We start from the raw sequence: 142,303 nt of genomic DNA, 5'->3' as shown, positions 1-142,303 counted from the left end.
AGACATTCCAGGTAGGAGGGACTTTCACAAACCCAAACTCAGGGGTATTATTTGAGTGGTTTGCTTACATAAATTACATCATAATCAAATTATCTTCGCATTTTGCTGCTTTCACTCATTTTTTTGACATCTATCCAAGTCTAAGTGCAGCTGTGGTTCATCCATTTCTTCTGCTTAGGAGTATTCCACTGCATGTTAACACCACACTTTGTCCATCTACCTGCTGGCGAATGTTTCGGTGTTTCCATTTTTTCCCCATAAATAGTACTGCTGTGAACTTCCTCATGGACATGCATTAGTGTTTCTCTGGAAGCAGGCATTTCTGTTTTAATAAACACTGCCAAATTGCCCTCCGAGGTACTTAGGCCACTTTAGTTAGTGATACATCTGACTTCCCATTTGCTCAGTGCCTCACCATCAGTGGATTCATCCATCTTGAATTTTGCCAATCTGCGGGGAGAAAAATGCCTTGTTTTCATTAGCATCACCTGGCTACTGGAAAGGCTGACCTTCATTATCTGCTTAACAGTCATCTGAATTTCCTTGTCTGCAAAATGCCCATTCATATATACTTTGCCCAGTTTTTAATGGGTCACTCACCTTTCTCTTATTAATTTGTTAAAGAGATTTATATATGTGGCTTATGAGTCCTTGTTATGCTTGTTGCAAATATCTTCTCCCAGTCTGTTGCTTCCTTTTAATTTTGTTTTTGTCTCCTTTCTTCAGATGTTTAAAATTTTGGTGTGATAAAGCATCACTTTTACCTTTATTTGCTTTTATTTATGACTTAAGAAGGCCTTCCCCACCTAGGGTCAAAAATATATGCTACATTTCCTTCTAATAATTTTGAAGTTTTCTTTTCTTTTCATGGTCCACATGTAGGTCTTTAATCCACCTGGAATTTTATCTTGGCATGTGGTATGAAGTAGGGATATAACTTCATTTTTACATGGATAGCCTCTTGTCCCAGCAGATTTATCAAATACTCTGTCCTATTCTCACTGTTTTGAAATACTCTGTTTTATGTTTAAATGCCCATGTATTTATAGATCTGTTTCTGGGAACTCTGTGCTGTTTCATTGATCCCTTTGTGTATTCCAATTCTATACCAATTACTATCTCATTGTTTTTTCAACAGAGGCTAATTAGCACTTGGGATAAGACAATTCTTTCTTGAGCTGGACTGTCCTGCTCATTATAGGCTCTTTATTATCCCTGATCCAATTCTTGGCACTCAATGCCAGGAGAAACTCCCCATACACACGCTTCTCAGTCATTGTTACAACCCCAAATGCCCTGATCATTTCCAAAGATGCTCTAGGAAGGAAGTCCCACCTGCTGCTGAGAACTGCTACAAATAGCTGTCTAATGTGGTTTGATATATGATAGGACAAGCCCCTCCCCCCATTCTTGATTCTTCTTTTTCATGAACTCTTTCCACTCTGCTTTGCTGCCAGGAATGGAATCCATAACAGGATGCTCTATCAGGTATCTCTGGAGCTGGGACTCCCTTCAACCAAGGCAACTAACTCCTTTGGGAAGAAGAGGGGCTCTGATTGTTAGAAATTACTGTCTTACTTGTGACCCACTTCTTCCCTGGATCCTGGAGCCCACAAAACACAAATCCCTCCTCCTTGGCCCATCCTTCATTGACCTCAGAGAGCAGACAGAGATTTCCCTTCCATGTCAGCAACTCTCTCCAGACTTCAACTCAATAACTCCAGTTCCCTCCAATGTGCCTGAAGGACTTGGTTTCACTGGCATGTTTAGTTTGATTTGGACACACTGGGTTAGAAGTCCTGCTGTCCTACATATTAGCTGTGTGACTCTGGGAAAGTCAGTTAACCTCTCTGGGCCTCGTTTGTTAAATGGATATGATAGGTTCTCCACCTCACAGAGTCAATGAGAGAGGTAAATGATTTGGAGCATGTTAAGTCCTGGGCCTGGAGGGGTTGCTCAAGAAACAATAGCTGTTTGTTTGTTTGTTTGTTTGTTTGTTTTGAGAGAGAGAGAGGGAGGGAGAGCATGAGCTAGGAGAGGGGAAGAGGGAGAGAGAGAGACAGAGAGAGAGAGAGAGAGAGAGAGAGAGAAACTTAAGCAGGCTCCATACTCAGCATGGAGCCCAATGAGGGGCTCCATCCCACACCCCTGGGATCATAACCTCAATCAAGAGTTGGACACTCAACTGACTGAACCACCCAGACACCCCAAGAAGTAATAGATGTTAACATCATTCCTGTGATTATGACTTCTCCATGACTCTCATAGTGGTCACTATCCCATGCCCACTCATTAGGTGAGGTGTCCAGGGCTGAATGGAGCACCCAGGTAGGTTCTGGTCAGGACTAAGACCACCACTGCCTCCTCTTTCTGAGAAGCTGAGATGGCAGAGTTAGCTGCTGGGCTGGATTTGGGGATGACAAAAAGGAGTCAAGCCTCAATCCACAATTTTGTTCTGATCAGTTAGCAGGGTGGGCCTACAATCAGTTGGGCTGGGGAGACTGGGAAGAACAGCTTTGTGGGGTCAGGAGTGCAGGCTTGGACATGTCAAGTTAGGGGTGCCTGTCAGACATCCAAGCGGACATCTGAGTGGAAAACTGGATACATGAATTTGGGGTGCAGGAGAGGGATCCAGGCTAGAGCTGTAAGTATGGGGGTCATCAGACTTTCCATATCTTTTCCTCTGCAATTGTATAGGTGTTGTTTTATTTCGTGTGTTTTTCTCATGAATGGAACCATATTCTGATCTTCAGCCTGCTTTTATTATGTATCCTATAATTTGGAGATTTTTTCCTCAGGTCTGTACATAGAGGTGGACCTCATTCTTTTTCACAGCTACATAATATTCCACAATGTGCCTAGATGGAAATTATGTCCCTGGTGTCCTACTGTGGGACGCTGGCTGTTTCTTGCTTTCCTTTCTGACTGTAATGAGCAGCCATGCAGAGAGGCATGTATGTGCAGATGGGTGGAATTGCTCTGCCTGGCCTCAGGACTCGAGTTGCTGGTGGCAGCCCCAGGCTAACCCCCACTTTTTTTTTATATTTAACCTCTGCACCAGGGCTTGTTTAAAAATTTATTTGGAAAGTTTGAAAACAAATATGTATTGAGCCAGGCCCCTAACTGGGACTGACTTCACAGCTGTGGACAAACCTGTGGACCTTTCTAACCTGGGGATGCCAGCATTCTGTGGCTGGAGAGATGAGAAAGCACGGTGGTTAAGCAGGCTGGCCTGGGAGTCAGACGGTTGAAGTCCCAGCCCCGGCTCTTTCTCATCCTGTGTCCTGGGCAAGTTACTTCCTTTCTTTATACCTCTGCTTTCTCACCCACAATGCAGGGACAACAAGAATGCCCACCCCTCCCTTACAGGGATTGCAACAAATAATGGATGCCAAGTCATGAGCTTGCCTAAGGTCTGTTATAGCTTAGCTAAGTGTTTAGGGCTCAGCATTCTATGTGAACTCTAACATTTACCATTTATAGCTAAGGGTCTAAGTTATCAAGATTTCCTGCTTCATTCCATTGTTCCTTTTCTTTTTTGTATTCCTTTATATAAATAAGAAAAAGGAATAAATAAGAGATCAGGAGAAGAGAATATGTTAGAAATGAGATAATTCCAGGTTATACTTTGCTAAAGGGAGGTAAACAACTTGCCTCTGAGCTTCTTACCAGACAAAGGAAAAAGGGAAATATGAGAAGCAGCAGGACTCACAGTGCCCTTGAAAGGAAAAGAGGCAATTAATTGCTCAAGTGTGTGCAGAGTGACCGTGTCATCAGTGCCATTTATACAGTAAGTACAGTAACAGTGGGGCCTACTACAACTCTGTTCTCCAAAGGATCTGAGGTTCAGAGGGGCCATGGCTGTGGGACCCTGAAGCCCAGAATACCAAGGGGTGGGTGATGGAGCTTGACCTCCTGGCCTCCCAGTCTGGCGGGAAAGATAGTCAGGACCACATCTACTCTTCTGCATGGCAGCGTGGGCACCATGCTGAATTGGGGGCTCAAAAGTGGGCAAACTAGATGAAGGGACAGTGAATTTCAGTAAGAAGCAGCTTCATGGAGGAAGTGATATCCGCCCTGAGCCTCCAAAGCCAAGTAAGAATTTGACCACTGGAGGTGAATGTGGAAGTCATGAGATCCCCTCCAGGTTCTGCCCTGGGAAGGAGTATCTGTTCATGGCCTCCCACACACAGATAAAGGGAAGTTAGAAACTTGAGTTCAACTGTCCTCCCCGTGATGGGAAAACTGCAGCTGGAGAAGGCAGGGATGAACCTGAAATCACACAGAGAGGCAGGGACATAGCGGGCCTCAAATCCAACCCTTCTGCTTCCCTAACCAAAACCAGTTCTACCCCACCCCCACCCCTACTCACCATGGCTCCTGCTCTGGGTTCTGACTGGCCTCCTGCAGGGTCATTAACTACCTACTGCCTGCCACGTGGTGTCCCCTTATATTGAACTCCTACATTGTGACTTACAAAGGCCCAGAATAGCAGTCCTAGGTGGGGGCCGGGGGGCACACCTCTGCCGTTTTCTTCTTTGGTCTAACTGAACCTCTTGTTATCACAGCTCCTCTCCCAAGATAAGGCAGAGTCCTGGCTCCTAGGCCTCAGTGTCATTGCAAAAGAACAGGCTTGTCCCTGAGTAAGACTCTAGCATCAGAGGGAAGTACCTGCCTGGAGAGTCCTGGATGCACACTGAGCCCCAACTTTGACCCCAGTCTAAATCTTGACCCCGGCCCCAGACTGGGCCCTGATTTTGATCCAAGACTAAACCCTCACCCCTTTCCCAAGCTAAGCCCTGACCCTGGCCCCAGACTGAGTTCTAACCTTGGCCGTTGGGAACATGAATATTTGGGGTCAGCTCTTCTTCCCCATAAGTGCTGGAAACTCATCTGAGAAACCCTCAGTAAAGGCCAGTCTTGAGTCTTGACTCAAATTGTACCTTGAGGGTTCTATCTCAAGGGCCTTCCCCCCATACCCTGGCCTTGGCCTCAATGGCCTGGGGACCAGTAGCCATGGGTGATAGACAAGCCATTTAATCCCATCCACTCTGACCATGAGCTCTGCATCCCCAAGCAGGCTGCCAGCACAGCTGAAACCCTCCCTCCCCCTCCTCCTAATTTGCCTCCTAATTCCCCGTGCCATGTGATCCAAGTGAGGGCTGAGATATTTATAAAACCTGTGTCCTTCATGATAAAGCCAGCCCCAGGGACCAGGGCCAGAGCAGATCTATTTAGCCTCCAAGGCCCCCAAAACTTCAAACCATGTCCACTGCTGAGGGCCCTCATCACAATCCGCCTGCAGTTACAGCCTCCTGCACTTCACCCAACCCAGAACACTGTTCCCGGCAGCCACCAACCCTGGCCGAGTGGAAGGGGCCAGGTGCTGGAGGCCGGCAGAAACTACCCTGCTCTAAGCGCCAGTCTCTCTGTCTGGCAAATGGGAACATTGGCCCCCGAGTGTTCGGAATGGGGTGTGGGAGTCAGTGAGGGGCAGAGTGCTCAGCACAGGGCCTGGCAGAGAGGAGCTACTCAGTGTTAGCACCATCCCACCACAACCAGTGCATGTGAGCAAGTGGGCAGGACCCACTCTCACTTTCCCACAGCCTGCCTCAAGGTGCAGAATTTGGGGTGTCTCTGGAAATCTCGGTTAAAATACAGATCAGTCTGGAAGGGTGGGAGCTTAAGGCTGCCCTTTCGAGGAGATGCAGAGGCTCCTGACATCTGACTTCACGTGGTGGGTGTCAGGGCTGGGAGATAGGCAGGGAGTGGCTTGGGGTTGTGTCTCTGAGCAGTCTCAGTACCAACACCACCTTCACCAATAAATCAGGGACCCCAGGGGTCTTCCAGGCCACCCCTGCCCAGGGCAGAACCCCCTTCTCACATTCTGCCAGCATTCCTGGGGCCTCTGCTTGCATTCAACTTAACCCTATCTTAGGCAGCTCCTTGCGCCACTGGGATTTTTCTTAGATTGTACCAAAATCTTTCTCCCTATAATTTCTGCCCTCTCACCCAGATGCTTCCTCTGGGAATATGTATTGTTGAGCCCAGCGTGTGTGCACTGGGCTCTGAAGACCCAGGAGAAGAAAGCCTGACATGTTCCCTGCTGTCAAGGAGTTCACAATCCACTTTTAGAGCCAGATGGACCTGGGCGGGTTCTAATCTTAAGTCCACTTGTTTCTTATGTGACCTTGGGCAGGTCACTGAACCTCTGTGACCTCATCTGTAAAATGGGTTGCCATGCAGATGATACGAGGTGATGCATGAGAGGCTCCTAGGACAAGGCCTGACATGTGTTTGGAACCTGATAAATGACTGGGTTAGGCGATGCAGGCTTAGGTAGCAGGGCCTCGGCAGGAATAGATACTTGCCCAGAGAAGAGGGAAGCAGCCCATGCCTGAGCAGGGGCATGGCTCTCAGAAGGCAGTGCAAAACTGAGATGTGATCAGACAGACAGACAGACAGAGAGGGAAGGCTCTCTTGGCAGTGGGAACTACCAAATAGAGGTCTGGAGGCTTAATGCCGACAGGCTATCATGGTGGCAGAAGCCTGGGTATGTAGTGGCAGTTAAGGCCACAGAAGCCTTAGTCATGTCACAAAAGACCCTTGTTATTGGGCTATGGAGTTTGGGTCGCAGCCTATGGTCACAGTGGAGGCAGTGAGGTGTTAAGAGGCATGGTCAGATGACGTGGAGGGCTGGTCTGACCCTCCTGATAGATGATGGTGGCCGGGTCCAGACTGACGCAGCAGGGACGGAAAGAAAGGGGCAGATTTGAGAGTTGACTCAGAGGTGGAATTGCCAGAACTGACTGGCCCCTGGGCTAGAAGGGGATGGGGGCTGTTGAAGCAAGAGAGGAGGAGCAGGGGGACCTCAGCATCCAACCCAGGTGCCTGGGTGGCTACTAGGATGTGGACATAGAAGGAGCAGGTCTTCCAGAGGAGATCCAGAATTCAAATGTGTTGAGTCTTGGGTGCCTGTTTGACATGAAGGGGAGGTGGCCAGGAGGTGATGGATCCTCAGGGTTACTGGCCATTCATTCACTCATTCATTTATGCATTCTTCCACTCAACATACATTTATTAAATACTACCTGTGTTTTAGGCACTGTATCAAGTCCCAGGATGTTGCAATGGACAGGACCCAGCCCCAGCTTTCGTGGGATTCACAATCTAGAGGAAGAGACAGAAAACAAAATTTATTTTCTGAAGAAAATGTGAGTGACATGAGAGTGAAGGAGGGGCATGTTCTAGATGGGGAGAGAAGTCAGGGAGGCCTCTCTGAAGAGGTAATATTTGGGCTGACAGAGGGAGCAACCACATGAGGATGTGGGGCAGAGCACTCCTGGTAGAGAGAACCCCCCAAGTGCAAAGGCCCTGAGGCAGGAAAGAGTTCCCCTATCCCATGAAGGAAAAGGAGGCCAAGTGGGCTAAGGGTTGTGAAAGTGAGGAAGGGGGTTAGGAAGGAGCATGTGGCCTCCGTGAGGAATTTGGCTTTGGTCAAGAACTCAGGAGCAAGGTTGGGGTAGGACTGGAGAGCTGGGGGTTGTCGAGGCAGAATGAGGGAGGGAATGAGGTGCACCAGGGAGAGGGGGTTGAATGGAGGAACCAGTAGCCTAGCCAGGAGCCTGAAGAGGCCTGCAAGTGCCCCCGGGGCCTAGGGGTCAGAGAGGCCTAAGTTAGAATGCTGATCCCTCCCCTCCACTCACCTACCTGTGTCTGGGCAGGTGTCCTCTTCACTGAGTTTCCTCTTCTGTTAAATAATGACACTGATACTGTCCACCAGTGGATGCTGACAGCAGAGAAAGGGGCTGTTGAAGTGTGAAGTGCTATATATGTGGGGGGTGCTGTGATGAACTGGAAGTCTAGCCCCTCTTGGTGAGCTGGGGAGGGCAGGGCTGGCTTGGATTTCTGGACTTGTTTCCCCCAAGGTCTCCAAAGGCGGGGCCCCTGGAGAGCACTGGAGAGGGAGCCCACCTTGTTGTGACTGGTGGGGCAAGTCTGGGTGGGCTAGCTGTTGTGTGGAGCTTGTCCCAGTCCCAGCCTGGAGTTGGGCCCCCAGCCCCTTAAAGGAGCTAGTGAGCAAAGTGAGAAACCGAGGCAGAAGCTAGCACGTGAGAGAGAAGGAAAGGGAAGGAGGCTTTATCTAGTAGCTACTGTGTGCCGTACCTTCTGTGGCACTTTACATACGTGATCTTGAAATTAGGCATGAGTTGGGGTCTCCATTGTTCAGATGAAGAACCAAGACCAGAGAAGGAAAATCACACAGGGAATGAGTGCATTCCAACCCTAGCCTGTCTCTTGGCCAGCCCCAAGGCGGCTGGGGAGGAGACTCAGGGACCCCTCTCCTCACCAGTCCACAGTCTTGGCCCTGGGCCCTACTGTACACACAGGGAAGATTGACTTTGGTGGCTCACCTTCATCCTGCATGCCATACTGGCCTTTTCTATTTCCCTGAACCTGTGAATCTCAGGGTCTTTGCACACACTCCTCTGCCTGAAACACACACACACACACACACACACACACACACACACACACACACACCCCTCATCCTGTCAATTCCTACTTATCCTTCAGACCTCAGAGTAAACCTCACTTTCTCTAGAAAGCTTTGCCTTTCTTTCCTTAAATGATCTCCTTGACCCACCTACCCCATCTTCTGAGGAGCTCTGGTCTCTGCTGTTGCTTTCATCCCTCTGGGTGGTTTTGTTTATGATCTCTTTCCTCAGGTCAGGGGCCACATTTCTCATGGTTTCCACGGGGCCTAATACAATTGGGCTGCAGGAACTCTGGTTGGGGGTGCTGCTCTGTACCTTTGCCCTGTGGGGGTGTGAGGCTGCAGGGGGTACAGAGGAGTCCTGGCCCTGCCGGTCTTCCTGGATGCCTGCCCCCACCCTCCTCCCGAGGCAGACTCCATGGCTCCCATCTCCTCCGGGGTGTGACGTCAACCATTAAGTGACTTCTGAGCAGAGCAAGGATTGCGTGGGCCCTGTGGTGCGTGCCTGTGCACGTGGCCCTAGGTGCACGCACGTGTGCACACGGGCCTCTGTGAGTAATTCCAGCGGTGCTTCCAAGCGCTGTCTCCATGGAGAGGCCGCCCGCACCCGCCCCAGCCCCACATGGTTTGCCTCTGCCACCCTTTCCGGCTCCCCTCCCGGCTTCTCCGTGACCCAGATTTGACCCACCTCGCCTCCCACATCCGCGGGGCTCTGGCTTCTGAAAGCCTGGGGTTCAGGGGCCTTTCCCCAGACACACCTCTCATTCAGGATCAGCTCCAGGTTCCAGCAATGCTCGCCAAGGCCTCGTGGAACCAGCAGGCGCGGATGCAACCGCCTGAGTTGGAACCTGGTTCCTCCGCCCTGGTTGTGCTGCCTGAGCATGAGGACGGCCCACTCGGGGGATCGTCTTTACCATGGCCTGTGGACCCTCCGCTGCCCCTCCTCTGACACACTCCCCCTCCTCACTCCTTCTGCTCCAGCCACGCGGGGGCCCCCCGATGAAGCCCCTCACCCAATGCATACTGGCACACTCACAACTCACACTGTCACGCACACTGACATGCTCTCACGCTCTGACACGCACACTGACACACACTCAGCCACATACACTGACACACTCCACACACTCACACAATCTCCCCCACTCCCTCTGCTGCAGCCACACAGGACCCCTTGGCTAAGCTGCTCACCCAATACACACTGACACAGTCACACTGTCACTCTGACACGCTGACACACTCCACTCGCTCGGACACACTCGGACACACACACACACCAACGTGCTCACTCCAACACACTTACACTTGGACACATGTTTTCACACTCTGACACACTCAGAAACTCTCACACCAGTTGCACCCTCACTTTTGCACCTGCTGTTCCTCTACCTGGAGCGTCCTTTCCTCACGTATCCCCAGGGCTCCCCCCCTCACTTCTGCCCAAATACTGCCTTTCCAGAAAGCCTTTCCTGACCACTCATCACCCATCTTTTCACGTGCTCTAATCTGCTTCCAAGAAGGTATTGTTGCCTGAGGTTACGTCATATACATCTGTCTGTTGTCTGTCTCCCCCCAGAATGTAAGCTCTATGGGGGCAGGAACTTGGTCTTTGCTGCTATATCCAGAGCCTCGATTGCCTGGCACATAGCGGGTACTTAGCAAATGTCTTATAGTGGGTACTTAGCAAATGCCTCGATTGCCTGGCACATAGTGGGTACTTAGCAAAAGTGAGCAAAAACTCACTTATTAAGTGAGTGTACCTAATGCACCCAGCCCAGAGCCTGGCCCTCAGGGGTTGGTAATGTGGCTCAGTTCCTGCCACCATCCTTAACCCTGCGGCACAGCAGGAGCTCAGCACCTGCGCACATCTTATCGCTTGGGACCCTCACAATAAGTTCCATGCGATAGGCGCAAGTAGTATTATTCCCACTTTCTGGAGGAGAGTATGAGGCTTTGGAGGTGCCAGGCGTCCCCGAGACTGGGCGGGCCGATAGGGTTAGAGACCAGGCCTGCCCAGTCCCAGCCTTCCAGCCCAGTGTTTGCCACCAGTGCCATGGCCACCACCTGCAAACACAGTAGTCATGGAAGCCCATTCAAATAGTACGGCAGCGGACACTCCGGTCTACTGTGCCAAGGAGAGAGGCCAGGTGACAGAGGCTGGAGGCCCAAGTTCCAGTCCCAGGTAGACCTGCTCCTTGCTGGGTGAGCCTGGGCTGGCGTCTGCCCTCAGCAACCTGGGAATGCAGTGAGTGCGGTCACTCAGCCATCTCAAGACCTCTTCCAGGTGTAACATTCCCAAGTCTAAGAGAATGACCAGAGAGCATGGGGCCAGGGATCTCCCAGCCCTAAGCCCCTCTCCCAGCACACACACACACACACACACACACACACACACACACACCAGAACCCTATCGAGGGATAGGGATGAGGAGGTTTGACCTCCTTCTGTGATAATCCCAGGGGCCTGTTGAGGACTTGGCATCCCAGAGGCAGCCTTAATCATCCTCAGTTTCTTCATCTGTAAAACATGGATCCTAAAAGTGCTGCCATCCCAGGGCTGTTGTATTCAAATGATTCAGAGGAAGGAGGATGTGGCCTTTGCAAGCTGGGCCCTTTGAGGAAAAACTCACCAGCAATGACACCCCCTGTAACAGGAAATTGACCTTTGCCCTAGAGAGGAATTGCCAGAAAGAAAAATCCTGGGGCTCTAGAGGTACTGAGGAATAACCCATATTTATTCCCATATTTCAGGCAAGTAAACTGAGGCTTGGACTTGGGATGTGATTTCTCTAAAGTGGAATGGAGCAGGTTATGAAAACATCAGTGGTGAGGAGAGTCCCTAAGGGAAGGGTGACAGACACACCTGACCTTTCTCTAGGGCTTCCCTGCTCTCCTTCACCTTGAGGCTCAAGTTCTGTGCATACGGGATTGCTTAAGAGCTTGTTAGAAAATGTAGGTTCTGGGGTTTCATCCTATTTAGACTCAGGTGGGCCCAAGAGATCTGATACAGGTGGTCTGGGCACCCAACCCGAGAAACACCAACACAGAAAATGCAATAGCAAGAAACCAAAACTCTGTACCCACAGCATTCAACTGACACTACAACCCTCCAGCACCCTGAGCCCTGGGCCAGTCTATTTTGGGGACCCAGGGACACCCCCGTGCAATGCCATCAGAGAGGCAGATGTAGAAGTCGGCAAGCATTCCACCCTGGATTTATTCTGGTGTTCTTTTTCTAATTTCTTTTTGTGTGTGCGTGTGTGTTATTTATTTTTGAGAGAGAGAGAGAGAGAGAGAGAGACAGCGTGAGTGGGGAAGGGGCAGAGAGAGAGGGAGACAGAATCTGAAGCAGGTTGCAGGCTCTGAACTGTCAGCACAGAGCCCAACACGGGGCTCAAACTCATGAACTGTGAGATCATGACCTGAGCCAAAGTCAGACGCTTAACGACTGAGCCACCCAGGCACCCCTTTCTCTAATTTCTTAAGTCGTGTACTTATCATACTAATTTTTAGTTTAGTTTTCTAATATAAGTACTTAAGGTTATACTTGTCTCTCTAGGTACAAATGTTGGTATATTATATTTTCATTATCATTCAGTTCTAAATATTTTCTTATTTCCCTTTTGGTTTCTTCCTCAGCCCATGAGTTATTTAGAAGTATGTATTTTCAAATTTTCAAACATATGGATGACTTCAGCTATCTTTTGTTGTTGCTTTGTGGTTTTAACAAATGTACATGTGTGGGGCGCCTGGGTGGCTCAGTCGGTTGAGTGTCTGACTTTGGCTCAGGTTATGATCTCGTGATTCATGAGTTTGAGCCCCACATCAGGCTGTGTGCTGACAGCTCGGAGCCTGGAGCCCGTTTCAGATTCTGCTTCTCCTTCTCTCTCTGCCTCTCCCCTGCTAGGGTCTATCTCTTTTTCTCTCCCAAAAATAAACATTAAAAAAAATGTACATATGATGAGGGTGCCTGGGTGGCTCAGTTAAGTGTCTGACTCTTGATTTTGGTTCAGATCATGATCTCGTGGTTTGCAAGTTCAAGCCCCACATTGGGCTCTGTGCTGACAGCACAGAGCCTGCTTGAGATTCTCTCTCTCCCTCCGTCTTTCTGCCCCTCCCCTGCTCACATACTGTCGCTCTCAAAATAAATAAATAAAAAATTTCAAATGTACATATGATACTATTTCTTTTTTATTTGTTTAGACTAATGGTCTGTCTAACATGACCTAACACATGATCGGTTTTTATAAATGTTGCGTACGTGTTTGAAAAGAACATATATTTTCTAATTATTGGAGTCTGGATTTTCTATGTATCCCTAATGGTCAGCGTTAATTCTGGTGTGAGCCAAGAGGGAACTCCAGGCCCAGCCTGTTTGTCTCAGGGAAGGCCTCCTGGAGGAGGTGCTGTTTAAAGATATAAGTGGTAGCCTTGTAGGCAATGCAGAAAGAGCATTCCACTGAGAGGGAACGGGCAAAGATGTGCAGGGAGGGAGTAACTGGCAGAAAGAAATGGACTCACTGATAGAACTTGCTAGGAATCCAGGGAAGGTAAGATGAATCTTGTTGAGGTGGCAGGGTCAGGGAGTGATGTTTGTTGGAGTATATATTGATCCTAGGTTGGTGGGATGAGACCAATTTCAACTAACATAGCCATACAAGGGCAAGTCAGGTGGTGGGAACTGTCAGGTTAATAATTCTGATTCCAGCTAATATCTGTTGAGCTCTTAAATGTTTGCCCTGTGCTACATGGATCGACTCAAAAGCCCCGTGAGATAGATACCATTATCATTTCCATTTTACAGATGAGAAAACAGAAGCCAGAGAGGTTATACAGCTCAGGTCACACAGCTCCAAGTGGTGGAGCCAAGATTTGAAGCCAGCCATATGCAGTCCAACTCTAGCTCTCATGCTCTGAGCCACTACACTGCTCTTTCCTAGGTATGTTAGAAGGTTGTTGGGGAATGACATGTGTCTGGGCTTGGATTACCTGAAACAGGATGGGGCTGAAAAGCACAGGCTCGACAAGATGAGGGTTTTATTCTCAGGAGAACTGGGTTCCATTGCTAACTACTACTTCCCAACTCTCTGACCTTGGGCAAGACACTTCTGCTCAAAGAGGCTTGGCTTCCTTGTCTGTGCAATGGGCCTGATACCCCCTCCTCTGCCTGCCTCACAGAGCCATGTAGGGATCAAATAAGATCGTGCACGCTTTGCAGTCTCTGAAGTGTTCTGCATACGTGTGTCATTGCTATCAGGGAGGGCTCAGAATGTCAGGCCAAGAGAGCAGGGCTGCCTTCTGTCAGCAGTGGGGAGCCCTGGGTGGGCTTGGAGCTGGGGAGGGACAGGGAATCCTGAGCCTGAAGCTGAAAATAACCTTGCAGATCCTTCATTCAGCTCTGTCAGATTCAATAAATATTTGTAAGAGTTGAATGAGTTTTGATGCTGAGCCAAGTTTCAGCTTATGAGTCAATTCCAGAGGGTTGCATAGAATGCCAGTTTGAGGATTCCAGACTTCATTCCTCCATTCAGTGAGGAAGTGAGCTTTCGATTAGCCATGTCTGCCACAGGTACAGGAAACAGCACTGGCGGCAAGCTCTTTATCTGCCGTTCAGGCTCTAGTCCAGAGGCTCTCATAGAGACAGCACTGCCCCCTCAGTTTGTTACCGCAGGGGTTGGGCAGGCACTACTAGCATTTAGAGGACAGAGGACTGGGGCTCTGGCCAGCCCCTCACAATGCAGAATTGTCCCACCTGCATCCCACACGACTCTCAAATGTCCTGCTGGCTATTCCAGCAGGCCAAACAAAACAAAACAAAACAAAACAAAACAAAACAAAACGTTTCAAATTCCCTGAGCCTGTCCCCTCACTGTATTTCATTTACATGCATAAAGTATTTTTTGTGCTCTTTCAATATCTCCAGGAATGTGAAACTATTACGTATGCCAAGGGAAAGATACACTTTGCCGGTTTGTTCAGAACTTTACCAAGAATTGGTCACCATTTTAGAAAAATCACACCCCCTCCAGCTCGTGGTGCCTGCAGGATTTGAGTAGCTGATTCAACAGCACATCTTTCTCTGTCTGCATTCAGAACTGTCACCGATTCTGCGTGTAGGTGCCAGCATCTGATTCCTTCGTGATGGTGGAGTAGTGTCCCAGCATTCGTGATTTATGATGTGCTAGCTCATAAATTCCTTTCCTTTCACCTCTCTTTTATATTTCAGTTAGGGCATTGGAGTTTTTAAATTATGTGTGAGATAGCTCATGTGATCTATGAATGTCATTTCAGGATAGTAAAGGGGGACGTTACCAAGCATTTGCTATAAAAATGAGACTTGGGGTCTGATATGTTTGGATGGGGCTGAGCACTACTTCTGTAGCCCCACGCCCTCCATTCAGGGGAAACTGAGGTCCAGGGAGGGGAGAGGCTTGCCCTTGTTCCTATGGCAAGTGGGAGGCAGAACTGGAAGCTTATACCTGAGGATATGTCTCACTTTGGAGTTGAGGGAACATGGAGGCAAGAGACCAGCGAAGTGCCTGGGGCAGAGGAATGGTGGGGACAGGAGGGGTTGGCTGCAGCAAAGGGGGTCAAAAAGATGGTGCAGAGGGGCGTGGTGATTTGGAGGCCAGGACAGGTGTGTGTCATAGGGCACTCGGTGGGGGGTGGGGGGCTGCTGTTAGATCTTCTTGAGGAATTCCTTCCTTTGTCTGAAGAGCTGGCCATCTCTGGCTGGGAACCTCCGATGAAATCAGGCCACCCCACAGAGAGGTGAGACACAGCTCCTTCTGCCACCTGCCCGAGAGCAACCAGAGACCCAAACTGGGCCCAGCCAATCAGGCAGCGTCAAGCCAAATCAGTTCCCGCGCCGTCCTGGGTGGCAGAGGCTTCCGTTCCCTGGGAAAATGATGTGTCTGTTCCAAGAAACCAAATATCCTACAATGAATCCAATTAGATTTCATAGGCACATGAAAACGCGATCCATCTCAAATGTCCTCTGCAAACCTCCAGCCACAGATAAATATTTTATTCCGTTCCAAGCAGTGCCAGGCAGAATATCAAGCAGGATCCAGCCGTCTCCCTGTTGGGTCCAGACAATCCTGGCCAAGGAGGGGTTTCTGAGCAGAGAGACTGTGCTGCTTTAGCCCTCGTGTGACCTCGAGCAGGTCACTTTTCCTTCTTGACAATTTCATGGCCTCACTTGCAAAATGGGTTTGCGACAACCCCCATCCTGGATGTCTCCTTCCCCCACAGTGATGAGCAAGGTGCTGGGCACACCGGAAGCTACTGTTCATTCATCTGACAAATAGCCACTGACGCAGCTGTGAACAAGACAAGCCAATCCCCACCCTGGCAGGGCTGGTGATCTGGGAGAAAGGGGCAGAAATCAACTCATAAGCAAAAGACCACTTTTGCCAGAGATGAGTTTTGCAAAGGATGCAGTCTGCTGTGTTGGAGAAAAACAGGAGGTACCTGGCTTTTATTTTTTTAATTGTTTAATGTTTATTTATTTTTGAGAGAGAGCGAGAGACAGAGTGCGAATTGGGGAGGGGCAGAGAGAGAGGGAGACACAGAATCCAAAGCAGGCTCCAGGCTCTGAACTGTCAGGACAGAGCCCAACATTGGGCTCAAATTCACACTGTGAGACCTGAGGTGAAGTCAGACTTTTAACCAACTGAGCCACCCAGGTGCCTCCGTACCTGTTTTTCTGAAGCATCAGGGCAGACCTCCCAGAAGCTTAGGTCTGAATTGGGAAAAGTATTCCCAACAGAGGCTCAGAAAGTGGAAAGTCTCAAAGGCAGGACAGTACTTGGGGAGTTTGAGGATCAGGAAAACCAGTGTGGCTGGAGCTGAGTGAGCAACGGGTGGAGAGGCGTGGAGGAAGCTGGAGACGGCGGCAGGCCTGAGCAGGTTGTCGGGTTCACGATACATTTCTGTTCAACAGACGAACTGTGAAACTGTTCACAACTGCAAATGAGCGGGGCCAGGAAGACACACGTCACCCCAGTGGGAAAGCACCAAGTCCAGGTTCCCTGCTGGAGCTCTGCTGATGAGAACAGGCTGGCAGAAAGGAACTGCCCCTCCTCTAGGATATCTCTTGACCCAGGTGCTGTCACTTGGTGTTCAAATCTTAGCTCCACCACCTACCAGCTGGGCAGGTCACTTCATTTCTCTGGGCTGTGTCCTCATGAGGCATAACCTGGCTTCCCCTGCAGGACTGTTAAATGAGCTAGTGTATGTCACATGTCTGGTGGATTACATGCACCAAGTGAATGAAATAGTTGCTGTTACTGTGCTGTCACCATTATTACATTAACCCATTTACTCCTCCCAGTGACCCTCTATTACTACCCATATGTTATACTGGCTCAGAGAGGAGAAGCAATTTACTCAAGGTCACACACATGAAGGAACTGGGATTCAAACCTGGGTCTGCCAGATTCTGTAGGAGGTATTACTTCCTCTTGGCCACTCAGGTGTGTGGTAATCTGGACCATGGCTTGAAGAGAGAGCAGAGTGGGTAGGAACCTGGAGCCTCATCCTCTGAGAAAGGAGGTCAGAGAGTGGGGTGGCTGTGCCAGAGCTATACAGCTGGCAAGGAAGAGGCCAGAGGGGAGTCAGTCCCTATATGGCCAGCCCAGGGCAGAGGGGGTTTGTATATTCTGTAATCCCAGGGGGCAAAGCTGCAGCCAAGGAGGAAAACCCAGAGAGGCTGATAGTCTGAACTCTTCAGTGATGGAGAAGATGGGTTTGTTAAGCAGTGAGCTGCCCACCTCTGGAAGCATGCAAGCCAAAGTCAACATGTTTCCAAAGCAGATTTGTGTTGGTTATCTACTGCTACATAACAAAGTACCCCAAAATGTAGTAGCCTAAAACAACAATAAACATTTATCATCACATGGTTTCTGTGGGTCAGAAAATGTGGGAACAGCTTAGCTGGGTGGTTGTGGCTCAGGGATCCCTCATGAGGTTGCAGTCATGATTCTGCTAAGGCCTCAGTCATCTGAAGGCTCGACTGGGGCTGGAGGATTTGCAGTTCACCCACAGGGCTGTTGATAGGAGACCTCAGCTCCTTGCCACATGGTCCACTCTATGGGGCTGCTTGAGGACCTTTCCAATATGGCAGCTGGCTTCCCCCAGAGCAAGAGATCCAAGAGAGCAAAATGGAAATGGCAGTGTCTTTTATAACCCAGCTCTGGAAGTCACATACTGTCATTTCCACAATGTCCTATTGATTACTCAGGTCAGCCCTAGTCAGTATGGGAGGGGACTAGCTTGGAGGGTATCGGTACCAAGAGATGAAACTCTTTGAGGGCCAGCTGGGAGGCTGGCTATGACAAGATTGGACTATAAAACCTAAATGGTACTGTTCAAGCATCATATGGCCCCTCCAAGCCTCAGTTTTCCTGCATGTATAATGGGGGTTGGATTTGGTGACCCAAACTGTAGGAGTGCCTACAGGTCTGTGTAGAGCGAGCCCAGGGTCAGTAGTCCCAAGCAGTGAAGTCAGGAGCCGGGCGTGCAAGAGGGGACAGTGAGGCCCGTGGTCACCCCAGAGTCCTCAAGGGGCACCAAGGTAGGCTGCAAGATGTTCCCCCAGAAGGCACCATCTCTAGGCACCAGGCCACCTCTGATGTGGCAAAGGCAGTGTCTCGGGGCTGGTGGGCTGTAATTGCTGTATCTCTGCGCTTCTGAAAAGATGGATTCTGTTTCATCCATCTCCCCTTCCAGAGAGATTTTTCTGAAAGCTTCTCTAGAGAGACTGTGTGAGGGGGTGGAGTGGAGTAAGGGGAGCAGAGGGATGGGCATGCAGAGATGGCGTTTTTGTGTGTTATGTTGGTCTCCCCCACAACACAGCTCTGCTGGTGAGCACTGGCCTGGCTTATGGGAGGTGTTTACAAATATTTGTTGAAGGAAAGAATGAATGAAGCAAACACGAAAATGAGTAAGCTGCCATCTCCACTTGTGGGGAGCTCCCAGTCCAGTGGGGACACTGACACCTCATTCCAGCACAGCGAGAGAGGTGCTCTAGCAGGCTTTGCAAGGCATAGGGGCTCCCTGGAGGAAGGGACGGCCGTCAGAGTCACAGGCCAGAGGGGTAGTCGCAGGTCAGGAAGCGCCTCTGAAGCAGGTGGTGTGTGAGCCAGGCATTGTTCCAGACTCAGGGAGGAGAAGGGCATTCAAGGCAGAGGGAATGGCACCAACAATGGCCTAGAGGGAGTGTGGCCTGGGAAGAGCGAACACTGGCGTGGGGTGGAGATCCTGCCCCAGAAGTGGGTGGGGGGGTGCGCAGGATTGCAAAGAGCTCTGACAGTTGGGGGAGCAAGGCAGCCAAGGTAGGCTCTTTAGTGAAGGAGGAGGTTATTGGAGTCAAGAATGTGTTAGAGTGGTTTAAGAGCATGGACTCTGGACTTAGAAAGGCCTGGGTTCAAATCCCAGCTCTGGCATTGGGGCAATTTGCTCATCGTGGGCGCCTTAGTCTCCTCATGTGTGAAGTGGATGTGTCGATGGTAGTTAACTACGTCATGGGGCTGCCGGAGGTTGAAATGAGTTAATGTTTGTGCTTAAAGTGCTTGGAACAGAGTCTGACACATAGTGAGGCTGCGTGAGTGTTAGTTATTGTAAGTATTGTATACACATGCGAGGGAGGCATGGACCATTTCTGGAAGACCACAGGAGAAATTCCCATGGTGGGGGCCTAGGTGGGAGGGAGACTTGCTATTTTTTTTAACACATTCTGGGCATGTGCTATTTTAATAATGATGGTGGATGGGCCAGGGAGGCTGCAGGGGGACTGGGGACTCGTTGGATCAGAGCTGATGGGGGTCCACTCGTGCAGAGAATATGGGGTGGGAGGCAAGGACTGGATTAGGGTGTCCTTAGGACTGCCTGGTGACCTGTCAAGTGTGGGAGAGAGGGAGAGGGTGGAGTGAGGGCACCCCAAAGTTGGCAAACCTATACTGGGACATCAAGACTCAAACGGGACCCAGAAACTGTGCCAGGCTGGTCCCTGGGAGAAGGGCCCAAGGGAGGAACAGCTTGTGGAGCCCAGGGATGCTTCCTTGAAGGTGCTGAGGCAATGACCAAAGCAAATTATTGACATCCATGGGGAGGCTGGGGCCACTGGCTCAGACTGTGAAGTTCCTGAAGGTTGCTGTTAGGAGCTGGGGCCACACAGTGGGGTGCTCTACCCTTTGTCCCTCCATTCAGCCCCTCGCCTTGGCAAGGGGTTGGGTGGAGGTTAAGTGTTCATCCTTGAAGTCACACCAGATGATTCACCTCTACTCTACAAGGCACAGATGTCCTGCTTGTCTTGGTCTCAGGACTGGGAAGGGGTGACAGGGCACCTGTTGGGGGGAACTGGGGGATAGCCCTCATTGACTCTCCTCTTTAAAGTGGGGAGCATGGCTCATAGCACGATGTTTGGATATCATGGATGGTTCTTGACCTTGAACAAGCTTTGAAATTACCACGTACTGTGCCTGACCCCGTTTCCCATCCCTAAGAGAGAGGGTAACAGGACTAGGTCCCCTTTACCTAGGGCAATCAGCTAGCAGACCCTGGAATCCCAAACTGTGTGAACTGTAAGAGACCTTGAAGACTTCCTATTCCAGCCAACCCCACATTGTGCAGATGGGGAAACTGAGGCTCAGAGGCAGCAGGGGTCAGCCTGAGCTAATATTGTAGGTTAGGGGCCCAGCCAGGCTCTGTGCTCCAGTTTGGGCCGGGGGTGGGGGCGGTCAGGCAGGGGTGTGCACGTGACAGTGGAAAGCCTATAGGAATCTGATAGACCTGTGTTCGAATCCTAGTCCCACTACTTATCAGACAAGTCCCTCACCTCTGAGCCTCAGTTTCCTCATCTTTCATTCAGAATGACTGATAACTCAGACTCAGAGATGTGGGAGCGTCAATGATACCACGTCTTAAAGGGGCTAGTGCAATAGGCCCTCAGTGAGTGGTGTTTGTTCCCTTTCAAATGGTCCTAAATGGTTGTTCACATCTTCCTGCATTCTTTCATTCATTCATTTGTGTGTTCGTTTGTTTGTTCACCAGCCTGCTTTGTAAGCACCTGCAGTATACCAGGCTCTGTGAGGTGTATCAGACTCAGGAGCATCTTTGCCCTCAAGATGCTCACAGGAGAGAGGATTCCAGATTTGCTGGAGGGGTGACTAATTCACTATGTGTCCCCCGAGGGTCAGAGAAATACAGAGGAGATGGCACTCGGGCTGGGCTGCTGGGATGAGCAGGAGTCCCTAGGCAACCAAGGAGAGAGGCCATTTCACACAGAGGGAACAGCATGTGCAAAGTCATAGGCACCTGAAGCTGTTGTATTCAGGGAGCCTCAGAGGGCCCTGTGTGTGTGGCTTCCAGGTGGGAAGCTGCTGGGGTGGAAGTGGGGTGAGGCAGGGGTCTGAGCACTGACAGTCTAGGGATCAGGTCGGGGGGGTTGGGGTTTTCCTGAAGACCCAGAGACAAAGATTTCAGAGAGATCTTTTGGAAGGTGATCCCAGGAAGGCCTTGTTAGGGAGGGGGGAAGGGAAGGAAAGGGAATGGGTAAAGGATTATTTAGGCAGGTACTTCTGTGCACAACTGGGGACCCTGGGAGACAGAGTGGAATGCAACTCAGGGTTACCAGCACCCAAGGGGTAAGGAGGCCAGGTGTTTATGCACCAGCTCCCCATCTGTCAAGGGTCGAGGGCTACTTTTAGAGGCATCAGCTCCCCCATATTTCCTGTTTGCCTTGTGCATAGGCTGAGCTCTCCTTTGGACAGAGTCACAGGTGCTTTTGGGAGGTGGCCTTGCAGATAGAGGTGAGTGCCCAGGGGATATGGGCACTGCTACAGGCTTCTGCTACAGGCTCTGCTACAGGCTTCATCCTTCCCTTGTCTTTTGGGGAAAAGGGACCAGCCAGCACCAGGGAGCTGTGTGCTGCTTGCACAGCCCAGGCTCACCTCTCCGCTGGCATCCAGTGACCTCGGGCCAGCTCACACCTGCTCAGAAGCCTTTGATGACTCCTACCCGCAGTTTATTATTTTTAATAAATTTTTAGAATAGATAATATATCCATGTGGATCAAAATTCTGAAGACTAAATGCAATGTGGTTTCCTGGATTGGATCCTGAAACAGAGAAAGGATGTTAATGGAATTGGTGAACTCCAAATAAAGTCTGGAGTTTAGTTAATGGTAATGTACCAACATTAATTTCTTAGTTATAACAAATGTACCATTGTTACATAAAATGTTAACATTAGGTGAAACTGGGTGAAGGTTACATGGGGAACATTCTGTACTCTTTGCAACCTGGAATAATCCAAAATTATTTGAAAATAAAAGGCTTATGTTTTTGATTCTAAAAAAAAACATAGTAAAAAGTTCCTCTCCCACCCTTTCTTCCATCCACCCTGTTTCTGGTGTTCTGGGTGCTCTTCCACAGATAAGCAGATTGGTACCAGACAGACAATTGGTACATTCCATGGCAGATGCTGTGGAGGCCCACTCCTACCACCTCCCCTCACTGTCTGGTTGGTGCTGACTGCTTGCTTCTGGAAACACCTGTAGCTCTCCAGCTGAGGGCTTTCTTTCAGTCCGCATAGGGAGGGCGAAGTGCCAGGGAGTTAGTGCCCCCAGGGCAGCCCTCAGAGGTGCAGAAGGAGGAGAGGAATACACACACCCCAGCTCCGTTGGCCCTCAGCAGGGAAACTGAGCTGCGTGTTCTCCTGTCAAACAGGGTTCCCGGGGGGGATGGAGCTCACTTGCCTATAGTTTAGGAATGCACCCTTTATTGCCTTGTTTAGCTTCCTGCTCCCTCCCCGTGCTTCCTAGAATCACCTCCCAAAAAGACTCAAATCCTTAGCTACTGGTCTGCTTCTGAGAGAGCCCAAACTGAGACAGATACCATAACCCTGTTCTGCCCCCTGCTGTTTTTACTTAGCAGTGTATTTTGGAGAGCTTTTCATGTCAGTACTTAGAGCAACCTTATCTTTTTTTTATAGCTGCATAGTATTCCATAGTGTACTGGATCATAATTTGCTTATCCAGTCTCCTCCTGGACATTTGGGTTGTTTTCAGACTTTTGCTAGTACAAATTATTTTTCTTCCAAGATTTCAAAATATCTTCTTTCAGGAAGAACTCTTTGCACCCCCATTTCCCACGGGCATAAGGCAAGGCTGCTGGATAATTCTTGGAAGTGGGATTGCTGGTGCTAGTGGCCTCAGAGGCCCTGCTCTATTTCGATGGCAGGTGGCCTACAGTTTAAATCTAGAGTCCCTGGGGTCCACCAAAGCCCTCTATGATCTGAACCCCGACATCTGCTTCTCCCTCCCTCTCAAAGCCCACCCTTGCCACATGAACAACGTGATATTTTTTCCAGCACTGCCCCAGCTCTCACCTCTGACCTTGATTTGTCGATGCCTTCCTCTTTTATGAAATATTCTTCCCTATACCTTTATCTGTTGAACCTGTCTTCAGAGAGCTTGCTAAAATGCCACCTCCTCTAGGGAGCCTTCCTGGTGCTCCAGCAAGTATTGATCCTTCCTTTCACTGGGTTGCTCACCCTGTCTTTGGCATTTCCTGGAATTTATTTTTATGTGTTTTCTAATTGCTATGTGTATTTCTGCCTCCTGCACTTGGCCACCTGATCTTTAAGGGCTGGAACCATCTGAGTCACAAAGCAGGCCCATAAATGTTGGAGGAATTGAATTAAATGTGCTGGTGGCATTCTGACCATTTTGTTCTGCTGTTTGCCAACACAACCTTCCAGGATGGTCCCTCAGTGAGGGCCAGAATGAAACAGGCCAGGGCAGGTGTCCTCCAGAGCCTGCCTGCCCCACATTCAGAGTTGTGAGGCCAGAGAGTAGGGCAGTGTGTCCCCTGGACAACCTTCCCCTAATAGTTCTCTCCTAGGAAGGTGGTGGTGAGCAGGCAGTTAGAGATTGTGTCCCCTGACCGCAGCCCAGGGTTCTGGGAGTTGGTGACAGATGGGACGTTGTTACCTGAAAGCTAAGAAGTAGCTCAGGGAGGTGACTGGAGGCACAGACTCTGGAGCCAAACTGCCTGGGTTCAAATCCTGCCTGTGTGACCTTGAGCAAGTCACTTCCTTCAGTGCCTCAACTCTCCCTCTATAAAATGGGGCCAATGGGAGGATGCACTTCACAGGGCTGATTTGAGGATTCAACAAGACAATTAATAGAAAGTGCTAACGTATACATAGGAAGCACTGGACAAATAAGCTTCAGAAAGGTCTTAAAAGGCTTTGGGGAATTCATGTAACAACCACAGCTCCTCTTTATAGAGCACTGACCAGAAATTTTACCAGGTGCTCTACAGACTCCTGCTGAATCTTATAAATATCCTACAAGTTAACTATCTTAATTTTTTTAGTTGTGGTAGGAAACACACATTTTAACCAAATTGACCATTCTAACCACTTAAAAATGTACAATTCGGTGGCATTAAATACATCCACAATGTTGTCAGCTGTCACCAATGTCTCTTTCTAGAACTCTTTTATCACCCCCAACAATGATCTAGTACCTACTTAAGTCATTCCTCACTCCCCCTCCTCCTAGCCCCCAGCAACCACTAACCCACTTTCTGTCCTATTATTTTACCTATTCTGGACATTTCCTATAAAGGAACCATACAGTGGCTGTACCATGCATCAGCACCTCATTCTTTTTTATGGCTAATAGTCCATTGTATAGCAAGTGACTTAGCTCGTCCATTCTTCTCAGGTGAAGAAACTGAGGCTAAGAGAAGCCTACTAACCTGCACGAGGTCACATGCCTGGGAAGGGGTGGAGCTGGATTCCAGCCCAAGTCAGATGAAATCCAACACCTGCTCGCTTCCTCCCTTAGCACTTCCTGGTGGACAAACACCCTTCCATTCAACTAGTCCCATTTATCCCCTCACAGGGACCCCACACAGTTGGGATAATCATGTCCACTTTCCAAATGAGAAATCCGAGGAAGGGAAGGTGACCTGCCTGGGACCACACAGTGAGTCAGCCAGGGTCTCAGCCCCCATGAGCACAACAACAAATATTGCTTTGAATGGCAGCCAAACACCCTAGGTTATTCCAATGTGCAGCCAGGACTGAGGAATCCCTGCCTTGGGGAGCCACGAACATGTAAATTACAGGGCTTTCTTGGTGAGGGCTCCCAGTTTCTATAGGGAACATAGAGATTTGAGGCTCACTTTATTGCAGTCTGTTAGTAAACCATTTACTAAGGTTTGTGTTAGGGAGGTGGCTAGGTGGGGAGTGCTTAGGCTGCGTCTCATGATATACCTAGCAGACCAGAACTCTCAAAACAGGATAGAGTCACTGTACGGGTAACTGACTCTTCAGCACTACTGGATAGTCAAGGCAAAGCTTCTCTACTGCGCCACCACAACAGTTGTTATTGTTACGGGCTAACAGCTAGTTAATAAAGCTAAAGTACTGACAAAAAAAACAAATGAATGGCAGCCAAGGGGATTATTGAGGTCCTTCGAGATCTTACTAGAATGGGAAAGGGAGAAGATGGATGAGCCTCGCCTCTGTCCCCTTCCCAGCCCTATAGTCATCCAGCGTGACCTGGGGAGCTATGCATGGGGCTGATGGGCAACTCGCTCTGAGGCTGTGGCCAGCTGTCCCCCACGATCATCCCAGGGCAGTATTTTTCTTTTTTTTCATCAGCAAAAACTCATTCCTGTTGACCAGCATCTCTGCCAAACGTGGCCTGACTACTGATTCTCCAGCCTGAGCAGTGGGGTGCTAGGGCACCGCAAGCACAGAGTCAGGAGACCTGAGCCCCTTGCAGCCTCCACCTGCTGTGTGACCTTGGGTGAGTCCCAGGCCCTGCTGGAGCCTAGTCAGCAAAGTGCAGCATGAGAAGCATGGACAAGATACTACAGGTTTGGTGCTGAACATTCCACAATTCATAGGCTTGAGAGAGGCTCTTTGGGGACTGCAGAGCGTAAGACCCCATTGCTATCCCCTCCGGTCCCACGTAAGCATCACGGGCAACACCATGTGCAGCGATCAAGTTCTAGGCCAGTACTGTCCCATAGTGCTATCTGTGCCGATGGAAATGGTCTGTATTGCACTCTGCATATGGTAGCCACTGGCCAGATGTGGCCATTGAGCAGTGGAAATGTGGCTAGTGGCACTGAGAAACTAAATTTAGTTTTCACTTACTTGTATTTAGGCTGTTTTTTTTTAATGTTTATTTATTTTGAGAGAGAGAGAGAAAGAGAGAGCAGGGGAGGGGCACAGAGAGAGGGAGATACAAAATCTGAAGCAGGCTCCAGGCTCTGAGCTGTCAGCACAGAGCCCAACACGGGGCTTGAACCCACAAACTGTGAGCTCATGACCTGAGCTGAATTTAGACGCTTAACAGACTGAGCTACCCAAGCGCCCCTAAGTTTAATCAAATAGCTAGAGCAGGTTTAGACGGTTAGGCTCTGGGGACATGAGGAAATGTGAGGGCCACTTAGAAAGTGCCCACAGCCCAGAACACACCCACCCCTTATTTGTTTGACACCTCCAGAGAACACTGGCCTAGGAGTCCAGAAGCCTGGTTTCAGATCCCAGTTGCAGCCAACATGCTGTGTGATCCAGGCCAAGCTCCATCCCCTCTCTGAACTTCCAAGTGGCTGAACAGGGATGGAGCCCAGCCCTGTTGCCCATGGTGGGTCCTTTTGATAAGGATAGCAACAGAGAATACTTGTAGAATACTCACTGTGTGACAGGTACTGTGCGAAGCCATCTGTCTATATTAACTCATTTATCTCAGCCGACAGCCTCTGGAGGACACTGGACTCAGGGAGGTTCAGTAACTGGCTCAGGCACACACAGCACCAGGATTCAGACTTGAGGAGGCTTGTTCCAGAGCCCATATTCATAGTCTCCATACTGCACTGCCTGGGGGTGGGGGGAGGTCTGTCCTCAGCCCTTCCTGGGGCCATTGCAGGGAGTGACTGGAACAAGGCATGGAGGCCCGAAGTGTCTGGTGGTGGCCTCCGGATGAGGTCTGGAGGTAGAGGGGAGGGAGGCAGTTGTGATCATCACCCTCTCATCTCCCCCAGTCAGTTTTTTCCCACCTAGGTGAGGGCAGGGTGACTCTGATTCCTATGGGTTGAGATTGAGGCAGTCTTGGCTTGGAAATCCAGAGAAGAATCTCAGACCAGACCTCATTTACTCCATCTCAGCAACAGACCCATGTTCCTTCTTGCATGGGTGAGCATATAATTCGTCATCTAAATCATGACATTTTTGAGAATGAAACAGGGCACTAGCCATCAGGGACTGCAGAGCAACAGGCAGAACCTGGGCAAACCAGGATGTATGTCATCGTCTTCATGCATGAACATTTATGAGTGTCAGCTCTGTGCAGGGTCCTGATTCTGGTACAGAGACAGTTGGGGCCATCTGTGAGTCCTTAGGGTGGTAGCTCCCATCAGAGGGGAACTCAGAGAAGGCCTTACCCCACCCCCATCTGCAAGATCAAGGAAGACTTCTTGGAGGAAGGGATATCTCTTCTGAGCTTCAAAGGTATTAAGCAGAGGAAGAGGCTAGGGACAGAGCATTTTTCAAGAAGGTTCTGGGGAACAGAAACACAAACACCAGACCAGCCCATTTGGGCCCCAGACATGGAGAAGAAGCAAGAAAGGGGTATGGGGCAGCCTGACAGTCAACAACCTTCTCTTCCATTGGGCAGCTCCAGTTCTCTCCAGTGCCTCTGCCTCTGAGGCTCTGACTACCCCATTCATTTAGCAGCTGTTGTGGTGCGCCTCCTTGGTGATGGCTCTGTCCTTAGTACCAGCGATAGCATGGAAAATGAAACAGACCTGGTCTCCCCGCCCTTCCCGTCAATCTCAGAGCCCACAGACCATGAAGAGATGGATATTAATCAAGTGCACAAGGAACCAAGCAGAATAAGTAGAGATCCTGAGAAGTGCCTTGAAGGAAATCAAGAAGGGGGTCAAGAGAGAAAGTAGGGTGGGATGGGGGAACCATCTTAGACACAAGAGTCAGGGAAAGAGCCCTTGGAGGTGATGTTTGAGCGGAAACTCAAATCAACAGAAGCAGCCAGATATGTGAAGAGTTGAAAGGAAAAAATGTTCAGGCAGAGGGAACAGCATGTGTAAAAACCCTGTGGCAGGAAAGAGCTGGGGATGCTGGAGAAATAACAAATGAGGAGGCCAAGGGTGGCTGAGTCAGTAGGAGGAGGCTGGAGTTTTGCCTGAGGGCAAGGGGAGACCTTGAAGGAGTTTAAGGGAACTGGGTAAAGTGATTCTATGGGTTTTTGACTCTGGTTCTGCCTCTATCGTCCCTTTGTTCTGCGGGTCTAGGCCTGTGTCCTTCTGTTTTTTCCATATCTACCACACAAAGATGAGCACTGGGGGCGGGGCTGGGGCAAGGTTGGTCTGTGACCTCTGGAGCCTCAGCTGAGCCTAGGCAGGTTTAAATGGGGTGTGGTGTCAGAGAGGCCTGGAAGCAGCCTGTCACCACAGAACCCCTCAGCCCCAAATCTGTGCCCCTCGGAGTTCACCGTCAGGATGGGCAGCACAGGAATTCAGCTTCAAGCAGAGGAGGAAGCCCTTGCTCTGAGGACAGTGGGGACAATGTCGGCCACATGTCCTGAGCAGCTGGAGCCATTGCCTGCTCTCTTATTGACCAACAACCAGTTGATTGAATGTTACGCTTTTCAAACAGTTGCTATGGACACAGACTTAGGCTGGGAGCAATTCGGACCCTGAATTCATCAGCATAACGGAGCTGTCATAGATGAAAAGGATCCTGGAACCTCAGCCTTGTGGGCAAAGCCATGGAATGTGGCCTCAGGAGTCAGATTGATTCACACCAGGGCCCACCCTCCCCCCTTCAGCTGAGGGGCCTAGGGCAGTTGACTTTAGCCATTTGAGGTGCTTTTTCTCGTGGGCTTATTACTTATTTCTGAATTAAAAATTATACCAACACTTGCCAGTGGCTTAAAACAATAAATGTGTATTATCTCACACAGTTTCTAAGAGTCGGGGACCCAGGAGCAGCCTCAGTGGGTGGTTCTGGCCCAGCGACAATCGTGAGGTTCCAGTCAAGTTGTTGGCCTGGGCTGTTCTCATCCCGGGTCCTAACTGGGGGCTTAGGATTTGCTTCCAAGATGGCTTGTCACACGGCTCTGCAGTTAGTGCTGGCTATCAGCAGGCCTCAGTTCCTCCCCATGTGGACCTCTCCTTAGGGCTGCTTAGTGTCCTTACAGCGTGGTGGCTGGCTTCCCCCAAGGCTGGTGATCCAAGAGAGCAAGGCAGTGTCCATTCTGACCTACCTCAGAAGTCATACTCGGTCATTTTCACAATATCCTACTGGTTATCTAGTCAACCCTGACTCGTCTTGCGGCAGGGGAGTGGCAAGGGGTGCATACACAGGCACATGACTTCCAGGAGATGGGGATCACTGGGGTGCATTTGGAGCCTGACTACCAGAGCATACTGCTCATCCCCACCAGGAGAGCTGCAGTGAGGATTAAATGAGTTCACATATGGGAAGCACCTAGTATACAGTAAGCACTCAATAAATGATCGCTATGATTAGCTGGAGCTGAAGACTCGCCATCCTGGAGCTGCCTCACTGTCTTCATCATTTCTAGGCATATCTCAAGACCTTCTGCCAGTCTTTGATTTAGCAAAAGCTGCATAAGCTTCTCCTGTGTCCAGACCCCATGCTGGGTGCTAGTGACACAACAGTGACAAAGACCCTGTCCCTGCTGTTCCAAACTCTGTCACACCTAAATCTGGGCGATGCAGCAGAGGGCTGGCAGGTGAGGTGCTGCTCCTGATGGAGGTCAGGGCTGGCCTCTCTGCAGAGGTGGCCGGTGCACTGAGACTTGATGAAGCAAAGGACTAGTCATGTGGTGTTAAGGGGGACAGAGCATTTCTGACACACAGGCAGGGCAAGAGCCCCAAGATGGGAGTTAATGACCTGTGTTCAAGGAACAGGATGGAGGCCCGAGGGAGTAGGACAGGAAATGAGGTTGGAAAAGCAAGAAGAAACAAGATGAGTAAGAAGATTGGCTTTTAGTCTAAGGGCCATGGGAGTCTTGTTGTCTGGGTGAGAGACGATGGGGGCCTGACCCTAGGCAGGGCTGTGAGGGTGGGATTCTGGAATATCTTGAAGGTGGAGTGTTTTGAAGGGTTTGCTGTTTGATGGGGTATAGGGGTAGGAGAAAGTGGAGTCAAGGATGATCCTGAGGTTTCTGACCTGAGTGAGCAGGAGGATGGTGTTGTCATGAGCAGAATTGGGGTAGACTGTGGGAGGAACAGGTTGGGGTGGGTGGGAGATCAGGCATTTGATTTTGGACCTGTCAGACATCCAGGGCAAGATGTCAGGGAGGCAGAGATAGGTGTCTGGTGTTTGAGAGAGACTGGCGGAGGAAGTAAATTTAGGAGTTGTCAGATACAGGTGGTGTTTAAAGCCATGAGTCTGGATGAGATCAGCAGGAGAGAGAGGGTAGAGAGAAGCAAAGAGCACCCAGTTCCTCTAGCACTCAGAGGTCAGAGGAGGAGAAGCCAGCAAGAGATAGTGCAGGTGTGGCAAGGAATGGAGGAGGAGAATGGGAGGGGCACCCAGAGATGAAGTCACAGTGTAACACAGCCTACCTCCACCTCCATCCCTGCCCCAGGCAATACCAAGGCCCTGGAGGCTCCATAGAACCATTCTTCCTTTCTCCTTCCACACTTCCCTTCATGCCTACGGCAGTGGCTATGTCCTCTATGGACTGCTGTGAACATCCCCAGAATGTTCTGCCATTCCACCCACATCATTTCCAGCCTTTCATCACTTGGCTCACCCTCCCGTGCCCTGCTCTAGTTCTCTATCTCTTAACCACAGGGTTTAGCATTGAAGAGAACTATCCCCTCCCTTCATTTCGACTGTCGATCTCTGTTAACTCAATCTTAGACAAAACCAGCCTTACTGGTACCACCAAATACAGAAGATATAAGTAGGAAATAGTGAGAGATTTGGGCTGGTTAAGGGGAGCTCTGTCAAGAGGGGAAGTGGGCTTGTTAATGTGGGGGTTTGGGGTTACATCAGCAAGGGTCTTGACTGCCTCGCCAAGGAATTTGAACTGAGGAGAGAAGAGGATCCACAGAAGGTCCTAGATTAGGGAAATGATGCAATCAGGTAAGTTTTGCTTCAGGAAGAGTCATGCTGGGTTCCGTTCCTGGCCTTGTCCCTAATTAAGCTCACAGGCCAACTCAGGCTCCAGAATGAGCTGGGGTAGGGCAGGGAGCCCCCACTGTGTGCAGATGAGGGTAGTGACAGCAGACATGGTTGCACCACAGAGCAGGGAGTGTTCCCAGGGAGGCAGCAGCTCCGCTGGTTCCTTCATGTTTCCGTGAGGGCAATGAGGCTTATATTAATGAGAGATAATTATGGGCACCCGGATGGGCCTAAGTATAGCTCAGAGACAAAGGCAGCGTGAGGCAGCCAGCTGCTTCCCCTGCAAGGCCGAGGCCTGCCTATTTTAAGACCTCCCCAAGGTGAGGCCCCTGCCACCCCTGGGCGTTGGGTGGCTGATGGGCTGGTACCCAGTGTCCCAGGAACTCTGACCAAAAGTGTTCAAAGGGAATCAGCATGACCAGATGCCCACATAACCCTCACTCAAACCCCCGCTGCCTAGAGGTGGAAACTGAGGCCCGGAGTGACCAGTCCAAGGTTGCAGCAAGAGTAGAGCCAGGATGTGAATGCAGGTACAGGTGCCTGCACTTGCCATGATGCTATGTAGCGTCTCTATACTGGAAGCATTGGCTTGTCCCCAGGAAGTGCAAGGAGGTGAGGAGGGGAGTATGACTGATGTTTATTGAGCCCTAAGTGCCAGATGCTTCCCATATGATATCACAATTAATCCTCATGCTATTCTTGAAAAGTAAGGATCCTCTTCCCCATGTTATTGAAGAGGAAACCGAGGCCTAGGGGGAGTGATTAAATTGCCGAATGTCCCTCGGTGAGGAGGGAAAGCAGTAGAACCCAGTTATGTCCTGTCTTAGGGTCAGGTTCCCCAGGAAACTGACTCTGAGGTGAGGAGCACAGGATTGTGCAGAGGGAGGAGTTGAATGGAGATGTAGTTACAACAAAGGCCTCTGCTGACCCCATGGGCAGCTCTGGAGCTGGGGTGGCCCTTCAGGGTTGTTCTGAATTGGGCAAGGGGGCCAAGCTTTGGTGCCTGCACATCAACCAGTTACTGGCTGCTGGCTGCTCCGAGAAGGAGTGTAACCTTGGGTAAGGCATCTCCCTTTAGCTGAGAGCAAGTCCTAGTAGGTACCAGGTACCCCGTGTGAACTGTAAGCAGCCAGTGCTCTTGGCAGCTGGAGATGTAAGTGCCTCAATCGTGGGCGGCCATCATAGTTTCCACTACGTGTCCATCTCCAGATTGTTTCTCGTTCCTCTGTCCCCCAGATGAGTAGAACCAGTCCTTGCCCACAAGGAGGTTGTGGGAACATGGACTCATTGTGGAACTGACAGGCCAGGGGATGCTGGGGGGAAGGGAGGGCATCAGTGCTAATGAGCAAGGAAAGGGTGAGTGGCTAGCCTAGGGAAAGTTGAAAAATACTACCTATTTAAAACCTGTAGGGAGGGGCACCTGGGTGGCTCAGTTGGTTGAACGTCCCACTCTTGATTTCCACTCAGGTCATGATCTCATGGTTTGTGAGTTCGAGTCCTGCCTCAAGCTCTGTGCTGACAGCATGGAGCCTGCTTGGGATTCTCTCTCTACCCCTCCCCTGCACCTGCACACATACACACTCTCTCTCTCTCTCTCTCTCTCTCTCTCTCTGCTCTCTCTTACTCAAAATAAATAAATATTTAAAAACACACACACACACAAACTTAAACCTATAGGGACAGAATGGGAGAAGACAGTTGCAAATCATGTATCTGATAAGGGTTTAATATCCAGAATATATAAAGAACTCCTACAACTCAACCACAAAAGTGACAAATCATCCAATTTTAAAATGAGCGAAAGTTTTAAATAGACATTTCTCCAAAGAAGATATGCAAATTGCCAATAAACACATGAAAAAATGCTCAACATCATTAGTCATCAGGGAATGCAAATCAAGACCACAACGAGATACCAATTCATACCTACTAAGATGGGTATAATTTAAAAAAAAAAAGCAAAATAACTGTGGGTGAGGAGGTAGAGAAATTAGAACCCATACATTACTGTTAGGAATGTAAAATGGTGGGGCCACTGTGGGAAACAGTTTGGGATTTCCTCAAAAAGTTAAACAGAATTAAAAAAAATGTTTTTAAAGGTGGGGGGTGCCTGGGTGGCTCAGCTGCCAGGGGCCAGGAGAAGGACGGAGCAGGGACTGCTCATTGGGGACTGGATTTTCTTTTGGGTTATGAAAATATTTTGGAACTATATGGAGGTAGTGGTTACACAGCACTGTGAATGTACTGAATGTCACTGAATTATACACTTTAAAATGACTAATATTATGTTATGTGATTTTCACCTCAGTTTTTTTAAAAAGAGGAGAAAAAAAAAAACCTGTGGGGAAATCTGTGAGATGCAGCCAAATAGGTACTCAGGGGGAAATGTCTAGCCTTTCCAATGACACATTTATTAGAATATAAAAGATCATAAAATCAGTGAATTAAGTTTCCAGCTAAAAAATGTGGACAAGACATTAGAAGAGAGTATCTTGGACCCCAGCTTTAATAGGGGGAGATGGAGGAGATTTCTTCCTGGAGGTGCATTTGAAGTTCTAGAACTATACTGTCCAATACGGTAGCCACTTGCCACATGTGGTATTTAAATTTAAGTTAATTAAAATTAAAAACTCAGCTCCTCAGTTGCACTAGCTCCATTTCAAGTGCTCTATAGTCCATGTGGCTTAGTGGCCACCATTTTGGACAGGACAGATCCAGGGGACAATGTATCATAAATTAGCAAGCAATGAACATATGAGAGTTTCCAAGAGCAATGAGAACTATGAAGAAAATCCAGCAAGGCAATGACATTGGTTGGCATGGGGAGCAGGGGACAGGGACGAAGCTGGAGAAACTGGCAGAAACTAGACCATGCTGGGCCTTTGCGACCTCCACTCTGCTGAGGCACCTCCTCATGCTGTCCCACCCTCCTCACACTCTGTTTCTCAGCTGGCAATCTTGGCCTCTTCCACTGCAGACCAGGAGGGTCAGGGGGCTGGGGCCTGGGTTGAGTCAAGAAATCCAGATAACAGGCCTGGAGTGGCCTTGCTGTGAGAACTTAAGTTGTCCCTTCCCCAGGCTGACACTCTTTAGCACCAGTAAGCCACGTGGCTGGAGCTGAGGGTTAGAGGTCTCCAGAGACTATCTCTCCAACAGCCTTGAATGCCAAGCTCAGGAGTCAAGCATTTGTCCCAAGAGCCGAGAGGAGCCACTGAAGAGGAAGAACACTATTGCTTTGACATTTTAGCAATATCATTCCAGCCGCAGTTTGGAACCTGAATAATAGGAGTTTTAGAGTGGACACAGAGAGACCAGGGAGAAGGCTGTACAGATTTCCGGGTGAGGGGTGGGAGTGACATAGGCAGAGGATACAGAGAGGAGATGGCATCAGGATACATAACTGAGGCAGAATCACTGTGACTCAGTGATTATCATAGCTGGGGTTTCCCAGAAGCATGCCCGAGACAAAGATTCAAGTGCAAGTACTTCATTTGGAAACAGGCAGCACAGCGTGGAAGGGAAGAGGTAAGTCAGGGAAGGGGAGGTAGCCAATGAAGAGAGTGACCACTGCAAGCAACTGGAGCTCAGTGCCACTGGGCAGCTCCAGGAGTCAGTGTAGAGCCCATTCCTCTGTTGTCCCACCTGAGAGGTAGAGGAGCTGGGGTATTTATACACCAGCTCTCCAACAGTCACTGGTTGAGAGTTGTAGCTAGATTGGGGGAGGGGAGGTTGTTAAGACTGTGGTGATTCCTGCCAGCCACATGTGGACAGAACAGGCTCCAGCTGCTAGAGAAAGCTCCCCTGCTTCCCATAGGGATGCAGATGTTGATGGTTGGGAGTCAGTCTGTTGGGCACCACAGTGATGAGTCCATGGGAGATATGGGCAAGCACCCACAGCCACTGCTATAGTGATCAGTTGGATGGGAGGCCAGTATCTGTCAGGCTCTTTATTGAAAGATACAGAAACCCAACTCAGACTAATTAAAAAGTCTCTTGACTCTCATATCTGAGACTTAAGCAAGATTTTTTGACAAAAGACTCCAGGCTGACATCTGACAAGCATAGCAGCCCTCTTTCTGAAGAGTAAGACACCTTTTCCTGAAGAATCCAGCCATAATCCCAAGACCAACTCTCACTGGCTAGCAAAGATCCCGTTTCCATCTCTGAGCCAATTAGTACTCAAGGATGAAGGGCTGATAGGCTAGACCTGGGTCATGTGTCCACTCCTGGGGTTCTGGGATAGGGCTGGCTCCACCTAGACTGTAGGAAGTGAGACAGGGGTGGAATCATTTTCGGGCACAGCAGAGATTGTTACTAGGGGAAGGACATAGAAAGTCAGAAGAGGGAAGAATTTAAGGAGATGCCCAGGTGTGTGTCATGAGCCCCCATTGGGTTATGTCAAAGCATTTTACTGATGTGGGGACACTATGTGCCCACCCACAGCCCTGGGAAGCACTGGCATTTAAGGTGGAGTAGAAGGACAGACATGCGGGCCCAGAAGTCAGAGAAAGAGACTTTTTTTTTTTTAATTTAAAAAAAAATTTTTTTTTTTAAATTTTTTTTTTTAAATTTTTTTTTTTAACGTTTATTTATTTTTGGGACAGAGAGAGACAGAGCATGAACGGGGGAGGGGCAGAGAGAGAGGGAGACACAGAATCAGAAACAGGCTCCAGGCTCTGAGCCATCAGCCCAGAGCCCGACGCGGGGCTCGAACTCACGGACCGCGAGATCGTGACCTGGCTGAAGTCGGACGCTCAACCGACTGCGCCACCCAGGCGCCCCTAAAAAAATTTTTATATTTATTTTTGAGACAGAGCGAGACAGCATGAATAGGGGAGGGACAGAGAGAGACAGAATCTGAAGCAGGCTCCGGGCTCTGAGCTGTCAGCACAGAGCCCAACGCGGGGCTCAAACCCACAAACTGTGAGATCACGACCTGAGCCGAAGTCAGATGCTCAACCAACTGAGCCACCCAGGCGTCCCAGAAAGAGACTCTTTTAACATGAGGGCCTAGTCACAGGAAGGAAAGAAGTTTAGTGGTCACTTGTGGTCATTAAATTGTCTATCTGGTCTCTAGAGGTCTCCCTGAGGGTGGCAGCCCCCACTCTGTCTTCTGTAACCCTAGTAGCACCTCCAAGGCAGGGACCCAACCACCCCAAATAGCCAGGTGAGGAGCCTCATCAGTCAAGACCACCACCAGTCTTGGGCCAGGGTTTGTGCCCCAGGGAATGAGCACATGCCAGCACTTCACAATTCACCAAGCACTTGCCCACACCTTCCTTCACTTCTTCGTCTTGGCCCCATTTGACAAACACACAGTGTGAGGCTTAGGGAGGTAGGCATGGTTCTGGGCTCATATGGTCCTGTTGGGGCAACTCAGGATTGTGAAATTGAAGCCAACTTCTCCCTGGGAGGGCTGGAGAAGATGCACTGGGCTAAGAGAACTAAGTGTTGTGTGCACTTCTGGGGCAGTGCTCTGCCACTGTCTTTTGCTCCTGATGACCAGCCCTCTCCACCTCCAACATTTCTGGGGCATCAGGCCCCTGCCAAGCCAGCGAGCCAGCAGGGCTGTGTTTGCAAATAGCATTCTCAGTTTTCAGTATCATTGTCCTTAGTTGAGTGGGCATCAAAGACATATTGCTACACAGTTCTCCAGCTGGAGAGCCAAGGAGGCTGGCCCCTGAGCCCAGGGATCACTGTGGCCCTCAGGGGATGCAAGGAAGCCAAGAAAAAGCTGGGGGGCAGGAGGGATGTAGGGGTGGTTTTGCCTGAAATTGTCTTCAAGAAGAGGTTTGCCCGGAGGGAGCCACTGCTGCCTAGAGTGGAGGGGGACCCTTGACTGTCTGGAACACTGACGGGTGGCTGGCATCCAAGTTACCTCTTTTGCCTTGGCGAGAACAGCCTCTCCTAGCTTTGGTTTCCCCATGTGTAAAATGGAGATCATGGTCCCTCACCTGATGTGGCCATTGTGAGGATATGGTGAAGATAATGAAGATAAAGATGTCAGTCAGAGGACTTCCTCTCCAGCCTGGGGATAAATGTTCTCACCAACCACCTGGTGGAAGCAGAGATGCTTCCAAGGGGCTACTCAGCCACGAGGACTGTCATGACAGTGCTCTGGCCTCCAGGGTGGGGTCCATCAGGCACCTAGAAGCAAGGAGGGTCTCTGGCAGGAAGGGGGAGATTTTGAGCCAGGAGGACCCTGCAAAAGTCTCGGGGCTTAGGAAAGCTTAGGGCATAGTTGGTCATGAAATGGCTAGGTCCAAGGTCCAACCCTCAGATTCTCGAGGGTTGGGGGGCCAGCCAGCTCCAGGTGACAGTTGCAAGACAGTTCTGCAGAGGAATAGGAAGAGCTGTGGGTCCCACACTGCCCCAGACGCTGGACCCACTGTGTGATCTTGGAGAACTTCTTGCCCTCTAAGCGTCCCAGTTTCCCCATCTATATGATGGAGGTTTCACCTAGGCCAGTGTTTTTCATGCAGTGTTTGGTGGGATCTGGAATTTGCCTTAAGAGCTGCTCTGAGGGGTGAGAGGGAGTTTCAGACACCAGAACCTATGCTTGGTGTATTAGTTTCTATGGCTGCTGTAACAAATTTCTAAAACCTAGTGGCTTAAAACAACACAGGTTTATTATCTTACAGTCCTAGAGGTCATAAGTCTAAGATGGGTCACAGGGCTGCCTTCCTTCTGGAGGCTGTAGAGGAGAATCTGACTCCTTGCCTCTTCTGTCTTCTACAGGCTGCCCATATTCCCTGGCTCGTGACCCCATATCACTCTGACCTCTGCTTCCATCATGATACTTTCTTGCTCCCCTCTAAAAAAGACCCATGTGATTAGGCTATATCCCTCCAGATATATCCAGATAATCCAGGATAATCTCTCCATCTCAAGATTGTTAATCATATCTGCAAAGGGCCTTTTAACATGTAAAATAACATAATCATAGGTTTGGGGGATTAGGACGTGGGCAACTTTGGGAGCGATCATTCTGCCTACCACTCTTGGCTTCAGCCAGAGCCTGGCCACTCTGACCTGGCCCACCCCTCCAAGAGCTCTATCCCCACTGCCCTTGTCCTCACTTGTTCTGTTCCAGCCACACTGATTACTTTCAGATACTCCGCACGCCGAGCACACAGTCCACAGCAAGCCTTGGGACTCCTCTGAGTAGAGCTGGTGGTGGGGCCAGGGCTCAGAAACCTCACTAACTCCCCTCCGGGAAGACTGAGGCCCAGAAAGGAAAGGTACTTGCCTAAGTTTGAGACTGGTATTTCCTGCATGGTCCTGGATGGAAGATCTAACCAGTCCAACTGCCCTATTTTACAAATGGGGAAACTGGGTCATAGTGGTTCCACTTAAATGCCACCCTCAACCAAGGCCTTGTCCTGTCCACCCAGTCCTGAGGATGTGCTCCTGTTATTGACTCACTGGGAGCTCTGTTCCAGGCTGACCATCGTTGATTTATCCCAGTTGGAAATGATGTGCTAATGGGCTTATTGGCTTCTGTGATGTTGGAGCCTCTAGCACCTAGTGCAGAAGTCACACTTGGTAGACATCTGTTGAGGGACAGAGCAGGTTTTTATAGAGTGTCTATTTTTGATGTAAGAATCCTCTGCTAAAGTAAGAGTTGGACAGTACTGCCCTCAGACCCAGGTGAGACAGGCCTTATCCTGGACCCCACTCTTTAGAAGGCTCCTCTGGGGGGGGGGGGCGCATGGGTGGCTCAATGGGTTGAATGTCTGACTTCAGCTCAGGTCATGATCTTGAGGTCTATGAGTTCAAGCCCCACATCAGGCTCGCTGCTGTCAGTGCAGAGCCCATTTTGGATCCTCTGTTCCCTTCTCTCTGCCCCTCCCCTGCTCGCTCTCTCTCTCTCTCTCTCTCTCAAAAATAAATAAACATTAAAAAAAAATAGAAGGCTTCTCTGGCCCTCTTACAACCATGTTCTTCCTTATAGGCAAGAATGTTCAGGGGCCAAGGGAACATGCTCACTCAGAGCCATACTCTGGATACTGGGGACCCTGGAATTCCCTACCCAAATGAGCTCAGGCCTGCTTCCAGGGCCAGCATGGGATCTTGCGGGCCTCCATTTGTATTCTTGTCCTCCACCCCAAAATGTTAAGGGTAGGCCAAGAGTCTTCAGTAATCCTCCCAATCCTGATATCTGTGGGGGTCTGGAGGACACTTCTGGAACCCTGTGCCCTCCAAACTCAGCTGATTATTCTCTGTCTTCTCTCCCTCAGGACAGCTGCCGCCCGGGAGAGGCAACCCGGGCGCCCCACTAGGGCGACGGCCCCTGCCCCGAGGGCTGGGATCATGAAAGGCCTCGGTGACAGCCGCCCCCGCCACCTCTCTGACAGCCTGGACCCACCACATGAGCCCCTGTTTGCAGGGCCTGACCGCAACCCCTATCTGCTATCGCCCACGGAGGCCTTTGCCCGCGAGGCTCGCTTCCCTGGCCAGAACGCTTTGCCTGGGGATGGTCTCTTCCCACTCAACAACCAGCTGCCGCCTCCAAGCAGCACCTTTCCCCGCATCCACTATAACTCCCACTTCGAGGTGCCGGAGGAGAGCCCCTTTCCCAGCCATGCCCAGGCCACCAAGATCAACCGGCTGCCCGCCAACCTCCTGGACCAGTTTGAGAAGCAGCTGCCCATCCACCGCGATGGCTTTAGTACACTCCAGTTCCCCCGTGGTGAGGCCAAGGCCCGTGGTGAGAGTCCTGGCCGCATCCGCCACCTGGTCCACTCAGTCCAGCGGCTCTTCTTCACCAAGGCACCCTCACTGGAGGGCACGGCAGGCAAGATTGGTGGCAATGGCAGCAAGAAAGGTGGCCTGGAGGACGGCAAGGGCCGGAGGGCCAAGAGCAAGGAGCGGGCCAAGGCTGGGGAGCCCAAAAGGCGTAGCCGCTCCAACATCTCGGGCTGGTGGAGCTCTGATGACAACTTGGACGGCGAGAGTGGCGCCTTCCGCAGCAGTGGCCCAGCCTCTGGGCTGATGACGCTAGGGCGACAGGCGGAACGCAGCCAGCCACGCTACTTCATGCACGCCTACAACACCATCAGTGGGCACATGCTCAAAGCAGCCAAAAACACCACCACCGAGCTGACTGCCCCACCACCCCCTCCTGCACCCCCAGCTGCCTGTCCCAGCCTCGGGGTGGGCACTGACACCAACTATGTCAAGCGGGGCTCCTGGTCCACTCTGACCCTCAGCCACGCCCACGAGGTCTGCCAGAAGACCTCAGCCACCTTGGATAAGAGCCTGCTAAAGTCCAAATCCTGCCACCAGGGTCTAGCCTACCATTACCTGCAGGTGGGTCCCTGCCTGGGTTAGGGGTGGGGTGAGGACTGTGGGGAAGGCACCAGTTCTGAGAGCCAGCTGTACCACAGATTTGCTTGGAAAGTCGCTTCACTCTGGGCCTCTGTGAGTAAACACTGTGAAATGGGTGTCTGGCAGTACCTGCTTAATAAGAGGATTCCTTCCACTGGTCACGCTTTCAGCAGACATTGATTAGGGTTCTTCTGAGCCCAGCCCAGAATAGGAACGAAAACATGTACCTGCCCTCTAGAGGACAAATCTGGAAGCTGTGCCATCCATCCTCCCCACAGGACCAATCGCATAGCGTTCTAATTGCCAACTTCCTGCCTGCTGTCCGCACCAGACCATGGGCTCCTTGAAGACAGGGACCACATCTGATGCAGCTGTGTGTCCCTAAGGCCCAGGACAGGGTCTGGCAGAGAAGTAGTGCTCAGGAAATGTGAGAAGAGAGAAGGGTAGAGGAACAGATGGACATTTAAGTGAACAGAGCTAGAAATAGATGAGACAGAGCCCCGATTATCAGAATGCTGGGAGAGAATGATGCATGTCATGTCAGTGTGAACAGAGTGTAATGGAGATCGGCATGGAGGGCTTCAGGAGGCCCTAACCCAGCTTCAGCTCAGGACTAACTTGCTTCTTTCAAATGTTAATGTTTATTCAGGCACTTATGCATCAACGGCACACTCCTGGAAAGTGGCAGAAGGCTCAGAGACATCTTTGTTGCTACACATCCCCTGGGGCTGTCAAGAGCAGGGCCAGTGGCTATGAACTGGGCACAGTTCCTGGGGGCAAAGCCCAAGCTTGGGTGGAGGTTACGGAAGCAGATTTCAATACCCACCAAGATGGAAGGGGCTGCTTCTGTAGGTAGTGAGTGCTTCATCCTGGGGGGTATGCCAGCACAGACCTGGTCAGCCTTTGGGAACACATTAGATGCATTTTGAAGCAGATGAACATCAAAGTCTGACAAAGCCCTGAGTTCTTGTCATTCTATATAAAAATTCCAAAGACAGAGACTATGGGGGGAAAAGCTATTTTTTTTCAATAGCAGGAAAATGAAATCTAGGCAGTATTTTATATATTTAAGGCTTTTGTGGTTCTCAATCCACTTCCTTAGTTTAGAAACATCAGAAAGGATGGTGTGTGACCTGGCTTTCTCTCAAAATGGTGTGGTTTGGTCTGGTCATGTGAAAAGGCTTCAGAAACATCATGAAAGGACGGTCCTGCAGGCCCTGGGGTTTGTGCTGCCTGCTTGGGTCATGGGAAGTGGGTGGGGGGATGCTGGGATAGCAACAGGTTTTAAGCAGGAATATAGAATGTCACCTTCCCAAGGGACAGGTGGAGGTAGGGAAGATGGGAGATAGAATGTGCAGGCCCTAGTAACTGGCTGGGCAGTTAACTGGGGGTCAAATGGGACAGGGGAGAGTCCTGGGGTGGGAGTCCCAGGCAGGAACTGTCCCTTAGCCAAGAATTGGCCACTGGCAGTACAGGCATCTAGAAGGATGTGGTGTCTGTGTAGGTGTGGTGATGCTGGGAGTGTGCATTTGTGCATGAGGTAAAGAATGGGTATGGTGTGGACACTGAGAAATGTTTGTTACCCGGACATCTGTGGTGAAGTGTATAGAGCCTAGAGAGGTTGTGCACTCTGTACATGTTGAGGCAAAGACACAGTGAAGTAGGGTCATGTTGCAGTGTGTCCACGGTGTAGTGGTTGCTTACTGTGTTTGTGAGGACGGGTGTGAGTATGCTCTGTGTTCACGCCGTGTACTTGTGTAGGGGCGGGCACGTGGCGAAGTAGAGGCTGTGGGGTGTGTCCTTGGTGAGATGGGTGTGTGGGGGAAGGTATGCTTGCTTGCCCTCTGAGATATGTGGACATGGCGGGGTGGGTGCACTCTGTGCTTGGGCTGAGGCTCTGCAGGCACTAAGATGTGTGTACTCTTTGATCATGAAGTGAACGTCCACTGTGTATACATGTCAGATGGGAAAACAGCCCTTGTTCCAGGTCACCACCTGGCTGCCAGACTCCCACAAGCCTCTCTGCACCCTGTGCCTTGGCTTACCCACCAGTGAGATACAGGATGTTGACTGGCTCCAAGAACCCTGCCTCCCTACTGATGTGCTGGTGTCATCTGAGCAGTCCTCCCTGCCCCCATCATAGGACAGGCTCTTGGTGCCAGGTCTGAGGACCTCTTTCTGGCCTGATGTTCTCATCCGTGTAGTGGGATCATAAGCTATCCTCTGAGATAACAGAGTGAAGTGATAGGAACACAGTGGGTGCTCAGAATCGGGGAGCTGCAGTGGATACTATTGTGATCTTATAGGCTGGGCGGTTTGGCCGGGGCGCACCCAGCCTGGGATCCATGGAGAGAGAAATCTGAGGCCCGAGAGGGGCAAGGATTTGCTTAAGGCCACACAGTGAAGCTGTGGCAGAGCTGTCTCTGGAACTCAAGTATCCTTCCCAGCCTGGGGCTCTGCCCTGCTGCCAGGTGGCTTCAAAGGCAGTACCCAGCATGGAAGGCCAAAACCCTCTGAGGTGGAGAGCCGGGGAGCTTCAGGGTCCGGAGCACCATTACCCAGGTGATGTGCCCGAGGCTGGGCGGCCGGCGGCGCGCTGAGGGTGTGCGCTGCTCCGCACCCCTCGCCACCCTCGCTGAGGCCTGTCCGCCCATCCTCAGGTGCCCGGCGGCGGCGGCGAGTGGAGCACCGCGCTGCTGTCCCCGCGCGAGGCGGACTCCGCGGCCGAGGGCCCCATACCCTGCAGGCGCATGCGCAGCGGCAGCTACATCAAGGCCATGGGTGACGAGGACAGCGACGAGTCCGGCGGCAGCCCCAAGCCCTCACCCAAGACGGCAGCGCGGCGCCAGAGCTACCTGAGGGCCACGCAGCAGTCGCTGGGAGAACAGAGCAACCCCCGCAGGTGAGCGCTCTGCCCCGCCTCCTAGAGCCCCGCCCACAGGCAAGCGCCGCCCCCCGGAACGCCGAGTACCAGCCCCAGGACGTCTCCGAAGTCCTGCCTCCGGGGAGCCCCGCCCACAGGCTAACTTGCCCTTTTGGGAGCCCCTCCCGCTCGTGAGCTCTTCCTTCCCTGGGAAAGCGTCCTTCGCTCTCACGGGCTCCGCACACGGGCAAGGCTAGTCCCTAGATGAGCTCCTCACAAGTACGTCCCACTCCTGGGAACCTCGCTTTCCTCCGCTACGGGCCCCTAGGAAAGTCCCACCCCATAGGCGAATCCTGGCCGTACAGCCAAAGATCCGGGTGAACCCGGGCTCCCAAAGATCCAGCCCCCCTGGGTTAGCCCTCTCCCAGAGATCGTCATCCTTAGGTTGGCCCTGCATTTGATAAGGTGACTCTGGAGAACGCTGTCATTTGTTGAACCACCCCATAAGCCCCCAACAGTTAAGTCCCGACCCCAGGTGAGCCTCATCCTTTGGTAAACAATAAGGAGAATCTCTCTAGAGTGGCCCAGGTAAACCCTGCCCACAGGAGTCACATGCCCAGGTGAGTTACACTCCCACAGGAGAACTGTGCTAGGGAACCCTCTTCTTCAGGTTAGGAGAACCCTGCCCTTAGTGGGCCCACCACTTGTACCAGCAAGGTACTGACCAGGGAAGGCCAGAGACCCCTCTGCCCTTGCCCCTGTAATTCATGCATGTGGTGAGCTCCAAGACTGAGGAGGTGGATATATCCCTAAGTCAAAGGGAGATAAATAACCTTCACCTGTCCCATCACCCTGCCTAGAATTCCACCATTTGAGCTCCATCCTGTTGCTTTAAGACTTGGAAGAAGAATTAATGAAAGTGTGAACAAATGAGATGCATGCACACAGAAAGCAACAATTAAAATGTTAGATGTGAGGCCTTCACATGCAGAAGTTACCATGGGAATCAGAACAGAAAAGGGGGGGGGGTTACAGAAAAGCCCATCACTAAGTGCAAACCAGGTAAAACTTAGTAGAGCAGTTTCAGAGTCCTTTGAGGAAAAGAAACTAAAGCAAGTCAGAAACAAAAAGGAGAGTTAAAGGAAACAAGCTTAGTTCTTCAACTACTAGGGGCATGAGCCAAGGCTTCTGGGAAGACTTTGACAGAGGGAAGAAAGCAGTAACATAGCACTGATGCAGGGAGGGGCAGTGTCCTCAGAGAAGCCAAGTCTCCTTGGGACAGGGATTTGCTTAAGGGGTGCACAGTGGGACAGAAGGCAAGGAATGGTCTCCAGGTGGGAATTCAGGACACCATTGTCCAGTCCCAGGTCTGTCCCTCTCTGAGTCTCAGTTTCCCCATCTTTAAGTGAGGGGGTTAAGCTGGATGATCTCTAAGACACTTTCTAGTACTGAGATCCCACAGCTCCGCGAATGACCAGTGGGCACTGAGGTGGGAGAGGTGGACAGGACCCACCCAGGTAGAGACCTTGAATGAGAGGGAATTAAATAATACAATAGTAGCAATAGTTACGGGCACCATCTGTTAGCACTTGCTGTACTCTGGGCTCTTTACCTGCCCCAGTGCACTTTAATCTGCATTACTGAATCCTCAAGCAGGCAGGCACATTGTCATCCCCACTTTATAGGTAAGGAAACTGAGACATAGGCAAGGGGTTATGATTGCCCACGGTCACCCAGTGAGGAAGTTGGATTCCAATCCAAGCTCATCTGTGTCAAGGCCTGAGCTGTTGGTGCTTGAATCTTCACCCCAGAGCAGTGGTGAAGGAGGAACCCAGGGTCAGATAGATGTGAGAAAAATTGAAGAGCCAGGGCCATGGGAAGTGGTGAGTCTTTGGGAGGCTGGTGGAAGCCATCTGGATATCATGTGGAAACTGATATCTGGAACCATCTGGAAACTGATGCCCTTTGGGCAGTTCTAGCCTGAAATCAAGGCTCTGAGCCTTGACCTACCTACTCCGTCCAGCCACTGAACCGGGCTGGTATGCTCTGCCTTGGGTTTGAGATGGTCAAAAGTGAGCTTGTGCTGCCACCTTGCGGCTGCAGCAGACATGACAGGTGGGGACCACCTGCACACTCCAGATGCAAGCCTCCAAAAGCTGGGAGCTCTCCCCATGCTCCTTGACCCTGACACCCACCTACTCTCCTTCACTCACCAACACTACACAGGCTGGCAGTGACTTCCATTTTTCCCTCTGCCACTGGATGACCTTGGCCAGTCTTTTCCCCTCGGGGCCTCAGTTTCCCAGGCTGAACAATGGGTGTGCTGAGCCCTGTCTGCCCCCCACCCTCACCAGGAGTCTGGACCGCCTGGATTCAGTGGACATGCTGCTGCCCTCCAAGTGTCCAAGCTGGGAGGAGGACTACAATCCCGTCAGCGACAGCCTCAACGACTCCAGCTGCATCAGCCAGGTGAGGGTAGTGGGTAGCCAGATGGTCAGTGGGTGTGAGAGCTCTCACCCAAGAGGACAGACATCCAGGCTGAGCCCTTGTTGAGCAGTCCCCAGATGTCCACACTGTGCTTCTGTTTGGTCTTTGTTCCTGAAGCTGCCTGTGTATGTATGTCTGCCCCACTGACTGTCCTGTGCCTGGAGAGCAGTCACAGGGCCTGACATTGCATGAACTAAGCTGAGAGCCCTGAGGGAGGGACCACACCACTGCTATAGACCCAGGAGCCCTGAAGAGAGGTAACTGGAAACCTGGGTTTGAGTTCCAGTCTTGTCACTGATAGTATGGACCCAGGACAAGTCACTCCCTCCCTGAGCCTCAGTTTCCTGATTTACCACAGAAGGGTGACAATTCCTATCTCAAAGGTTGTGAGGAATTAATGAGATAATGAATGTAGTGTTCTCAGAAAAGGGTGCCTAACTTTATGGTTATTATTGTTATTTTGCTGTGTGACCTTGAGTAAGTTGCTTCTCTACTCTGGACCTCCAAGGCCCACCGGCTCAGTGGAAAGTTGGACTTCCAGGGTCCAGACACCTCTGCCACTAACAGCAATAAGCATACTGTGCTGTACTTTTTCATTCTCATAACCACCAACTCCTTGAACCCTCACAGCCACCTCCGGGGGTGGGTGTGCTCATTACTTATATCCCCATTTCACAGATGAGGAAACAGGCTCAGATAAGTGAGGCCACACAGCAAGGAGAAGGCAAAGCTGGGCAGGGATCCGGGGCTGTCAGACCTAGACCCGGACCCCAGCCTCTGACATATGCACAGCACTTTAGGGTTTGCAAAGGGAGGATCAGCTAAGTTTCAAGGGCCCCCCGCATGGTGTGGATGGGGAGGTGAGGCCCAGAGAAGGCAACACCTGCTGGTAGTAGCAGAGTGAGGCAATGGAGGCGCCAGGTGCAGACCCAGCCTCCTCTCTGGGCAGGAACAGGCCGCAGGTCCCACTGTGTGTAGCCCCATGGCCCAAGCTTGCACTGCTTAGACCTGGAAGGCTTTTGGACCCCAGCTCCTCACCACTCCGTTGTTCCTCGCCTGGCCAAAGCCACCCCCCCACCCCGCTCCAACCCCAGCCCCCTGCCCCCAGCACTGTCGTTCCCAAACCAAGGAGACTGACCTCAGACATGGGGAGGAATAGAGCACCCCGGACTCTCTGTCCCTGCCATCCTCATCCAGGCCCCACCAAATTTCACATGAACAGTTGCCGTGGCCTCTAGGCCTATCAACTGCACTCTGTTCCCAGTGGCCAGAGGGAGCTTGTGAAGGATGTAAGGCAGATCACACCACATTCCTGTTCCAAACCCTCCATGGTTCCCACCTGCCCTCAATGAAAGCCAGACTCCTCACTCAGACTTGTACGGCCTGCCTCTCTCTCACACAGGATCTCAGACTTGCTCTGTCAGCCACCCGTTCCAGCCACACTGGCCTCCTTTCTGCTCCTCACACACACACACACACCCAATTCCTGTCCTGATTTCTGCATTCGCTGTTCCCTCTCCCAGGAGCACCCCTCTCTCAAATATTTGCTCAGCTGGTTCTTCTCCGTGTTTCTGGTCTTGGCTCAAATGTCACTTCAGGGGAACCTGCCCTATGGTTTTCTAAAGGAGCCCCGAGGGCACTGTTCCCTTACCCTGCTTCATTTTCTTGACAGCACTATCCTATCTGGAATTATATCTGTTTATTTACTTGGTGTCTGTCTCCTTCTTAAGACTGGGAGCCCCCTGCAAGTGGGGCCTTGCTGTGTGGTTCCCCATGGCGTCCTTGACCTCAGCACGAGGCACAGGGCACATAGGTGTTTGCTGAATGGGTGGCTTCCCTCCCTGTGTCTCCCATCCTACCATGTTCTCTTGTCCCTCAGTCTTCCTCTTTGTATCTGTCTCCCTCTGTTTTTCTCTCTCCTCATACACATTTTTCTCCAACTCCCTCTGGTAGGTCCCACATCCATGTTTCTCTCTGAGTCTTCCTCTCTCAGACAACTCATCTTCACCTCTGCCTGGCCCTGGCATCTGGAAGGAACACTTTTGTCCTTTGGCTACACAAAAGAGCACATGGAATCAGCCAGGCTGGGGATGCCACCAGGTCTCTGCCACTGCCCTCTGTCCAGCCCAGCCCTCTCCTAGGCCAGGGCCCTCTGAGCTCTCAAACCCTCACCCCTAGAAGATTGAGTGATCCAAGCCACATATGTGCCCCTAAAGTCAGAGATATCCCTCTGGCTGTGTCTCTGAGGCCTTGACTCCTGCCAGAAGGATCCCCCTTCCCACCAGGCACTAGGATATGTAGGCCCTGACCAGGGAAGAGAAGTCTCTGGGTTCTGGGCCTAATCTGTAGATCTGGGGGTGGGAGAGCCACCTGCCTAGGTGAGAGGCAGCAGACAGGGCATCTCCCAGGGGCCAGACCAAAAGAAACATGTGTAAACCGCAGATTACAAATCGTCAGTAGCACCCAGCCCCAGAAGGAGTGAGCCTCCCATCCCTGAAGGAAGCTAAGTGAGACCTCCTAGCACCTAGGCCTCAGCCAGTCTGGGGAGGTTAGACCAGCCATCCACTAGTTCTCTTGCAGCTGAGCCTGAATCCCCTACCCCAGTTCCCACCTTTGGTCTCCCCATAACCCTCCCCCTCTCTTTCCTGCAGATTTTTGGACAGGCCTCCCTGATCCCCCAGTTGTTTGGCCATGAACAGCAGGTCAGTATGCTTGCCATTCTCTTGTACCCTGATCCCAGAGTCCAGGGCTAGGCCTGACACCTGGCATCTGAGTGGTCTTAGCCCCTGCCCAGGCCAGAACCAGGAAACAGAGCCAGCACCAGGAAAGTCACATCCAGTGAGACCCACACTCTGCCCTGACCTTCCACTCACTGGCCCTTTCACTTCATTGTTCTGTGCCTCAGTTTCCTCTTCTTAAAAATGGGAAAGAATGGGCTAGTCCTATGGATGGGGGAAGAAATAATCCTGGGATAAGAGAAAGCATACCCTGAGAGTCTTCTAGCTAGGAGACTTTTATTTGGACAAGTTGATGGGCGCGGGCTGGTGGTATTGGCCACCTTTCTTGGGCTCCAGCAAGACCTTTAAGTATGTTGGGGTGTTGGCATGAATGCAGAGACTTTTCAATTTTACAAAACTTGGTGGAGGTGGTGCCAGTCCTGGCACTGTCTGGTTGCCCTAACGGTGCCCCCTTCCCATACACACCATCCTGCCCCTGGAAGTGGCCCTCTCCTCCTTCCCAGGCCCCAGCCCCAAGGCCATAAAGAGAGACAGGAAAGGTACTCCAAGCTCACCCCCTCATTGCAGCCAGCAGTGAACAAGGGACCTGTCCAAGGGGCAAATCTGGGCCTGGCCCCTCATCTCCTGACTCCAGCTATGGATGCCTCGTGTGCCTCCACCCTCATGTCATGGTTCTTGTCAAACACATTATTCCAGAGGGTCTTTGGGGAGCCCACAGTGAGCCAAGTGACCTCCTTCTCCCCTAACTTCCACAGGCTCGTGGTAAGGATGTGATGTGTTAACATACAAAATTCCAGGGCATTCCCTGCACACAGTATATCCTCAGAGATATACGTACCAACAGCCCTGACCCATTGGCCTGCCCTCCAGAGCTTGTGAGCATCTTAGCCAATATTTACAAATCCTTGTACTCACCTCACAGAGCTGCCTATAATAATAGGGACAGGTCACCAGGTGCTTACTCTCCTGACACTGTTCTAAGCATGTGATATGAATTATCTCATTTAATCTTGACAACAATCCTATGAAATCTGGTCTATAATTAGTCCCTATTTTATAGATGCGGAAACTGAGGCACAGAGCAGTTAAGTGACTTGCCTACATTCATATTACAAGGAAATGATGGACCCAGGGTTGAAACTCTGGCAGCCTAGTTCCAGAGCTATGCCATGGCTGCAGTCCCTAAGCAAGACCTCATTGCCCTTGGCAATCACGAGGGCCTTTCAGTGTACCTCAGGTTGTACCTGTGGAGGATAAACACCTATCTCTTGAATACCCACTCTAGATGAGTTTTGGGTATGCCACATGGCCTGCATTTCAGTTTATCAGTATCGTCCGATAGAACTTTCTGTGAAGGTGGGAATGTTGTGTACTACATGCTGTCCAGTAAGATAGCATGAGCAAGTGAAATGTAGCCAGTGTAGCTAAGGAACTGAATTTTTAATTTAAATTAATGTACACCTAAATAGCCACACATGGTTAGCTGCTACCATATTGGACAGCACAAATTTAGAGCTTTACAAACATATGCTGCAGATTGGGTGATGATCCATCTAGTCGTTTTACCTGATGCAGTGCCAGACAAGTACACAAGCATCCCATTTCATTTAGATAGGAGACACTGACCCAGAGGATAGTGATACTTGGAGGTCACACAGCCAGGTCCAAGGCAGAGCTGGTCCCAGGCCCAGCTCCATCTTTCCTCCACATGGTGCTCAGTCAACTTCTGCCCTCTCCCTTCTTGCGTAGGCCTCCCCCAGGACTTCCATTCAGTATCCATCCTTTGCCAGCTGACTCCTCAGATTATACTGTGTGGTCTCCAGTTACCATCATGCCCTGAGACCTGGGTCAGACATACCCTTCCAGGACCCTTGGAGAGTATATGGATGGTGGGCCCCTGTATGCCCACACTCTCAACTGCAGATCTGTAGGACCTTGGATGGCCATCTCTAGAGAGACACTTAGAAACCACCTACACAAGGTTGAACTGGATGTGAGATGGCACATAGCATACACATCCCCATTCTCCATACTGCCCATGGCAGACATCACTAATCAATCCTCACTGCCACTACCCTTATTCCAGTTTTATCTTCTCTCACCAGATTATTGCATCAGCTTCATCTCTGGCCTCTGCCTCCATTCCAGACTCCCTTCCCAACATTCATTCTGTACCGCAGGGCTACATTAATCTTCCTTAAATTCACATTTAGAGTATTGATTCAGCCACTTCCTCATTGGGTACACCTGGAAAGTATCTTCCCCTCACTAGCCCTCAGTTTCCTTGTGAAAATAAAGGGATTGGACCATAAGATGGTAAATATCTAGCACATCTACTGCCACTTCCCATTCCAGCATTCAAGGTAGACATTACTAGTTGATTATAGCCTTCTTTCTGGCTGAATTCAGATGTGACCTCAAAACCTATCAATTGATCAGTATGGACACACAAGATCTATTAAGTTTCTCCTGCATTGTAGACATGGGAAAATTGAGGTCCAGAGAAGTGACAGGGGCTGTATATATTTCTTAAGGGTTCCATCTGCCCACCCAGTACCTTGAGTGACATGGGAGGAAAGGGTGGGCTGACTTGAGGCCCCACAGACTCTCCAGCCCTGAAGCTGAGTCATCCACCAAGTGCCCAGTCCCTCCAGAATGGGCACTGCTGACCCCTGACGCCCGCCTTTGCCCGGATAGGTACGGGAGGCAGATCTGAGCGACCAGTATGAGGCAGCCTGCGAGTCGGCCTGCAGTGAAGCAGAGTCTGCAGCAGCGGAGGCACTGGACTTGCCGCTGCCCAGCTACTTTCGCTCCCGCAGCCACAGCTACCTGCGGGCCATCCAGGCGGGCTGCTCGCAGGAGGAGGACAGTGTCTCCCTTCAGTCTCTTTCCCCCCCGCCCAGCACTGGCAGCCTCAGCAACAGTCGCACGCTTCCGAGTGAGTACTGAGATGAGGGGGTTCTTTTTGTTTCTCACACGGGGACCTGAGGACAATTCCTGGTAGATCAGATGCGGGGAATGCCTGGGAAGAATCTATGGTGGGCTAGCCAGGGCTGGAGGGATGGTTAGGAGCAAAAGCAAGAGGCCTTGAGACTGAACTTCCCACAAGCTGGCAAATTTGAGGTCAAATGGAGGTCACAGAGGCAGATGTCATCACCGGCAGTAGGGTGAGGGAGTCACAGAGGGCTCCTGCTTTGGGATACTTGGATATTAGGGACTGTCCAGACCCTGGCTCAGAGCAGCCACCTGCTGGTGGGCAGGGCTTACTGCAGCCCTGCCTCCCTGTTTGGATTAGCTCCGTAGACAATAGGTGAACCTATCTGGAGGGTTAGAACCTACAGGCAAGAGGATGGCATCTGCATGGAGCCTTCTCAGAGGGGTGAGTTTGTAAGTTTCTCTCATAGTCACAGAGACAACCTGTCCTTCCTGATACCTGTTCTAAGTCCTCTGGAGACAGTCCATGCCTGATCAGAGAAAAAGGGAACTCTGTGTCACAGAGCAAGCCGTGAAAATCAAAACCAAAGAAAATCATAAACAATTTCTGGTTTAGTATAGAGAGCTTTGATCCTACTCTGGCTAGCTAGTTTTCCTTCCACAGTCTCAGGTTCCTCATCTATAAATTGAAGCATAAGCCAGACCCCAGAGAGCTCCTGGGGAGACGAAATAAGACTGTATGTAGGGAGTGTTCAGGCAGCCTTGCACATGGTGGGAGCTATTATTGCTGGTTCTCAGGCTTGACTCTGACTTTCTTGGCAATCAAAAGCAGTTGGGACTGGATTGTTGTAGGAAAAGAGACATGTTTCGAGTGCTCAATTGGTATTTGATATAAATAAATGAACTTGAATCCTATGGCTGTTCTATGTACAGAAAATGAGTTTACTGAGTGAATGAACTGGTCTTTGCAGGGGGCAGAGCCAGAAACTACTTTGTTTCACTATTGCCTTTCAAACCCTGGGTGATATCTGGGCAGATCCCTGAGATTTTCTCAGTCACTTTTAGACTTTAAGGAATAGTCTCATTTTTAGGTATTAAAAGTCCAGTCTGGACTCACTGCAAGCCTTCAGTCTTATCAACCTCAGATCTTATGCTTCTGCAGGTAGAGCCTAACTCAGGCTACGAAGCCCATGGTAGGGAGCTGGGTATGGTGGTTAGTGTCTTCTCTGTTCCTTGTTCACTAGTGGCTGTTTCTGGTCCCTCCAGGTGGGACAGGAAGGTAGCTAAGTGCGGGTGTTGTCTGGTGTCAGGACTTTCTATATAACAGATGCGATATGCTGGCTCTTTCTGCTAAGTCGTGCTTCTGGAGTTTCTTCTGTCCTGCAGGGCCCTCGTGGTGCCTCCTTTCCTGACATGGGCAGTCCCCCTCCAGCCCACTGCTGCTTATTCCCCCTTAGTGTCTCCAGCTGCTGGTCCCCCTCCCCCTCACTCAACTTCTCTTTGTTAGGGTACCTGGCCCTGCCAGGCAGTCATCTTGGGCAAAGTCCTCTGATGACAACTCCAGCCGTACTTTCTTCCTTGACTCCCACTTTATCTGTGTGAAAATGAGGCTCTTGCCATGTGGGACTCAGAAAGTATGGGCTTATCTGCTACGGCCTTTCTTCTAGACCTGCTGTCATTGGTAACCATACCAGTCTCTCCATTTCAGAGGTCTCCTAGCAGATGCTGAGGCCCACGTTCTAGAGCCTCCAAATCCAAGGGATCCCTGCCATGCTCTCCCAGGTACTCTGCTACAGTCCCATAGGAACCTCAGGTAAGGGGTCAGATTCCCCATATCATCAGGCCCATGAGAAGTTCTCTAAGCATCAGGTGGGCCTGGGGGGACACATAGCACACCGGCAATTTTTTTCAAATAGACCCTCAGTCCCAAATCTTCTGCAAACCCAATGTCTCACGAATGGACTAAGGATGGGTCATGGACTACATGTCCCAGAACTGTTTGGGTCCCTGCATCGAGCAGCTATTTCTACAATAGTTCTGCATAACAAACAACCACAAAATTAGTGTAATGCAACAATTAACACTTATTTCTTGCTCCCAAATTTGTGGGGGTCAGCTGGAACAGACCTATTCCACATCTCTCTCATCCTCCTCATAGAACCAAAGGGATCCTCCTGGCATTGGTGGCCCAGCCAGGGCATGTTCTTCTCATAGTGATGGCAGAAGCATAAGAGAGCAAGCTTAACTAATTAGCACATTTCAAGGCCCCTGTTGGTGTGCTATCTACTGAAATTCTGTTGGCTAAAGGTAGTCATATGACTAAGCTCAAAGGAGACAGCGAGGTACCCTCCTACTTTCGTGTAAGGAACTGTATTTTTATGGCAATGGTGCGGATACAGGGAGGGGTGAAAAATTAGGGTCAATAATTGAATCTACTATAGTCCACTCTCTTGACTACATTTATTCATGTCCCTCTCACATAGAAAATACACTTATCCCCAAGACTCCCAAAGTCTCATCCAGTCATAACAGCAGGATCTCATGATTTATGTCAGGTCTGGATGTGGCTTCTCTTGATTGTTTAACCTAGAATCTAAAAAGAAAAAGAGGGGGGTGCCTGGGTGGCTTAGTCAGTTAAGCGTCTGACTTTGGCTCAGATCGTTATCTTGTGGTGTGTGAGTTCGAGCCCCACATTAGGCTCTGTGCTGACAGCTCAGAACCTGGAGCCTGCTTCATATCCTGTGTCTCCCTCTCTCTGTCCCTCCCCTGCTCATGCTCTGGCTGTCTCTCTCTCAAAAATAAATAAACATTTAAAAAATGTTTAAAAGAGGCCAAAAATTCAATCAGCCACAGCTCCCCCGACCCTCCGACCAGTCTATCTTGTACGGTTGATCCAACACCTGGCACATCTGGCTTTAAATGTAGGGATGTGAAACTCCAATTATTCCTAGTTTGGGGGCTTTAGTCCAAACCAAGACACTTAAGAAAGTATCACGTAGCAACATCTCACACCTACCCAGACCTATGTGCCCACGTGAACCTCCTTTTGTAGACGTACAGGAAGTTGTATACCCTCAGAGCTATATAGGATTTAAAAAATTATAAACACACATGCACACTGATACTCTCAGATGTATCTGAGATCAAGCATATATACACTTGATCTCTACATATACCTGCATATACGCACTCACAGACATATATGTCTGCAAGACTCATACCACCTCCACACCTGTGAGGAAGTCGTGCCTCTAGCAGATTGGAGCCATAAGAAAAATTCACCCCTGACATATCCCTGGTCAGCCTTCCCTCAGGTCTCCACAGTGACCACTATATACTTGCTCGTCTCTCCTCCACCCTCTGATTCCCCTTATGCTCAGCAGGTAAAATCACCTGCCTCACAGGGAAAACCAAAGCCACCAGATTTTCAAGCCTGTGCCCAGAGCTGCAGCTGGTCCATATGGTATCTTTGTGCCGGGTTAGGAAAAGGCACTCCCCTCCAGACACTTAATTGCCGTATGCTGAAAAATTGTCATGATGCACAATTTTTACAAGAATAAGGTCTTTTACTGCCATCTGCCACAATTTTGTCATAATAAGTATATAATTCAATTATGTCTGTGTTGTAAACAGCACCCCCCTTATATATGTGGCATCCTTAATCAGTAGACCTTGGCAATCTTGCCCATAATGCCCTTCCTCCACATAGACCCACACTAACACCAACACACAGGCCCACCCTCATTCAGCCATTGTTTCCCCACAGGGGTCACCCCTGCTCAGAAGGCTGCCTCCTCCCAGGAAGTGAGAATTCTGATCATGCGCACACACACACCCCCCCCCCCACCACGGCTGTGCTGAGCCCCCAAGCTGCTGAGGGGTTGAAAGTTCTTTGTCACTCTCTCATGGGCATGTATGTACTCAGGCCATATGCAAGAAAGTAGGAGGATATGGGTGAGGAGTGGTTATTGAGGCAGTGAGAGCCTGGAAGGGGAGGACTGGCCTTAGGCAGAACATGGAGCTGCCCACCCACCCACCCACTTAGAGCTCGCCAGCTTCCCAGCTGCCAGTACCGCTGCCACCACCCCCTCTCACCCTCCCTCCCCCTTTCTGACCCAGATTCCACATTCCAGAAATAGCTCTGGCAGGTGACTGGCAGGCAGGGTCAACTCCAGCTAGGATGGGAGGGGAAGCAGCAGCTTGGCTATATATACACACGTGCCCCTCTCAGCCAAAGGACCTACCTGGAAGGGGCCACAGGGGTGCCATCACCCCCTCAGTCATGGCCCCTCTTGCCTCCTCTCACCCTCTGGGAAAGAGAAGAAAGAACAAAGAAAATTCTTCCTCCCACTTCCTCTCTTCTCTTCCTCTGCCCAGCTTCCATTAGTGCTCATTCTCCTCTCCTCCCTCCCTTTCTCCATCCCTTTCTTCCTGTTTCCCCTGCTCTCCACCCCCCTCTTCTCATCTTAGCCTTTGGTTTGCCTCCTTCAGCCCTGTTCCCTCCCTATGGCCCCCACTTCCTCCCCTCCCAGTTTCTGGCCCTCTTCCCTCCCTAGCCTCCCCTTCTGTGTCTCTCCCACTCCCTCTGAACCACAAAGGAGGCTTGGCATCACCCAGGCACCCCCCCCCACCTCCACCCCACCACCCTACCCCCAGCTCCTACCAACTGCATTCTCTGCACCTGCACATTTCCACATGCATGTGTACACACGTACACACACACACACACACACACACCAGATACACATGCTTGGAGGTACTTCCTGTCAGCACTTGAAGCTCTCGGCTGAATTGGATAGTTTCCTAGCCTGGAATATACCCTTGCTCCTTGCTCAGAGCCCTGAGTTCTAGTTTCCTCTCTCCTGTGTCACTCTGGGTGGGTTCTGGCCCCTCCCTGTGCCTCAAATTCTCCATCAATGTTGTGGGTCTTGGGTTTGGAGACCCCTCTCCCTGCCTGAATATCTCCCATCCAAGTCATCCTCTGACACCCTTCTTTGTCCCCTGCTGTCTCCCCTAGAACATTCCCAGTTTCTCCTCTGATTCACTCCCTCCTCCACAGATAGAGGAAGGGAGGCTGACAAAATTCCAGTAAGCAGTCAACCCTCCAGTCAGCCTTGTCCCCCTGAAGCCATATGCCAGGCCTAGCCCTCCATAATCTCTGGTTATTATACTACAGGCTCCTGTCAGATTGGACACTCCAGTTCCCAGAGTGTCAAGGCTGAGAGGAACCTCAAAGACCATCATGTCCAGAGATTGCAAACAGACTTCAACTGCTGTGTCATCTCTGATCCCTGGAGCCCAGGACTGAGATTTAGTTAAGCAGAGAAGAGTGGCACCACCATCAATTGGTGATGTCTGCTGTGGCCAGAATAGTTACACATATCTGACATTCCTAAGTTAACCCAGTTTGACCTCACATACATATACACATGTGCAGACCTCTTTCAAAGAAACTGCAGCCTAGAGAAGGTGAGTCAAGTCAAGGTCACCCACTTAGTAGGTCAAGGAGCTATTTCTCACCTGGGTCTGCCTGACTCCTAAGCCTTGAGTTTCCCATTATCCTGTGAGTGGGTGAGCCATCCAGGGGGCCTGGTAAAGAGATGTGGCATGGTTACAAGAGTTTCAGGGAGAATTATGTGGCAAGCTGTGCAGGATGGTTTGGAGGTCCAGGCAAGGCAGTGAGGCCTGGGCAGGGGCCATAGGGTGAGAGAATAATAAGAGGATCCAGGAGGCTTTCCTGGAGTGGTGATAAGAGGTCAGAATTCCCTGTTGCTGTACCTCTGCACAGGAGACACTGAGCAGAAGGCAGGCTTCTTCCCAGGACTCTACCAAGCCTTGGTCCAGGACAGTCCTGGTTAACCAAGTACCTACTGTGTGTTCAGTGCACAGATCATCACCCTTCTAAATCCCGTTTTTAGGCAGACCCATTGAGCCTTCTGGGGGGAAATAGTGACTGGGATTAAGGACTGGTCGACAGGCCATAAAGCCCAGGATTGAGATTCTTGAACAAGGGGCATTTCTTACACCCTTGGGGGTAGAGAGGTCATTCCAGAGGAAGAAAGACTAAGGTGCTTAAATGGAACCTTAGAGCCCCTACTAAGTAGTGGTTAAGGGCACGAGCCTTGCAATCAAGCCACTTTTTCATTGGATAGATGTTTATTGATCACCTACAGTGGGCCAGGCTGTGCTCTAGCCACCAGGGACACCACAGTAAACAAAACAGAAACCCCTGCTTTCTAGGAGAGTACATTATGTTGGGGTGGGGGAAGCAGATAAAATAATAAACATAAATAACGCAAATGTATGGTTTATTGGAAAATAGCCTGGGGGAGGGCATTGTTGCAGCAGAAACGGGATAGCTAGGGTAGACCTCGTTGAGAAACAAATGTTAAACAAAGACTTGGATGAAGCTAAGGAAGTATGCCAGGCAGGGAGAAGAGGTCCTGAGGCAGGAGGGTGCCTGGTGAGTTGGAGCAGGAGCAGGAGCAGGTTCCCTGTGGCCAGGGTAGAGCAAGACTGATCCTGGCTCTTCCTCAGGGGCTTCTAGAAATTTTCTAAGTAAATCAATTTGAAAATGAATGCTAAGTGAATAGCACAGGTGTAGCATAGCAACTGTGAGTAGGACAAAGTAAGCTAATACTTTCAAAGTGCTTACTTAGCACAGTGTTTGGCATCCAGGTGGCTCCATAACCCTCATTTTCTTTTGTTGTTATTATGCCTCTGTACAAAAATCGCTACAGTGGTATCAGAAACACTGTTTCATCTTATTCAGTAAGATTCTTTTCTCCATTTTACATTTATTAAAGAGATGCACAGAGAGGGTAAGGCCTTGCCTAAGTCACCCAGCAAGGCAGGTCAGGGAACAGGAGTTAGGTCTGTGGATGGCAGACCTTCTACAGGTACAGCCTGGAAGGGTGAGGCTGTAAGGAAACGACTCAACACCAGGACTAAACAAGGAGTGGGGGCCTCGCAGGAGAGAATGGGGAACTGGGAGGGCCATGAGACGTGAAGGGAGTGATTTAGGGATTCGGGCAGCCCCTACCGTGCTTTGCCCTTCAAGAAACACTGAGTGTGCTGGTTTTATTTTGCCGAGGACGACTCAAAGGCTCAGGGAGACTGAAAGAGCATCTCATACAAGGTCACAGAACCCTCCAAAGGGTGAGTAGGGATTCGAACCCAATCTAGAGGACTCCGTATGAGGACAGCAAAGGGAGGATGAGGGGAGGGGACAACTAGAAACACTTAGGGCGTAGAGTCCATAGTACTTGAGGTCTAATTTGACCATGCAGGGTTAAGAAGACCAGCTTAGGCTGCTTGCTGTGACCCTCAGTTTCCCCCGGTGACAGCGAGGTGTCGCCACAGTGACCTAGTGTTAACTCACACCGCTCCTCCCCCGGCACAGAGCATGCGTCCCGTTCCAGCTGGAACCGGTTTGGCGGGGCGGCTCGAGGGGCGGAGCCCCCGGTGCTCAGGCATGCGCGTGCCGACGTGGGCGCGCGCTCGCTCTCACGGTCCGTGGGCCTGGGCGTGGGCTGGCTGAGCGCGCCGCGCGCTTGCGCGCCGGGCCACGTGCCGAGGGGGCTGCGCGCGTCCCCGCCCGCCCCTGGAGTCCCGGGAGGCGCGCGCGCGCGCGGCTGACGCGTGGGGCGGGGCGGGGCGGGGCTGGTGCGGGGCTTTAACCCGGAGGCCCCGCCCCTCGGGCGTACAAAACCGGAGCCTCGGGCCGGGCCGCGTGAGGGAGGAGGGTGAGTGCCCGCCGCTGGCCGCAGCTGCCGCCAGCCTCGTCCGTCACTCCGTCCGTCTGTCCGGTCCACGTCGTCGCCGCTGCCTCCTCAGCCCGGACGCCCGGGGCCCGCCCAGCGCCGCCCGGAGCAGCCGCGGCCCCGCGAGGAGACGGGCGCCGCCCCCGCCCGGCCCTGCCCCCGCCCTCCTCCCCGTTTGTCCGTCCGTTCGTCCACCCGCCCGCTCGCGCTTCCGTCCTTCTGTCCGGCTGCCAGCCTTCGGGCTCGTCTCCCCGCTCCGCCCGCTTTGTCTCTCCCCGGCTCGCTGTCTCTTTGTCTCTGCCCTCGCGGTGCCTCACAGCCCCTCCCTCGCGCCCGGATCTCGGGTCCCCCTCAAAGCTCTCCGCTCATCCCTCGGAGCCTCCCTTTCTGAGCGTCCCGTTCCTCGGGGCTCCCCCTCACGGTGTCCCCACATCTTTGGGGGCCTTTCCTTCAGAACACCCCCCTCATTCCCCCACGCCTCCCCTCTGAGATTCCCGCACATCCTTTGGAGGGGTCCTCCCCTCTGTCTGTACCCTCAAATCCCTGTGGTCTTGCCCTCCTCTTAGCCCTCATTTCCGCGGGGTTTTCCCTCTTGGTGCCCCCCCCCCCCGTACACGCTGGGACCTCCGACATCCCTTAGGTGCTCCTTTGGACCCCCCAAAAGCTCCCCAGCTCCCAGACTTCACCCCTTCCTGCTATCCCTTGGTTTGTCTCCGTGTCTGTCTCTCCTTGTTCTCTCTCAGGACTCTGTGGCCCCCAATTCTGGGGATTGGGGTCCTCCGCTTTGCTCTCCCTGCCTCTGCCCCCGCATCTGTCTTGGTGGCCTCACCACTCAGTGGCTCTTGCGCTGAAGGCCCCCTTTTGAGCCCGCTCCTTTGCCCAGGGCTCTTGACCCCTTTGCTTTCTCTGCCCCTTGTCTCCCTGCTTTCTGCTCCCTTGTCTCTCCCTCTCCCCTTTTCTGTCTTTGCCGGGTCTCTGGGTCTCTGACCCCCCTCCGGCCCTCATGGCTTTGTGTCTGGAGCTCTTGAAGCAATGTGAGTGGTGGGGTGTCCGGGTCGGGCCGGAGTCCGCCCGCAGGCTGGCCGCGGCGAGGCTCCATGGGGTTGGTGCTGGGGCTAGGGCTGGCGCTGGGGCAGGAGGCTCTGGGGCCTCCCAAGAAAGGGGCAAGGAGGGAGGGGCCAGGCCTCCTGGCAGAGGTGGGAGTGGGGGGCCTTCTGCTCTGAGGCTTCTGCTTTGAGTTGCTTGAGTGTGTGGAGGGTGCCATGGGCTGGACGTCCTATTGGCTTGGTCCTGCATGGCCTGGCACTTTGTGATCGCTTGTGGGCAGGCCTGGGCTATTTTGGAGCTGGCAGGATGTGATATCACTTGGGCGTTTATTTAGACCCGGCTGGGGGGTGGGGGCTGCGTTCTTGCCAACTTGAGTAATGAAATTTTGCAGGGGGGTGCGGTCTTCTAGGCAGCTGGGCTGTAGGGTTTGTGGCCAGAACTTTGCAGGCCACCAGACTGGGCAGGTGAACAAGGGACTGTGCTGCCTTAGTCTTGCTGAGACTCTCAGGATGACGGGAGAGAGGAGTTGTTCTTGATCTGACCACCCTTGAGTATTTCTTTTGGTGATCTAAGAACTCTGGGCCTTGATTCTGCCGACTTCATGCTGTGAGACCTTTGATCACTCCAAGCCTCAGTTTCTCTATCTGTAGAAAGGGAATAACTGTGCTAGCCCCACTGAGTTGTCGTGAAGATCAATGAAACATCTGTAGACATGATTTGTGAAGTGTCACTTTGTCTTTAAACTGAGCCCCCCCCCAGAGGGAAAACAGCTTGCCTAGGGTACACAGCTAGTTTGTGGCAGAGCTAGGACAGGGATCCAGCCCCAGACTCCTTACCCAGAGTTCTTTACCCTTTGTTCCATTACCACCTGATTATTCAGGATTACGCCTGCCTTTCCAATAGGGCAGGGAGCAAGCCGTCCCTTATTTATGCTCTGATTCCTGGTTGCTCTTTGTCAGTTTGCAAAGGTAGGCATGTGTGCATAGCTGGATGTCTGCTGGGAGACAGTTTGATTTTCCATATTCCATCCCATTGTTTTTTGAGGGTGGGCCCTGTTTGGCCAGTGGCACTTGGGAATAAAGTGAGTCAGTTTGTAGTTGTGAGCCTTTGCTGCTTTTCCTGCTTCTCTGCAGAGTGGGGGAACATGGGCCCCAAGTGGGAGCGGCCCCACAGACACCAGGAGTCTGCTGTCAAGGAGCCTAGGATGTCTTAGAACTTTGGAGCAGATGAGATCAGCTGTTGTAACACTCTTGTCTCAGAGACCTACAGGGACCTATAGAGGGTTGAGCAAGGACTCCTGGTCCTCTTCTGTGACACTGCCTCTCAAGAGGTCACTGTCAGGCTGGTGTCCCTTGCCCACTGGTGTATAATGACCATTTCCAACATCCATTGATCTTTTTACTCTGGGCCCTGTGCTTGACACACTATACAGACTACTTGTGATGGGGAGGAAGAAGGGCTTGGTGTTTGGCCTAGAAGTAGGGGATCTGGATTCTGGTCTCCATATCTTACTCTCAGGGAGGCCACTTTCCCCTATGCTTCAGTTTCCTTGTCTGTAAAATGGGAATAATAGTCTTTTGTCCTAAGGCTGATTCTGAAATCACAGAATCCCTAAAGAAATTCTGTGAGGCAGAACACCAAGGTTCTGTTCCTGGCTGCGGTAAGATGCTGTGCGACTTCAGACAAGTGTCTCTCTCTCTATTTTTCTTTCTGAAAAATGAAAGGGTTGGATGGCATGGGCTTTTTGGTGCTTCCACCTCCAGCATTTGGGGATTCTAAGGTAACTCAAAGGCCACCTATTTGCGCCTGCATCTCATCTTACCTGTTAAAGGTGTGCTTGGTCACAGACCTAGAGGGAGAAGGTGTCGAATGCTGCAAGATGTGTGCTGACCATGTGCTGTGGGGTTTCATAGAAGAGAGCTCCTGTCTGGGCAAAGGGTTCAGAAGAGCTTCCAGGAGGAGGCAGTGCTTGAGTTGGGCCTCTATACCAGGCATGTTCTGCCTTTAATACAGATGGTTTCAGAGAGTAGAATTAATGTGGGTTTTAGAGTCATAAACACCTGGTTTTAATTGGTCTCCATCACTCATTGACTGTAATCTTGGGCAGGTTACTTTCTTTGAGCTTCAAGTTTCCTCATCTGGACTCAAGATATTTACACTACAGCATTGTGGTGAGGATTAAGTGAGATTATATGTTTAAAAAACACCTAGTACACCATAGGCACTTAATAAATGAACTTTTATCTCCCAATAATATCTGGGTCACTTTTTTCTTTGAGGAAACAAGACAGAGACCCAGCCTCTCCCCACCCACCCCCAGGCCTCCGCCTTCCCCCTGGTGTTCAGGTTGAGGTAACAAGGAAAGCACCTGACTGTTGTAATAAATAATAGGAGTAATCCTTTAATCTCTCACTTGCTTTGCGAGGCATTGTGTAATCTGTCAGGTTCTTTCCTGGCCATTGTTTCTCACAACAGTCCTGGGAGGAAGTCAGAAGCCATTGGAGTTCTCTCTGCTTCACAGGTGAATGAAGAATAGGGGGCCCAGAGAGGGACAGGAACCTGCTCAGGGTCCCACAGCATGGCAGTGTCAGAGTGGGCTTGAGCCTAGCCCTCTTGACTTTTCTTCTCCCACAGCTTTGCTCCATATTTATCGCTTCTGCCTCGTAGCCTGTCCCTCAGGCCTCCTTCTCTGGGTCTGGTATCTGTTCTGCAAGGAAGGTTTGCTTGACTTTTCCTCAGCCCCTGAGCTCTTCTCAAACTTAAACAGGACTGGCTTTAGGCTGGGTGGAGACTGAGTCACCATCTTCCCTGGCTGTGTCATCCTGAGCAGCAAGTAGACACACCCAGAGGGCCAGAGACTTGCTGGTTGTAGACAACAGCATGGCAGGCTTTCCTCCCAGAAGTTCAGATTGGCTCAGGAATGTCTCTCTTTGGGCTTTTAGGGAACGGCTGCAGCGGTGGCTCCCCAGGGATCTGGAAGCATGAGCAGCATTGAACAGTTGTTGCCTGGCCTTTCCTGCCCCAAGCCTTTATTTTTGCTGTACCCTCCCTGTGGTGCCCTCTCTTCCCGTAGAGGCCCACATTGTCAAATGCTGCCACCTCCTCCAGGAAGTCTCTGAAACAGACTGTGAATTCTGTCCCAGGTCCATACTTGTAGAAAAGTGGCCGTTGCTGAAAAGTGGTCACTTCACCTCTCTGCACCTCAGTTTCCTTATATATAAAATTTAGGTCTCTTAGCTTTATAAAGTTTGGGTTCCCCAGAGAGTCTCCTTTGGCAGGGGTAGGGGCAGGAGTCAGCTGTTCAAACCTGATGCTGCTCTGATGCTGAGAGCGTGTGGGCTGCGCTCTGGGAAAAGCTGAACTGAGCGTTTCCTGGGTTTGTATCACAGCTTGGCTTGTCCCCCACTGCGAGACCTTGGATTGATCAAGTTTTTGTACCTCAGTTTTCTTCTGTCATGTTGGGATGGAAACCCCTTCCTCACAGGTTGCTGTGAGGATAAGAACTTCTGTGGTAAAGTCCCCTTGAGAATAAGGAACTTGATGCTACAGTGCCATTTACCAGGTGCCAGGGACTGTGCTAAATGGTTTGTGGCATCATCTCACCATATTATTGCAGCAATCCTATGACGCAGATACCATTATTATCCTCATTTTACAGGTGAGGAAACTGGCTCCTCCTCATCTTTGTTTTGGGCAGGATTTGTTGTTTCCAGAAGCAAGTTACCCTTCCCTTGCTTAGCCCTGGCAGCAGACACTGTCAGACCTGGCCAGGGTGAGGGCTGTGGAATTGAACACTTAGACAGGAATGCAATCCTGTCATCAACAGGAGTTTAATGAGGCTGATGAGGTGTGCAGTCTCATCACCTCTCAGATTCCTGGATTTCCCAGTCCTGGCTGTGGCTGCCTCTCCTCCCTCCACCTGTGTTGAAATCAGCTGGTTCCTCACCCACCCACTCGTGGGAACCAAGGCTATCTTAAAGACAAATGATATCCATATTCTACAGCTGAAAGATTGTTTCTTGTTTCTCAGTGAAGAAGCAGGCCCAGGTAAGGGTAAGGACAGGGATGTGCCTAGGATCCCAAAATAAGACCATGCCAGGGCTGGACAAGAACCATGGCCCTGCCTGCCCACCTAGGTCACCATTTCTGTGTATTGCTGGCCTAGGTCACCCGGTGGAGAGTGGGAACACTGAGGTTTGGTTTGGGCAGTTAATTTTCCTCATAGGACGACAGGGGGAGAAATGGTCCCAAGTGGAGCTAGACTTGGCTCAGCCTGGAGCCAGATGGGCTTGGAAAGCACTCTCTGACCAGGGCTCTGTCCTCCCAGCCCTGGGCTGGGCTCTGAGAGGCTGGGAAAGAACAGACAGGGCCTCTGCACTTGGGAACTTATGGTCTGACAAGGGAGACAAGGCCTACAATTATGAGAGACTGTGTGACAGTCTGTAATTAAGCGTCTGCTGAAGAAAAGCATTGTTTGGGAAGGAAGAAGTGAGTGTGTGCCAGAGGAAACAAGAGCCCTCTTGAAGGGGGCTGGATTTGCAGAGACAGAGGGTGGGGCTGACGTTCTAGCGAATGGTTTGTGCAAAGGCAGAGGTGCGGAGGCTGGAAGGTAAGCATGTATTTAGGGAAAGGGTGAGTAGACCAGTTTTGCATCAGGGCTCTGGATGAAAAATCTGGGAGGGGTCAAGAAGTTGTAGGCAACATTGGACATCAGCTGAAAAGCAGAGGCTTTGGGGAGCCATGGAAGATTTTAGAGCAGGGGTAGCACAACTCCCCCCCTCCCCAAGAAGGTGAATCAGGCTGAATGAATTGGAATGAATGAAAATGATGACAGGGAGGAAGCATTGCAAGCATTCAGCTGAAAGAAGAGGGTGAGGTTTGGGTGGAGCCCATGGGATGGGAAAAGACATATAGGGTAGCAGGGGGTGTCGTGCTCTCTCAAGAGAGCCTGTCTGGGGGTTTGATGGCCCAGGGGGAAAGATGTTGGGTGTTGCTGCTTTGGGGGAGGAAATAACAATCTGAGCAAATTGCTTATATAGCTGCAATGTACCAGGCTCTGTGCCAGGGCCTCCATGGGTGCTGTCGAAAATCCTTACACCAAGCTGGAGGCAAAGGGACTTACCGACCTCCTTTTACAGATAAGGAAAATGGGGCTCAGACCCAGGGCTGACTGTCTGCATACTCTTGACTCTTACCACAGTTCAGCTCTGCTTCTTGGAAAAGAGACTCTTACTATCAGGGTTCCAGGAATCTGAATCTTCTTGCCTGTTGAATTGGGGGCACACAAATACATCCCCTAAAGCCTATAAGCCCTTACTCTCTAAAGATCTGGAAAGTCGGGGCTGGTGCCAGTTTAGAATTTCTTCAAGGTAGGAGAGTCAGGGAAGCGAGGGGCCTTCACATCATCAGTTTTACTCACCAGGCTGTGAGCAGCCTCCAGAGTTGGACTTCATATGTGTCTAGTCCAACGGTGGCTCGTCCGTGACCGGGTTCATTGGGATTCTCAGCCAGCTGCCACTAGAGAGGGTGTTCCCTGGCCCAGCCAGAGAAATCAGCCACCCACAAAGACAGGAGGGGACTTGTCCCAAGTTGCTCTTGACACTGGAGAGCCAGGTGATGGAGTCCAGTTCCCATTTCGCAGGCTGCAGCCAAGGATACTTCCTGGGCAGAGAGAAGGAGAAGGGAACTGGTACTTACCGAGCGGCTTCCATGGGAGGCAGCAACGGTTGATCCCACTGCACAGCTAGGAAACTGATGGCTTGGCCAATCATTCTCCTCCTCTGTGTGTCCCCCTGAGCTGGACCTTGGGTCATGAGGCAGAGCAACCACATGGCAGGCACATCCTCTGTGCTCTGCTCACTCCCCTTCTTCTTTGCCTCCCTGGGAGGTAAACACCCCCAGGACCCATATGCCAGTCTACTTTGGCAAATGTTCTCTGAGCCCAACTATATGCAAGATATGATTGTAACTGCACCCATCTTTTTCATACCAAAATCTAGACAAAGGTTTTGATGAGGGATTTTTGTTCTGCTTCTGAATAGACACAGCCTCTTGTGAGAAAATACTCAGACATTGGAACAGTGGACTAGAGCAAGCAGCCTGTACTGTCGCTTTCAATTGTAGTAATTCATTTGATTAATGCTTTACCATTTGCCCCATGGTTTCTCACAAATTTGACCATCCATACGTATATTCATTCTTTTTATTTTGTTTTCCACGTGTTGGTTCTGGATCCTTAATATTTGTTTAGCCTATTTTTGATTTGCAAAGTACTTTCATCCACTTTATCTCAGTAGATCTTATATACCTCTGGGAGGTCATTACTATTCTTGTTCTCCTTGTTTTCCAGAAAGTGACTTGACCAAGGTTACTCTGGGATTCACTGGCTGAGCTGTTCATTCATTCAACAAATATTTAAGTGCCTGCTGAGTGCCAGGCAGCGAGCTGGCCTTGTCACTACAGTGGCAAGCAGAGCAGTCTTAAGAGACTTAGTCACTCACCTCCCAGAGTTCACAGTATCACGGAGGTCTAGCCAGGATTTACGCCAGCACTCCTGACCCGCACCCTGGACTCTTTCCACTGCAGACCCCTGTAATTTGGGCTTGTGGCTTAGATCTAGATTGTTGTAGTCTGTGAGTCCTGAGCCTAGAGCATTGTGGAAAAGCAAGCCAAATTTTTTTGCAGTAAATTTCTGCAAACTGAACTTCAAAAGTGACAAAAGAGGTCTTCAGTCATGACTTAATTATTAACAAGAAGGTGAGAAAGGACATCTCAACAGAAGGCCATCTGCTCCTTCTCCTGGGGGACAAGGGGTGGGGGAGTTGCCCGAGGGCTGCTATACTCAACATCCTTGCCTGAATTTTCTCCAGCTTCCAAATATTTGATTACAGTCTGCACAGGTGTGGAGCCCTATGGCCATGTGCTGAGCTGGGGACCCTCCCTTGCCTCCTTTAATATTAAATGAGATGAAATAAAGGCAGATCCTAGAATTTCATGCCTAGAAAGGACTCTGGCCCAGCCCCCTCAGGTCCCATGAGTGGGAACCAAGCATTAGAGAGGAAGGGACTTGCTAGGATCCCATTTTGAAAGAAATAATCCTTCCTCTTCCCGTTTTACCAGCCTTACATAATAATTTCCCCATTGCTCCCTGTAGGAGCTCTCTCTTAGCTGAACCTGTTCCACAGTCAAGCCATATTCACATCTTCCCTATGCCTTAAGACCAAGTTTTTTATGAGTCTGACATTTTTCCCCTGCCAGAGCCCTATGATGTCCAGGCTGCCTCCATCTACTGTCAGAGGCTGACCACCTGTTCTACAAGGCTAGACCAGTAGAGGCTAGGCCTCAAAATCCAGATGCCTGGGCCCTGAGACATACAAGAGGTTTCTCTGGGTGCATTTTGCTAGAGTTATTTTTATGTGTAGAAATTACATTTTTATTGAAAAAGCAATTTGTGAATGTGGCTAAACTTTCAAACTTTGTAGAAAAAAGTGCCCAATGAAAAATTAGGGTCTTTCCCACCTCCACTCCTCAGTGATCACTGGGAACAGTCTTGATGTTTCCTTCCAGAAATACTCTTCATATATGGGCAGCTATGTCAATAGCATCCTTTTTTATTACACAAATGGTGGCATATTCTCTGCCTACAGCCTGCTGTTTTGTGCTTTGTCTTCTTCACGCAAGTCTAACTATGTTGTAGATGTACACAGGTCCATGGCCTCCTTTTCCATGACCATGTGACAGTCTGTCAGTGGATGGACCACCAGCTGTTTGTCCAGTCCTCTGCTCAAGGACATTTAGGTTGTTTCCAGTGTTGCTGCTGTGAGCATTGCTGCAGCGAGCACCCTTCCCCACATGTATGTATACCTGTGGAGCTGTGGGAACCATTCCTGCAAGTGAAATTGTTGTTGTAAAGAGTCTATGCACCTAAAATTTTGCTAGATGTTTTTTAAAAACTTTTTTTAATGTTTATTTACTTTTGAGAGAGAATGCACGAGTGTGAGTGCAGGAGGGGCAGAGAGAGAGGGAGACACAGAATTCAAAGTAGGCTCCAGGCTCTGAGCTGTCAGCACAGAGCCTGATGCAGAGCTTGAACTCATGAACCGTGAGATCATGACCTGAGCTGAAGTTGCACGCTTAGCCAACTGAGCCACACAGGTACCCCTGCTAGATGTTTTTGAATTACCTTCTTTTGCATTCTGAAAATGTGTATTTTTTAAAAAGCACTCTACCTCCCCTGGATTCAAATTCATTTCCTTGATTGAGAACAGACTTTTCCAGTTCAGCCCAGACAGGGGAAGGGGGTTGGTCAGTGTCACCTAGTAGTCCTCAGCCAATGAGGTATTTCCAGAGTAAGGTGCTGATGGAAGGAAGTGAGAAATGAAGGGAAGAAATGGGCTGGAGGGGTGACAAGATGGAGCCAGGATTGGGTGGAGGGAATTTTGTTGTAGGTACCTTGGGACCTGTTTATGACTTGGTCTCCAGGGAGAAGCATCCTCCCTCCCACACTGTATCCTCCTTCCTGTGTTTCTCTGGCTTGGGCTGCACCTGCTTGGCAGCTGCTGGGCCAGTGAACTCATTTATTCAGCAAATATTTACTGAGCTCCCGAATACCAGTGCAGGCTTGGCCACTATGTCCCTGCCCTTCTCTGACCCTCAATTTTCTTCATCTGAAAAATGGGGAGGCTCATCCATACCTTTCTCATGTCACGAGGCTAGTGGGAAAATTTGGTAAACCAGCCAGTGGGGAAACCCCATAAAACAGATTATAGTGGTCTTAGCTAGACACTGTGCCAGGCACCCTGGAGTCACTGAGTCTGATGTTTGGACCAGTCCTGAGTGGGCTACCATCAGTCTTAATAGATGGCTGGGGCAGCTGTTGGTGGGTGTCTCCAATTGCTATGCCAGGACAGAGTCAGGCTCATGCCTAGGATGAATTTGATTTGCCCCAGGATGCTGGAACTCCAGGGCCTGCTCAGGATGAAGGTGATTGGGTGACAGGTGAGGAAGAGGTAGTCAGGGAGACCAGGAAGGTCCCCACGCTGCGGCCAGTTTTGCCTCCTCTGAGCCAACAGGAAGGTCCTTTAGAGTCCCCCACAGGGCATTTCTGCTACTCCCTTTCAGCCTTCAGCAGTGGTAGGATGAAGAAGGGGAAGTTCTATAATTTTTCCAGTTTAAAATGACTAGTTTAAAATCACCAGCCTAGTTCCTTCCTCCCATTTTATCAATGGGAAAACTGAGGCCTGGAGTTGGTCTCCTCCCAGGTGTCCCAGTGAGTGGGCAGCCTTATTCGGATTAGAACCCAGGTGTTCAGCCCTCCCAGGCCTTAACCCTCACCGTCTTTCCCACATCGTCCCAGTCTTTAGTTTCACTTTGGGGTTAAAACCCAAAGTGAAAGAAAAAGGCAAAGCAGGAAGCAGCTGCCTTCATTCAGACCCAGCCCAGGCTGGGACTGGCCCTGGGGGACCCAGGCCGAGCTGGCCTTACAGGAGGAGAGCAGGCCTTTTCTCCCTCTTGCTCTGGAGGCCCTGGGGGGGGGGGGGGGGCCGCAGGGCCCAGCTGGGAGAGGCGCCAGGCTACAGACAGGCAGTGGCGTTCTGGCCTGTGCTGTCTGGGAGACGGCCAGTCCGACGAGTTTCCTGGTGAGAGCCTCACCCGGGTGTGGCCCCAGGTGAGGAGCTACTACCTTTTAAACTCCCGTCCTGGAGCAGGGCTGAGCTGGGCTTATGCTGGCCTGGGAAAGAAATCCTGGCTTCCCAAATCCAGCTTCCACAGAACAGTCCCATTCTCCCTGAAGGTAAGAGCTAGGGCCCTGTCTCTACTGTGAAAACTTTTAAACTTTTGGTCACTTTGGGGCAGGTATTTACCTCAACTCCTGGCAGCTTCTTAAGGACCCAGATGGCCCGAAAGCCTTTCTGCCCTGGTTCTAGTCCCAGTCTCAAGAACTTGGAAAGGACAGGGGTTGGGGGAGCAGGAGCCATGGCTTCTCCCGAGTGTTTAGGTAACTTCAGGCAAGATCCTCTCCCCTCTGGGTTTCAGATTCCCCATTTGTTTCTTGGCAGGAGGAGCTCTTTCTAGCTCTGCCGTTCAGTTGAATCAGTTTTGATCCCTTGGAAGCTAGGGAGTATCTTAACACCTGATTTGGTTGGCCTGTATATTTCAAAGATTAGCTGGGTTCTTAAGTTCCTGTGCTTTTTCTAAGAAAATTCTCAGCCTTGCCAGAGCAGATATGGTATCAATTTTGTTGCTCAACAAATACCAATTTCAGTGTACTTCTCTTCTCTGCACAATCACAGGGTCCCCAAGCACAAAGCCATTTTGGTTCAAGTCCACTCCCTGAGGGCTCACGCCGAGCACATGGTAGGTGATCAGGTAGGCCTAACTGTGTTAAGGCTGAGCCAGGCACTGGGGGAGAAGCCCACACCCCAGAAGTCTCACAGACCTGTAGTTAAGATCCTGGCTCTAGTGACATACTGCTGGAGTTTAGATCCTGGGCTGCCACCAAGAGCTGTGAGACCTTGAGCAAGTTGCTTAACCTCTCTAGACCTCAGTTTTTTCATTTGCAAAATAGAGATGATAATATTACCTGGCATTAGTCTCAGCATGTGGACAAGAGAAAGAATGTGTGTAAAGCACTGAGCACAGTATCTGGTACAGAGGAACCACTTAAAAAATGTTAGCTGCTGCTGTTATTGATACCCAGGGGGAGAGAGAAGACTTGAAATAGCTAAAGACTGTCCATGTCCCGTGCCTGGAAAGATGTAGGTGGACTAGATGCGGTGTTTGGAGGGATATCAAGTTTTGTCTGCCAAGTGCAGCGCTCTGATGGGGACTCTGGAGTGAATTGAGGCAGGCTTTAGAGAGAGGGTGACCTTCAAAACCTCAAAAGCTGGGTAGGATCCAGGTGGTGGAGATTTTGAGAGGAAGATACCCTGGAGTCTGGGGGTGCCGTGGGGAGGGGAGAGGAAGGGGTTCTGGATTAGGGAGGAATGGCAGGGGTTGGCTGCCCAGGGTCAGGAGAACTGAGATCAAGCTAGAATGCCTGCTGAGGGCCATCAGAGTCAACTAGGCACTCAGAGCCAGGGTTTGTCTCTGAAGGGTCATCACTCCTTGGACCAGTTTCCTGCTGGGACCTATTATTGAGTGTGCTGTGAATAGATATGATAGTTCCAGCTTCTCCTGGAACTTTCTTGCCTTCCCAGGCTTCGTGCGCTTCATGATATGGTGTTGCCCTGCACAGGGGTGTGGTAGCAGTCCACAGGTGTCTGCCTGCCTGGGGACAGTTTGGCCTGGGCTAGCGTAGGAAGAGTGGAACTTGGCTGACAGCACCTGTAACAGCAGGCTGCCTCTGCTACTGCTGCCCCAGCAGTTTCCACAAAGGGGGCGCGCATAGCAAGTGTATGGAGACACTCATTAGAAGAGGGTTTGGGTTCATCCCAGCCAATTCCTCCCTCCTCACAAGCCAACCTCCAAACAACCACCCCCTCTCTTTCCAAAGAGTCAGCCATTCTTGTGCTCAGAGTGCCAGGGGTGAGCCAGAGGAGGGTAGGGAACAGTTCAGACTTGGTCTCTTTCCTCAAGGAGCTTCCATTCAGCTTGGAATCCCCATCCAAGAAGGTGACAGATATACAAGATACTCTCTGCTTGTGATAAAGAGCCTTGAAGGAAACAAATAGGTGCTGAGAGGGAACTGAGGATGGGGAGGGCACGTCAGGGAAGGTGACCAGTGGGAAAGAGGCAGTCAGGGGCAGATTGGGAACAGCAGGGCTCAGGACCCTCAGGTGGAAAGTGTTTAGCATACTGAGGGAACAGGGAGAGGTTCTGTTATATCTGGAATGGTCTGCAAGGTCAGGCAGGGCCTCATCAGTCTCCATGACCTTGTTTGCTCTGAAGCAAACAACTTTCTTGCCCTGTAGGAGCCAGAGTGTCAGTGAATCAAGAGGTGTTGTTGTTTTTGTTTTTTTAAATTAACATCAGAACTCCCAGGGGCGCCTGGGTGGCGTAGTCGGTTAAGCATCCGACTTCAGCCAGGTCACGATCTCGCGGTCCGTGAGTTCGAGCCCCGCGTCAGGCTCTGGGCTGATGGCTCAGAGCCTGGAGCACGTTTCTGATTCTGTGTCTCCCTCTCTCTCTGCCCCTCCCCCGTTCATGCTCTGTCTCTCTCTGTCCCAAAAAAAAAAAAAAAAAAAAAAGTTGAAAAAAAAAAAAAAGAACTCCCAAATACTGACCTTCTGATTGGTTTTCATACTGATCCTAAGTCCTCAAGAAAAGGGTTCTTCAGCACTCCCTATTTATTGCTAATTTCCTTTCACATACCACCTCATGGTTCACAGGTTTTGTTGCTTCTATTGGCAGTTTGTTGCAGGTTGCAGTTATTGCTGTTTTTAGAGGTAATAACAACAGAAAGGCTAAGTGACTTGCCCAAAGTCACACAGCTTAATCAAGATTTGAAGGTTTTTTTTAATTTTTTAAATTTATTTTTTAATGTTTTTTTTTTATTTTTGAGACAGAGAGAGACAGAGGATGAGCAGGGGAGGGGCAGAGAGAGAGGGAGACACAGAGTCTGAAGCAGGCTCCAGGCTCTGAGCTGTCATCACAGAGCCTGACGCGGGGCTCGAACTCATGGAGTCTGAGATAATGACCTGAACGAAGTCGGACACTCAACCGACTGAGCCACCCAGGTGCCCCAAGATTTGAAGTTTTGGTTCACTGTTCTTTTTATTCTACCACACTACTTCTGTGTAAGAAGGCCAAAGCAGAAGTTTCTATTTTTAGCAAGGTTGCAACTCTAAAATGATCACAGTTAAAAAGTGTCGTATGGGGCTCCTGAGTGGCTCAGTTGGTTGAGCATCCAACTCTTTATTTCAGCTCAGGTCATGATCTCACGGTTCGCTTCATAAGTTCAAGCTCTGCATCTGGCCCTGCGCTGACAGCGTGGAACCTGCTTGGGATTCTCTCTCTCCTTCTCTCTCTACCCTTCATCTGTGTCCACCCACTCTCTCTCTCTCAAAATAAATAAACTTGAAAAGTTTTGGTATGGAATGCCATAATAGTAATTGTGTCCAGGCAATGAGATTAGAATGACCTTTTTCCCCTTATTTTCTACAATGTTATTTATAGTTCATTCTTTTTTTTTTTTTTTTTTTTTTAAGAGAGAAGTGTGCATGGGCGCAGGGCAGGAGCAGAGGGAGGGGGGGAGAGAGAGAGAAAGAGAGAGAGAGAGTATCTTAAGCAGGCTCTGTGCCGATGCAGGGCTCCATCCCAGGCTTGTGGGATCGTGACCTGACCCAAAATCAAGAATCGGATGCTCAACCAACTGAGGTGCCCCTGAATTCTTTCTTTTTATTTCCCTTTCTTGAATGTCGGGAAGGAGATTGTAGGCAGATTATAGATCAGCCCCTTCTCACAAACACATTTAACTCAAAGTTGAAATTTTAAACATTCATGTTATAAGTTTTTTTCAATTTTTTTTTACATTTATTTATTTATTTTTGAGAGACAGAGACAGAGCACAAGTCGGGGAGGGGCAGAGAGAGAGAGGGAGACACAGAATCCAAAGCAGGCTCCAGACTCTGAGCTGTCAGCACAGAGCCCGACGCAGGGCTTGAACTCACAAACCGTGAGATCATGACCTGAGCCAAAGTCAGACACCCAACCAATGGAGCCACCCAGGTGGCCCTCATGTTATAAGTGTTTTAAATATTTTACTTTGTGACTTTTGGATTTGGGGTGTAAAACAGCAAGTTGATATTTGGGGCTTATTGGTAGAGAATTCCTCAGTGGACTCCTCACTAGCCTCCCCTTTTTAAAAAATTGGGATAAAATGCATATAACAATTTACCATCTTCCCTATTTTTAAGTGTACAGTTCAGTGTCATTAAGTACACTCACATTATTTTACCACCATTCTTCTCCAGAACTCTTTTCATCTTGCAAAACTGAAATTCTTCATGCCTTAAACAACCGCTGTCCATTCCTCCCTCCACCCAGCCCCTGGCGGCAACCACCATTCTACTTTGTCTCTGAATTCAACCACTCTGGGTGCCTCATTCACAGGCCCATTTTAAGAGAATGTATTGGAAAGGGGGTAATATCTCTGAATAATTAAGTCTTTGGGTGGTGATTAATTCTCCCAGTTAATGCACACTGCAACTCACAGTTTCATGTGCTCATGTTCCAGCATAGTTGTTAAAAGACTGATCATCTCCTGGGAGGGCTTTCTCCACACAGGTGGCCTTGGTTCCAAAGCCCATGGTGGCTGCATGGAGCCTAGCCACAGTCCCCTTGTGGAGGTGGAATAATAGGACGGGGAAGGCTGTGGATTTAATTATAGCACCCAGGCACAGTTCCTTAACTACTTACTTGCTGTGGGATTTGGGCCAAGTCTGTCCACCTCTCTCAGCCTCAGCTTCCTCCTCTGAGAAATGGGACAAATACTTCCTGTCATGTGGACATCCCAAAATCGGTGAGACAGATAATGGACTTCCTTTTGCAGTCTTGAGGATCCTAGCACCGTGTTCAAATGTGGTTAAAGGCAAGGCAAATAAGGCTCCTGATCCCCATTTTACAGAAGAAGCAGAGACTTAGAAGTGACTGGCCCGAGGTCATTCAGCACTTAAGTGACCACATGGGGCTGAAAACCAGCCACCCTCACAAATTGCAGCTGTTGAGGGTTCCTTATTGGTCAGTCTTTTGAGGGTGAGGAGACTGTGAAACAAATAGTTGCTTTCCTATCTTACTGGATTTTAAACATTGCCCAAGAAACTCTGTTGTTGATGGTCCTACAGGGGAGGATGAGGGGTTAAGGTTTTCAGTGGGGAGTCAAGGACAGTGATTCTGCACCATGGGAATAGAGCATTTCTGTGATCATCTGGCCCAGGGACAACAAATACCTTGTTCTTTGCAGTTACTTCCCATACTAGGCTCATGGCGGTCTGCATCAGTCAACCCCAGCATTCCCACTGAGCCCGGGCACAGCGTCAGAATCCTTCTTAACACAGGCGGGTACTACCAGTCAACGAGAAATAGCACACTCAGTGCAACCTGTGCCATTTCCAACCTAGTATATTCCCCAGCTTTTACAGATGTGCAGCAATCCTGGCAGGGGAAGGGACTGTTTCAGGGGCAGGTGATGTCACAGGTCTCTTTGTGAGAGTGGAAAAGGGTCTGGCAGGACAGCACAAAGCCTGGGGAGGTGTGATGAGTATGCTTGCAAAAACATCGAGGCACAGTAGCTCCCAGAGGGTTAGAAGCTGTCAAGGTAAAGTCCACTTTCTTCAGCCCTTGGGTGCTGGTTTGGGCTTGAGGTCTTTGTGGAGGTGCACTCTAGTGAGACTCTACCAGCAGCAGGAGAAGACCGAACTTGTGTTTCTACAGCGGCTTCTAAGCTTTGTAGGATTTTGTGTGGCAGTCTGGCTTGTCATGAAGTTGTGTTTTTACTACTTGTCATACTGGATGCTGTGAAGTTTGGGTTCTGGAGGTTGAAACCTGTAGGGTTTGCACTCACTTAACAGATAACACATGATTTGCCATGTGATGCTGAGCAGGTCCCTCAACCTCTCTGAGCCTCCATTTCTTCAGCAGCACAAGGGGAGATGGTGAGAACATCTCCTCGCTGGGATCACATATAAGATGCAGGTGTAAGGACCTCGGACAGTGACTGGGCCACTGCAGTAGCCACCGATTCCTGAGCAGACAATAAATACCACTGGTAATTATGAGTATCAGCCACTAATATTCACCTACTTCTTACACTGCCATTGTGGGGGCAGGGTTCTGTGGGCAGGGTGGGTGACCTTCACTTGGGTAGGTGTTCTTTCAAAGAGATCTTCTCAAATGTTACCATATTGTGCTTTCAGAGGTGGTTGGGAGAAAAATCAAGTAGGGAGGGCTATGGGGGCGTGAGGAGGACTTGTAGTCACGCTGTAGTCACGACTTGTCCCAGCGCCTCTGTCTCCTGCTTGCCAAGTCACTTCTTACAGATTTTTCTCTACTTGCCGTGTCCTCACAGTCTTCTTCCAGGGGGAAGGCCCTGAAGGTCTGTAGTAGTTTTGGGGTAAAGTCAGAAGCAGGGTCCTACCTCCTAAGTGTCAGCAGACATTTGCCTGGGCACCTTTTCTGGGCTGAAGTTGAGGTTACAGGGATGGAAACCACATAGTCACTGCCTTCAGGGGGCTCAGGGTCTGAAGGGAGAAGCAGAAAAGCAAACAGGCCTATAAAACAGTGTGGTGGCGAGGGCCAGTAGCACATCTAAACATGGGACGTTGACCCAGCAAGGGAGCCAGGATGGAGCTGGAGCCCGTCAGGGAAGGCTTCTTGGAGGGAGTAATGCTGGAGCTGAGATCTGGAGGAGTCAGAACGAGGGAGGAGGTAGGGTGTTGCAGGCAGGGAACAGCCAGTGCAAAGGCCCGGAAGCTGAATAATTAAGCTGTGACCTGTGTTGGCTTAAAGAGGGTGGAGAGAGTGGTCACCACCCAAAACTATCAGATGGTGATGCAGGTGTGGCATGGAGAGGGTGGACGGCTGTGGGTCCTCAGGGCACTGAATCTTCCTGCCCCAGCCCTTGGCCTGAGGAGTGCCTTGGTGGGGCTGGGATTGGGCAACAGCTATGTGGGACTCCATCAAGCCCTTTCCCACCTATCTACTCGAGACCCCCTCACAGCCATCCCAGGGCAGTGGGCAGGGCAAGTCCGTGTTATTGACATTTTATGGATGAGAGAAACTGAGGCCCAGGAGCCTAAGTGGTGCGGTGAGTGAGTGCAGAGCCAGTGCTCACACGCTCAGACTCCTAGTGCACAGCTGCTCTTGTAGCTCAGAAGCAGGTATGTCGTGGGGGAGGGGTGGCAAGTGTGGGCCAATCTCCTTTTCTGAGGATGGGTTCATCATCTCAGGTAGGGCCTCTGTGCTGCTAGTTTTCCCAGAGGAAGGCGTTTTAAGCCCCATCTGTGCCAAGGCCCTGGTGTTAGTCCTCACATCATTTCCCTTGTAGCTAGGCTGAATGAACATTCTCCTGTGTCTTTTCTGCTTATTGATAATGATTCTCTGGATGCAAAAAACAAAACAAAACAAGTTTGAGGTATGAATGTCACACACACATACACAAATGCTGTCTGATGTCACATCCACAACTGGGTGTGAAATAGGAGGGCAAAGAGAGGACAAATATCTCAGGCTTGGATGGAATCTGAAAGGTCACACCCACGAGGGCTTGTGTCTTCTCCCAGCAGCCATCTTGCCTGTGTGTAGCCTAGCTGAACTCTCTTGGGCAGCTCTGCCCTTTAGAAAGTGCCTCCTTATAATGCAACATGTTTCCCCTCAACAACCTCACCTTCCTGTCCCCACTCTGGTTGTAGTGTGATAACCTGGAGCACATATATGTGTGACAGTCTTCTAGATATTTGAAGATAGTAGCCATACTTTTCTGAATTGGCTTTCTTTTCCAGACCACTATCCCAGTCTCTCCCAGCTCTCCCTCACGTTGAACTAGACATGACTCATGGTGCACGTGTATCATACCCCACTTGTGGCATATCTTTGACAGACATCACTAATCAGTCACAGCACTCTTGTTCAGTCAGTCCCTGGCTTTCTCACGCAGTGCTCCATGTGGCAGTGTTCCATGTGGCTACGCCCAGGAGGCATTTCTTTGCCACCTCGGCATTTTAGTGCGAGTTTCTTCAGGACAAGGACTTACTCATCCTGGATCCTACTGCCCGGGACCCAATGTGTGGCTTCCCTGCTGTAAAGTAACCATTTGTCATAACAGGATGGATTTGTCACAGTGGGAATTCTCCACACACAGGTTGCCTTCTTCTCATCGGGTTCCATTTGGTCAATGCCCCTTGTCCAGAATTGCCAACATTACCCACAATGTTATCCGGAGTTCAGTGGGGCTGCACCCCACCCTGGTCCTTTCTCTGTTAGTGCAGCCTCACACCGTGTCTGTGGTCAGCTGGAGTCGCTAAGGCATTTTTCCACATGTGCTGCTTTCTTACGTAACTGTCTAACTTGGGATCAAAATCTTAATATAAGCTCTGAGGACTAGGCCCTCTCCCTTCTTAGGTCTCTGGCACCAGGGCAGGCAACATTGCCAGTGCTGACCTGACCTGAACTCAAGGTTTTCCCCATTCAGTTCTGTACTGTTTCATCCCATCTCTCAGCTGCCCAGGGTTCCTGGCTCTGATTCTGTCACCCGATATGCCACCTGTCACAGTGAATGAGCCTGTTAACACCTTTTTTCTATTCTGGGATCCTCTTGGTCATTCAGAATGATGAAAGAGGCCAACAATCCAGGTGTGCAGAGCAGCAGTGTCTGGCTCTACACACAGGACACGGGGGCCTGTGACAGCCTGTAAAAAGCCGGGCTTCTGTGACCCATCACCAGGGTTTGACGTCAGCCCTCCAGAAGTGAGGGTGTTTGTTTGTTTGTTTGTTTTTTAAGGCATTTTCTAAGTAGTACTTCCCAGACTGGGCCCCTGAGACCTTGGAAAGGCAACAGTGAGTTTCACATGATAGAGACCATATTTGAAAAGCCAAACCTTGGATTCTCCACCCCGGCTCCCCACTCCCCACTAGGCCAGACAAGAGGCTGTTACATCAGGTTTTTACACTGAAGTGGGGCAACAGCAGCCCTGTAACTCTGAATATTGTCTACTCAGCAGCACCCTCTACTACCAGTTATAACTTTGAGATACAACAGGAAAGTCATGATTCAATAACTGCAGCTTGGAAACTGGCATCTCTTTAAAGCTCAGACTCTCAGGGGTGGTGGTCGTAGGTGTCCTGGGGGGTAGGGCAGGAGCCTCTGAGCACAGCTGTTGGCAGAGCTGACTCTGCAGGCAGGTCTCGGAGGATAAGTAAGACGACAAGATGATGTTTGTGGCAGATTCCAACACAGCATGGACAAGGGGTGGGGCGCCTGACTGGCTCAGTCAGTGGAGCGTGTGACTTTACGTTTCAGCCCTATGCCAGGTATAGAGCTTTTTTAAAATTAAAAAAAAAAAAAAAGGAAGAATGGCAAAGAGTGAATGTTGCCCGACAGGTTGCTCACGGGATACTGTTGCAGTAATGGTGGAAATGGATTTTGGAAACGGCATGCCATTTGGGGTCCCCTGGTCAGAGGCTGAAGGAGGTATAGGGCTCCACACAGGTGGCTGCCTCCCTGAATGCCTGGAGCGGGTGGTCTCCAGGCTGGGAATGTGAAGGCATCTTCCTTTCTCAGTCTGGGGAGAAGAGGGAACACATCCACACTTAGAGCCCCGGACAGGGGGTCCCTGCTCTGCCACTTGATGCTCAGCACATGTGCCTTTCTGATCCTCAGTTTCCTTGTTTGTACTGTGAGGAGGTTGCAGTAGTGGGGTGGGTCTCCAGATACTGTGTGGGAATTCCAGATGGGGAACAAAAAAAGGAAAACGGGAGCTGCTCTGAGGAACCTAGGGTGGGATGAAAGTCCAAAAGCCTTCCTCAGTTCCCCCTTGTGGGCCCTCAGAGCCTGGTTTGAAAATTACTGGCATTACTATCTCCTAAGACGTTGGAGTTTGGAGGCTCCACATCCTCATTTCTAATCCCAGCACCCCTTTGACCGGCTGTGTGACCTGGGAAAGGCGGCCTCACCTCTCTGAGCTTCACTTTGAAACTGTCAGAGCCAAGTTGGGGAAGTCCTGGGTGACTGGGAAGCCGATGTGAAGGTTTCTGGTATCTGTGGTGAGAGGGCCAGAGCATCTGGGACCACACATCTGGAGAAGGGCCTGAGGAAGGGGGCCGCTGGCAGCAGTGGTCACAGGCGGGGGTTGGGGTGTACCTTTTCCTTCCATGTGCTGGGGGTTCTGGTCCAGGGTGCACCAGGCCTCTGCCCCCCATGGCTAGCAGAGCCAGAGGCTGCCACCTTCTAGCCCACTCAGGAAATCGTCACACCCTGCTTGAGGATCCAGGAAATGGGAGCCTGTCTAGGTCCTGACTGGGGAATTGGCCTGGCCGGGATCTCAGCCAGGCCCTGCTAGGTGGCGCCGAACTCCAGCCCTGGGCTGTGTGGTGAAGTTGTAGCCACGAGCACTGGCTCTGGAATCAAAAAGGCTGAGCACAGATCCTGGCTTTCCCACTCACTGGCCATGTGACCTTGCGCTGCTCACTTATTCTGAGCTTCCCTTTTTTCCTCTTTGAAACAGGAATGGTAGGCCTGGTGAGGTGATGAGCTGAGAAGTTAAAGTGCCTCATGCTGGGCCAGCTCACGGCCACCCTCAGCCAGGGGAGATGCCCCGGAGCACATGAAGTCTTCCGGCCCAGAGACCCAGCTGACCTGAACTCTGGGTCCATCTGGACGGCACTGGACTGCCTCTAGCCCCTTAACTCTCCCTCCAGCCCCTCAGGCCTGGACATGTCAGGACAGAACCCTCTCACACCCTTGCCCTTAGCTGGGGTGCAAACAGTGCTTCTGAGGAGCAGCTGTCTCCGGGGGGCAGAGGGAGGGGAGTTGCCACCAAGCAGGTCCCTCCCAGGCAGCCACTCCAGGCCCATGAAGGGGGTTGGCCATCTGTACTCTGGGCAGGGCTCTCCCACCACCTGTGCCCTGGTGCCAAGAGTCTGGAACCAGACCCGGTCTGCCCACCAGAAGGGGCTTTCTCTGTTTTCACCGAGCCAGACTGGAGATGCCAGCACAAGTACCTCCTGGCTGCCTTAATTTCAAGGTTCCCAAGGGCCTCCTTCCTTTCCAAGGGGGAGGCCCTCACAGACAGCCTTCCTGAGAGCTGGGGGAGAGGGGCTAGAGCTCCAGAAAAAGCAAGGTCTGAGGACAGCTGCTCCAGCAGTCACAAAGTCCACATAGTCACGTGTGCCACAGGCTACACTAGGTGGCAGGCAGGTACTGTACTGTGTTTTTTAAAACTTTGAATGAACTAACTCCACTTCAACATTTGAAGGTTTTATTATTATTATTTTTTAACTCCAGATTTCTGACTTCTCTCACCCAGGTCTCCACAAGCAGCTGTGGACCAGAGGAGTTAGATAACCAATCTCCTATAGACATTTGAACTTGTGACCCCCATTCTAGGTCAATCCACTTAGTTGACAGCTGGGGAAACCAAGGCCCGTAAAGGTTCAAGTCCGATGCCCACCACATCCAGTGTTGAGTCTAGAACCTGGTACCTTGGCCTCACAGAGCAGAGCTTTTCTGCACTGCCACTCTTCAAAGTAAGAAGCCTATTCCCTCCTCTATAAAACGTCAGTGATAATTGTCTCCCCTCCCAGGCCTATGTCTGGAACAAAGTAGCACCTGGCCAGGACTCACTCAGTAATGATTCTTTTAAATATGTACTTGTAATACGCCCTCACTGGAAAATGTTGCTGGAAGTGCTGCTTGCTTTCTTTCTCTGCCAGCTTTTAGGAATGGTTATTTTCAATTTCTGATACCCATTCCTTAGGGTTTATTGAGCTCTTATTACCACGGCCTCATTGCCCAACTTCAAGCAGACTTACTCAAGGTTTTACTTCACAACAGACTGTGTTCCTGTAGTGGGGGCGGGGGGGGGGGGCAGGGGCGGGGTGGGTGTGGGGGGGCTAACCAAAAGCTCAAGGCCCTGGTCCTGGGCATTAGATTCCAACTCAGAATCAGGAATAAATCATTCTTCCTTGAGCCTCAGTGTACCCAACTGTCAAATAGGGATTTGTTCATTTATTCAATAAATATTTCTAGAACCCAGCCATGTACTGGCCTGGTGCTGGGAAAGCATTGTAATTATACAAGATATTTAGGGTCTCTACCCTTAAGAACCTATGTTAGTCAGGAGCTCTTTCTGGTAGGAGAGAGACAAAAAACAAGTAAATCAGTTAGTTGGTTAACACTTGAATGAAAACAAATGGGGTTCTCAAAGCTGAAAGCTTTAGACAGGGTGGTCAGAGAGGTCCTCAGATCAAATGGGAAGGGGTAGACATGCAAAGATGAGGTGGGGATCATTTCAGGCCAGGAACAGCAGGTTCAAGGGCCCTCAGGTGGGCATGTGCCTGGAGTGTCTGAGGAAGAGCAAAGAGGCTAGTGCAGCAAGAGTAGAATGAGCAAGGGGAAAGTCTAGGAACTGAGGCTAGAGATGGGGATGGCAGGGGCCAGTTATTGTAGGCCAATGTGAGGAGTGTGCCTTCTATTCTTCATGGAGTGGGGAGCCTTTGAAGGCTTTAGAAAGGGAAGGAAGTAATCCAATTTGTACTTTAAAAAAATTCCTCAGGCTGCTGCTGTTGGGAGAGGGGCTGTGGGTGTGCTGAACCACTGACAAAGCAGGGAGGCCAGAGGGCAGAAGATGGAAACCTAGACCAAGCCGGGGGGATAGAGGGAAGCCAGTCTCTACAAAATGTGCTTTTGTAGGGGAGGGGCAAGGCCTTGCAGATGGAGGTGGGTGGTAAGGGGGGCGTTCCAAGGCTTCTGGAGTGTAATCGAGTGCATGAGGTCCTCTCTCTCAGAGAGCAAGGCCACTGTGGAGGAGGAAAGGATTCAGATTCATTCTGGAGGCTCTCAGCTTGAGATGGCCTTGGCAGTGCACATGGAGCTGACTGGTGCACTGGGCTATTGAGATAGGAGGTGATACGCCCTTCTGGCTGCTTTCAGGTCTGGTGCTGTGAAACCCTCCAACCATGGTCCAGTTTTGGGGGGACTTTATGAGGGCTGCTGTGGGTAGGAGGAAGATGCCACTGTTCCAAGTGGCCCCAGGAAGCAGAGGACCCTGTCTGAGAGGAGACAGCCCCCTCTTCAGCCTCCTTGCCTTGGTCCCTGTCTTCCCTTTACCAGTTACATTACCTGAATTCTACTTTACCAAGCTGTGCCCTGCCCACATCGGTCTTCACATGCCTTGGGGGCTGTCCTGCTCCTTTGCTCACAGAGGATGCCTTGATGTGAAGGCATTTCCTTGCCACTTGGTGACTATGGTCCATTCTTCTAGATCCAATCCGTCAGTCTTAATGTCTTCCTGACAGGCCCCCAGCTTGTTTCCCCAGGAGGTGATCATTCTCTCCTTAATCCAGAAACATTGGTAACAGTAGTTGCAGGGGCCCAGCTATGATTACAGAGCTTCCTGTCTCTCATCTGTTTGACTCCTACTCAGGGCATACTGGATATTGCATCCCATTTTCTGGGTAAAATAACTGATGTGCCCAAGGCTGCTCCTCCACATGACCCTTACCCGGTTAGTGCAGTGGGTGGGGGGCATAGGGTAATAGTCAACCTTCAGGCAGCCTGAGTTTAAGCCCCAGCCCCAGCTCTGCCTAGCTGGGGGGTGAGATAAGGCAAGTCATTTCGCCTCTCTGAGCCTCACCTGTAAAATGGGCAATGACGGAGCTACCTCACGTGTACCCATTTTGAGGCTTCAGTTGGCTAAGGTACCATCCATTCTCATTATTCATAGTAGTTATATTCATAAAATCTGACAAACACTGAATTAATGAATACTGAACCATTGCTCCTATGGGAAATAGAGGCCCTGCACATTTTCACCAACTAATCAGTACGTATATTGTTTTGTGTGTGTCTGTTTAAAGATACTTATTTAATGTACTGATGATTTATTAACACTGAATTGGCCAATAGCACTATAACTCACACCTGAACAAGGCTTATCTGCCACGCGTTTTCTCCATAGGCATATCACAGCCTTCTTGCACTCAGGAACGCTAGATAGCACTTCAGCACTATACTTGGGGGCATTTTAAATAGAGAATCACCAATAAAAAGTACAAAAATGGAAAAACATAGCACTAAATGGACCAGGAAACGGACACTTGTTTACAGTGTGAGAGCCGAAACAAGAAGGCAGAGTCACCTGTTCAACCTTAGCCGGGAACCTTGTGCATTGGGTGACTCAACTTTTCCTCTGTGCGTGTCTGAGAGTGACCGCAAACCCCCTGTGACTATTGATTTTGGGGTTACAAATAAATTTTATCAAGGAGGTGAATTCATAGTTACAGGAGGATTGACTATATGTGAAGAGTTTGCTCAGGCCAGGCTTAGTCAGTGCTCAGTGTAGGTCTGCTTTTAGTATTGGAACCATTACCCACAGGAGTGCATCCTGGTTTCTGGACAAGACTCCAAGGCAGGGCCAGGGCTCCCTGAGCTATGTGGCTTTGTCTTCCCCAGTGTACCGCCTTTGTGTCCTCTTGGCTCCTATGGGTTTTGGGATCTGAAACAGGTGTAGATTCCAGAGGCCTTGAATGCCCCCACTGAAGGGTTTGTTCCAAGTCCACTCACTGGGACTTGGCACCATTGAAAGGTTTCAAACCAAGTGATGATGTGACTGGACTTCTCAAATGGCCCGCCAGGGTGGAGGAGGTACTGGAAAGGCAGGACAGGAGGTTGGGGGACCAGGGAGGAGCGGTGTGGGTGGTCCAGGGGAGGCTGGCTCTAGGTCATGGGGAGAGGAACAGATAAGAAAGGCAGTTAGGAAGCACCTGGTTGTGGGGAGTGGTGGGGGGTTCCCAGGAGGATTTTGGGGGTAAGAGGTGCTGCCAGGCCCTCTTAGTGGAGTTTGAAATTAAAGTTTGACATTGCTGACTCTTGGGGCACAGTGAGAGAGGTGGCTTCCAGACTGACACAGTGGGAGAGTGGGGGTCACACGGGTTGTCAACAGGAAAGTGGCTCTGAGAGGGCAGTCTGTCCCTGATCCTGACCCAGCTGCTCAGAATTCCCTTCCAACTTCCCCGGCTTCTGGGGAAGAAACAGGGAAGAAGGGAGGAATTTGAGGCTGGTAAGGGAGAGCTTTGAGTTCTGTTTTTTACCATAGCACACAAATGAGTGGCCTGATTTAGCTGTGTGGTTTCACAGGTTGCTCATTGGTGAGAGAGGGAATGGGATCTTCTAGGCCCTCAGCCCTTCCTTTGACGAGCCCTTTCCTAAGCCTGGCAGAGCCAGCAAAGGGAGTTGAGGTGGCTCTGGCTCCAAGGCCAGCTCTGTCTGCTCACGTGGGGCTTAAGAGGGCCCCACTGCCTCTTCTGTGAAGCCTGCTGCCATAGCTCTCATGCTATCTGTGGCCCCCCACATCCACTCCTCTTCAGGAGTCTAGGCCTCTTCTTCAGCTCCCCTGCCAAGCTTGGACCCCTGGTTGCCTGCAACACAAGGGTTGTGCCAGGCCTCCAAGGCACTTGCAGTGGGGCTAACTTCCTGGGGTTGCTGCATCTATAACTCTTGGGAGATGGGAGTCACAGCCATTCCACTGAGTGTTTGAAGCTCTATTTGGCCATCTTATTACATCTTGATGTTAAAAAACACAATGTAGAAATAAATTCATTCTGTCCTGATAAGAGTTTGCTGGATAAAATCTTGAAGCAGAAGGCAGAAATGAGACAAAGGGAGCTTCTTCTTAGAAGAAACAAGGACTTGTGTGCTGTGGGGCAGGAGGCTGGGCTGGATGTCTGGGGCCGGGGGCAGGCTGCACGGAGGAGGCATTGCACAACTGGCTCCTGTCTAAGCCTGAGCTTGAGGGATTGGCATGGCCAAGCTGGGGGCAGGGAAGCACGTGGCCCCCGGGGGCAGTGGCTCAGTGTGCACACATTGCTGTGGCTCAGCAGGTATTTCACTCGGGGCCTTTGAAAATGTGTGTAAGGACCAGCTGGAGGAGATGATCACACTCAGGGGATGTTCACTCTCTAGCTTCCTGGGCTGAAAAGTTTTCCAGAGTGAGTGGATGAAAAAGTTGGACCTATGTGCTATGTTATTATAAACTATGGCATGTGGAATATCTCCCAGGGCCAGGAAGGGCCGCAGTCACATCTTGGAAGAGGCAATGCTGGCCAGGTCCCACATCTTGGGTCTCTGGGGCACTTGCCCCACCTCTAAAATTTAACTGGCAAATGATGACTGTGCACCGTCTGGGCTAGTAACACGCGTGGGACACACTCTCCGTCAGGGGCATGGCCACAGCCCTGAGTGCTCCAGGTGACCCACAGAGAGAGGAGGGGGGCAGACTGCCTGGGCCAGCAAGAGCGTTGGATGGAGGGACTGGCTGAAGGACCTGGAAAGGGATTCTGGTAGAATGAGCGCATGTGCAAAGGCTTGGGTGCATGCGGAGTGTGGTGTGTTTGGAAATGGGTGCATGTGGCTCTCTGAAGCTGGAGGGGCCATCCTAGGGGGTGGGGGGACAGGAGATGAAGCTACAGAGATGGGTGGTTGGGACTAGGCTTTAGAAAGGGCTCCAAATTTGGGAGGAGACAAGAACCTTGCATACTCCAGTGTTGGGAGCCTATAAGGGAGCCTTCACTAAGGCTAAGTAATCTTGATTTGGGGCAGCTGAAGGGTTTTTATAACAATGATGAGGTTCATTTTCTCATTCAACAAATATTATCGAGAGCTTTCTATAAAGCTTAAGGTGTTGCCCTGGGCCTGAGATATGACCCAATATGCCAAGACAGACAGAGTTCCCCCAGTCCCAAGGCTATAACCATCAACAAGTAAATGTCTAAATGAGCTGATGACAGATGTGACAGATGCTCGAATGGAGATGCTGGCCCATCTGAAAGCAGAGGAAAGTCAGAGGAGGCCTCTCTGAAGAAGTGGCATTTGAAATGTGAGGAGTGGAAGCTTTCCAGGTAGAAGGAGCAGCATGTGCAAGAGCCCCAAGGTGGGAAGAAGGGCAGTGACGGTGTTGCTAGAAGGGGCAGGGGCAGTTGTTGGCCTGTATTTCATGGCATTTCCCACTTGTGAAATGAGAGCTGTTCTGTACAGTTGGGTCCTATCCCCCTGCCCTGGGGAAAGACTGTGCACAGAGCTGAGGGATGCCTGCCACCCGGGGAGCCCCTGACAACCTGAAATCTTCCCTGTGAGTCACATTACTTATCTGGCTGTGACTTGTGCCCAGGAGACAAAAAAAAATCCAAGATAAGTTCACCTTTCCTCTTATCACACCTGGCCCGGCCTCTCGCTAGTTCACTTTCCCTCTAATGAGTGGCTGTCTCAGCCAGGGCTCAGGCCTCTGAGTACGTGTCAGCAGGACTCTGGACCTAGACAACCCTGAGCAGGAGGCTGGAGGGTCAGTCCTCTGTCCAAACTCCTGATTGTGGGCACCTCACTGTCTCCTGGTGGGGGTGCCTCTTCCACACAGATCCCTGCACACACTAACTTCTCCAGGCCAGTGGGAACTCCACCCCACAGATGGGGACAAGGACCCTGACTGGGGTCACACAGTCTTTGTCAGACTTAGAACCTACAGTTCTGGGTCTGCCGGGCACTGTTGGTCATTGGCTTCAACGAGCTGCTCTTAATGTCTGGCTCTTGCAGGAAAACTTTCCCCAGGGTTGTATAGAGAACCAGCCCAGCCTCTCCGACCAGTGACCTGGGGATAGTACCATTTTGGCTCACAACCCCCACCCTAGGCCTGGCTCACTGTGTACCACAAACTAGTAGCCATGCCAGCCCTGGGCTGAACCTTACCCTCTGTGACGTAGCCTATGTAATCCCTCCCTGTGGCCATCAAATTAGTATATGACAGAGCTGGGATCTGAACTCAGGCTTGTCTGGTTCCTTGCTGCCCTCTGGTTTCTGGCTCCTTATCATCAAGTGAATGGAATGACTCAAATGGTAGGATTTCAGGTAGTAGAGAGAAGGGATTCAGAGCAGGAATCTCTTCTTCATTCAATGATGGGAGGTTCCTCACCTGTCCTTGAGTAAGAGAACAAATGGGAAAATGGTTTGAGTTTGTCAAGGGCTGTGTGAATATGGTGTGCTATTTAGAACTCCTCCCCACCCACTGAACAGATGAGAGTACTGAAAAGTCCAGAGTGAGGCAGGCACTTTTGTGAGGAATTGCCAGGGCCTAGAAGCCAGGCTTCTGCCTTTAGTCTAGCCCTTCTTCCCCCGGCAGTCAGATCTCAACTTGGGCGTCCCCCTGCAGACAGGCTCCAGGGTCTAGCAGGATACTATGGGGCACAGTGATCAGTGAAGGCCCTAGACACCTGCAGCCCCAGCCTGGCAGAGAGGGGCCTGAAGACTGGGTAGCAGAATGAGGTAGGCTGTGCAGCCAAACAGATGTGGTTGCCACTTACTGTTAGCAACTCTGGGTGTTATCTGACCCTGAACCTCACATGCCCCTACTATAAAGTGGGCATAATCATATCCCCACTTTACAGAGTCACTGTGAGGTTTAAATTACAAAGCCATAAAACCGAGCACAGCTCAGTAAATGACCCACCTTGAGGCTGTGAGCCTGTGTGCACAGCCAGCTGAACACAGGAGCCCATCTTGCTTGAGCAGTCCTTTTCCTTCTCTGGCAGTACAAGAGAGGGTCATGTGCCTGTTGACCAAAGCGCCGCCCCCTGCTTGCTCTGCTGCCCATGTTCTTCTGCCCATGTGCCACATTTCTCAGGTGGGGTAGGCAGAGACTGGGTGTGTCTGGTGGGATCCCCAGGTTTTTTCAACGCCTCAGCAGGACTGGGAAATTCTGAACAGAGTAGGAATTGAGTGCTCCTGGTTCTGAGCTCCCAGAGCCCTCTGTCACCTCCAGACTCAGGCGTGAGGCATGGCTCCCAGCTCTGGGGCTCTTCTGCTGTGGCATCTGTTACTGTTCACTCATTTCATGGCTGTTTCTCTGCTGATGAGGCTCCTAGCTTTCCTGGAGTCTGTATAGGGCCTGGCCTAACACAAGTCTGTCAGATGAACTGACAGATGGAAGGGCTTTTTAAATTAAATTTTTATATTTAAGTAATTGTAATTTACATACAGTTGTAATAAATAATACAGAGGGATCCTATCTACTCTTTACCCAGTTTCCCTCAATGGTAAAATATTGCAAAATTAATATAATATCATAATGTATCAGAATATTGCATAGTATATCACAATACCAGAATACTGACATAGATACCATCCAGCCAATCTTACTGACTTCACCATTTTCCCTTTACTTGCTTTGTGTTTAGTGCTCAGCAGCTTCGTCGTGTGCAAGTTCACGGTCCACCTCCTGTTCTAATTCTTGGCACACAGAGGATCCTTCTTGTCACCCTTTTATAGCCACAACCATGTCCCTCCCTGCCTCTACATCACCCTCTGACCTGCATCTCCCTACCTGCCACTAATCTCCACATCTTTATAATCAGGTCATTTCAAGAATGTTTTGCAAATAGAACCATACAGTATGTAGCTTTTTGAGATTGCTTTTTTCACTTGGTATAATTCACTTGAGATTTGTCCAAGTTGTTGCTTATATTAGTAGCTGGTTCTTTTTTACCGATCAGGGGTATTCCACAGTCTGGATGTACCACAGACTGTTTAACCAGTCACTGAGGGGCATCTAGGTTGTTTCTAGTTTTGGGCTATGACAAATAAAGCTGTCATGAACACTCATGTATAAGTTTTTTTCTTGTGAACATGTTACCATTTCTATGGGATAAATAAATGCCCAAGAGTGCAACTGCTGGTTTGTAGAATAATTGCATATTTAGTTTTAAAGGAAACTGCCAGGGGGAGCAGATTCATGATCTTTGTGATCAAGAATTTGTGAGTTCAAGCCCCACATTGGATGTAGAGATTACTTAAAAATAGTCTTTTAGAAAAGAAAAGAAACTACCAAACCATTTTCCAGGGTGGTGGTACCATTTCACATTCCCACCAGCAACATATGAGTAATTCAGTTTCCCCACATCCTCACCAGCACTTAGTGTTGTCACTGTTTTTTAATTTAGCCATTCTGATATGGTTGTGTAGTGACATCTCATAGTGGCAGATGGATAGATTCTGCTGTGCCTTGCTCACGGCCCCTGTGGCACTGGGCCTGGTTTTGTGGGTTTCTGTTGGGCCCTCACCATGAACGGTAGCACCTTGAAAGCAGAGCTCAAAGTCACTCATCTGACTCCCACTCCTAGTCCCAGTTTGTTTTAGTCCTCATGGGGGAAACAGCATTTAGAGTTACGATGCTGAGAAAAGCCCCAGGATCTGACCCAGCCCCTCACAGCAAGTAGCTACTGCTGTTTCAACAGCACCTTCTGTTTCAGACAAAAAGTTGAGCATGTAAGAAGCCAGCTGTGGGCCTTTACTGTGGGCCAGTCCCAGGCCAGGCTGGAATGGGATTCAGAGATGACCCCAGCCCCCACCATGGTAGGGCCTGGTTCCCTGAATCATGGTGGAGAATGGGGAATTGGACCAGGTATGGTGGACTATTGAGGGAGGCAGACTGGTATATGGGGTTTTCACATAATGAGGAGATGGTGGGAATAGCAAGATGGGAGTAGGGTTAGCTGGACCCTAAAGGATGTATTGGTCTTTGACCAGATAGAAAGGGGGCATCCAAGCAAAGGGAAGGTAAAAAAGGAAAAGACCAGCAGGAACAGTAGGTCTGTCCGAGAGCTTGAGGAGGGAGCAAGGTTAACATTCTTTAGCACTCCTGACCTCTGTATCACTGTCACCACATCCCCTGCCACTGGGTCAGGCTCTTTCACAGCCCGTGGCACCATGAACTTTATGATCTAGTCCATGCCCCAGCTGGATAATACCTTTGTGTGTGACTATGAGGTGGAGGATGTCATTGGTCCATGTTGGCATTCCCAGCTAGACCTGGCCTTGGACTAGTAGAAGAGTGGGCAGGGCCTATGTCTGTCTGTCTTGGTCACTGCTGTGTCAGACCCCCATTCTCCTGCTCCACAAATCCTTCCTGAGGGAATAGCCAAGGCCAGAGCTAGGGCCAGGTCAGGTGGGGCCTCAGACTTGAAAGGGGTTCCAAAGGTTTGGGACCTTACCTTCTCCTTGCCCTCCTCTCTTCTATCTGCAGGTTCATCATGTCTAGTGGCTTATAAGAAGACCCCACCACCGGTCCCTCCACGTACCACGTCAAAACCCTTCATCTCTGTCACAGTCCAGAGCAGCACCGAGTCTGCCCAGGACACCTACCTGGACAGCCAGGACCACAAGAGTGAGGTGACAAGCCAGTCGGGCCTCAGCAACTCGTCAGACAGCCTGGACAGCAGTACCCGACCGCCCAGTGTGACACGGGGTGGAGTCATCCCAGCCCCTGAGGCCCCGGAGCCACCCGCAAAACATGCAGCTCTGAAGAGTGAACAAGGGACGCTGACCAGCTCTGAATCCCACCCTGAGGCCATCCCCAAAAGGAAACTGTCATCTATAGGAATACAAGTAGGGGTCCCTTTCACACTCTTATGTCCTCAGCCCACCCTGTGCACCTGCCTGCGTGTAATTACATCTGGTGGAGGCCCACTAGGTCTCCTGGGCAAAGTGGTTTGTCTCTTTTGGAGGGTTGGCTCCAAGTGGCCTAACCAAATTCCACCCATAGCCATGCCTTCCTTACGTTTGCCCACATGTTGCAATCTGTAGCCGTGGGCATGTGTCCCTGTTTCTCCAGTGGGTCATCCCAGTCAATGTAGTTACACTCAGCCAGCCATCTCCTGTCCACTGTTCACCTGTCTGTCTGTCTGTCCACTCCACCCTTTGCCCTGCCAGCCAACGCGTGGGAGGTGGGACTGGCCTAACAGTTCTCTAATCCAAGGTCAGCTCGGGTGCGGAGGCCGCAGCCCCGCTTGGCAGCGGGAGCAGCATGGAGCCTAGACGTCGATGGGCCTGGGGCCCAGGACCCAGGGCCCTTGAGCCATGGGGGTTGCTTGAGGGGAACTTTACCCAGAGCCTTCTCGGGCCTGGGGGACAGGTAGGTGGTTTGAGGCACCAGGCCCATGTCAGGTTGAGAAGTGTGATGCTGGTCCTGAGGTCTCCCTCCATGGGAAAGGATCCAGGCAGATATTTCCCCAGGACCAAGTGGCCAAAGCCAGCAGACCCTCCTGGAAGCCAAACTCCCTGTCCACCCACAGCAGGACAGGGTGTACCAGCTCCCCTCTACTGCTTCACAGCACCTCCTGTACACATCAGACCACAGTAATCTGTCTTGTCAGCTGAGCTGGGGAAACTTGAGCCCTGCTTTGCAGATTCAAGAGTTGCTCTCAGTCCAGAGTGCAAGGACTCCACCTGCCCTGACTGAGCCTCCAGACTAAAGTGGAACACACTCAGGGCACGGAAGAAGGAAAGTGGCTACAGTGAGCATTGAGCTTGGGGAAGGTGGAGCCCTCAAGGAGGTCAGGGTGGTGTGCGTTGTGGCTTAGGGCTGGAAGGGTTCTCCCATTTCCCCAGCTGCCTCTGATAACTGGATGTGGCCGAGTGGATGGCAGAGGGCTAGAATGCCAAAAGAACTTGGGACACAAGGGAGACTGAATGGGTTCCAACCAGAGAAAAACTCATTAGCCAGTTTCTTGCACTTGCCTGGGCTTCAGTTTCCCCACATGTACAGGAACAGAGTTGTCCGGGAGATTAACGTTTTCTGGGCTCCTTCATAAGGGGTTCAAGTCCCTGCCCTGTGCAGCTGCTCCAGGAGGGATTCTGAGGGACATAGAAAGTAGCCTAGTCTCTTGGTCTTAACCACGCAGGGTCTTTGGGCAGCCCCATCCTCTCCCTGGCCAAACCAGATACTCCAGTCTTTTCAGAAGGTCTTAGTCTCACTGTTGGTTCCTTTCGTCCAGAAATTTACCTGGGGATGAGCATCCTAGCTCTTGGGCCTTCCCCTTCCCTGGTTTCACCCCCACCTGTTCCAAGCTCTTGTCGCAGCTCTTTGAGATTGGTGATGCTGTACTCCCTGAGCTGGCACCTGCTGAAGGAGAAATGCAGTTGCATCCCCGTGGCGAGGAGGAGCCTGGCGCCCAACCCTCTGCCACTTCTGTGAAGCCAAGAGATTGGGAGTCCCCAATTTCCAAGGATACCCTGACAACCCTTATCCCATCCCTTGGTACCTCAAGCCCTAGGTCAAGTGTGGATTCTCCCTCATCCATGAGCAATGATGGAAGGGCCGGCCTGGCTGCTCCACGTCCATGCAGCTTTGTCCCAAAGAAGAAAGGCAGATTCGGGGCATCACTGCTGCCGTGTTTCCTTCCACTTCACGGGAGTGGAGAAAAAGCACTAGCTTTGCACTTGGGCCTGTCCCTGGCCCTTTCTGCTGCTCCCCAGGCCCACCCACTGCTGAAAGTAACCTCAGCCATTGAGGCCCAGGGACTGCATCCTGTAGCGTCCTGGGACCTTATTGGCTATTGCCTTGGGGGCAGTTTTCAAATCCAGAACCGATGTCCAAGGTTTGGCCCTAGTACAGGCGCCTCCAGCCTGCCCTTCAGCTGCAGGGTTGGGGAGTGATCTTTGCCTCAAGACAGCCCCCAGCTTCGACTACACCAGATAACGGCTGTGGCTTTGTGTGTGTGTGTGTGTGTTTTCTTTCTCTTTCGTCGTCCTTCTTTTTTTTCTTCTCTTTGATGCGTGTAAAGGAGAGGACTAGAAGGAACGGTTCCCACCTCTCGGAGGACAACGGACCCAAAGCAATCGATGTGATGGCACCCTCCTCAGAGTAGGGAAAGCCAGTCATCTCCACCCCATCCCACCTCCCGCCCACCCACCCGCCCGCTCCACGCGAATGAGCAGTGCCCGGCTTAACTGGGTCCAGCCTCGGGCCCACGTGCAGTGTCCGCATGCCTCGTGTCTGTCTGTCCTTCTGCGTCGTCCCACTAATGTGAATTTCAGCAGCAAGTGTGGTGTTTGTTTTTTATTTTTGTCTTTGTCTCCGTGCCGTTGCTGTCGTTGTCCTTCAATAAGGTTGACTGCATTCAGCCAGTGCCAAAAGAGGAGCCCAGTCCCGCTACCAAATTCCAGTCCATCGGGGTTCAGGTAGAGGACGACTGGCGGTAAGTCGCATAGAGGCGGTGGCTGCCTCTCCCTCTCCTCCCCTTCCCTCTGCTCTCACCTCTCCTGCTCTCCCTAACCCACTTCTCCTTGCTGGATTTCTGATAACCAAGCTGGGTTTGGGGTTTGGGCAGTGGCCCAGGCACTGGAGGCTGGGCAGGCAGGCGGGCGGGCCCATGAGCGCTTGCTCTATGAGATCAATTGGCCCACGGGGGGCCGCAGCCGGCAGAGACACGGCCCAGCACCCCAATGTTGGTGGTCTTCTGGCCCCCACTGCAGTAAACAGGCAACCTTATGACCTTGTCCATGTGTGTGTGTGCGCGTGTGGGCGCGGGTGGGGCAAGGGCTGAGCAGAGAATGAGGCAGGGGCTGTGGGACCCGCTTCAGGCGCATGGTGAGCAGACGATGCATCCGTTTCTCTGTCTCCCGTGTGTCCGGGTCGGGGTGGCCTCTGGTCTCTGGCCCTCTTGGTGACTCTCACCCCTTCCTGTCCCCACCCCACTCCACCCCCCTGCCCCCTCCCAGAAGCAGCGCCCCCTCTCACAGCATGTCCTCCCGACGGGACACCGACTCAGATACCCAGGATGCCAACGACTCAAGCTGTAAGTCATCTGAGAGGAGCCTCCCGGACTGTACCCCACACCCCAACTCCATCAGCATCGATGCCGGCCCTCGGCAGGTCCCCAAGATTGCCCAGATCAAGCGCAACCTCTCCTATGGAGACAACAGCGACCCTGCCCTAGAGGCATCCTCGCTGCCCCCGCCTGACCCCTGGCTCGAGACCTCCTCCAGCTCCCCGGCAGAGCCAGCACAGCCAGGGGCGTGCCGCCGGGACGGCTACTGGTTCTTGAAACTACTTCAGGCAGAAACAGAGCGGCTGGAGGGCTGGTGCTGCCAGATGGACAAGGAGACCAAAGAGAACAACCTCTCTGAAGAAGGTGAGTGCTGCAGGGATGGGCCCCGGGCTGGAGAGAAAGGTGCACAGCCTCGGAGCCTCCAAGTGGGAAAGGCCTCAGTTTCTCTTCTTGAGTCAGCTGTGAGCTCTCCTCTTATTTCCATTCTTTCCTCCCTTCTGTCTATCTACCTAAGCTGAGCTTTCTCAAGGAAGGGTGTACAGGCTGTGGGCTTGAATCCCAGCCCTTCCCTTCCTAGTGAAGTGACCTTAGTCAAGTGCCTCCGAACCCTCCGTTTCATCTATGTAATGTAGAGCTACTCCTGCCTTCTCTGGGGGTATTTGTGAGGATTGAAGGTGGCAGTGCATGTAAAGGGCCCGAAGACGTGTGGGACACAGAAAGTTGGTACCATGCTTATGTCTTAAACAGCTCCTTATTGAGTGCCTACTGTATGCCAGGCACCAAGGATCTAACCATGGGCCTCAGCAGGGTGTGAGGAACTGTGAATGGGTGAAATAGAAGCCATCTACTTCTCTACTTCTGTTTCTCTCTATCCATGCCTCTTTCCAAAAATCCCTCTAGGAAATGAGTTCCGGAAAGAGCTAAAAATATGTAGGGAGCCTAGATTCACAGGTGGTTGTTAGCAGGAGAGAGGTGGCCCCTGGGAAGCTCCAGGCCGTGGCCCCAGCAGCTACACTGTGCCCTGACTTGGTTCAGTCAAAGCTCATCCTCCAAGAGAGCCCCTCTACAGAACATGCAGGAAAGACAGGTCTCCAGAGTATCCAGAAAGGATGAAGTCAGCATCCCACTGATACCTGATGGCGTGGAGCCTGAGGAGGGTACCCTTGGATGGGTCTGTATCCATAGACCTTTAGGCCAGTTCCCAGGTTTTAATGTCACACCTGCTGCTGCACAGGGAACTGTTGTGAGCTGTGTACTTACTAACTTTGCACAGTAAGAGTATTTAACAAATCAGAATGGAGCCAAGGACCAGAGAGTGCACTGAAATACTTCTAATAGGAACCATCCAGCCCACTGCCTGACCTCAGACTTCTCTGCTTGCAGCTGTCGGTAGCTGTACATCCTGGTATTTGCCTTCCTATTGCTTTTTTTCTTTTAAATGTGATTACCTCTTAATTCTCAAATCAGTCATCGTCATGTATTGATTTCCTGCTTATAAGAGGTGAGTAGTTAGCTGTATCACCTCTGCCTCCTGTGCCCCACCCTGCATGTCTTACATCACAGTTTTGGCTTAAGTAACCACCAGTGTATTTGTTTACTGTAAGCATGTAAATATTATTGTTCACTGCAGAGCCTAATACTATATTATGGTTTAATTTCCTTTTCTTACACACTTTATTTTTCCTAGAATAAATGATTGCCCCATCTTTTTTATACACTTCATTTTCTAAGTTCTTATTTGTAATGTTTTACACACTCCACCAGATCTGCCAGCCTTCGTCAGTATTATTTTTCAGATATGCAGACAGATAATCTCATGATTTCATATTTTTCCTAGTGCACTTCTGTCCTCTGTTCTGATCTGGCTAGGTTACTCTCTGGGCCTGCTGCCTCACTGCTATCCAGAAACTTCCCTTTTCATCACCTGGGACTGCCCTTGGCCGCTGTCCCATGGGGGACACCCTGCTTTCCAGACCACGTGGCCTTCTGCTTTCTTGGCATAATCCCTCAATTTTGCTGGAACACACACCTTTAGTTCGAGATAAATTTTTGGCAACTGCATGTCTTCATTCAGACCTCACACGGTTTGGCTGAGTATAAAGTTGAAAATAACAAATTATATATGTAATGTATATGTATATGTTTGTATATATAACATATATACGTATAAAAATGAAGTTGAAACAATTTTCTCTCAGGATCTTTAAGGCTATATTGTGTTTAGCTTCTGTTACTTGTGCTGAAAAGTTTGATGCATTCTAATTTTCAGTCCTTTGTGTGTTTTTACTATGGAAGCTGTTAGGCTCTTTGCTTGACCTCTCTTGTGAAATTTCTCAGTGCTGTGCTGTGGAATGGGACTTTGTACAGGAATGTACTGTGCCCATAGTTGATAGCCCCTTTCAATATGAAGATGCAGGTCTTTTGTTTCTGAGCAACAGCCTTGCATTAATTCTTAAAAATAATTTCCTTGCTTTCATTTGTTCTGTTTTCTCCAAAATTTGTGTCACTTAGATGTTGGACCTGCTGGATTGAGCCTCAGTCTCTGATCTTTTCTTCCTCATATCTTTTGGTTATCTTTCTGTAAGGCTCTTTCTTTTTTTCTTTTCCATGCTATAACATCTTTATTGATAAATAATTTGCATGCCATGAAATTCACCCATTCACCCTTTTATTTTTTATTTTTTGAGAGAGCAAGAGTGAGTGCATGTGCACACACATGAGCGGGAGAAGGGCACAGAGAGAGAATCCCAAGCAGGCTTCATGATCACAGATCCCAACATGGGGCTTGACCCCACAACCCTGGGATCATGACCTGAGCCACAATCAAGAGTTAGACGTTTAACTGACTGAGCCACCTAGGCGGTAACACCCTTTCAAAGTGTACAGTTCAATGGCAGTTAGTACACTCAGTGTTGTACAACCGTCACTGTTAATTTCAGAACATTTTCGTCACTCCAAAAAGAAACACTGTAACTATTACTAGTCACTCTTGGTTCCTGCCACTTTCTCAGCTCTTAGCAACCACAATTCTGTCTCGGTGGATTTGCCCATTCTGGACACTTTTATAAACGGAATCATACACTATCTGGTCTTTTGTGTCTGGCTTATGTTTTGTATAACATTTTTAAGGTTCACTCAAGTTGTAGCAGTATCAGCACTTCATTCCCTATTGCTGAATAATATTCCATTTTATGGGTATACTTCATTTTTTATACATTTCATCTGTTGATGGACATTTGGGTTTTTTCCACACTTCAGCTAGTATCAGTAATGTTGCTGTCAACACCATGTATAAGTTTTTGTGTGGAAGTATGTTCATTTCTTTTAGATATATGCCCAGGAGTAGAATTGCTAGATCATATGGAAACTCCGTGTTTAACTTTCTGAGGAACGTGCCAAATGATTTTCCACAGTGGCTGCACCACTTAACATTCCCACCAATGGTATATGAGGATTCCAATTTATCCATATCCTCACCAACACTTGCAATTATTGGTCTTTTTTTTTTTTTTTTTTTTAAGTTTATTTATTGAGAGAGGGCACAAGCAGGGAGGGGCAGAGAGAGAGGAAAGAGAGAATCCCAGGCAGGCTCTGCACTGTCAGCCTGATGCAGGGCTTGAACTTGCAAACTGCAAGATCATGAACTGAGCCGAAACCAAGAGTCAGACACTTGACCGACTGAGCCATCCAGGCACCCTGCAACTACTGGTCTTTTTGAATCTAGCCATCCTCGTGAGCGTGAAGTAGTATGTCATTATGGTTTTAATTTGCATCTCCACGATGGCTAATATTGTCCAGCATCTTTGAATATGCCTTGTGGCTATTTGTATATTTTTGTTTGAGAACTCTATGGAGATGGGGACATTTTCCTGACTTGATCTCCAAACTCCGTCCGTCACATGTTTACTGTGGCCATCCATACAACAGGTCATTCTACTGTTCTTTTTCATGATATTTTGTCCTTTTTTTATGCATAGAGTGTCTCCTGCCCCTGCGAGACCTACATATATAAATGTAAGTTTTCCTGGGACCCTGTGCTCTGTCCTTTAGGTTCCGTCTTTGTATTTGTCTTTTTGTTTTGATGTTTCCTGGAACGTCCAGTCGTCTTGGTTATTTCTATTTAAAAGTGAGGAACTGATGTAGGAGTAGGAGGTTATGTGCTGGTATGTTAGTAATATATGATAGTAACATCACAGATGAAGAAATAATTATTTAAGCATCAGGATGTAAAGACTCTAACAGAAAGGTAAAAGCCATCATGAATAATACTGTGTTCAAGTCTTCTGTGTATAGATAGATGTAGGAGTGGAATGGTTGGATCATATTTGTCATTTTTTATTATGGTAAAATATACGTAACAAAAAGTTTGCCATTTTAACCACTTTTTTAAAATGTTTATTTATTTATTTTTGAGAGAGAGTGAGGGAGAAGGAGAATCCCAAGCAGACTCTGCGCTGTCAGCACAAAGCCCAACATTGAACTCACCAACCTTGAGACCATGACCTGAGTCAAAATCAAGAGTCGGACGCTTAACCAACTGAACCACCTAGATGGCTTTAACCACTTTTAAGTGTACAATTCAGTGTCATTACTTACATTCACAATGTCGCACATCATCAGTATTTATTCCCAGAACTTTCTCACCACCCCAAACAGAAATTCTGTACCCATTAAGCAATAACTACCCATTGCGCTCCCCACAGCCCCTGGTGACTTCTAATCTGATTTCTCTATGAATTTGCCTATTTGAGATATTTCATATAAGTGGGATGTTGCAGTATTTGTCCTTTTGTGTTTGGCATGTTTTCAAAGTTCATCCATGTTGTAGCATATATCAGAACCCTTTTAAAGCTGAATAAGATTTCCACTGTGTATAAATACCACATTTTGTTTTTCCACTTAACTGTTGATGGACACTTGGGTTAGTTCCCCCTTTCAGCTACTGAGAATAGTGCTGCAGTGAATACTGGCAAGCAAGTATCTGTTTCAGTCAGTTTGCAGTTCTCTCAGGTATATACTTAGGAGTGGGATTGCTGGGTGACCTATGTTTACAGCTTGCTGAGGAACCGCCATACTGATTTCCACAGTGGCTGCACCAATTTACATTCCCACCACCAATGCACAAAGGTTCCAATTTCTCCACATCCTTGTTAACACTTGTTAGTTTTCATCTCTTAAAAAAATAGCCATTCTAGTAGGTATAAAGTAGTAGCTCATTGTCATTTTGATTTGCATTTCCGTAATGATGCTGAGCATCTTTTCATGTTCTTATTGATCATCATTTGGGTATCTTCTTTGGAGAAAAATCTATTCAGTTCCTTTGCCCATTTGTTAATTGGGCAGTCTTTTTCTTGTTGAGTTGCAAGAGTTCTTTATGTAATTTTTGAATAATAGGCATTTATTAAATATGTGATTTGCAAATATTTTCTCCCATTCGGTAAGCTGTCTTTTCATTTTCTTGATAGTATCATTTGATACACAATAGTTTTTAATTCTGACCTGGTCCTATTTATTTTTCTTTCATTGCTGTGCTTTCACTTATTTAAAAAATTTTTTTAATGTTTTTTTTCTTTTTTTTTTTTTTTTTTTAATTTTTTTTTTTTTCAACGTTTATTTATTTTTGCGACAGAGAGAGACAGAGCATGAACGGGGGAGGGGCAGAGAGAGAGGGAGACACAGAATCGGAAACAGGTTCCAGGCTCTGAGCCGTCAGCCCAGAGCCCGACGCGGGGCTCGAACTCACGGACCGCGAGATCGTGACCTGGCTGAAGTCGGACGCTTAACCGACTGCGCCACCCAGGCGCCCCGTTTTTTTTTTTCTTTTTAAAAAAATTTTTAAATTTTAATTTTTTCTTTTTCCTTAATTTTTGAAATTCACATCTAAATTAGCATATGGTGCAACAATGATTTCAGGAGTAGATTCCTTAATGCCCCTTACCCATTTAGCCCATCCCCCCCTCCCACAATCCCTCCAGTAACCCTCTGTTTGTTCTCCATATTTAAGTCTCTTATATTTTGTCCCCCTCCCTGTTTTTATATTATTTTTGCTTCCCTTCCCTTGTGTTCATCTGTTCTGTGTATTAAAGTCCTCATATGAGCGAAGTCATATGATGTTTGTCTTTCTCTGACTGACTAATTTTGCTTAGCATAATACCCTCTAGTTCCATCCACGTAGTTGCAAATGGCAAGATTTCATTCTTTTTGATTGCCGAGTAATCCTCCAGTGTATGTATGTGTATATATAGACATACACCACATCTTCTTTATCCATTCATCCATCGATGGACATTTGGACCCCTTCCATGCTTTGGCTATTGTTGATAGTGCTGCTGTAAACATTGGGGTGCATGTGCCCCTTCAAAACAGCATACCTGTATCACTTGGATAAATACCTAGTAGTGCAATTGCTGGGTCATAGGGTAGTTCTGTTTTTAATTTTTTGAGGAACCTCCAGACTTTTCCATGGTGGCTGTACCAGCAGTGCAAAAGAGATCCTCTCTCTCCACATCCTCGGCAACATCTATTGTTGCCTGAGTTGTTAATGTTAGCCATTCTGACAGGTGTAAGGTGGTATCTCATTGTGGTTTTGATTTGTATTTCCTGGATGATGAGTGATGTTGAGCATTTTTTCATGTGTCTGTTCGCCATCTGGATGTCATCTTTGGAGAAGTGTCTCTTCATGCCTTTTGCCCATTTCTTCACTGGATTACTTGTTTTTTGGGTGTTGAGTTTGATAAGTTCTTTATAGATTTTTGGATACTAACCCTTTATCTGATATGTTGTTTGCAAGTATCTTTTCCCATTCCATCGGTTGCCTTTTAGTTTTGCTGATTGTTTCCTTTGCTATGCAGAAGCTTTTTATTTTGATGAGGTCCCAATAGTTCATTTTTGCTTTTGTTTCCCTTTCCTCTGGAGACGTGTTGAGTAAGCAGTTGCTGTGGCCAAGATCAAAGAGGTTTTTGCCTGCTTTCTCCTCAAGGATTTTGATGGCTTCCTGTCTTACATTGAGGTCTTTCATCCCTTTTGAGTTTATTTTTGTGTATGGTGTAAGAAAGTGGTCCAGGCTCATTTTTCTACATGTCGCTGTCCAGTCTTCCCAGCACCACTTGCTGAAGAGACTGTCTTTATTCCATTGGATACTCTTTCCTGCTTTGTCAAAGATTAGTTGGCCATATGTTTGTGGGTCCATTTCTGGGTTTTCTATTCTGTTCCATTGATCTGAGTGTCTGTTTTTGTGCCAAATGTTTATTTTTGAGAGAGAGAATGACAGAGTGCTAGTGGGGTGGGCACAGGGGACACAGAATCTGAAGCAGGCTCCAGGCTCTGAGCTGTCAGCAAAGAGCCTGATGTGGGGCTTGAACTCACAGACCACGAGATCATGACCTAAGCCAAAGTCAGACCCCTAACTGACTGAGCCACCCAGGTATCCCTACTTATTTTTAAAGGTATGAATATATATTAATTTAATAAAAATTAAAATTAGGATAAGAAGACGGAAGCGCTGAGAAACTAACTGGCAGCTCTGCCTGGGCAGGGCTTGTTGAAAGGTAGGCTTCTATGGACACCTAAGAAAATTGGTTTTAAATAACATACAGTAAAAATTACATCAAATAATAAAGGAAGCCAATTATATTAATATAGTCATCAAAATGTGTACTTCTTTCTTAAGGCATTAAATAACAATGTAGCAGTGAGTCTAATTATTAGAGTTTCAAAGTACTGATGACAGGAAACATTATTTCAAGATAACTGTGACAGCTATAATGTGATATGAAATTATCTGTGATTTCTATTGGTGACAAAGTGACAGGTACTGCTTACAATAAAGTGGACTCATTGTCCATCTGAGTTTAAGGACATTGTGCTGTAGAGGGTGACTGGGTGACCAGCTGGCTCTTTCCTTAGGGGAAGACCTTGAAATGTTAGTACTCTTTCTCTGCAGTCCTTCTTCAGAGACAAATCTGGTTTCTCTAAGAGGCAATATTTTCTTTCATACATATAACATTTACCACCTTAATCGTTTATATTCTTTTATTATTTTTTTCAATGTTTCAAGTTTTTATTTAAATTCTAGTTAGTTAACATGTAGTGTAATATTAGTTTCAGGAATAGAATTTATTGCTTCATTAGCCATCTTTATTTTATTTATTTTTTTATGTTTTTAAATGTTTGTTTATTTTTGAGAGAGAGACAATGCACAAGCAGGGGAGGGGAAAAGAAGGAAGGAGACACAGAATCTGAAGCAGGCTCCAGGCTCCAGACAGTCCACAAGAGTCCAATGCGGAGCTCGAACTCATGAACTGTGAGATCATGATCTGAGCTGAAGACGCTTAACTGACTGAGCCACCCAGGCACCCCTCATTAACCATTTTTAAATGTACAGTTCAAGAGCACCTGGCTGGCTCACTTGGTGGAGCAGTGCTGACTTGTGATCTCAGGGTTGTGAGTTCAAACCCTACATTGGGGATGCAGCTTATTTAAAAATAAAATCGTAAAAAAAATAATAATAATAAATAGCAGCATCTGGGTGGCTCAGTTGGCTAAGTGTCAAACTCTTGGTTTCTGCTCAGGTCATAATCTCACGGTTCATGAGTTTGAGCCCCACAACGGGCTCTGCACTCATAGTGTGGAGCCTGCTTAGGGTTCGTTCTCCCTCTCTCTCTCTCTCTCTCTCCCTCCCTCCCTCCCTCCCCCCAAAATAAATAATTTTTTAAAAATAAATGCACACTTCAGTGTTATTAAATACATTCATAGTGTTGTACAGCCATCACCACCATCCATCCCTGTAATGCTTTTTATCTTGCAAAACGTTTCAGTTTTTACTCATTGAACGATAATAACTCCTTATTCTCCCTTCCCCCTCAAGTCTCAGGCAACCATTATTATACTTTCTGTCTTTATGTTCCGAATACTCTAAGCACCTCATAAAAGTGGAATCACACAGTATTTATCTTTTTTGATTGGTTTGTTTCACTTAGCATTAATGTCCCCAGAGTTCATCCATGTTATAGCATATCTCAGAACATCATTCCTTTTTATGACCGAACAATACTCCATTATGCATACGCCACATTTCACTTATGCATTCATCCATCAGTAGATATTTGGATTGCTTCCATGTTTCAGCTACTGTGAGTAATGAATTCCGCTGTGAACATGGGTGTCCAAATACCTCAAGTCCTTGCCTTTCAGTTCTTTTGTTTTTTTTTTTTTTTTTTTTTTTTTTTTAAATTTTTTTTTAACGTTTATTTATTTTTGAGACAGAGAGAGACAGAGCATGAACGGGGGGAGGGGCAGAGAGAGAGGGAGACACAGAATCAGAAACAGGCTCCAGGCTCTGAGCCATCAGCCCAGAGCCTGACGCGGGGCTCGAACTCACGGACCGTGAGATCGTGACCTGGCTGAAGTCGGACGCTTAACCAACTGCGCCACCCAGGCGCCCCGGTCAGTTCTTTTGAATATATACCCAGAAGTAGAGTTGCTGGATCATATGGTAATTCTATTTTTAATTTTTCATAGTCACTGTATCATTTTACATTCCCACCAGCAGTGCTCAAGTGTTCGAATTTCTCCACATCCTTGCCAACACTTGCTATTTCCTGTTTTTTTTTTTTTTTTTTATCATAGCCATCCTAATGGGTGTGAGGTGGTATCTTATTATAGTTTTGACTTGCATTTCCCTAATTATTAGTGATTTTGAGCATTTCTTTATGTGCTTATTGGCCATTCACCTATCTTCTTTGGAGAAATGTCCATTGAAGTCCTTTGCCCATTTTTTTTTTTTTACATTTTTTTAAATGTTTATTTATTATTGAGAGACAGAGAGAAACAGAGAATGAGCATGGGAGGGGCAGAGAGAGGAGGAGACACAGAATCCGAAGCAGGCTCCAGGCTCTGAGCTGTCAGCACAGATCCCGACGCAGGGCTTGAACTCACAAACCTGATACCATGACCTGAGCCAAAACTGAGAGTCAGATGCTTAACCGACTGAGCCACCCAGGGGCCCCTATATATTCTAAGTATTAATTCTTTACCCAGATATATCATTTGCAAGTATTTTATCCCCTTCTGTGGGTTCTCTTTTTACTCTATGGATAATGACTTTTAATGCACAAAATTTTAAGTTTTTATGAAGTCCAGTTTGTTTTTTCTTTTGTTACATGTGCCTTTCATGTCAGAGCCAAGAAATCACTGCAAATCCAATTTCCTGAAGCTTTTGTGCTGTTTTTTTTTTTAAGAATTTTTCTGTTGAAAAAAGGTCTTACATTTAGTTCCTTGATCCATTTTGAGTTAATTTTTGCATATGGTATTAGATACTTTTCCATGTGGATATCCAGTTTTCCCAGCACCATCTGTTGAAAGGACTGTCCTTTCCCATTTGTCTTGGTACTCTCGTCAAAAATCTTTTGATCTTATATGCAAGCGTTTATATCAAAGCTGTCTATTTTATTCCATTGACTATAGGTCTGTCTTTATGCCAATACCACTGTTTTAATCTCTGTGGCTTTGTAGCAGGTTTTGAAATCAAGAAGTAGGAGTCCTTCCATTTTGTTCTTTTTCAAGATTGTTTTGCATATTTGGGTCCCCTGAATTCCATATGAATTTTAGGATGGGTTTTTCTGTTCCATCTAAAAAACAAACAAAAAAACATAATTGGGATTTTTGAAAGGGACTGTATTGAATCTGTAAATGGTTTTGGATAGTATTGACATTTTAACAACATTGTCTTCAATCCACCAATAGGGGATGTGTTTTTGTTTATTATGTCTTCTTTGATTTCTTTTAGCAGTGTTTTGTAGTTTCCATTGTACAAGTCTTTCATCTCGTTGGTTAGTTATTTATTTTATTCTTTTTGATGCTATTGTAAATGGAATTGTTTTTGTAATTTTTCTTTCATCTTATTCGTTGTTTGCATATAGAAATGCAACTGATTTTTTTTTCGCTTTGTATCCTGCTATTTTGCTGATTTATTACTTCTAGTTGTGTATGTGTGTAATCTTTAGGGTTTTTTACATAGAATATCATTCTGTAAGCAGAGATAATTTTACTTCTTCCTTTCCAATGTAGAGGTCTTTTCATTTTCTTGCCTAACTTCTCTGGCTAGAACTTCGAATACTGTTTTTTGTTGGTTTTCAATTTTAGAGAGAGAATGAAAGGGCAAGCAGGGAAGTGGGGCAGAGTGGCGGGGCGGTGGGGGGAGAGGGAGAGAGAGGGAGAGAGAATCTTAAGCAGGCTCCATGCTCAGTGTGGAGCTCTGGAATTGACTCAGAGCTCAATTCCATGACCCTGGGATCAAGACCTGAACTGAAATCAGGAATCAGACGCTTAACTGACTGAGCGATGCAGGTGCCCCTCCAGTACTGTTGAATAGAAGTGAGCATCCTTGCCTCATCTCTGATCTTAGAGGAAACACTTCCAGTCTTTCATCATTGAGTATGATGTTCACTGTGGGTTTTTCATAGATGGCTTTTATTAGTTAAGGTAGTTTCCTTCTATTCCTAGTTTCTTGAGTTTTTCTTATGAAAAGGTGTTGAATTCTGTCAAGTGCTTTTTCTGCATCAATTGAGATGATCACGTAGTTGTTTTTCTTCATTCTGTTGATGCAGCATAGTAGCACATTGATCAGTTTTCATGTTGAATCATCCTTGCATTCCAGGAATAAACCCCACTTGTTCATGATATATAATCCTTTTAACATGCCACTGAATTGTATTTGCTGGTATTTTGTTGAGGTTTTTTTGTGTTGATGTTCATAAGGGATATTGGTCTATAGTTTTCTTGTAATGTCAGTCTGGCTTTGGATTCAGCATAATGAGGCTTCACAGAATGAGTTAGGAAGTGTTTCCTCCTTTTCTTTGTTGGGAGATTTTGAATACTGATTGAGTACTGATTCAGTCTCCTTACTAGATAAAGATCGACTCAGATTTTCAATTTTTTAGGATTTAGTCTTGGCAGGTTTTACGTTTGTAGGAATTTGTCCATTTCATGTAGGTTATCAAGTTTGTTGGTGTGTGACTGTTCTAGAACTCTTACAATCTTTTTATTTCCATAGATTTGGTAGTAATGCCTGTACTTCCATTTCTGATTTTAGTATTTGAGTCTTTTTCTCTTAGTCCTTCTAGCTAAACTTTGGTCAGTTTTGTTGATCTTTTTGTTCCTTAATTTTTCTCTATTGTTTTTCTATTCTCTCTCCCCTCTAATCTTTGTTTCCTTCTTTCTGTTGGCTTTGGATTTAATTCTTTTCTAGCTCCTTAAGTTGTAAAGTTAGATTGTTGATTTGAGATCTTTCATAAGTTTTTTTTGTTTGTTTTGGTAATACAGATTTTTAAGTTTATTTACTTTTTTTTTTTTTAATTTTTTTTTTCAACGTTTATTTATTTTTGGGACAGAGAGAGACAGAGCATGAACAGGGGAGGGGCAGAGAGAGAGGGAGACACAGAATCGGAAACAGGCTCCAGGCTCCGAGCCATCAGCCCAGAGCCTGACGCGGGGCTCGAACTCACAGACCGCGAGATCGTGACCTGGCTGAAGTCGGACGCTTAACCGACTGCGCCACCCAGGAGCCCCTAAGTTTATTTACTTTTAAGGAAAGAGAGAGAGCCCACGCATGCAAGGGAGGGGCAGAGAGAGAGAGAAAGAGAGAATCCTAAGCAGGCTCTGCACTGTCAGCAGGGAGCCTAATGCGGGGCTCAATCTCACAAACCATGAGATTATGACATGAGCTGAAATCAAGAGTTGGATGCTTAACTGACTGAGCCACCTAGGCACCCCTGCACCTTTGATTCTTAAGAACACTTTCTGTGTTCCAGGGCGCCTCGGTGGCTCAGTCCGTTGAAGTGTCCGACTTCAGCTCAGGTCATGATTTCCTGGTTCGTGAGTTCAAGTCCCACATCTGGCTTGCTGTTGTCAGCGTGGAGCCTGCTTCAGATCCTCTGTCCCACTCTCTCTCTCTGCCCCTCTCCTGCTCGCACTCTTTCTCAAAAATCAAATAAACATATGGGGCGCCTGGGTGGCGCAGTCGGTTAAGCGTCCGACTTCAGCCAGGTCACGATCTCGCGGTCCGGGAGTTCGAGCCCCGCGTCGGGCTCTGGGCTGATGGCTCGGAGCCTGGAGCCTGTTTCCGATTCTGTGTCTCCCTCTCTCTCTGCCCCTCCCCCGTTCATGCTCTGTCTCTCTCTGTCCCAAAAATAAAAATAAACGTTGAAAAAAAAAAATCAAATAAACATAAAAAAAAAAATACCTTCTGTGTTCCAATGGCATAGAGATTTTTTCCTGGTTTCAAATTTTGTGTTTTTCATATTTAGGTGTTTAATCCGTCTGCAGCTTATATCTGTGTATTCTATAATTTCATTTTTTTTCATATGGAAAGCCAGTTGTCATAACACCATGATTATCGAAATCATTACTTTTTTCACTGATTAGTGATACTTTTCAGTCACAACCTCTGTGAAATTTTACCTCAACAGGGGTATGTTTCTGGGCTGTATCCTGTTCTGCTATTTTGTCTATTTTTGCATTAATACAACTGTTAATTGCCATAGCTTTTGAACATTCCTCAGTATCTGGTAGAATGAATCCCTCTTCCTTATTGTGTTTGTTCAGAAATAAAAAATTTACATACCTCTTCATTCTTTCAGTACTAATTTTGGAATGAGTTTATTGAATTCCTTGGAAAAATTTTGCTGGGGCATTGACTAGAAATAGAATTTATAGATTAATTTGGGAAAACTTGATGCCTGTAAAATTCTGAGTCTTCTTAGCTATGAATAAAGCTTAATTCTGTTTATTCAGATCTCCCTTTTATATCCTTCTATTCAAGTTTGGTGAATTTCTTCATGAAGGTTTTACATATTTTTCTCAGGTTTCTTTCTTGATACTATCTAGTTTGTGTTTTGATAGTAAAATGAATTCTATTTTGCATATTCTGATTACTTATTTGGAGATCTGTACATTGATCTCATGTGCAGCAACCTTGTATAACTCTGTTCTCTTTAGATTTGCATCATAAATAACATTCACTATAATGACAATTTCGTGTCTAATTTTACTGTGCCTCCAGCATCTCTTGTGTAACTGCAGGCATCAGGACACTGTGGAATAGTAGGAAGACAGCAGCACGCCCCTCCCCTGGTCCTGACATCCATTCAGTGAATATTTACGGGGTACCTACCATATACAAGGCACTCTTCTAGCTTCTGGGGAGAAAGAAGTGAACAAAACAAAGCCCCTGCCCTCGTGGAGCTTACATTCTCATGGAGAGAGACAGAAAATAACCAAGTAGATAACGGCTCATGAGTTCAAGCCCTGCGTCAGGCTCTGTGCGGACAGCTCAGAGCCTGGAACCTGCTTCGGATCCTGTGTCTCCGTCTCTTTCTGCCCCTCTCCTGCTCATGCTTGGTCTCTCAAAAATAAACATTAAAAAAAAAAAAAGGGTGGGAGAATTCGAAGGATGTAACCATAACTTAGGTAAGATGAGATGGTGGTTGCCATAGAGCGCTTCTGAGGAAGGGGGCAGATTCTGGATACAATTGGAAGGTGGAGCAGGATTTCCTGACAGATTGGGTATGGAATAGGAGTGAGACAAGTCAAAACCGGTTCAGGATCTGGGTGACGAAAAGGATGGAGTTGGGCTAGGGAAGACCGGCGCAAATATCTGGAGTCAGGAGTTCCATCTCGAGCATGTTGAATGCGACGCACGTTACCAGCTATCAGAGTGGGATGTCAAGCAGGCAGCAGGATGCAGGAGCTGGGAAGGCTGGTCCTGAAGATTACACTGGGAGTCTGCAGCATATAGGCTCAGATCAGAAAAGGGGTAGAGACACGAACACTCTGAATGGTGGGAAAGGAGTGACCAGTAAGTTGGGAGAGAAGGCGACTGGAACCCAACTGAGTGGTTTTCAAGAAGAGAGACTCTGTTGTGTCACATGCTGCTGATGAGCATAGCAGATCAGATCTAGATATGTAAGGTTTTTAAATTTTTTTTTAAGTTTATTTGTGAGAGACAGAGACAGCATGAATGGGGGAGAGGCAAAGAGAGGGGGAGACACAGAATCCAAAGGAGGCTCCAGGCTCTGAGCTGTCAACACAGAGCCCGATGTAGGGCTCGAACCCACAAACCATGAGATCATGACCCAAGGTGAAGTTGGATGCTTAACCGACTGAGCCACCCAGGTGCCCCTAGAAACGTAAGATTGCTGGAGGCCTTGAAGAAGGGACCTGTTCTGGTGGAAGGGGGTGGGGGTGAGGGGCAGCCTGACTCGAGAGGGATTAAGAGGAAACAGTAGTAACTGGAGACAGCAAGTAGAGACAAATAGAGAAAAAGTATTGATGACTTTTTCTGTACAAGAAACAGAAACAGAGGGATATAGGGTCAAGAGAGGGTTGGGGGGGGTGGTTTTTCCTTTGTTTTTAAATGGAGTGATGTAAGCCTGTTTATATGTTGTTGAGAATGACCTTGCAGGAAAGAGGAAATACATTATGCAGGAGAGAAAGGTGACAACTGTTGGGGTGATATTCTTAGGGAGGTGAGAAAGAACTGAATCAGTGCCCAAGTGGAGAATAGCTAGTTCTAGGGAGGGTTTAAGGGGAGCTGTCACAGGGGAAACTGAGCTTAGAATTGTGATATTCCTGATGAAGCGTTAGTGATCCACTCTTTTTCTAGGTGTATATCGCGTTTTGCCTTAAGGTCTTCTGTATTGTATTACTATACAGCTTTCCTTTGGTTAGGGCCTGTCTGGTGTAACACCTCTTTCCATGCTTTTACTTCAACCTTTCTTTCACTGACCTTACAATCATAATCATGTCTCCTATAATCAGCATATGTCTGGATTTTGAGTTTTGTTGTTAATTTCAGAAGTAGAAAATGTAGTCCATTTACAATGGGATTTCTATATGATTGGGTTATTCCTATCATGTTATATTGTGGATTTGTTCTACTTTTTTGAGGTTTCTTTTTATTTCTCTCCTCTCTTGCCTTCTTTTGGATTAACACACCCCTCTCCTGCTTCTCTTTCCTAGTATTTAGGCTGTATTAATTGGTATTAGGTTTGCTTACAGAACATTTAAAAAGAAAAACAAAATGGTTTGAACAAGACTATTTATATCGCTCGAGTTCAAGAATGTCTGAGATAGTAGGGGTGCCTGGGTGGCTCAGTCAGTTAAGCTGCCGACTCCATTTTGGCTCAGGTCATGATCTCAGGGTTCATGAGATCAAGCCCCTGCATGGGGCTCCACACTGACAGCATGGAGCCTGCTTGGGATTCTCTCTCTCCTATCTTCGGCTCAGGCCATGATCTCGGGTTCCATGAGTTCGGACCCCGCATCAGACTCTGTGCTGACAACATTCTGGATCTCTCTCTCTCTCTGCCCCTCCCCCACTCGTACTGTCTCTCTCTCAAAAATAAACATTAAAAAATTACACAATTCAGTAGTTTTTAGTATATTCACAGAGGTGTGCAACCATCACGGATACCTAATTTTAGAGCATTTCATCACGCCAAAAAGAAACCTTGTACCCATTTAGCCATCATTCCTCCCCCCACCCCTCCCCACCCCAGACCTAGACAAACACTAATCTGCTTTCTTCTCTATGCCTATTCTAGACATTTCATATAAATGGAATCACACAAATTATATGTGGTCTTTGGTGTCTGGCTTCTTTCATTTTGCATATTTTTGAGGTTTATCCATGTTGTAATATGAATTAGTATTTTGTTCCTTTTTTTAAAATGTTTATTTTTGAAAAAGAGAGCACGAGCAGGGGAGGGGCAGAGAGGCAGGGAGACAATATGAAGCAGGCTCCTTGCTGTCTGCACAAAACCCAACTGTGAGATCATGACCTGAGCCAAAGTTGGATGCTCGACCGAGTGTCCCAGGCTCCCCAGTATTTTGTTCCTTTTAATTGCGGAGTAAAATTCCATTCTATGGCTATATTTTTCTTAACATTGGTCAGTTTTCTGTACATTTGGCTGTTTGGTATTCTTTGAAACTCAAAAGTTTAATTTTAGTCAAGTCCAGTTACTTTTTTTCTTTGGTTGTTTGTGATTTTGGTGTTAGGTCTAAGAAACCATTGCCTAGGGGCACCTGGGTGGCTCAGTCTGTTAAACATCCAACTCTTGGTTTTGGCTTAGGTCATGATCTCACGGTTTGTGAGTTTGATTTGTGAGTTCAAGACCCATGTTGGTGCAGAGTTTGCTTGGGATTCTATCCCTTCCTCTCTCTCTCTCTACCCCTCCCCAACTTGTGTGTTCTCTCTCTCCCTCTCTCTCTCTCCCCCCGCCCCCTCAAATAAATAAACTTAAAAAAAAAAAAAAGAAAGAGACCATTACCCAATCCAGGGTCATGAAGATTTACTTCTATTTCCTTGTAAGAGTTTTATAGTTTTAGCCATTACATTTATGTCTGTGAGTTAAGTTTTGAGTATAGTGTGAGGTGTATGGGTTTACTTTCAATCTTTGACATTTGGATATTCAGTTGTCCTAGTACCATTTGTTAGACTGTTCTTTCCTCATTGAATGGTTCTTGCCACCCTTGTCAAAAATCAACTGACCATAAAGGTAAGAATTTATACCCAAATTCTCACTTCTATCCCATTGCACTGATGCACATGTGTATACTTATGCCAGTACCACACTGTCATTACTATAGCTGTGAAATAAGTTTTGAAATTGAGAAGTGTGAGTCTTCCAACTTTGTTCTTCAAATAAAAATGCAAATAAAAGAAGTTTATGGCCCCCTCTCAGGTTCTCACCAATGGAAGTTCTTTCAAAGTATGTACTTTGATCTTGCATTTCCATGAATTTTAGGGTCAGCTTGTCAATTTCTGCAAAAAAAGCAGCTGGGATTTTATTTTGATAGGAATTGTGTTAAATCTGCAATTCAGTTTGGGGAGTATTGCCATCTTAATATTAAGTCCTCCCATCCATGAACATGGGATATCTTATCATTTACTTAGGTTTTTAAAACTTTCTTTCCATAATATTTTGTAGGTGTCAGTATACAAATCTTAAATATCTCTTGTTAAACATATTCCTTTTATTCTTTTGACGCTATTGTATTGTTTTCTTAACTTTTCAGATTGTTTATCTTATTAATGTATACAAATACAATAGATTTTTTTATATTGATCTTGTATGCTACAACCTTACTAAATGTTGGGGGGAATTCCTTAGGATTTCTTATATACAGGATAATTTCATCTGAAAATAGGGATAGTTTTATTTCTTTCCAATCTGGTTTCTTTTATTTTTGTTTATGGCCTAATGGCCCTGACTTCAATATAAAGTTGAATACAAATGGCAAGAGTGGGGCACCCTTGTTTTTGTCTCATTCCTGATCTTAGTGTGAAATTATTCAGTCTTATACTATTAAGTATGAAGTAAGCTATGGATTATTAGGAACAGTTTTGACCATGTCTCTTGGTATACATAAACAAGAGTTCTCTAGGATATATACTGGATGTACTCGTATGCCAAGTATACCAAGTACCCTTGGTTCATAGCGTACACATGTGTTCAGATTTACAAGAAATGCTAAATTATATTCCAAAGTGATTATACCAATTTATTATTTCCTCAGCACTGTGTTGAAGTACCCAGTGCTCTACATCTTTGCTTACATTTAGTATATGAGGTTATTTTCAGTCTACAAATATCAATCAAATAGTGGTTATAATTTGCATTTCATTCGTTACTAATGGCATTGAGCATCTTTTCACATATTAATCATTCATGGTGTCTTCCTCTATGAAATTCCTGCTCACATTTTTTCCCTGTTTTCCTATTAAGTTGTCTTTTTCTTACTGCCTCATAGGTGATCTTTATGTATCTGGATTCTGGAACTTTTGTCAGTTTTATATTTGGTAAATATCTTCTCCCAGTTTGTGACCTGACTTTTCACTTTCTTTATGGTATCTTCTAAGTAAACAGATATTAATTTTAATGTAAATTTGTTACTCTTTTCTTTTATGGTTTGTGCTTTTTGGTATCTTAAGAAACCCATTCTTCCCCAAAAGTCAAAAAAACATTTTACTGTTTTCTTGGGGTGCCCAGCTGGCTCAGTCGGTGGAGCATGCAACTCTTGATCTCAGGAGTTCAAGCCCCATGTTGGGTATAGAGATTGCTTAAATAAACACTTTGAATGAATGAATGAATGAATGAATGAATAAAGTTGTTAAATTTATTTGAGGGGAGGGGAGGGGCAGAAAGAGGAGGAGAGAGAGAATCTGAAGCAGGCTCTATGCTCAGCACAGAGCCTGAGTTGGGGCTCAGTCTCACAACCATGAGATCATGACCTGAGCCAATATCAAAAGTCAAACACTTAACTGACTGGCCACCCAGCTGCCCCAATACACACACACACACACACACATACACACGTGTGTATATGTGTGTGTGTGTATTTTTTTAAGTAATCGTTACACCAAACGTGGGGCTTGTACTCACAACCCCGAGATCAAGAGTCACATGCTCCACTGACTAAGCCAGCCAGGCAACCCAAAAAAGATATTTTACTGTTTTCTTGTAACAGTTTTTCCTGTCCCCATTTAAGTCCTTGATCCCTTGGAATGGATTTATCTGCTTGGAGTGAGATAAGACTCTATGTTAATTTTTTGTTTGGATAATAATATATTAAAATGTTTGTCCAGGGGCACCTGGGTGGCTCAGTTGGTTAAGCAACCAACTCTTCATTTTGGCTCAGGACATGATCTTATGGTTTGAGAGCCCTGAGTAGGGAGGACTCCATGCTGACAGCAAAGCCTGCTTTGGATTCTTTCTCTCCTCTCTCCCTCTCCCCCTCTCTGCCTCTCCTCACTGCCCACACACACTCTCTCTCTCAAAATAAAGAAACGCTTTTTAAAAATAAAATAAATAAAATGTCCTTATCCTGTTAATATGCAGTACAGCTCTGACAAACTTCAGGTTTCCCATATGTGTTGATCTGTTTCTGAGCTTTCTATTCTATTATTTCTAGGCCCAAATCATACTTTCTTCATTGTTGTAACTGTACAAGGAATCTTGATCACTGGAAGGAAAAGCTCCCATTCTTCAAGAGTGTGTTGGCTAATCTAGGCTCTCTGCTCTCCCATATAAATTGTAGAATCAGCTTTTCAAATTCCAGGTTGAGATTCTGATTGCAATTACATTAAATATGTAGATCAATTTGGGGGGAAATTGACATCTTTATGAAGTCTTTGCTATCCAAGAACATGATTATGTGTCTCCATTTATATAGGTCTTCTTTAATGTTTTCAATTAGATTTTGTATTTCCTACATAAGATTTGTTAGATTAGTATTTTCATTTTGCAGGGACATAAGCTGTATTTTTTATTGTTAATGAAATGCTCTTGACCTTTATAGTGATCTTTTATCTAGAAACCTTGTTATGTTTTTATTATTTTAAATAAGGAATTCCTTTTTCAGGGGCTCTTGACTGGCTCCATCTATTACAGCATGCAGCTCTTGATCTCTCAGGGTGTTGAGTTCAAGCCCCATGTTGGGCGTGGAGCCTACTCAAAGAAAACAAAAAAAGGAATTGCTTTTTCACATTGTACCATTGAGTATGATGTTTACCATAGGTTTGCTGTAAATACTCTTTTTCTGGTTTAAGAAAATTGTTGAATTTAATGGAATTTTTTTACTGTATCTTTTATTTCTAAAGTTTTATTTTGAGAGAGAGTAAGCACAAGTAGGGGAGTGGCAGAGAGAGGGAGAGAGAGAGAGAATCCCAAGCAGGCTCCGTGCTGTCAGCACACAGCCCAACTTGGGGTTCAAACTTGTGAACTGTGAGATCATGACTTTAGCAGAAATCAAGAGCCGGACACTTAACCGACTGAGCCACCCAGGTGCCTCTGCTATATTTAGATGATCATATCTAAATACGCTTTCTTAATTTAGTAATGTGGTAAATTTTATAGAATTTTTCTCCTTTCTTGAGTTTTTTTGGATTAACTAAGTAGTTCCGCTTTTCTTATGTTAGTTTATTATTCTTTTAGTTCTCTAAAGATTACAACCTGCATCCTTGACTTTGTAAAGACTACTCTTAATTAGTACCTTTACCACTTCACAGATGATACAAGGACCTTAGAACACTTTTATTCCCTTCCTGACTTATGTAATATTGCTGTGAAGTATAATAGTTCTATATATAGTCTGACTGCTGCAAGACTTTGTTTCTGTTTTATACAATCAACATTACGATGAATATTTATTTAGCAGACCCTTTCACTCCTTTATTTCTGTGCTTCTGCTTAGGAGGGTCATTTTCCTTCCTAAAGAACTAAAGCAAAAGCCCAAAGAACTCTGCTCAGTATTTATTTTAATGCAATATTTATCTTAAAATGTATTGTCCCCCTTTTTTTGAATAGTATTTTTGCTAAGAATTGTAGGTTGGTATTGATCTTCTTTCAGTACTTTTTGTCTCTGATTTTGTTGTGGTTCCCAGCCTTTCTATTAGTCATCTATCAGTCTTCCTGCTACTCCTTTGAAGAATCCTTTGTTTTCTCCTGTCTGCCTTTAAGATTTTCTCCTTATGTTGGGAGTTTTATCAGTTTTACTGTGACACCTAGGTGTGGTTTTCTTTGTGGTCTGTCCAGCTTGGTATTTATAGGGTTTCTTGACTCTTCGGCTTTCAAAACTTGCATTGGTTTCGGAAAAGTCTTGACCATTATTTCCTCAAATTTCTGTTTCGTTTTATTTCTTCTGTCCTGTGAGTGCCAGTTACACATCCATTAGACTGCCATGTTTTAGGTTTCTTCATTCTCTTTTCTGTATTTTCCATTTTCCTCCTCAGGGCCTCAGTCTGGATACTTCCTGCTGGATTATAGTTTAGCTGTAACGAATCTATTAAACCCACCTATTTGCAGTCCTAATTTCAGTTAATGTATTTCTTAATTCTAGAATTTCCATTTGATTCTTTGTGATAGGTTCTGGTTCTCTGCCAAAGTTCTTCATCTTGTCACATATTTCCTTGGACACATTTAGTTATTGAAAAGCCCTTGTCCAATAACTCCAGTATGTACATCCCCTGGAGGTCTTTTTCTTTTTTCTGTTTTCTCTTTTGGTATGCATTTGGTCCTTTCTCTGCTATAGGGTGGTAATTTTTATTCAGTGCCAGAAACTGTATATGGAAACAACTTGGCTCAGGATGATTTTCTGTTCTTCCAGAAAGGATTTACTTTTGCTTCTTGAAGGCAGAGTAGGGCCAAACCAACTTAACCCCATTGAACTGTTTCAGAGCTAGGTGTTTTGAGACAGTCTATTTCTACTTATCCCCATTCTAGTGTGCACTCTCCAGGGAATCCCAGAGAGAGCCTGTGGTATGTTCAAGCCACTCCTTCTTGGCAAACCCTGAACTCCAGTTTTTGTCTCTCTTACACCTTAAGATTGCTGGAAGCATTGTGTACTAGCTTCATGCACCTTCCTTGACCTCAGGTCTTGTCTGCCTTGGTAGTTCTGAATTCCAACTTTGATCTTCCTATCCTCATGAAACTGCTTCAGGCTCTGCTCAGCTTCTCAGCCTCATAACCTCCACTTTCTGCTTGGCTTCTTGGCTTCTTAGCTTCTCAGCTTCGTGCTGCTTATAAATTGCGAGATGCCTTAGGGTGCAAGCAGTATTTTGATACCAGAGTTGCCTGAATATTGTTTCCCTTCTCACTGGGGGCGATCTTAACCTCTCGGATTATGGTTGCTTTGGTAATGTTTTAAAGCCTTGAGATTTTCTGGGTTTTGTTTTTTGTATTTTACGTTGTTTTTTTCACTTGTTCTTGGTGGGAGGGTTCAGTTTGTCTGCTACTAACTGGTTTTTCATGGCCAGAATCACAAGTCATTAGAATTTTCTAATGTTGGGTCAGTCTGTATTACCGGAATAAACTAAGCTGAATAATGATACATTATCATTTTAGTACATTGTTGGACTTGATTTGTTAATATCTGACTTAATAATTTTGCCTTTGTTCATGAAAAGTTGGCTGGTCATTTTCCTTTCTATGCTTGCCCTGTTTTAGTGCAAAGGTTATTTAGCTTCATAAAATAAGTTTTAGATATTTGTCTATTCATATGCTTTGTTTAAGAATAAAATTATCTTTTATTTCATTGTTTTGTAGAACTTTTTAAAAATATTTTTTCCGGGGGCCCCTGGCTGGGTCAGTTGGTAAAGTGTGCAACTCTTGATCTTGGGCTTGTGAGTTCAAGCCCCATGTTGGGGTTTAGAGATTACTTAAAAATAAAATCTTTTTAAAAAATATGTATCTTTTCTATTAGGTTATATTATATAGTTCTTTTTCCATTCCTGATCTTCTTATTTGTACCTATCTCCTTTTTATTTTGATCAATCTGGCAGGGTTTGCTCATTTTATTAAGCCTTTATTATATGTTAGCTTATTATTTTATTAAATTTCTCCTCTCTTTGGGTTCATTGTATTATTCCTTCATTAATGTCTTAAATTGGATATTTAACTCATTTTTTTCCCAGTCCTTTTAAAAAATCTGTTTTGAAGCCTACGGATTTCCCTTTAAGTACTACGTTAGCCATATCTAACAAGTTAGGATATGTAATATTCCAACTTCCACTGCGATTTCTTTGACCAGTGGGTTACTTAGACATTTGTGTTTTGTTTTTTAAGTAAACTCAGTGCTCATTGTGGGACTTGAACTCACAACCTCAACATCAAGGGTCACATGGTCCACCAACTGAGTCAGCCAGGTGTCCCTATTTTATTTCTTTTGAGAGAGAGATTGAGAGAGAGGGAGGGAAGCAAGCAGGGGAGGTGCAGAGAGGGAGAGAGAGGATCCCAGGCAAGCTCCACACCAGTCAGTGCAGAGATCATGACCTGAGCCGAAACCGAGTCGAACGCTCAAATAACTGGGCCACCCACATGTCCCTTTTTGTCTTTAAACATGAGGTTTATATATCAGAACTTCATTCCTTTTTATGGCTAATATTCCATTGTACAAATATACCATAGTATCCATTCATCTACTTGGGTTGCTTCCACCTCTGACTACTGTGAATAATGCTGTGTGAATACTGGCATACAGGTATCTGTTTAAGGCTGTTTTCAGTTCTTTGGGGTACATACCTACGAGTGGGATTTTTTAGTTATATGGTAATTCGATGTTTAACTTTCTGAGAAAACCACAGCAGCTGCGCTGGTTCACATTCCCACCAGCAATGCACAAGGGTTCCAGTCTCCCCACATCTTTGCCAACATTTGTTTTTTCGGGGTTTTGGTTTTTTGTTTTATAATCGTGGTATCTTACAGTTTTGGTTTGCAGTTCCCTAATAACTGATGATGTTGAGGATGCTACTGACCATTTGTGTATCTTTGGAGAAAGATACACTGTCTATTCAAGGCCTTGCTCCTTTTTAATTGGATTACTTTTTTGTTGAGTTGTAGGAGTTCTTTATGTTGTCTGGATATTAGCCCTTTGTTAGATATGTAATTTGCAAGTAATTTGCCCATTCTTTGGGTTGTCATCACACTTTCTTCATGGCATCCTTTGATGCATGAAAGTTTTTAGTTTTAGTGAAGCCAAATTTATCTTTTGTTGCCTGTGCTTTTGGTGTCTTAAACTACTTCTCAATCCAAGGTCATGAAGATATGCTGTTTTTATCTAAGAGTTTTATAGTTTAGCTCTTAGATTCATTCTTAAGGGTCCAACTTCATTCTTTTGCTTGTGGATAGTTCTCCCAGCACTCTGTGGAAGAGACTGTTCTTTCCCATCCACATTCATTCTGGAATGACAGAATTTCTGCACCCAGAGAAACTCAGTCAATAATTTTCCATTGTTATAGTCAAGAAATTTGCTGTTTAATTCATTTCTTTAGCAGAAAGATTCCTTTGGCTGCTCCCCCCCCCCCCCCCACCGTGTCTTCCATTTTACTATAAATGTGAATTTGCTTGGGATTCATTTGGCTTCCTGACTCTGTCAGGTGTCAGTAGCCATTTCTGGAAAATCCTAAATTACAATCTCTTTGAATGTGTCTTCTCTTCCATTCCGTCTGCTCCCTTCTGGCAGAGCTAACAGATGTACCCTGTGGCCCTCATTCTTTTCCATGGCTCTTAGTCACTTTGTAAATAGTCTCTTCTTTTTCATATTTAGTTGCTTCTTTTATTTCTTAGAAAATGAGGTACCCAAGTGCAGTCTTATGGTTGGGAATTCTCTGGAGAATCTTTCCCTTTTATTCCTACTCTACTGTAGACCAAACGTCTCTACCACCTGCCTTGAGTGGGAGGTTGGAGTGGCTCAGTTTATTCCCAGCAGCTTAGCTATTCATTTAAAAAGACATCTTGTTTTGTCATCAAGCAGTTTGAGTGTTTTGCACCAGGAGGCTTTGGCTCCTGTTCCCTCTCCTAGTCCTGACTGGCTGGCAGCAGGGTTTATTCTTTGTGCTGCTTCCCAAGTGGTCCTTGTTTCTGTGATGGCCTGATTTTTCTCTTGCACTAGTCCAGACCTCAGGTTTTATCTCCTTCCATTGTCTTATATCTCTTTTCAGAGCACCTCCATCCCTGCCTTCAGCTACCGGTTTACATATCCATGGATAAATGTCAAGCTTTTCGTTTTCTAGCAAGAACTTTCTGGTGAATGTTCCTGTGCCATTTGCTGTTCCTATATCTGTTCAGCTCCTTTTAAATTACTGCTTTCCTAATGAGGCAAAATTCTTCCATAATGAGCTCCTGTAAGTAGATCACCGTGGGAGAGGGACCACACCAGCAGGAGCTCCGAAGGCACAGGGATGGGTGCCATCTTCAGCCTAGTCTTCTCCCCTGGCAGTGACCGGACTGCTTACAGTGCAGAGCCCCCCACACCCCTTGGTGCTGGAACAGGTTCGGGAAAGCTCTTGCCGCAGTCCATACCCCCTTTTTAAATTTCAAATAAGAGATTACTGGCTTCTCAAAACTGCCATCTTTACCTAGACTTGCAATCCTTACAGTCCTCCTCCTGGGGCTACTATCACAGGTGGGGCAGGCAGCCTACTTCACACCCAGTGCTGCAGAGTTCTGTCAGAGGAACGCTGGATTTCCATTTGCTCTTTACTCTGTTTTGCACTGCAGTGATTCTGCGGGGGGTTGGGAAGTAGTGCTCTCTTTAGGCCACAACTTTATTTTTTTTTACTTTTTTTTTAAGTTTATTTTCAGAGACAGAGTGAGTAGGGGAGGGAGGGGAAAGAATCCCAAGCAGGCTCTGCACTGTCAGTAGAGAGCCCGGTGCGAGGCTCAAACTCACGAACCTGAGCTGAAATCATGAGTCAGACGCTCAACCAACTGAGCCATCCAGGCTCCCCTGTGCCACAACTTTAAAACTAGAAGTCACACTAAAAGACCAATCTTCTATTCCTGGGCTGAACACTTCCTGGTTAATTCTCCTGTTAAGATTCTATTTGCTTATATTTTATTCAAGACTTTTACCTTTATGTTCAGAACAAAAGCAGTCTATTTTTGGCATGTTCTGTCTGTTTTTAGGGCTCCTGAAATTAGCGGTGTCATTCCCTGTGTTTATTTACTCTCTGGAACAGTCTGAATATATAACACCAGGATTATCTGTTCCTTGAAGGTTTTGTAAAATGACACCTGTAAAACTACATAGTTTAGCTTGGTTCGTTTTTCTGGGAAGAGTTTTAACTTACTCAGTTTTTTTTTTTTAATTTTTTTTTTTTTTCAACGTTTATTTATTTTTGGGACAGAGAGAGACAGAGCATGAACGGGGGAGGGGCAGAGAGAGAGGGAGACACAGAATCGGAAACAGGCTCCAGGCTCTGAGCCATCAGCCCAGAGCCTGACGCGGGGCTCGAACTCCTGGACCGCGAGATCGTGACCTGGCTGAAGTCGGACGCTTAACCGACTGCGCCACCCAGGCGCCCCTTACTCAGTTTTTTAAAAACTGCTTTGGTGTAATAAGATTTTCTGTTTCTTGATTCTGTGATAACTCATGTTTTCCTGGAAATTTTTTCCATTTAAACTTTTCAAATTTATTGCCATAAAATATCCTTAGGAACTAGGGGATGGGGTTCGCTTTATCTGTATTGCTTGCATTTTTTTGCCATGAGAGCTTCATGTGTGAATAAAATGAAGACCAGATGGCATTCACCAAATGATGACTGATATCCTAAGGTGGTGGGGAGGGGAATAAGAGCAACAACCCTGATCCTGCCTTCTACCCCAGCAACCCCTGTGCTCTGCTCAGTCTTTCTCCACCTTCTCTTCCTCAGTTTTAGGGAAAGTCCTCAGTGCTGTGGGCAGTGCCCAGCTACTGATGTCCCAGAAATTCCAGCAGTTCCGGGGCCTCTGTGAGCAAAACCTGGTGAGTGTGGTTCTTCCTCCTCCACTGCAGGGCTGCCAGCCACCGGCTGCCCGCCAGCTGTCCAGCTGGATTAGCCCCCCCTCCTCCTCCACCCCCAAGCCTCTCACCTCCTCCCTAATACGGAGAAGGTGCTGGTGACAAGTGTCCGTGCCCAGCACAAGGGAAGGGCCAGGGATGGTCCTTCCAAATTTCTACTACTTCTTGAAATAGAAAAGTGAACCCTCTGTGAAAAGAGCCACATGAAACTTAAAAATCTCTTAGCGTTGATTTATTTATATTAAACATCCTCTAAGAAGATGGGTAAGAACTAAAGACATACCACCACGAGGCTTGGTGGTTTGCTTTTTCTTTCAATCTTATCTCTCAGGAGGGTAGCTTTTCCTGTGGAAGCCTCTCCAGACGGCCAGGGGTGGTGTGCTCCTAGGGCTGGAGGACAGTGGCGAGTGTTTGTCTCCGGACCTGCAAGGGTTTGGGGCTTACTTGGCTGGGGCAATCACCATGAGGAATATGTTCCCAGAGAACCCCACGGATTCTGTAATCATACCCACCTTGCAGTGATCCTGACTTCTCCCTGCCTCACTGTAAGACCAGGGCCAGGAACTTCTTTTACAGAACAGTTTTCTGCCTGGCATACATTGGGAACACGGAGGCCTCAGTCCCATGTATGTGCCGGGCCTGCTCTCATGATGGGACTCTTTCTCTCAAAGATCTGCACCATCAGATCTGGCAGTGAGCAGGAAATGGCTTCCTTCCCTCATATAGATACTGACCCTGAGAACAGCAGAGCACGACTAGGCCTCAAGAGACCCTAACCAGGGCTGGCAGGGGTGGGGTACTTGGGGTGGGGTGCAAGAGGGGCCTCTGCCTCGTTTGCCCCACTGATCCCCATCTCCCCCACAGAACCCTGAAGCCAACCCGCGTCCAACAGCCCAGGACCTGGCAGGGTTCTGGGACCTGCTACAGCTGTCCATCGAGGACATCAGCATGAAGTTTGATGAACTCTACCACCTCAAGGCCAACAGCTGGCAGCTGGTGGAAACCCCCGAGAAGAGGAAGGTGAGCATGGAGCAGTGCGGAGGGGAAGTCCAGGGACAAATTCCTGGTCGGCAATAACGCTGCCCACATCGGTCAGTGCTGCTTGGCTCCCTTCTCCGTGTGTCGTCTTTAAGCTGGGGGCTCACGTCCATCAGTGCGCGGGGTCCATGCTCGGCTCTCGTCCAGCATGCCGCTCGCTCTGTGTAGTGGAAGCCGCCCCCTGAAGCATGCCATCCCACCCTGCATGTTAAGAAATGGGGCTCCTAAGAGACACGTGCCACAGCCCAGAGCGCTAGCATAGATGTGGCTGTTGGAACTTTGGAGGCAGAAAAACAGTCCTCCTGGGGCCAGCCTCTTCCCGGAGGCACAGGCTTCCTTCTGTAAAACTGTGGCACCCAGTGACCCCTGTGGTTATTGGACTGTGGCCCTTGTGAGTTCTGATCCCTAGAAAAGCATGTGAAATGTGGCCTGGGAGTCAGAGGCTCTAAACTTAAAGCCCATCTCCAGCCATGTGACTCAGGCTGTCAATGGTTCAATGCAAGGGTGGGGACAGGTGATCTCTCCATCCCTTCCTGCCAGAACACTGTAGGATTCTAAGCTTGCTTTCTGCTCCTATGCGTTGTGCTATTCCCACTATCATCGCTTCTTGTGGCTTTCTGATTCCAAATGTGTGTTGCTTGTGCCCGATGTGGGGAGGCTGGGGTGGAGACTCCAACTGCCGGCAATATAGCGGGTGGTAGCGCCACACAAAAGGTGCACCTTTATTTTATTTTTCTTCCCTCCTCACTGTCTCACTAAAGGAAGAGAAGAAACCACCCCCTCCAGTCCCAAAGAAGCCAGCTAAATCCAAGCCGGCAGTGAGCCGCGACAAGGCCTCCGATGCCGGGGACAAGCAGCGTCAGGAGGCCCGCAAGAGACTCCTGGCGGCCAAGCGGGCGGCTTCTGTGCGGCAGAACTCAGCCACAGAGAGTGCGGACAGCATCGAGATTTACGTCCCTGAGGCCCAGACCCGACTCTGAGACCAGGAAGCGGGAAGCAAACAATTTTAAGTCATTAAAAAAACAAAAACAAAAAACACAAACTAAATGTGAATGGAACACAATTTTCTCAACCTTTAGGATGGTTATTCTGTCCAGAGACCCTGAGCCAACTTTCAAATTGACACATACAAGGGCTCACGATTTGGCTTTTTTGGGTCCCTTCCAGCTTTAGGTTTATGAAGACTTCATACAAAAGAAAGTCAACAAAAATACGAAACTATAAAACGTTTTTCCCCCTCTTGCTGGCCGCGGTGGACTAGGTAGACGGACCTCGGCAACTCCCGGCCCAGCCTCCGGACTGCGGTCTTTTTACTTGTTCTATCTAACGGGGACTCGCACTAGCTTGTTTACAAGACGAGGACAGTCCGAGGACAGCCTGGGGCCCCTGCCATGTCCTTCCTTCTCCTCCAGCCACCCTGCTCTGACCTTGCAGTTTTCATTCTTACGTTTTTCTCTTTTCCCTTCAGAGCCCACACAGGGGTCACCGTCCTAGCTGTCGGCTTGCTGGTTCTCAGCCCTGTTTGTGGTTGAGAGCCCAGAGGACAGAGGTGGATACGCACCCCTGCCCAAGTGCTCACACACACTCACGTGCACACGCAGGTACAGGCTCCCCACAGCAGAAGCAGCCAGCCCCAGGCAAGGGGACGGGGGTCCTCGCCTCTCCGAGAAGGGGAGGAGGGTTGAAGTCTTTGGGGAAAAAAATGAGATAAAAGCCACAGTTATCACACTCCAGACTCCCGCCTTTTTCTTCTCACCAACCCCCTCTTCCTTCAGTAAAATGTTTGATTCAGAGTGACTTGCAGGGGACACTCGAGAGAGGAACCCCATTTTCCAGGGGCTGTCTGTCCCTGGCCAAGCCTGTGTACAGTACCTGAGGGGCGGGCGGCTGCGTCTGTACGTATGTGTACATATGCACATAGACCTTAGAGTGTATATTTAACAAACGCCCCTCTGCTCACCCATGCCCACCAGCGCCGCCGCTGGCTCTCGGGGCACCTGGCAGGAGGCGGGTGTGTGAATAGCATATATTTTTACATGTACTATATCTAGGTGTGTGTACAAGTGTGTGTAAAAATATATACCTTGTGTGTAAGCGGCCTTTTTTTGGTCTCCCACCTGCCCCCTGCCATGGGCCCATCTGCCCAGCCTCTTGAGTTTTCTGGGGTTTTGTTTTTTGTTTTTTTGTTTTTTTTTACCCCAATATTCCTTCTCTCTCCCTGCCCCCCAGCCCCACTCCCAGGGTGTCATGAGCCCTGAGCTGCAATGGCCCGGGCCTGCAGGGTTGGGGGCAGGCAGGGCGAGGGGGAGGCCCAGCCCTCAGCGAGCTCAGTGCACGAGGAGGGCTGCTCTCTACCATGGAGACAGAGCTGGCATTAGAGACGTCCTCGTGTCTGGCACTTGCTGCAGGGGCCCCGGGTGAACTGAGGGCCTGCTCTGGGGCCCCATTCCAGCTTGGCCGCCGTCTGTGACCTTGGGCAAGTCACTTGACCTCTGTGTGCCTCAACTTCCTCCTCTGTAAAATGGGGACAGTCCCTGCCCCTCCCTACCTCACAGGCATGTTGTGAGAATAAATGAGGTAACGTGTACCAAGGGCTCATGGTGTTCTTGCAGCGGGATGGGCCAGGTTGGGGTGAGGTGGGTGAAGTGGACTCCCGAAGAGACTGAGCCAGGCCCCCTTCCACATGGCAACTCTCAGAGACAGGCGGACCTGAGCGTAAACCGTAATTCCAACTCTAGCACAACCCACGTCATGGCCCTGGGCAAGAGAACAGCTCTCCATTCCCTCACCTGAAAAATGCACAGCATCTACTTTAACCTGCTTCCTGTAAGAAACAAGTACTTTAACTCATAGTTTCTACGTGAGAGCCACGATAGGCTGCCCTCACCCACAACACAGTCCCAGCTCGGCTCGCACAGCTCCCAGGATGGGGTGCGTGGCACCCCCAGCCGCTACCTCCCCCTGACAGTTAAAGGCACTGATCGCACTTCCTGAGCACCTGCTCTCCCAGGCCAGGGCCTGGCAGTCACAGAATTCATGCTCTAGTTGGGGAGAGAGAGACACTGAACAAATCCCATGTGAGTTCAAGTCTCCAACAGGTGGCAGAAAAGCAAGGCCAGGAGGCTGTGGGAAGCTGTGACAGCGCCACCAAACTGGGCAGGAGCACTCTGATAGAGCCCAGGAGGACAGTGGCTATTCACTTGCTTTGGGGGATGTCGAACCTGGGGAAAGTGCCTTCTGGGCAGAAGAATGTTCAGCACCAACGCCCAGTGGTAAGAACATGCCTTTTAGGAAGTTCTTGGGCCAAGCTGAGCTTCAGACACCTGGCCTCCTCACTTGGCCCCACCCAGCTAAGAGGCAGTGACCCCTGGCTCTGGATGCACAGAACTGCCTTCCCAGGAGCTTTGTTCAGGCTGCCTCTGTGGGGCCTCTCCAGAACTCATCCCACCCTGTGGGCCAGACCCCTGCACTCAGAGCAGCATGCCCTCATCTCTGGATCCTGTTAGTGGTGGCTGAGCACCTGCTGACTGTGGGTGGCTCTCATGACGTCCTGGGGCTGGAGCCTCCCTGGCCCTACACCGTTCTGAGACCCGGCTGGGGGGTGATTAGAAGGGTAAGTGAAGAGGTTTCAGGTTGCCCTGGGCACTGAGTCAGACATTCAGAGGTGAGCGAACACAAGAGGTGGCCAGGCTGGACTTGAGGGCCACTGTCCAGCTAGCAGCCCAGCTCTACTCCTGACAGGCCTGAGAGGACGAGCAGGGACCTTTACCCTCAGGGCCTGAGTGTTTCTGCTACAGCAGGGGAGAGGCCTTAAGGGTTGGATCAGGGTCTCTGGCAGGGATCCTGAACTCCCTATAGCAGAGCACAGCGAGAGGGAAGCACCTGGGGTGCAGAATCTGGGCCTCCACTCCCAGCCCTGCTGTCACCACAGTGGGGGACCCCCCAACCAGTTGAAAGAATTGTGTAACAAACACCCAGTCAACTTTTGCCGTATTTGCATCATCCCTCACAGGTACATACAAACATTCCCCCCCTCCCCTGGAGCTGTTTGAAAGTAAGTTGCATACACCATACTTTACCCCCAAACACGCCAGGCAACTCCTGAGAATAAGGACATTCCTGCACGACCACAAAATACCATCCTTACTCTCTAATTTAACAAAGGAGTGGTCCACGTGCACCCCTCCTTACCCAGGAGACCGCCCAGGGCCCAGACATTAATACCAAAGCACAGCCACACTCCAAATGCCCCAATAATGTCATCTATGCCTCTTCCTTTGTACCCACCCAGGATCCACTTAAGGATCATTCACTGCTTTCAGTTATCATGACTCTTAAGTCAGAAGAATCTGAATCAGAAACAGTTTCCCTACTTTTTTGTTTTTCACGACACTGACGTCTTTTACATGTCCAAGTAACTTGTAGATTGTTGCATGATCTGAATTTATATGTTCTCATGACTGGGTTCAGATTAAACGGTCTGAACAAGAATATGGCTACGATGATATCCCATTCTCTGTGCTTCCATCACGGAATCATCTGTCACTTTAGGGAAAGACCAACAGCAGCTTCCCAGAGAAGCTGGGAATGAGTCCTCAGCCTCTGCATTTCCAAAGCCCCGTCCTTGAGGGAACAGAAAGGATCAAGGGACTGCAGACTGTGGGATGGTGCTGGGGAAGAGGCAGAGGGAGCAGGGAGCCTGTGCACCGACTCTGGGTCCCTGAGAACCACACTTAGGGCCACAGATCCCCTTCCGGACTCCCTACTCTGCCAGGGTCATGAGTTCCCAAGCCTTGTGTATTCCCTACCAATGGCCTGAGAGCAGAAGGGAATGCCCAGCTGCAGCCTGAGGCAGCACTGGGTTCAGAGGTCTTATGGCCAGGACAGCAGGACAAAGCCATTGCCACCAGTGGCCTGCCAGCCAGGAACCATGTGGACACCAGCACAGGTAAGTGCTGGTGAGGATCCTCAGACCAATTGAGAAACATTCCTACGACCATCACCAGACTGGAGTTTCTAAGAGAAATGTAGAATGAAGTTGTGTCTCCTGAGCTTCGGAACCTGGCTGATCTGAAAAATCACTGTGGCTCCTACTGCCTCTCCTTAAGGCAGCCAGAGGAACTTTATAAAAATCCTGCCTCCACTAGCTCCAGAAGTCACCCTCTCTGGTCAGAAGACTTTGCAGCCTGCCCAGTGCCAGCAGGAGAAAATCCAGCCTCTTCGCCTTGGCCTCAGAGGCCCCTGCCCCCCTTTCCAGCTGCACCTCCCATGAGATCCCATCCTGAGCTCTGTCCTCCAGCCTCACCTCAGGCCTTGCAGGGAGAGCCATGGCTCCCCACAAATGCAGTGAACATTTACTCCTTCCTCAGCCCTCAGGCCAGTTGGCAGTTCCTCAGGGAAACCCTCCCACAGTACCTGGGCCAGGCCAGGTTGATGCAAAACCCCTGCTCTAGACTTGGAGCACAAGAGCCACTTCACTTTTCCTTCTTTGTTTCTGTCACTAATGTGATACTTCCAGCCATATGATTTTAAGTGAATATCTGTCTCTACCAGCAGACAGTAGGCTCCCCGAGGGCAGGAATCGAGTTTTTTCACCAGCCCCAGTGCCTAACACAGAGGGGAGCTTCAAGAACTATTACTTCCTAAATATTTTCCCCCCTTGTTGGGGGAAGGAGAGGTGGGACTTCACAGAGAAGATAATAATTTGAGCTGGGCTTTGAAGGATGAGTAGGAGTTCTCCAAGCGGTGGCAAAGAAAGGCACAATAAGCACAGAGGCAAAAGTGTGAGGCTGCTGCAGCTCGGGCAGGGGCCTTGAATGCCAGGTTAAGTAGTAGGGCTTTCACCAACTTTGAATGGAGCAGGAACATTTCCTTCCACAGAACCCAGCTTCCCATGAGACAGGGGTCCCCTGTCCCAGCCTCCAGGGGGCCATGGTACCCTAGTGACCCAGCCAGCATCAGGGTTTGTCTCTGGAACATGTCTGCAGCACCCAAACCTTAACAGGAAACCTAGGCCCTTGGGGGTCCTCAGCTGCTAATGCCTTCAACTTTCTATAGACTGACAACTCCCACATCTGAATCTGCAACCTGTACATTTCCTTGAACTCCACACTTCCCACTCACATCTCCACTGTGATGTCTAACAGGTGCTATCAAAATGAACATGTCCACCAACTAGTAAAGGGAGTAAGAAGGGTCAGAAAGTTGCCACTCAGCAACCATCATAACAATAACTGAATCACCAGTGGGTGTTAAAAGTCATGGGTGACAGTTTGATGAGGAATAGAATATTCGTTCTCCAATGAGCACCCCACAAATTACTTATTAATGAACATACTGATTACAAAAGGGAAAAATGGTAACTTTCTGATGAATAAAGCTGGCAGACACTACCTTAGCTAGATGGCCAAACTTATTGCCAATGAGGGGAAAAATTAACATCATACATCTCCTGATAAGACACACTGAGAAGGGCATAACATCATTTCTGTGATATTCCTGTCAAAAATCCATAACTTGAAGCTAATCATGAGGGAGCACCAAGTAACTGGCCTGGACTCTCCAAAAATGTTAATGTCACGAAAAGCAAAAGGTAAGGAACAGTTCCACATTGAAGGAGATGAAAGACATCTCAAAAGATGCATAAAAAGCACTTGACAAAACCCAACACCCTTTCATGATACAAAAAGCCAGAATTGAACTTCTCCAAGCTGATAAAGGGCATCCAAGAAAAATCCACAGCTAACATCATATTTAATGGTGAAAGACTGAGCTTTTCTCCTAAGATCAAGAACAAGACAAGGACACCCACTTTACTTCTTCTTCTTCTGTTCAACACTGTAGAGGAGGGCAATGTTGCCCCCAACCAGGGCAATTAGGCGAAAGGATGAATTAACTAATGAATGAATGGCATCTGGATTGGGAAGAAAGAAGCTGCACTATCTCTATTTGCAGATAACATAATGTTTCATATAGGAAATCCTAAAGCATCCATAAAAGAACTCATAAATGAGTTCAGCCATGTTCCTGGAAATAAGATCAATACACAAAAACCAACTGTATTTCTACTAAGATACAATAAAAAACAGATATTCAGTATTTGTCCCTGTTTCCTGGCACATAGCTCCTAAAACCCTTGGGAATCTCTGAGATGATGAAGGGTCTTCTCATGCTAATTAGAAGACTGGTGGTTGTGGACCCCTAGGAAGCTTCAAGGTAGGGTCTGACTGACAGGGAGACCAGGGCATGATTAGAGGACTTGGACTTTCAACCTCACTTCCCCAACCTCCAGGGAGGGAAGAAGGGATGGAGATTGAGTCAATCAACAGCCAATGATTTAATCATGCCTGTGTAAGGAAGCCTCCAACAAAACCCCTACGCAACAGGGTTTGGAGAGCTTGGGTTGGCTGGGACGATGGCATGCCTGGAGAGGGTGTGGAAGCTTTCCCCACCCCCACCTTGCTGTATGTACCTCCTGCCATTTGGTTGTTCCTGAGTTGTATCCTTTACAGTAAGCCAGTAACAGTAAGTTTTCCTGAGTTCTGTGAATTCTAGCAAATTATTTATCCTTGTGGGAGGATGCAGGAACCCCCAGTTTATAGCTAATCAGACAGAAATGTGGGTAACCTGGAGACCTAATATTTGCATATGGCATCAGATATGACAGCAATCTTGTGGGATTGAGCCCTTAAACCTGTGGAGTCTGACACTAACTCCAGGTAGTCAGAGTTAAAATTGAACTGAATTGTTGAACACCCAGTTGGTGTCCAGAAAACTGGAGAATTGGTTGGTATAGAGAAAATACCCACACATTAGGTGTCAAAAGTGTTGTAAACAGTCCAAGTATAGGGAACACTCTAAAAATAAACTTAAGGAAACAATTCCATCTACAATACCATCAAAAATAATAAAATACTTAGGATTAAGTTGAACAGAAAAAGCATAACCCTTGTACAGTGAAAACTACAAAACATCATGAAGAGAAATTCTAAAAGATCGAAATAAAGGGAAAGACATTTCACATTCATGGATCTGAAGACTTCATATTAAGGTGTTAATACTCCATTATGGTACTGGTAATACAAATTCAACAATTTTTATCAACCACCCCCCCTACCTTTTATGCAGAAATTGAAAGCCGATCTTAAAATTCATATGAAAATGCAAGAGAATCTAAAAAGCCAAAACAATCTTGAAAAGGAAGAACAAAGCTGTATGACACATTTCCTGATTTCAAAACTTACTACAAAACTATAGAAATCAAGATTGTGTGGTGCTGGCAGAAGGACAGACAAATCTATCAATGAAATAGAATTTAGAGTCCAGAGAGAAACACACACATTTAAGGAACTGATTTTCAACAAGGGTGCCAAGAACTTCAATGGGGAAAGAACAATCTTAACAAGGCGTGCTAGAACAATTGGACAGCCAAGTGCAAATGAACAAAGTTGCACCGTTACCTCACCCCACACACAAAATATACTCCAAGTGGATTAGAGACCTAAACTTAAGAGTGAACACCATAAAATGCTTAGAATAAAGCACACAGGTATAAACCCTCATGACCTTGGATTCAGCAATGGTTTCTTGGCTAGAATGCCAAAGGCACAAGAAACCAAAGGAAAAAAAAAAACAGATAAACTTCTCAAAGTTAGTAACATTTGTGCTTTTTGAAAATATCAAGAAAATGAAAAGATAACCCACAGAATAGTAAAATACATTTACAAGTCATATATCTGCTAAGGGTGTGATAGCCAGAATATATAAAGGAACTTTGCAACCCAACAACAAAAAGCAAACAACCAGATTTATGAGCAAAATATCTGAATAACCATTTCTCCAAAGAAGATATACAAATGTCCAATAAGCACATGAAAAGATGCTCAACACAGCATGTCATCAGGGAAATGCTAATCAAAACCACAATGAGCTACCACTTCACACCCACCAGGATGGCTGGAAGACAAGTATTGGTGAGGTGGTGAGGAAACAGGGGTATGTGAAATGGTGTGACCTTGTTGAAAACAGTCCCTCAAAATGTAAACATAGTTATCAACCCAGCAATTCCATTCTCAGATATAGATCCAAAAAAGTGAAAACACACACACACACACACACACACACATGTGCACCAATGTTCACAGCAGCACTATTCATGATGGGCAAAAAGTATAAATAACCCAAATGCCCATAAAGATGAATGGAAAAGAAAAATGTGGTCTCTCTATGCAATGGAATATTATTCAGCCTTAAAAAGGAAGAAAATTCTGACAGATGCTATAAGATGGATGAAAATTGAAGACATTATGCTAAGAGAAATGAGCCAGTCACAAAAGGACAAATCACTGAATGATTCCACTTACATGAGGCACCTAAAATAGTCAAATGCAGAGACAGAAAATAGAATGGTGGGTGCCCAGCGGCTGAGGGAAGAGAATAGGGAGTCAGCGTTTAATGGGTGTGGAATCTCAGGTGGGGAGGATGAAAGCGTTCTGGATGGATGGTGGTGAAACTTGCACAACAGTGTGATTATACTTAATGCCACTCAACTATACATTTTCAAATGGTTAAAATGGTTATTTTTATTTATTTATTTTTCACACACACACACACACACACACACACACACACACACACACACAGACTGGATTGGCTCCTGGACCAGAAAAAAAATTTCCGGGTAGGACATTGCTGGGATCATTGGCAAAACTTGACTATGGATTGTAAATCAGATAACAGTATTGAATCACTGTTAAAATTTTCCTGATGTTGATAAATGTGCTATGGATATGGAAAAGAATCTCCTTTTTAGGAGATACTCACTGAAGTATCTCCAGGTAAAAGGGCATGGTGCGTGCAAGTTACTCTCAAATGATGCTAGCAGAGGGCAGGGACATACATACACACACACAGAAAAGAGTATTATAAAGACAAATATTAACAATTGGAGAGTCTGGGTGACCTCTTTGTATAGTTCTTATGACTTTATTCTAAATCTGAAATCATTTCAAAGTTAATAGTTTAAAAAAATTAAGAGATCCAAAACAAAACTCTCATCTCTTCCCAAACCTGCTCCTTCCATAGCCAACCCGTCTGATTAAGTGGCAGCTCCCTCTCCTGCAGCTCAAACCAAAACCCTTGGGAGTCATCTTTGACTCTTCCACATACATTCCAATCCATGTGTAAATCCTATTGGATGCAACTTCAAAAATCTCCAGAACCCCACCCCTTCTCCCCAGCTACCACGCTAGTCTGAGCACATCATCTCGCTGAAAAGCTCCTCACTGGTCTCACCCAGAGGGATTCAGTTAAAACATAAGCCAGATCATGTCACCCTTCTGCTCAGAACTCTGATGTCTCATGGTGGCCTACAAGGAGCCCCAGGCTAGGTCTAGGTCCCCACTGCTTCTCAGACCTCATCTCCCACCCCTCACCCCCCACCCCCTCTTCACACTCACACTTGCCTCTGGCTGCTCCTAGACCAGAGCTGGGCAAAATCCCCCTCCCTGCCTCCAACACTCACTGGGTATGGTTCACTCTGTTACCGCTGCAAGTTGGCCCAAATGTCACTTCCCAGGAGGTATCCCTCCTTCCTGCCTGTTTCTTTCTCTCTCCGGTCCCTCTGCTTTATTCTCCTTCAGGGACCTCATTTCTCTCTCCAGGTCATGTATGTAGCAGCTACTCGTTCACTCCACAAGAACAAATGTCTCCCCAGTGTGATTACTTTAGTTCACCGCTATTTCCCTAACACTCAGCACAGGGCCTGGCAGGTAATAAGGTGTCAGTTAATATTTACAGAATAAGTAACTAGGTGTTGGAAGGTTCCCCAGGAATGTCTGTGTTGGTTTAAAACAGGGCCAAAAGAGGGGTGCCTGGGTGGCTCAGCCAGTTGACCATCCAACTTCAGCTCAGGTCGTGATTTCACGGTTTATGGGTTTGAGCCCCATGTCGGGCTCTATGCTGACAGCTCAGAGCCTGGAGCCTGCTTCTGATTCTGTGTCTCCCTCTCTCTCTTTCTGCCACTCCCCTGCTTGTGCTTTCTTTTGAAAGTAAATAAAACATTTAATGTTCATTTATTTTTGTGAGAGAGAGAGAGACACAGTGTGAGCAGGGGAGGGGCAGAGAGAGAGGGAGACACAAAATCGGAAGCAGGCTCCAGGCTCTGAGCTGTCAGCACAGAGCCCGATGTGGGGCTCGAACTCATAGACCGTGAGATCATGACCTGAGCCAAAGTCGGACGCTTAACCGACTATGCCACCCAGGAGCCCCATAAATAAAACATTTAAAAAGGATGGGGGGCAGAAAAGGCTGGGCTGGAGTCCAGGTGGAGAGGGTGTTCCTTCAGGGGTCAGAATGATGGGCAGGACATGATGCACCATGGGGGAGGGGATGGGTCTGTCCTCTCAGATGCCATCCTTTCACTAAGGCCAACAAGAGTAGGTAAGGGGTGCTGCCGCCCTGAGGCTTTGAGGAGGCACCCATGCTCCCCCAGCCCCTGCCCTTATCGCTGGCTCCCAGGATGCTACCTGGCTCTTTTTTGCCACTCTTTTCACTGAATCTTCATCACCACCCTCCTATTTTACAGGAAACTGAGGACAGCCTGAAAGGGGAGTGATGTGGCTGAGGTGGGCTATTCCGTTGCAGTCCTAATCCCCAGGTGAAGCCCCCACACCAGCGGAGCCTGACTGGTGACCTTTTCATGTGAGGATGTTGGGGTACATCTGATACGCCTCTTCTTTCAGACTGGGAAAAAAGCCATACTTGGTTTGGTGGAAGGAAGCCCTCCCACGGGAATGGGCCGGGCAGCGGGGCCTTTGGGGGAAAGTTGGGGGTAGGATCTCAGAACTGAAGATCCTGGATGTCCTTCTGCCAGTCTCACTAGGAAGGAAGGGACGGCCCAAATAAATCCCCCTCCCGTGACAATCAGGGGAGAGGGGGCCACCGTTCCCCCGCATCTCCTCCGGGCGTCACGTCCCCAGCCCGCTCTGGGAAGTCGTACCGCCTCCCGCCCGTGAGTCAAGGCCAAATAAGGCCTCGCGGGTGCGCCGCCCTGCCCCGCCCCTCCGCGCATACATTCTTCTGCCTTGTAAGGCCGGTGCGGCCCCGCCCACCAAGCCCGGAGCTGGACCCGACGGCCCGCGCCCCGCACTTGCTCAGCACGGAGAGCGAGCACCTTCTTCGCACCAGGTGGGAGCCGCGGCCGCGGGGGGAGGGCCAGGGTAGGCGATGTGAGGCCCCACAGGGACGCCGAGGATCTCGGCAAGGACAACCGTCATGGGGCTGAGGCTGTGAGTTGCGGGTCAGACCGGACTCTGGCGGGGCTGGGCAGCAGGGAGACTGTTCTAGGCTCTGGGAGCCGGTGCTCCTTTGGTGAGGGAACACTGTCCAGGCCCTTCCCATTTGCAGTGGAGTTTCAGACGCCAAGCCCAGAGCTCTGGGGTGCCCAGAAGGGGAGGGAGTTGTGGTCACCCTGTGTTCCCTGCCCCAGAAAACCCATGTGTGTCACAGACAGGCTCCTTGGGACCCCCTCCAGAGCATCCGTGTCCTCTCCCCTATCTCCTGGGGCAGGAGAGAGGGATGAGATAAGGGTAACCCCACCCCACACACACCAATGCTGTGTGAGAGCACTTGAGACTTCCATGCACTAGGCCATCTGTCCAACTGTGCCTGTTGGGTGGGAAGGGTCTGTCAAAGGGCTCTGGAGCCAGACAGGGACCTGGGCCAGGGGACCTCAATCCCTGCTGGTCCTCCCCAGCTTTCTAACTGCTCTGAGGAAGGAGTCAGATCACTCAGCCAGGGAGGAGGTGAATTTACTAGCAAGGCATCTGGCACCACCAGCCATAGGAACCAAGAGATAATGGAGGACACAGGCACCAGAAGAAGGGAGATGTCACCTAGTTGCAGCCAGTCCAAATACCAGTTATATCTGATTCCCTAGGGTCTAGGACCCCCAGGAGCAGGTTCCAGGGCTAAGGGACTAGCCTGTCCCTGACCCCGTTTCCTCAACCAAGCCTATAAACCACCTCTAGTCACACAGAGCCCTCAGCTGTAGTAGGCCCACCACCAGGAGCCTCTTAGGGTATGTGTTTCCTTCTGTGTTCAGTCATCAAGGGCACCAAGGGCTGGCCATTACCACCCACTGACCCAAGCCTAGCCCAAGCATCCTGGCTGCCTGTTGGGCTCTACCCCCCTCATGGGCACAACACTTCCCTTCTTGGGCATTAGTTCTTAAACTGCACAGTGGCGGGGGCGGGGGGGGGGGACCTCACCCTGCTTCCCAAGATTGCTGGGATGGACAAACCCTAACGCTCAGTGCTGGATAGATGAGGAAGGGGAAGCCACAGAGACAGAAGGGCCCAGCCAGTATCACAGCAGTGGGTGAGATCTCACCCATTCCTACCTCTGGCCATGGCTTCCTCTCTCCTCCCGGCTCCATCTGCATAGATCTTTGCAGACAGGAGGGCCATGGCAACAGTAATGATAACCATCACAGCATCTCATGACTGGGTTACTTGTTGGCTTTCTATGGGTTCTGTGAGTCAAAGTTCCCAGAAAACAGAGGGCTTCAGGAAGGACTGGGCCCCTCAGAGCACTAAAGCCCTGCTGATGCCACCATCTCACTCCCGCCCAGCTAATGGGTGAGAAGGGCTTCTGTCTACCCACCCTGTACCCTGTGAGAAACACCCAGGGCCAGGTGTGTCAGTCCAGCAGAACACAGCAGCAGTCTGTCATTACTACAGATGGCTGTGGTCCTGGGGAAGGGCTGGGGCTGGCCAGGATCCCTGCTCAGCATTTAAGATCTCAAAGACCAAAGTCTGAGATGACTGGAACAGGGGCATGGGATAGAGTCCGAGATGACTGGAACAGGGGCATGGGATAGAGGCCAACAGACAGCTTGAGGGGCATTCATAACCACACAACTTGGGGCTAAAAACAGGCAGAGAAGGCTTTCTGGAGGCAGGCCCTGGACCAAGGGCTCAGGGCAGAGGAGAGAGGCAGGCAGTGGTCCTAAGTACTGAGCCCCAGCTGCGGGGCACATAGCACTAGGTCTTCAGGGGCACAGTCCCCATGAGCCATGACAAGGGTTGAGGGAAAGAGCACTGTGCTTTGCCTCAGTTTCCCCATCTGTACAGTGGGAGAAGTAGACTGGCTGCAGTTGCCATCACAGCATTAATTAAACAAGCATCTATTAGCCTATTAGTACATCAGGGGAGGGAGAGAGAGACCTCTAGGTGCTTACTGTCAAAGCAAGGGTCAGGGACCTGCTCCCCAAGGAGGTGTCTCAAGAACTAGGCTGGAAAAGGAAGGGCATTCAGTGGGAAGGACTAAGGAGGAAAGTCTGAGGGTGTCTGGGGAACATCCAGAGGTCCAGCATGGCTGGGTCATGGATGGCAAGAGGGACACAGTGAGGGGTGCCATGCTCAGTCAGACAAGGGTTGGAGGGGTTCACACAGGACCCTGAATGCCAGACTCAGGGGCCCAGACTTGTTCTGGAGTGAGGCAAGAACCTTCAAGGGCTTCAAGGTGAAGTGATAGGTGGTACAGGTCTGGATCTATATGGGATGGGAGAGACTAGCTAGAGGCTAGGAGGCCAGGTCTAAACAAGAGTGACAAGAAGCTGGGGCTCTCAGCCTGGGGAAGCCTCATGCCCCTATTAAGCACTGAGCAGTAAGAATAAGGAGTAGGGCCCAAATCAGGTCTATCATCCACCCAAGGGGCTGATCAAGTGTGGGCAAGTTGGGGGAGGGAACACTGCCCAGAGCATAGGCCTTCCAGAACATCCAGAACAGAGGGATAGGGAGGAGGAAGGAGGAGGAGGGGGAGGAGAGGACAAGAATGTCAAGAATGCAGGGCCACTGATCCAGCTCCATACTGCCAGGGGCAGAGGAGCTGGCAGGGAGCCTCACAATCTCCCACATTTCAACCCACCTTGTCACTTGGAGGGAGAGAAATGGAGAGTGTAAATGCTATTAAGGATTAAAAGAGATAAAGCAAGGACAGGTTGGCAACAAACCCAATCTTACCCAAACAGCCACAGCAAAAATAGCTTATTCTGTGCCTGGCACCATTCCAGTGGCTTCTCAGGCACTAAGTCAATGATTCCCTACTGCTGGGCATTCCCATTCCCAGATGAAGAAATTCACTGGGAGAGGTAGAGAAGTTGTTTATGATCACATAGAGCCCATGCCTGTCTGCTTCTGTGATGAGCTGGATGACAGGAGCCCCAAGCCTATGGGAGGCCTTGAATGCCAGGCCCAAGCACTGACAGCCCATCTAGGGTAGGCAGGAAGATTCTCTGGCCCAGGCTCATAAGCTCTTCCCCTGACACCCACTTCCTGCAGGGAAGCCCCACCCACCAGAAGCCAAGATGTCCAGCAAGCGAGCCAAGGCCAAAACCACCAAGAAGCGGCCACAGCGGGCCACATCTAATGTCTTCGCGATGTTTGACCAGTCCCAGATCCAGGAGTTTAAGGAGGCCTTCAATATGATTGACCAGAACCGAGATGGCTTCATTGACAAGGAGGACTTGCATGACATGCTGGCCTCGCTGGGTGAGCAGGGATGGGGGTGGCTGGGGTCTAAGCGGGCCCCGCAAGGGTTGCAACTGAGGCAGGCAGTGGGGCTGCTCGTCATTATAGAGTACGTCCCATGTAGTAACATGTGGTACCCACCCTGGAGAGCAGATGCCATTACTTTCTCCATTTAACAGACAGGGAAACTGAGGCACAGAGCAGTTCGACATTGGATCTGAACCCAGACAGGCTCACTCTAGAGCAGTGCTGCCTCAGGCAAATTTGTGGTAGGGGTGCCTGGTATCACTTCATTTAAAGCGAAGGATCAGCAACTAAAGAAAGTTTTAACTACACAGACTTTCCAGCATACAGATGGGGAAACTGAAGCCAAGTGCCTCCCCTTGTTCAGAAGTCACCCATGTCAGGCTCTTAGAGCCTCTCTGACTCCAGCGACTTCCTCAGGAACCTAGTACAATTCACCACTGCTCAGATGGGGAAACTAACACCCAGAGGCCAAGCCTCCAGATACCACCTCCCTAGTCTGTGGCCCCGCCCTCACATCCCTCCCATGTGCTAGCCACAAACACTACTCTCAGCATCAGTTCCTGGCACCTCCTTCATCCAGGTGAGAGCGTCTAGGTCAGACACTGGCTGGGGAAGATAGGAAGCCTCTGGCAGTGGAGGAGGCAGCCTGTGGAAGTCAAGCCCCAAGCTCTGGGGAGAGACAGACCTGAGTTAGCCCCTGGCATTGCCCCTCACAGCTGGGCAGCCCTGCTCTGAGCCCATTTCCCTTCCTGTGCAATGGTGACTGTGGCCCTTGTATACACACACGCCCAGGGTGTCTGGGGAGAGGACTGGGCAACCCTGAGTTGGAGGGTTGTTGACATCAGACACTGCCCCCTCGTGGGCCATCTACCCAGAAAAACCTGCATTCCTATTTGTAGCTCATGTCAGTGGGCCACAGGTCAGTCCTGGCCTTCTGGTTAAGAACATCATCCTCCAGTTTAAAAATAAGAGCAGCAGATAATAAAATAAGAAGAAGCTGTGCATGTATCTTAATTCTCAAAGCAATCCTACTAGGTAGATGTGATTATCATTCCCACTTTATAAATGAGGAAACAGAGGTTCAGAGAGGGTAAATAATTTGCCTGAGACCACACAGCTACTACGTAGTACAGCTGGGATTTGAACCCAGCAGTTGATTTGAGTATGGGGCTGTGCCAATTGTTCTGTATGATTTTACAACCACTGGTGCTATTTCACAATTCTAAGACGCGGGGGAAACCAAGGCACAAAATTGGGATTCAGACTCCAGTCTTTGTGACACCACAGCTCACTGGTTTAACCATTTTCAACACTGTGCCTGGAATCTGCGGTCTAGCTGATTGGGTTCCAATGCTGGCTCCACTCCTTACTTGCTGTGTGATCTTGGATAAGTGGCCTCACCTCTGTGTTTCAGGTCCCACACCTGTGAAGTTGGGGTGAGTATGCTGACCTCACAGCATGATGAAAGTTAAAGCAGTCAGGCATGTGGGGCAGCAGACACCATGGACAGTCAGCAAATGGTGACTCCTACACTTAAGAGGTCACGGATATTAGACCAGAGGTGGAAGCTGGCCAGGGCAGCCTGGAGAGCCCAGGGGAGGGAGCAGTCAGAAAGCGGGCTGCTCCAGCAAGATGCTGTGCAATTTACAAAATGTATTATCTCCTGCCTATGGGACTCAAACAGGCCATGAAGGGAGGGGACAGGGAGGTGGGCGGGGACAGGGCAGTGACAGCAGGCACAAATGTCCCTCTGCCACAGGGAAGAACCCCACAGATGAGTACCTTGAGGGCATGATGAGCGAGGCCCCGGGGCCCATCAACTTCACCATGTTTCTCACCATGTTTGGGGAGAAGCTGAACGGCACAGATCCCGAGGATGTGATCCGAAATGCCTTCGCCTGCTTCGACGAGGAGGCCTCAGGTCAGCAGCCTCCAGGTGGAGGCCTAGACAGGGCCGGGTCTGAGCACTTCACCCAGGGTGCCCACGGGGATGCAGGTGGGGCTGGGCTGTGCTGGGACTTGTCCCCAAAGGCCAGAATGGAAATCCCGCATCTGCTGGTTTCCACGGCCAAACCATGCCCTGTCCTTGTTCTCTTCCCCCAAATGCTAGACCACAAGAGCCCACAACCACCAAGACATCCCACTTCTTGAGTTCACCTGTTGGCCCAGCACATTGCCCCCACTTTAGACTTTCCCAGAAACTAAATCATTCTAGGCCCTTCTGGCCAACAAGGTACAAAAACCAGCCCCCATCCTCAAATCTTCCAAAGGGATTGCGTCCCACAAATAGTTTGTCCCAGACACAGGCCAGGATGATGCTGGCAGTGGTGACTTCAGTAGTTTCTCAGGGGCCACAGGCCCAAGTACATTCACATTTTCCTCACTACCTTCATAATCCCCTACCAGGGTGGCGGCATATTTTCATCCCCGATTTCCAGGTCAAACAGGCACAGAGAGGTTTAAGAACTTGCTCATGGTCACGCAGCCAGGAAGAAGGGGGAGGAGCATGTAAACAGGCAGTGGAACTCTAGGGCTCATGCTCTTAAAGTGAGACATACCCAGCCCCCCATACTTACAGCCCCAAGTACCCTACAGAAACACATAGAACCCTCCCTCTGGGGCTCTGGGAAGCTTGAACTGGCTGGAGGCCAGAGCTGTGTCTTTTCCTGGTCCTTCCCTCACTACAAGGTCTGCAAGGACTGGGGTTTGGGGTAGGGGTATTGGGCATGTCCCAGCTTGAGTCCTTGTCTCACAGACCCTGGCCCTGCCCCCAGGTTTTATTCATGAGGACCACCTACGGGAGCTGCTTACCACCATGGGCGACCGCTTCACAGATGAAGAAGTGGACGAGATGTACCGAGAGGCACCCATTGATAAGAAAGGCAACTTCAACTATGTGGAGTTCACCCGCATCCTCAAGCATGGGGCCAAGGACAAGGACGACTAGGCTGCCCCAGGCCCCTATCCCACTCACCTGCTCCCCACCCTCACTGTACACCAGCTCCATGCCCGTGACCCCACAGGACCCTCTCAGGGGATCCTCCCTCTGAGGGGTTAGGGGCCCAGCTCACAGTGGAGGAACAGGCTGAGAGCATACAGTGCCAGGCAGGGGGCACACAGCCAACATGAGGCAGGTGTTGCACTGTGACCCTCCGAAAGAGGACCATCTCCTAGAGAGCTGGGCCTCATGGGCTTTTCCCCGCAGGACAAGCCCCGTGTCCTGTCTGGGACACAACTTCACATGCACCCCCATGTAGGACAAGACAGCTCTTTCCCAGCCTCTGCCACAAACACAAACCTCACCAAGGTCCCTTCTCTGAGGACAGGATTCCAGACCCCTTCTTTGTGCCCTGCCCAGCCACCAGAACACAGCCCACCCCACCAGGAGTGTGATCCAGAAGATGCATGTAAACTGGATATTTGATCCAGGGGAGGCGGAATCTCTAATAGAAGTCTGAGCACTGCTTTGGGTCTGTGTGTCTGCTGCTGGGGTGAAATAAAGGAGCTCCTAATCCCTAAACACCCTCCTGCCCTCTCCTGTCCCCAGTGGCTGCCCAGACCCCTACCTTCCCCTGGCCAGGGAAAGACTCAGCTGAGACCAGACCAGAGTGGGGAGCAGACAGAGGTGCTGAGGGAAACAGTCCTTCTGGGAAGGAGAGGCCTGAGTGGGGAGGACCCACAGGAATCACCACAGCATATCTCAGGGGCACCGGGAGGTCAGGGGTCAAGGTCGCCCAGTCTTCAGGACTATAGCCTGGATCGCCAGGGACACCTCAATGTTCCTGGAAAGCCAGATGGTCCTGGAAGAACAGGAAGGCTTCGGGAACAGTGAGAAGAGTGCATCCCAGTAGCTCCGAGGTTAAGGTGGGAATGAATGGGTTTAAGGAATTCCCTGAGGTCAGCTCCAGGCAGCCACCAGGTGTGCTCTGGGCTGTGCCTTCTGCATCTGGAGGGTCAGTTCAGCCACAAGACCAGCTTTTTACATCCCACACGCACACAAGGTGAGCGAACCTGGGATCTCTGTTACACGTGAATGGTGGGGACACTGACAACAATGCCTGGGGCTTAAGGAGCAGAAATACTGGTTGAATGAACAGATAGCCAAGAGAAGCAAGGACTGCCTGAGGTCACCCAGTGGATCTGGGACATAGGGAGGGCTGAATCCCAGCCTCTAGATCCTCCACAGGGCTCAGGCCTGGGCTAGACACATCCCACCTGACCCCAGCAAAGGTTGGGGAACAGCTGCTGGGCCTGGCTTGACC

General features: G+C 48.8%; 2 protein-coding genes across 7 annotated transcripts; both read left to right on the top strand.

Annotated features, from left to right (window-relative positions):
- Positions 1-39,016: 39,016 nt before the first annotated feature.
- On the top strand, positions 39,017-125,071 carry DLGAP4 (DLG associated protein 4). Of its 5 annotated transcripts, XM_047068079.1 has the most exons (12): positions 39,017-40,015; positions 42,694-42,935; positions 45,251-45,365; positions 47,337-47,483; positions 48,035-48,085; positions 50,819-51,059; positions 90,585-90,946; positions 93,449-93,537; positions 94,061-94,473; positions 121,319-121,410; positions 122,311-122,466; positions 123,246-125,071. In XM_047068079.1, exons 1-12 carry the CDS (start codon positions 39,017-39,019, stop codon positions 123,462-123,464), a joined length of 3,126 nt encoding a protein of 1,041 aa, XP_046924035.1. In that variant the 3' UTR covers positions 123,465-125,071. The 5 variants fall into 5 exon arrangements, with proteins under 5 accessions (XP_046924035.1, XP_046924036.1, XP_046924038.1 ...); XM_047068080.1 differs by lacking the exon at positions 47,337-47,483; XM_047068082.1 differs by lacking the exons at positions 47,337-47,483; positions 93,449-93,537 and adding an exon at positions 93,124-93,203.
- Positions 125,072-134,565: 9,494 nt separating this feature from the next.
- Positions 134,566-141,505, top strand: MYL9 (myosin light chain 9). Of its 2 annotated transcripts, XM_047068957.1 has the most exons (4): positions 134,567-134,670; positions 137,826-138,035; positions 139,801-139,962; positions 140,816-141,505. In XM_047068957.1, the coding sequence occupies exons 2-4, from the start codon at positions 137,852-137,854 to the stop codon at positions 140,986-140,988; spliced, it is 519 nt and encodes a 172-aa protein (XP_046924913.1). In that variant the 5' UTR covers positions 134,567-134,670; positions 137,826-137,851; the 3' UTR covers positions 140,989-141,505. The 2 variants fall into 2 exon arrangements, with proteins under 2 accessions (XP_046924914.1, XP_046924913.1); XM_047068958.1 differs by lacking the exon at positions 139,801-139,962 and having other exon boundaries at positions 134,566-134,670.
- Positions 141,506-142,303: the final 798 nt, after the last annotated feature.

The sequence above is a fragment of the Lynx rufus genome, unplaced genomic scaffold (genome assembly GCF_022079265.1).
Source record: "Lynx rufus isolate CCGP_SWC_20201006 ecotype Redwood Valley unplaced genomic scaffold, mLynRuf1.p SCAF_8, whole genome shotgun sequence".
NCBI lineage: Eukaryota > Metazoa > Chordata > Mammalia > Carnivora > Felidae > Lynx > Lynx rufus.
This window is presented reverse-complemented; position numbering and strand designations above follow the sequence as displayed.

Excerpts from the sequence above, each read along its gene's own strand:
- DLGAP4 (XM_047068079.1), top strand. The coding sequence starts at position 39,017 with ATGAAAGGCCTCGGTGACAGCCGCCCCCGCCACCTCTCTGACAGCCTG. Across the intron at positions 45,366-47,336 it reads ACTCCAGCTGCATCAGCCAG|GTCCCACATCCATGTTTCTC; the intron begins GTGAGGGTAGTG and ends TCCCTCTGGTAG. Across the intron at positions 93,538-94,060 it reads CAGGTAGAGGACGACTGGCG|AAGCAGCGCCCCCTCTCACA; the intron begins GTAAGTCGCATA and ends GCCCCCTCCCAG.
- MYL9 (XM_047068957.1), top strand. The coding sequence starts at position 137,852 with ATGTCCAGCAAGCGAGCCAAGGCCAAAACCACCAAGAAGCGGCCACAG. Across the intron at positions 138,036-139,800 it reads TGACATGCTGGCCTCGCTGG|GGAAGAACCCCACAGATGAG; the intron begins GTGAGCAGGGAT and ends CCTCTGCCACAG. Across the intron at positions 139,963-140,815 it reads CTTCGACGAGGAGGCCTCAG|GTTTTATTCATGAGGACCAC; the intron begins GTCAGCAGCCTC and ends CCCTGCCCCCAG.